Below are 144,179 nucleotides of genomic sequence, written 5' to 3'. Positions count from 1 at the left end.
AATAGAACAACAGAAGCTGTGCTATACAAAAAAAAAAAAATATCAAAATTATAAATAATATTACATTATATTATATTACAGGGGACCTGAGGACACTAAACTTGGTGGTAAATTGGTAATGTTATATGATTGTAGGTAGCTGGATATTAAATATACAATTTTCTCTGTCCACTTGTTGCATAAAATAAAATTTAAATCATAGTATACTACCTTTACTACCTTGCCATTTTGTGTCACATTAAACTCTGAGTACAAACAATTTTTGGAAATCTGAATTTGTCAATGTGCATTTTACTATACATTTATTCGGTTGCTTAAATTGCTGTTACCTTTAGGCCTTCAGCACTTTAGGACAAAGCTCTTATAAAACTATATATTTAGAGCATTCTTTTTTTTTTTTTGAAGTCTAAAATGAATATAGTCAATAAAATGATTGTGATATCATAAAACCGATTCAAATGAAATTAACAACTTTAATAATTAAAAATCAGATATGCTAGGTACAAGTGTTTACTGTTTAGTTCATATCTTTTTTATAGTCATTAACATTATTTTACCTATATACCTATTGTACCTATATTAATTAGAAATAATGATCTAGTTAATAAATTATAGGTACCTAATAATTTATTAGCAAAATAAATTCTGAATTAAATGAAAGTAGATTTTGGTGATAGCACTAATAGCTATAATGATGTTCAAAATAACTGGTTTAACTTGTTTTGTCATCTTGTTAAAAATCTCGAATAACAAATAAAACCATTCTTTTAATATTATCCCAATATCAAGGACAAAATTATGTTAAAAAATCATATCGTGTAAGATCCACTGAAACTTAAAGTCTTAAATATGTTTAACAAATACATTATAGTTTAAGTATTTAATTGCTTATAAGCATAAACAATAAACATAGCTATAATATTAATGATTAAAAAAATATAGGTAATCACTAAAGCGTTAATAATTGTATTTTAAGAATTACCGATATTATGCGTTGATAAAAGCAGTGAACTATGTCGGCTCTAGAGAAAACTATTTAATTTGATAAAAATTAATCAAAAATTAGAAAAATTTAAATAATAATTGAATATTTCAAACTTATGCGATTAAAATAACAATAACATTTTATTAATTACCAAAAAATAAAAATAAAATAGAAAACTGTGATCAATTTAAAATTGACATTTTCCCTTAATTTGTTTTTAATTCTTATTTTGAGAAGTATGTACTGAGAATTTTTTACTTTTTACCAAGTACCAACTAGATAAAATTAGCTATCAAGAACTAGTGAAATACTCTCAAAATTAAAGATTGAGGCAATTTTACTAAAGTCTTAATGGTGTCATCAGATATACAGAACAAAAATAATACATTCATTGATTCTTAGCTCAGAATCTAAAAGTGAGAGGAGAAGGTTTTCTGGTTATACGATTTCCGATCACTTTCAACAATGTATGTAGGCAAGGTACGCGTACATAATACGTAACTATATAGGTACCGCTCTATAATAAATGATGGCATAAGAAGGTTTATAATATAGTGGTCGTCGAGTGCATGCCGCCGGCAAACATATTTTATAACCAACACAATTGACTCGTCTCTATCATTATTTCAAGGCGATTGAAACGTCCGGCAAATATAGACACGATGTGCAGTCGTGCAAATAATGTCTTCTTAGCACGATAATGGTTGTACTTTATATTATTTTGAATCGATATGGATATAAGTATAGCACTATAAATAAAACAATTGTGTTTTAAATCTATTAAATTTCACACTTAATTAGATATTTGGCATTGAAGGAAATCAATATTTAAACATAACATACGGTCTTACGACGAATCAATTCAATATTTAATAGTAAATTTATCTATTTATTTATGATTATCAAATAGATTGTTATCGATTAGAACTTTTTGTATTTCCATAGTATCGCAAATTTACCTTTACATATTTAGTTAAAATTATAATTTATACTTACTACCGCACGCATTTTTCTTCTTGAATAAAAAATATAATATTATAATTATAATACCTACATTAATATATTATGTACTTTAGTAGTCCTTATATTATGTTGTAGTCAAATACAAAAATTATGCATACATTGCGCACAGAATACAAATAAGATGATTTTTATAAAAAATCCAACCATTATAATACACAAAAATTGAAAAGTAGCCAATTTCGGCATAAATCAGTGATATGCCGTCGCGGCAAGGTACTTGGACAGAATAAATAGTTTATTCGTTTTTTTCCTCGAACGAAGGTTAATGTACGTATAATCGGTTCATCATAACGATTCACCAAAGAAGCTTGTATCCACTCTTTTTGTATTTAATAAAAGACAATAAAAATCGACCATACGTGTGTTCAACTATGCTTATATAACAGATATTTAAATATGATTTTGAAATTATATAACAATTTATTACTGTCTATATTGACTTGCTATAATCAAATAAACGTATTATATCCAATTGTAGCATAGAAAAATATTAAAAAAAAAAAATAATAGACAAATGGCAGGAACCATGTTGTAATTGTTATGTATGTTTTTGTATTAATAATAATTGTATAAATTTGAAATCGATGAAAAACAAACTATAAAATTTAACTGCAGAATCTACTAGGAGCTCTAAATCCAGTAAATCCCCCGTGGTTCTAACAGATCTGTGATGTCACATTAGTATATAGTGCGTAGTACCGTGTATGTATGTCACCAAAAAAAAAAAAAAAAAAAAATGAGCACGGCTCTAATAGTAATCTAAGAGGCCGATACAGGAGGCGTTCGCTATTCGTATATGTACATAGTATTATTAAATCACGAAACAACATACGTATATATTTAATACTAAGACGATGCAATAATTGCATATTATGCCAACAACTATATAATATACCTACACATACGCGCGCACACTAAGCAACAAAATTATTTCTGTCAGCTATTAAAAAATAATAATACGCCGACCGCAACAGATGTATAAAAAAAAATAATGGTAACACCTTTACAACGATATCGTAGACCACGTGGGACGTTACTATAGTCGAGTTTCGAAGTAGGTCTGTGTACATAAAGATCTTTGTATGTAAATACGATGATAAAACAGTAAAATCAACATAATATCAAATAATATATGGATTCCCTTTAAGTACAATGCTTAAGTCTGTTTCGTTAGTCAGCGCAAGAATCACAGCCTTTATATTGTTTTATATTTGGGTATCACAATCACTATACCAGGACCATTATAAACTATTAAACTACTTAAACGGCGACAGTGGGACGAGTTTATTGTAGATGACTCTAATGAAAAATCTATTAGCATGATCTTCTGGAAAACAATAAAAAGTGAATAAATTAACAATTTCCTAAAAAAAACTATTTATAGACTAAGATTATGTATTCAAAAGTGGCAACGGTGGACATTAATAATTAGTAAAAAAAAAATAATGTTGTAATTTAAAAACTGCACGATATCAACATGACTAAACGTAGTTAACGTGTTTGTTAAAATGACTTAATTTTCTTAAATTTCTCGATAATTTGTAAATTTAATACGTACTTAAGTTAAAACCATGATGACGTTCGATGTTTCAATATTTACGTCGAAATATTATGTTATATCATATCTTATACTCTAGCCAAATCAAACCAATAAAATATGCAGTAGTGTAGCATACGATTTAATGACATATTATAAATTCTCTGTCTTTGTCCAATTACATTTTGTGTATTGAATACCGTTAACATATCATTGAGGTTGCGTTGAAATTATATCATAATACTCCTATAATCTTATGTATCCATTTTATTCTTCAAGGTAAGTTTGTGTCAAATCTGGAATACTTGCTAATTAGTACCTACAGCTATTTTTCGTCTCTTATCAGTACTACATTTCATACTTATGTGCAAAAATGTAGGTTCTTTTAAATATATTGTGTACTTGCACGGTTATATTTCACTACTATTCGTGCCTGTGCATTTTTAATGTTTTTAAATACTTTTAGTAATAACCTATGAGGAATGTCAAGCTTTTAGACAGAGTGAACAATTATTTATCGACGTTTATGTTTACATGAAGAACAATCGAAAATGTCAAGTGAAGTCTTTAAAGTATAATAATCTCATCAAAAAGAATAAAAATATTTTGAAAATAAAATCGTATACTAAAATGATAATAGAACCTTGAATTACAACAAAAATAACAAAATCGATTTGGTCGATAACTGGTTTTGCATAAAACCTTTACCTAGGGCGTTCTACAAAATTGATTTAGTGATTGTTTTACAAAACTGATCAGTAATATTTTCATCAATTTCGTTTTTTATTTCATTTAATGCCGATCGTCGGTTTTTTATCATATTATAAATAAAAAAAAAGAAAAGAAACCAATTACGTAGGTGGACACTCTAATTACGCTACTGCGGTTTTATAGTAGCGGCCCGTGTCTGTTCGCGGCAGGGGCGCGGCCGGGGGAGGCTCTCGGCTGGCGGCTGTTGCGGCTGTTGCGGCTGTCAGCCGACGACTATAGGATGACGCAGGATTAAACGTAGCCCCAACTGTACCAGGCCCGCAGCCGGACCTGACGTCGTACGGTCGGACGGCAAGTCACGACCACGCAAACGGACGTGACCGCGCCGCGGGAGGCATTTCGGCTGGCGGCGACCGTGAGAACAAACATCATTGAACGACAATTTCACGAGACCGTACAAGTTTACCTACCAGGGCCTCATGCAACTATCAGGCGCGCCGCCCGAAAACTGTTGTCCTACCGCTCCGAACCGTTAGACGACAACGATACGTAATGACATTGGGTCATTTGGGTACACACTCAGCTGCTATGATAGTAATATTTTATGGCACAATATTATTTGGTATGTATTATATCACAAACGATATCTTAAGATGAAGTATGTGAACGGATGAACAGTGGACGACAATAAAAAATGTTCTCGAAACCAGTTATCTGTTTTAAGGGGGATATATTACAATGTAATAGTTATGTATTTTAAGTACACGAGAAGATTCTTTTAAATGTAAAACACTAAAACACTTATATATATTTTTTTAAGTAGATACTAACGTTTTTTGAATTTCTTTTTGGTTTATTTGGTTTATATAATTTTAAGTCAATAAGTATTGTATTGAATAATTTGGCTATCGTAATGACGGTATATATTACGATATTGTAAATTTATTTTTATTATTTATTTTTAAGTTTCTTAATTTTTTTACGGACATATTTTTATTTTTTAATTTTATATTCCGCAATGGAATATTTTTCTAAATATTTTAATGTATAAACATTAAATTTCAAACAAGTTATTAATTATTTCCTACTCATAACTAATAAGTATTTAAATTTGGTTGAGTGGAATGAAAACGCAAAACGGTAGCAAACGTGCAAAATGTATACCCACTTCTCTATCATCTAAAAAATATTTAATACTTCATACTTATATCTAGTTAATAGTTCTTAAAAATAGCTAAACTTTTTGCAACACACCCATATATTTTTATATAGTAGTCAAAAATCGATAATGGGGACCAATGCTCATTGTCCTTTTTGAGTTCTTACAAGTTACAATAACTGAGAATAACTAGAAAAAATTATTTTGGTATACTCCGTATATTTACATACGATTATTTGTCACTCGTCACTCCAAACGTAAATATAAAAAAAATGTGTAATCACCTACAAATAAATCTACCTTGTCGTTTACGAGTAGTCCTAACCTAGAATAACTAACTGGAAACACCACACTGCTTATGAATTGTTCACTATTTCAATATAATATAGTATAGTATATAATATTGCTCACAGTTAATTTGTTTTGTTTGCAAACGGTTCGACTTCTATCTGATATAGGAACATAAAAATAAGTATCAACAAAACATAAACTTAATGTACCATTTATGTGCTGTGTGTTACATTGTACTTGATCTTCGTGAATTTAGGTATTAAATTAACCAGTATTTATAATAATTTTATCCTAAGTATTGTTATTTTAGCTTACTTGTTATTAATTAGGAATTGATAATTAAAATTTCTTGCACCCGATGTGAATGCAACACATTAAACATATATATATGTAAATTAGGTGACGTGAAACATATTTTTTAAGGCACTACATTTACATTTACGTCTTAATATGCTGTCAAAATATTTATTACTATTGATGTGTAATTAATACTCATTCAACTGAATAGTTACTTTATGCATTATTTAAAGTAATTAAAATTTAATATTTAAATAAAAAATAGGAATGTACTAAAAATTATTATTTAAAAGTCTAAGTAAGTCTCTCTGCTGACTGATGAATGGTAGATTACCTGTGTTCAAATGTATATAAAAAACATTTTGCGTCATACATTTTTAAGCTTAAATTATACATCAATATTTATAGAAGATAAAATAAAACAACCAACATTTCAAAAGACTATAAATATCTGAAAATAAATCAATGTATTTTTAAAATGTCATTGTGTAAAGAGCGCGTCTATACAAACTTATAGTTTAAGTAGAAGTAACATATTTCAACTATTTCAAGTACCCATGACCAACAGTTTTTGAATTACAACAAGCCTTTTTATAGGCTTATACATTTTTTTATCAAACAAAATTATATTTATAATCTATATAAGAATCACAATAAGTATATCGTGGATTTGTTATTTGTATGCATTTGCATATTTATTCTGGTTGTTCGTATGATATGCAAAGTGAGCACAACATTTGTTTCATGACATAATAACAATTTAAGAAATAAAACTTTTTAGTGCATATTTTAACATTTTTCTATTTTAAGGGTTTATTTCACAATTTTAATTGCATAATTCATCTTTTAGCGCATATTTCGATGTTTTTTTTTGTTATTTTTGAAATACATACTATTGTCTATTATAATTTAAGAAAAAAGTATTATATTTTTAAAGTTTCGATTAAAATCAAAAAAATTAATAGGTATACTTGTAGGTATAAATGGTTTTCCAAAATATGCTCTTAAATCGAAAAAATAAAATACGTATACCAAGATGATCTGATGAAAGTGACAAAAAAAATTTAAAAAATAGATAAGTATCTATATTAGGGTTCCATAGTTTTCTAAATATATTGTATTAATTATATGTTTAAAAAATACATTTTTTTGCTAATTTTTAGGCATATTTTTATTTTTCATACATATTTTAACATTTTAGTGCATTTATTTATGCATATTTAAGATTTTAAGTGTATATTTAGTCAGTTTTTAATGCACATAAATCCGCGCTCTAGTGATATACAATAATGGATAATGATATACAGTTAGCCTAGATGACGTGAAAACTATTACCATTTGTAAAAATTAAGTAACTATTGTATTTAAAAATTGCCTTTACAGACTGTAGTGAATATATTGTATCAATGTGCTACATAATACCTATGTCCAATCTGGTATAGCTATTATGGACTATAGTTTTTATTTTATAGGATTTGTATCGAGAATTTAGTTATTGAAGTCAAACAAGTTTATAAAGGGTAGCTGCAATATAAGGAAGGTCAGTAATATTTATATTATGATAAATAGTTCTTAGAATTTTTTGAAATTTCAAGAAAAATTATTATACTAGTTTATTGTACATGGAATGACATTAAATATTATATTTATGTTCTTTAAAAATAAAAATGATAATAACATTACAAATGTTCAAAAATATGTATGTATATTTTACATAGGTAGGTACTATATTATTTACAATTATATATATATATATATATATATATAAATATATATTAATACATAAACCACTCAGTAATATCATATTAAACCTAAAATACATATAGTATTAATAGAGTAGTATGAAAAGGTGAATTAATAAATAAAGATTTAAGAGTTAATATTCTTTTTATGACTAAATTGACTTTCAATAAAATTAAATAATAAAAATATAGTATTATAAAAGAAAATGCATACATATTTATAATGTATCTAAGTGTATATAATTAATTTAAATAATTTATTCTCTCTAATAAAATATACAATTATATTTTATCGAATTAAAAAAAACAAAATGATTTTAATAAATAATAATATAATCTACTGAGGATTTATATGTATAATAATTCAGCTCAATAATTTACATATTTGCTAAAAATTGGCTAATTATAAAAAAAAACTTATAAGAAAAAAAAATATCTATTTTGTATGCGATTATAACTCTTCGAACCTTTATTATAAGCTTGTGAATAATACTATAATATCTAATTGTATTTTTCTATTCAAAAAAAATATATATATTATATTATATTATTTTTTATTTTATTATATTTTTTTTATAAAAAAATACAAATATTGATAGTGAACCATACAAATAATATGTCAAAATAAGGTACTAGAATATTACTTCACTATTATTCATTATAACTGTTATAACTTAAAAACACTCGTGTCATATTTTAATGTGTGTCGATTTATTTTATTTATCACACTAATAATAAGGTTATGTCATACCACGCCAGTTTCTAAGCAAATTGCATTTATTATATAATTATTGTTCTTTTATATTTTATACACACATACTACATGATATTAAGTAATAAGTAATATTTTAACAATAATTAATAGTTGTATAGTCAAACAATTCTACAGCAAGGAATTGTTAATGTACCTATATAACATATTCTAAATGATGAAAAATAAACCGTAAGTTAACAAATGTTAAGTCAACCTTAAATAATAATCATAAGTCTCATTATTTATTTATAATTGTCAATTATTCATAATATTTTTGTTCTATTGTATAAATAACTTTTTTAAAGCAAAACGAATTATAAGGTAAGTATTTATATAATAAATATAAACGTAATAATTAGTAAATTGTAAGGGTTAAATTTTTCCTAACTCAGATATGTCACTATAGAATGATTATTTCAAAACTATATTTTTAATATTATCCTCTCGTGGATGTTTTTTTTTTTATCTTTTTTGTCACATTGCACGGAACTATGAAACTTCGTGTGTTTTAATACAATTTAATTTTAAATAAATGATTTGATAACAGATATTTATGAAAGCTATTCGTTATAAGACTTCATTATAAAAATTTAGACAACCGAAACAGAATATAATATTATGAGAATTCATAAGACAGGGAATCTGTTTTGCAAAGTGTACGGGCTATAATACAGTTTACAAATAAGTTGCAAATGTATAACGTTATTAATATATTTACGTAATGAACCATATTTAATAACATATTTACGAGTATCGTGTGTTTAAAAATGTTATGTTTTTATTATTTTTCAATATTGGCATAATCGTAGTATATACAGGTGTCCTACGAGGATTTACCCACTGCGATATCTCCTGAAATAATAAAGATATCATAATTCTGGTTTTTTAATAAGATTCATAGGGACAAGAACTACAAATATTCATGTTTTATGTTTTGGTAAAAAAGTTAAAAAATATATTTTTTATTTAATTATTTAAAAAAAAATGAAAATAACCATTTTGTAGAGTTTTTTTTTCTAAAAATATTGACGTTTTAACATTTTAATTTCATCGATTTCCTGATTTTTAATATATTTTCTAGTTTTGAAAAAACTGCGAATTATTTAATACGATAGTGTGGTATCATTGTATCAAACATGTACCTCGCGTGCTCGTACGGCTGGCGAACAGGTTTCTGTGTGGCCCGCAATAAACGTCATATTTTATTTCTTCAACATTGTTAAATTTTTAAATAAAGTTAATAACTATTGTACAAAATATCGATTTGTACATTTTAGTTATACCTAGTTTTATTAAATACGGTTATATTATAATAATTATAATAAATAGATAAAACAAATGTATTTTGTTTACTTTGAATTTAGTAAAAAAAGGTGAACAATCCGCAGTTTTTTCAAAACTAGGAAAAATATTAAAAATCAGGAAATCGATGAAATTAAAATGTTAAAACGTCAATATTTTCAGAAAAATAACTCTACAAAATGGTTATCTTCATTTTTTTTTTAATAATTAAATAAAAAAAAAAATACAATTTTTAACTTTTTACCAAAACATAAAATAAATTTAAACATGAAATATTTGTAGTTCTTGTCCCTGTGAATCTTATTAAAAAACCAGAATTATGATATCTACATTATTTCAGGAGATTTCGCAATGGGTAAATCCTCGCGGGACACTATATAACAAAATGCAATTGTTTCCATAACGTTTCTATATGATTGTGGTTCACACAGTAATTATTGATAGTAATCCTATCAATCAGTATACAAACAATAAATAATTATTATGAATTATCGACGATCGTTTTATACATTGTCTTATTGCATAAACATTTGAATTTTTTGCCAACATAGATCAGGTTATATTTTACTTATAAATTTTAATATAATACATAGGCTATGGGTATCTTCTATACGATATTAAGACCGACTGGTTTTATATGGTAACTAGCAAAAGAATAATTCAGTTTATATGTAAAATTTGTTTTATCGATATACCATTATATAATAAGTACAATGTGGTTAAATATTTAAATACACTTTTAATTATAATATCAGATATTTTTTTTCTAAATAATTTTTTGGTAATAAACTAATTGTTTTATGTACAAAAATAATAGAAACTATATACAGTCTAGAATAATAAACTCGTATAAAAATATTATCAATTATATAATAAATTATAAAAAAATATTATAAAAATATTATCTATTAATTATTAATGCATTGATAAATATTCATTTATCTAATATTACCTATGTAAATAATGTCAGTGTACCCGTGATTGGACTTTGATTGTGTGTAAAAAAATTGTATTTAATTAAGTAAGTAACGTCACTGATTAATTTAATAACATTGTAACAACAAAATGTAATTAGCATTAAGAAATGTAATTATTTATACCAGGATTGTAAAGAGTAGTACTGTTGTTAACACGTTTTGTTGAAAAATAAGATTATCACGTATAAGTGGTTTTACAGAATACCGTACATGGTACATATTATTAAATACCATCTAACCTATGTAAAATGTATTTTACGTTCATAACACTAAAATATTGTACACTAACTTTATAAATTACTGTGAAACTTACAGTTATGTTTAAGTAAGTGGAATGAATAAAACAATGGTATAAAAACGTGAAACGTGTTACATAAATTTACTTAGGTAAGTGAGAAAACTCAATACTACCTGGCTACCCATTACAACAAAAGTAAATTTATACAAAAATATAACATTGCTAAAGTATTATGATATCATTTTTTATAACCAAAATGAGCGGAACGGTGTTTGGCTACATCCAGAATTTTAATGTACAAATCTATAAGGCAGCGGATACCAAAATAAATTGTCTTTACTTAGCTCGTGGATATAATGCCATCCGTATGCAATGCACTATTACGTACTTAAGCGTTACAACTTTAAGAAGTGCAGTAAGTATTTTATTTTTATTTCTGCTCGACTTCAAGGTTTTTCACTCTAATTGCTTTATCATAATCATTAAAATAATGTATTATTGTGGTAAATAATATCATTCCCATTTATCATAAATACTATCGTGAATCAAAATGAATTGATACCTTAAAAACAGAATTTTTTGAAAAAATGTTATTCCATATTGGTGAAGCGCCGTGTACAATAGACTCAATGAATATGACATTGCATACTTTCCTACGTTATACTGCTCGATTTGCAGCGTTAAGCATGGTACCCTGGTAACCGGTAGTGCGGACTAAAAGTATAACCGTGTCGATATGTGTGTATAAACACTGAAAACCCACGTTCGTGTGTGGAAACACGAACATGTGTGCGGAAACAGCCACAAGTGTGTGTGTGTGTGATGTGCCGGTCCATACACACAGACGAGCCTATGTAGTAGTGTTTACTTCATACACCACGACAACGTCACTGCAGTGGCACACGCACTATTCTCAGCAGCAGCGGGTCGCCGTCGGACGATTGGAGGAAATGTATGGAACCCTAGTACATCTGACGACTTACAATTATTGCTATGCCGTGACCTACAGACAAAAATAAAATAAGAATAAAAAAAAACAAGAGTTGTACGCAGTTGTACGTGTTATCACCGTGGTTGTGTACCGAGAGAGTAGATAATTTTTCAACAACGTCGCGTCATCGTTTGATAAGATTCTTTAGATTTTAATATTTTGATTTGAAAAACCGTAAATTGCACGTAACATAATATTGTTCTCGTAACAATTTACCTGCTCATAGCTAATTCTCATTTATTTTTCGACTATATTTATCAGTCTTTGAGGGTGATAAAAGTCAAAAGATTCTTGCAAAAAAGTAAAATATAGAAATATGAAATCAACAAGTACAAATATATATCTACAAGAATATTAAATACTAATGAATTGATAAATGAAACATCTGTCAAACGTAAAAACTAAAAAGTATAAAGTAATATTATTAATCCACGCGGCGATTAAATAAATAACCATATTTTATTACTTATTAGTCTAGGGTCCAGAAGTTCTAGCAATTGCATGTTTTTACTGAATGCATCAAAAAGTTGCTGGAAAAGCTAAAAATTTGAATCACAATCTAATGAGTTCAAAAATGAAGTTTTAGTGTGCATATTTTCACATATTTTGAGGTTTTTTAAAAAGAATGTGCATATTTTAAAATAAAATTGCGTTATACTTGTGTTATTATTTTTTTTTTACTATTATTAATATTTCATGAAAATATCAGACTGGGTCTATTTCAAAATGTATTTGTTGAAAAATATGTCATTATAAAAAAGTTGATAATATAAAAATAAAAACTTGATTAAAATTAAAGGTCATTGCTTGGTCGGGTTGATAATCACCGTTCGTTTGTATTTGAAAACTTGTCAAAATCTTTAGTTGTAAATTTCAATTCTTGAAGAAATTATAACAAATTATACTATATTAAAATTGTTCATATTTTCCATATAGTATGGATATTTTGATATTTTTTAATGCATGAACTTCCTGGCCCTACTTATTACATTGTATGGAGGACAAAATTTTACTTTTATCATCGTAATATCGTATCAAACGATTCAAGCGATTGCAACTGTAATCACTATAGTAATTAAATTTATTTTCGTACATATATACTTATTACAATTTATGTACATGTAAACATATGTAAAGGTTTTTCATTATTATTATCAAAGAAAACTTTTATTTTTGATTTTATGTGGAACGATGGTTGTATTGATTTTACAATAATGTTTTTTTTAGCACGAGTATAGATTACATAATAAATTGTTGAAAAAATGTTTTGATTTTAAACTTTGAAAGTGATTTTGAATAGCAAATTGAATTTAGTCATTTGTACTTCGAAGAAATCAAAATTAAAAATGTTCAGTGCTTTTTTTATAATCAAGGAAAACAAATGAAAAATTTAGGAAAATCATGAATTTTTACACTAAGCCTGATTTTGACTAAATTGATTTCTTTATTTTGTTTTAATTCAGACACTTGAAATTTTCACCAAGTACTTATATTATTATTTTCTATTTATGACAGTGATTTTCAACTTTTTTTGGATTGCGACCTCTTCATTTTTTATTTTTTTTTTAATGCAACCCCCTTAAAAAAAAGTTGTTTTACTGATAAAATAATTATATGGTATACAATTCTGATTAATTTATACTTAATAATTTCATTAATTTATAAAACATTATTTTAAAACGCATTGTTAAGCATTCACAATATATTTAAATGTCAAATACATAAATAAAATTTAAAAAATGTACAATTTAACTTGTTATTCGTGTTAATGAACTTGAGCTAAGATTACGCTCTTCGGCATGTTATTGTATAGACTATAGATAAAGAAAAAAAGAAAAATTATTTCTTTATTTTACTTTTAAATAATATAGAAAAATCATTTTGTCTATTATTTTTGGTGAACCTATCATTCGCGACCCTCAGGTTGAAAACCACTGATTTATGGTCTAATTTTCAAAATATTTTAAATTTCTATGAGCTATTTATAGGCATACAAAATGTTTAATTTTTTTTAATTTTTTTTTTTCAAATGTTGTTACAAAAGTATTCATTGGGCTAAAATTCTTTAAAATGTAATTCAATATCCCACATAAGTCGTTCTTTTATCTGTATAAAAATATTAAAATTATATAGGCACAACTTTTTTTATATGCATTTGAAGTTTGAATTTTGACAACATTTGGCAAAATCAGAAATTATTTTATAGTTAGAAATGCATAAGAACTTTTCGTTTTATATATAAGTTTTAAAAATTTAATAAAAGATTCTTCATAAGTAATTCATACCGGAAACATGAAATCTAAAATTATAGATATGAAAATATAAATATTTTAAATTCAAATTTGAACTTATTTAAACAATAAATAACGATGGTAATTATTTTGTTATAATTTAAATATATTATTCGTAGAAACTTAAAACTTTTACGTAGGTATATCAAATTATTATAATGATTTAACACTAATAATATAATAAATAAAATATTTTAGGAAAAAATATATCAATCTACCGTAATATAAAAACAAAAATAAATTATTTTGATAGGTTTGTTTATCAAAATATCATGCTATGAAATATTATAGTTTATGATATGGGCTAACAGAATCCGCTCAGAATCATTTTTCGTGTACAATAATATATTATTGAATTCAAAACACACATCCATAAAAGTGACACACTCGACACTTAATATACATAATCAGAGCAGTACCAAAGAGCAACGGGGCTACCTTTATATATTTATCACAGGTGCAATATATATTATATTCAATATTGTACCAATATGATAAACAGATAAATATAAAATACGTCACGTACTTTTGTATCATCAATTATATACTAATATTATAGGCAATTGTGATCATAATTTATTAAAGCTCAGAAAATCTTACATACTGCATGTTTTTTTTATGTTTCATTATATTTATTGGAAAAATCGAAAATTAATCTACCCGAAGTATCATATAATTTTTATTTTCAATTGATAGATATGTTATGATATTTGTTGGAAAAAAAATAATCAATATTATACAAATTTACTCAATGCTTTGCTTAAATATCTAAAATAAACATTAATAAATAATGATTTGCATTTAAAATCTATGGTTTCATGTATGATGTACCTATAAATATGTTCTATGTCAATATTAAAATAATGTTTATGATATTTTTGAAGAATATACGTAGTGATTGATTAGGTATACGTCGAAATGAGATTCAACTATAGTATGTAGCCATGCAGGTATTATCGTATGTACCTAGTGTATACTTAAATTTTAATTTTTTGCATTGATTGATCAATTTTTAAAACCGATATGATCTAAATGAACACCTACGTATTTAACCGTAGATTTGGTTAGGAAATAATGTTATGAGCAAGTCTGACCCAATTGTCAAATAGTTCAACAACGTATAATGATGATTGATGATTGATTTTCGTAATTATAAACATTATAAAATTCTTGTGAAGTTGTAATACTTATGAAAAATTAAGCATTTTAACAGGATTATATAAATACTTATAACATATAGTTTATTAATAATTATTAACCTTTGGTTTTATTTATTAATATAGTTTTCATAGTAAACGATAAACATTTACTCATCAAAAAGTGATTGTGCAAAAGGTTGGTAATGATAAGGTATATATCTTAAAATATTGCATATATTATGTGACCTCAACGTCCTCAACCCTAAAATACATTAAATTCTAAGAAGATAATTGATAATCGAAGATATTTGATAATCAATGGGTAAGTAATATTTATATAATTTTTATATAGGTACTCTATTATTTATCATTATTATTATCCCTGGTTATTAATAGATATATTATAAAATTAAATATTTACAAATCTAAAATAAACATAGTTAACGATGTGATTGGAAAGTTAGGTTACGTTAAATTATTCGAGACGTTTTATTATAATAGATTTACTATAAATTTAAATATTATGAAAAGAACCATTTAGTATAAATATTAAGAGATAAAAAAAGATTACTGGTATGTATATTTGGTAGAATATATTCATTTTTATTACGGCGCTATGCTTAAGAAAAATAACATAATTTTATTGACAACTAATAAGACATTTCGTGTACATTTTTACATTTTTTATATTGGTTTATCAAATTTACTATAATATTTCTATGATAATAATTGCTTTTATTTAAAAGCTTAATGGATGTAGGAACAAGAAACATTTAAAGAAAAAATAATTAGTACTTTACCATTGTCTTTACTCAATAAATAATAAATAATTAGGTACTATTTTGAAGTATTTTTTTCAACAAGAACGTATATAAAAATATTACAGAATACTAATAATATATGAAAATTTTATACAAACATAATTTATTATTTTGTAATGTTGAAGAAATGAAGCATTTTAAACTTTAAATTGCATTATAGTTGTTCACGTAACCTACCTGGCTACCTATGTCAATATAAATTTAATTAAAATATAAAATATCGTAATCATTGAATAATTCATTAAAAATTAATAACATGTTCTTTAAAGTCTGTTAGAAAAAATATATTCTGTTTAACATAATATATACTTCAACAAAATATTAATACGCAAGTAGACACCGTTAATATTTTAATACAGAGAAATATTTTAAAAGTTAAAAGTATAAGGTTATAAGGCGAGCAATAGAATAAAACATAATATAAACAGTAAGAACTAAGACCATACATAAATATACTTATATATATATATATATGCTAATTTAAGTCTTAGAGCTTATAGATCCACTGATTTAACGTTTCTAGAGTTTTATGGTCTGAAATTCGTTATTATTTATAAGCATTTTTATGATTTTATGCTTGTAAATCGTTTTCAATTAGGTTAGTTTGTTCGTAAAAGTATAGTTCTTGTATAGTTCCTTTATAACTGAATGTCCTTGAATCTGTTATATATGCTGTAAAACCTTTTATTGTTTGTATTTAGTAAACAACAATTGCAACAACGTTAAAAATAATTTTACGATCACGCATTAAATACATGTTTCTATAAGGCTTATTTTAGGTATAAAAGTATACTCTACAATAATATAGAAGATATTAGATAAAAATAGTATAAAAACTTCTGTAGAAAAATAAGATGTATGATTAATTTTTTTAATAAATACAATCTCCATTAGTTATATAAATACAAAAAAAAAATAGTGATTTACATAATATAATATCGACTTTTTACTGTGTTATCAAACATTATTAGGTATTCGAAGTAATAGTGATTTCTACAAAAATTAATATTACGATTTTATTGTTATAACAGTTCTAGAAAAATATACATGTTTATTTAACTAAATGAAAAATAATAATATAATATTATCTACAAAAATACTTCATTATTATTGACTTTGAGTATCATTATAATATTACTAAATTAGGTATATATCAAAATTAAAATAAAAAAATCATTAAATAGTACTAAGTATACTCAAAAAGTAAGTATAGTTTTTATTAAATGTATATTCCTTCTACATTTGTTGACTTTTGATAATAAAATTTCAAAACCCACCGTAGATACTATCTAAAATATGATTAATTGATAATCTGACACTGAATTTCATAGGTATTTGACATTTGTATCTGTGCATCATAGTATTGGTATAATGGTATTAATCATAAAATCTTTATGAATATCTTGTATTTCTGTAAATAAAAACATCAACAATCAATATCTAAATTAATAAATTTTTTTACATTTACATAATAATATGTATAAAGTTGTATTATTATAAATAAGATTATTTGGTAACCAAATCTTAAAAATCAAAAAAATGTATATTTCATAATAATGTATTAACCTTTTATTCGTTAAATTATTTTTGATTTTGAATAGATTAAAATAGAGTATCTTATAATTTATCTCTTAATCGTATAACCTTATACTTCTTTTTCTTAGTTTTTACATATTTTTTTTTATTTTACATATACTTATTATGCATTTATTAGATATATTATATTTAACTTATTCTACAAAATATAAAAAATAAATTAACGTTCGATGTTAGAATATAACAAAGACGCTTTAAAATGCAAAATGTCTTATAGGTATAAACACAATTTTTACTTTGAATTAAATGTGTGAAAAAAATATATATATTTTAATTCATCATGAAAATATTATATTAATTGACAAGAATGTATTAAAATATGTAATTTAGATATTTTTAACATTTTGAAATTAAACAAACAAAAACGTACCTATACAGTATATGAGAATTAAAATAATTAAATAAGAATTATCAATTTTTTTAAAGCAGTAATAAAATTTAAAAACATTACCATGCCCATCATTACAAGTTACTGAATATAAATATTGAAACCAATTTAAAATAACTATTATTTTTCTAAATTTTCAAAAAAAAAAAAAAAAATTTTAATTTTAAAAACTAGTTGAGAAGATGTAAAAACCAATAATACAAATACACGTTATATTATAAAATAGTTAACATAAAATTTAAATTATTAGATAAGTTTTGAGAGAAATATAGAAATATTCAAGAACCCCGAGGATATACATTAATTCTCACATAAATCTTGTTTTATAACTTTAACTACGTGAATAAAAAACTAAAAACCATAAAATTGTATTTCAATAATATTTAGCATTTAATAAAAATAATTTTGGTGAATTTATGTGTTTTACATATTTTCTAAATAACCAATGAAAATTATTAAATACTAGTATATAGTGATTAATGAATAATACTTGATAACTTGGATAGTTTAATGTTAGCTATTGTGTTATATATGGAAAGCTTATACAATGTTCAGCTGATGTTAAAACTTAAAAGGGATAAATTTCAAAATCATAAAACGTTATGGTCACGATACACGCGTTTTATTAAATAGTTATAGATAGTTTGTAAAAGTAATTGCAATATGCTTATTTGCGTTATGATACACCTCTATACGAGTAATAAACGAGTTAAACAGTACTACTATTATCAATATGGTTATAAAACTATGATGCATTTCCTCGAAACATCGACGGATCAAACGCATGCAATTACTTGTCACAACAAATGGTTTACGCCAGCTTTGGAAACTGCTGTATGTAAATCGCTCGGCGTGTGTTGAGAACATGATATAATGCATCAATAATAATACAAAGAACACGATGCGCCCCTGAGGTAAGTGTATTATACTCAATTAAAAGTGATAGATTACTGTGTGAACGACTGAACGGCATTATTTTATTTTATATGGCGTGACTACGTAACTGAACAATGTCTTATAGTTTTTCATCAATTATAATATTATTATATTAATATCCGAAAGATTTATTAATATCTACTTGTATAGAAATGTTGTTTATGCGTTTCGTCTATATATCTATCTATCTATATTATTATTATATGAGTTTGGAAGTGCGTGTATAATGTAACTTATACCTAGCTGTAGCTTCTTTAAATATATTCATTATTTTAATCATATTCACGATGAAATAAAATTAAATTTATGCGTCAGATCTATTAGGTAACGTTCTCGGAGCTAAAAATAATGAAAGATGATATAAGTATATTTCTTTATATTATGCGCATGTTAAAGCACAAGTAGTTATTCGTTTAAATATATTATATATTTATGTATTATTGTATTTGTATTAATAATTTACTATTAGTAATTAGGTACTCGTACAATATACTGCAGTTATTAGTTTCGCATAAATTAAAAATACATAAAAAAAAAAAATATTTACATTCTTAAATCTATTCCTAACAAATTTGAGATTTTTTCAAACATTAATTTTAATATAACTAGAATATTGTTGCATTATAATATTCATTTGTTAAAGATTTATAATATTTATTGCATAATCTTGATTTTGTTCATACGTTCAGTACCATCCTGAACCTTACTGACTACATAATATAACATATTGTGTATATAATCAATCGTTTATATTCACGACTACGCACTGTAGTGATTTCGGAAACGATTCAGCATTTCAGCAAATCTTTAATAACCCTTAAAACCAGACAGCCAAGACACGATTCTACTCCCTAATCGTTTGTTATTAAAAAAAATCTCAAAATTGTTTACGTTTATATGTGACTGCGCCAGAAAACAGAATGTAATATCGTCTGCAATCGTGTGTAAACGCGCGGAATTCAATATAATACGAATGAAGCAATAGACGATTTTTTTTCCTTCTTATTCCATCGAAGAAGCGCGTCAGTCAAGCGCGGGTGAAAGTGTAATTGTATATACTACATATATGAAATGAAAAAAAAATGTGTATACACTTAAATATGCGTGTAGTCTGTTGCCTCCGGTGTATAATATAATAATCGAGAGGTCAAGGCTATATAGGGGAACTGCTCCGCCCAATGCATATTATAATAACCTTACGATGTAATAATATAATTGCAGCCACCCAATAACTATATAGTCGTTGCAATGAGTTTTGGGTATAGCGACCAGTAGTCTTTGGATAGGTTTAAAAACACTATTTATGTGGCGCCATGTAAGTAATGTACACTGCACAACCGCGATGAGTGATAGTCACACAGTGTGGGAGCAAGCAAGGATGTCAATATAATATTATATTATAATACGTTGCTAACCGCTAAAATGCACAAAATCACAGGTGTTTTCGAAACCAATGCGCAATTTTATGCTGCAATTGATATAAACATTGTCATGTTTAATTACCTAGTACAAAACATAATATCGTAAATAGTGCTATGAATAATCCTGATCACAACTCTGAATTAATCTTTAGTTTTTAATTAAAACATTCGTTATCAATTTTTATAATTTTTTAAATAAAACATATTTTTAATTTCTTATTCAAAATGTAGAATAAATCAGAGTTCTTCGACATAAAGGGTTCAAAATTTGGAGTAGTATATTGTTTGATAGTTAATATAATCAAGTATATAGCTATAAGTGTTATAACTAATTAACTTATCATGTGAACTTTGATTTGTATTTATTAAGTACCGACATTTTCTGAGTATACTCATTATAAAACTATAAACCATTTTAAAACTGATAGTAATAAAAAAAAATATTGTATAACTAAAATGTTATTTTTAACGATAAAAAAATATGTAAAAATTATTTGTGGGTGTTCTTTAATAAAAGAATCATAAAAAAATAAAAATTGTGTTTTTAAATATACTCGTAGGTACATTACTACATCCATCATAAGTAAAATGTTACTTATATTGAAAAATATATCTGAATTTTTAAATATATTAGCATCAAAACAAAAATTCCTGAATTGATGACTAAGAAGTTATAAAAGTACTCAATATTAAATATAAAATGATTAAATCGCATTTTAAAATTGTCTAATAATAAAAACAACTTATTATTATGGTTCTCAACAGGACACTTAACATTTTTTTTTTATAAAATTAGGTACCTGTACCTGTTTATTAATATTTTATATGTAATTTTGATTTCAGTTTTCAATTTTATTATAGGTTTAAAGAAATTATTAAAATAAAATAGTTATTACTTATTACTTATAAGTGAATAATACACCTATTAAATATTGGCTATTTAAATATATATAAAAAATATGATATTAAACATTTTATACAAACTATTTACAAAATGGTATAAACATCAACTTTATAACTTAATTGCAGTGAAAAAAATTCACTGTATTTCAATTTATTAAAGTACGCATCGCAATTTAACAAATAATTGGTTTATTAAAATTTTAATTTGAAATCTCGAAATGTTGTTATTCGAACTTTTCATGATGCAACCAATATCCAATAGTTTAGATAAATGAAAAATAATAATTATAATAAATGTCCTTGACATTTCGTTCTTATGCCAGTAAAATAAAAAAACAAAATAATTTATAGACAAGTATTGGAGGCTTTGGGATTATAATAAGAAGAAGGCCTCTATAAATAGTACAATTTGTTGATACTAATAAGTTAAAAACTGTAAATAATACTTATCATAACATTTTAATTTATGAAATATTAAGCCGTGCAAACATAGAGTCTCAATAATTTTGGCAATTAAATTTATAATTTTAACCGACCTAGTTACACGATTGAATATTTTAATTTATTTATTATTGGAGTGCATAACAATATTAATTAATTGATTTTAATTTTATTATTATTGTGGTCAACTGAAAATTAAGGTATTGATATATTGTATATATTTTATGCTATTAGGTCCTATACCATAAGCTCAATTCGTCCTTGGCCGATTTGCCTTATGTTTTTTTGGCTAGTCGAGGCAGTGAACACGTTCGTGAAAATCTATTGATCTGCATTGTTATTATCATAAACGGGATGCTCCGACACCCAATCATTACAGTAATCGTTACAAGGTTACGGATATGCAATGTAAAATGCCATTTGAAATGAATAATCGGTTTATAAAAAGAATAATGGGAAATAACATCATGTGCGGGCGTGCTGCATGTACCCATAGCGAGTACATAGATATTTTCTTCGCACGAGCGACAACAAATCCCCACGTATAATCGTTACCGTTCTAGCCTACGTATTAGGATTAAAAGTCACGAACTAACTGCTCAACTTGATAAAATTGTTTTTAATTATTTTCTTCATCTTCCTATAGACACATATTTGTTTGATAAAGTTGTGCACTATAAAATGCAGTCCGCATAGGAAAGCACGAATTCATGGAGGACACATCCACTCTATATCGTGTCAATTCCTTTGTAAATGACTGCATAGGTGAAAGGTTTAATCTGTATCAGCTTGAATAACGTTTAAATCCTGATGCATATTATATTCAACTATTAAATATCATACATTTACAACCATTTTTATCCGCTATATTTTGATCAGCCCGATATCTACTTTAGATAATATTATTAATAAATTATACACTTGTAAAAAAAAAAATGGATCCATTCTGGGGGGAGGTATGTTATTTAATAAGTAATCATATTATATTTAAGCGAATTATGGGGATAATACCGAAATATGACATCCATTTAATTAGCAAAAAAATAATTTTCAAAATATTCATATGTTTTATTGATGGTGGCTGACCGTGGGGTTGATGTATGTAAGGATTAAAAAGATCTGTTGTAGGCCTTTTTGATGTACTTTTTAATTTTACGTCATTTTACATGAGAATGATTTCCGTTCGAATTTTAAGTTTAAGCTTAAATGTTCATTAGAATAAAGTATACATTCTATTCATAAGAACATTTTCAAAAATTTCCGTTATTTCTAGGATAGACAAAAATTGAAAAAGTTAAATATTAAAATCGATTTGTAGGCTGGAGAAACCTATTGCTAGCCGTTTTACATATTTTTAATTTTATATAATTTTATGTATGTGTTATTTTCGAAAACTTTGCTTGGATACTTATATTACTTACTGATATGAGGTATTCGCAAATTGATGGATTGGTGACCTATCTATGTTTAAGTATGTTAAATATTCTGTCAGTATCATTAAACATTGACTGTTACACATTTATATTTTATATATTATAACTAATAATCCAAACTCCCCATCTGTTATACGTGATTTACCTGTATCGTTAACTTTTTTTGCCGGTCAAACTACAAATTCAAATTAACAATATTGTCATTGATTCCAGTTATCTAAACTTGTTTTTTATGTAAGGTTTTCTTCGAAACTAATCATCTAAACTCAATGATACAATTTTCTTTTTAAATTATTATGTAGAGAAACACAGGATAAGTTCATAAATCATAATTCATATCAACACAATTTTCCCCAACCATAACGATATTATTTTATTAAGCTTGTAAAATTTAGGTCACGTACTAAACCTGAAATGTTGAGTAGGTTACATAATAATTAACTGGACATTTATTTTGTATACCAATAGCTAATAGGTCACGTTCATTACCAGTGTCCCACAACGACGAAGTAAAATTGTGTAAACAATAACGTGTATAAGATGAGTTAAGCTTAGTTCGTGTTGAAAACTGATAAATAATATGAAAATATTACATAAATGTAAAAAGAACAAATATAATATCTTCAAATATAGTTAGTGGATTTCATTTTCTTAGAAGGTAGGTAGGTATTAATAATTTTTTCTAATGTAATTATAGATATTATTTTACAATAACATTGTTATTGCATGGACGATGGACGAATATAGCATTTTCATATTGAACAGAATAAAACACCATTTTTTTTAATCTTAATTGATTTAAAATTCATATTTAATTGTAAATATAGTACTTTTTTACTAATTACTAATTACATAGTAACTATTATTAATTGCGCATTATAAATATGTACAAAATTTCAAGGACGATAAAATATACAGCTGGGTACATTTACCTACATATAGTACATAATATATTATACTTACTCTCAGTATTTTGTGTTTTATTTAAAAATAAGATAGCGTCCCATGTGTATTGTAGAAAAATTATATTATTAAATGATAATACGTACAATAATTAGGCGAACGACTGAACAAGGTTATTAATCATGATATATTAGTTAGGATCACGGAATATTTTTATACTGTAGTTTGTAATATTTCCTCGTTTTATAATTATGAAAATAAAAAAGAAATAATAATTAATAAATATGGAGAATACATAACGCGTTTGCTGTAAGCATATTATCAACATATGTTTTTTATATTTTCGTAAGACTAAAAATAACAACACGCGATTCAGCTAGGCAATAGTATTATAATAGTGTTTAAAATCGATCTTAACCTGAAATAGGTAATTGATTAAGGTTTACATAAGTAAAAATATAACAAGCTATATAATGCGAATTTCTAAAGCGTTGGAACCAATAGTATGCATTATGTGCCTTATACCAGTGTGCCTCTGCATTCACATAAACTGTTTTCGAGGCGAAAGGGGCAACAAATAATACCTATAACACCTATATATTATATAGCATTACAGTGATGGGAAAAAAATTCATCGTCACCTCTGTCTCGTGAGAATTATTAAACGGTTTAAAGTTTGTACACACAATACCGATATAACCATGTACACCTGGAGCTATATTATGTAAAATCGATTTTTTTTTTTTTTATAAAATTCACATTTATCCGGTACACCATAACAGGGGCGTACAGGTTTATATGAGAAATGAATCATGTGGGTGGATTTTTGCTCCTGAAAATAAACTTTTAGGGGAAACTTTATAATTGTAATGGAATTAAATTTAGTGCTTATCGCGCATGCGGCTTATGACTGTTAAGCTTAATACATTTGACTTCTTCAGTTAATACATAAATCAAAAAAACTAATTAAAACGATTAATCTTGATTTTTGATGCGTAGGAAGTAGGTCGTAGGTGTATATAATTAAAAAAAAATTATGTTTTCATTTCATAGAAATATATCATTTATCGTCAACTTGATAAGACGAATGCTCGATTCAAATCAGTCAGATTTACACTATAGGAGAGACATTACGGTGTGATAATAAAACCTACCTATCACTTTTACCTTTTGAATCGCACGAGCAAAAACAGATTTTCGACTATCGGTAGCCGCGGTGTAAGTTATCGAAAACGGCGTTATTCCTCCGCCCACGCCTAACCAGCCGCCGGGCCGACCCACCACGTCAGTCGACATCCGTGTCAACCCGCGACTTGCGTATCCACCGCCACCGGGCGAAAATCGCCGCGTGTGGTATGTACCGATGCGATAATAATATAACATACGTCGATCTCATACCGCGGTGCGAAATCGTACGCGTTTAACGATGTTGTTAGGTGTGGGGCCAGCACATGTGTCGTGTCGGCTCGTGTCCCGGTATCGGACGCCGTGGTGAACGCTGGACACGCAACGCCAGCGATCCGGCGTGCGCTCTGAAAGCGGCGACCGGTACTTCATGATCCCCTGGTGGCCAATAGACAACCTAACGGAGCGAGTGCACACCGGCGGCGGCGAGTTATCTATTCTCGCGCGCGCGGAGGCGCTTGCTTCCGCGTTGGGCGACCGTCGACCGTCGCGCACGACCGGGAAACGCGTCTCGACCGGCGCCGAGGCCAAACCGGACCGAACGCGTAACAGGGCCCCATCGGCCGGCTCCGGGTTTTCGAAAGTTTCTGCCGCCCGACAGGTCATACTGTTATTATTATGGCCGGCCGTCAAAGATACGGTGCAATAACAATGTAATAGCGACATAATATTATTATTGTTATTGTAATATACCATAATAGTAACGACCGAGTAGGCACCGACAGTAACGATGCGCTGTAAACGTTTAACGATCGATTGTTTATTATCGCCGGCGGCCGTACGTAACGTGAAAAACGTGATATTTTTGGATTTTTTACAGGTGTAAGCGATCGTCGTGCGTGGGACGACGATGAGATAATATTATTTTAACAATATTTATACAAAAATAATAGTGACGGTGAAAAAAGACTCTCTTTGCTGGTTCGCCGCGGTACCGTACAACCGGCTTTGAACTAATTCGATAACAGGATTGCAGCAAGCAGTAGCGCGCGCGCGCGCTCGCTGGTCGACGTCTACAATAAAATAGACTATAACATAATAGTCTAGACGCGTCACAACTCACAATACAACGACGGTTCTTTACTTAATATTACATTGCCCAATGGCCCGGTCAAAGTAATAAAATTGCCGTAAACAGTAATAATATTCGTGATTAACTTATTATTAGAAATAGACATAAATTATATTAGAGTTTAGAGTGCCTTCTAGTTACTACCCGCAATTAAAAAAAAATGTAAAGTTATTCTAATCAACTATATAATAATACCATGCTGTTCTAGAACTATTTACGAATGTTGAATGTATTTATGGACGCTTTGCAATGCATATTGATAAAATAATAACAAATCTGATATTGAAAATTTGAAAACACTTAGTATTGTATAGGTCGTTTGGTTGCTTACATATTATCATATACCTACCAGCGATAATCAAATGTTATAGCACTTTCGTTTACTTAAACAGCTGTGTTAAACCTCTTTTAAAAGTGTTTAATGGTCAGCAGTATAACGATTCATTATCACATCATAGTCATTGATAATGCATGTAAATTGAGTAATATTAAATTATTAAAATTTCAAATCGAATACTCCCTTTCCAAATTCTTATGGGTTGTATAATATTTTAAATTGAGTATCGCTGTTCCCCTGTTCGTGCAATCAGCGCGCAGTGGAATTAATAATTATTACTCATTACGCGCCAATAAACGATATCAAAGACGTACAGAGACTTAAAGGCATATCAATATTTTTCACTCGGACTACATTAAAAAATAAAAATATCATATATTAGGTAGATTAGAGTACCTAGATATATATAGTTTTAATAATATTTTGTACACATATAGTGCAAAATAGTACATATAATAAAGGTAGTTCACGATATTAAAATATTATTTTTGTCATGCTTAATCATAAATTATTATTCATTAATTTGTATATTATTAAAAACAAAATAAGTTATCGAAATATTATACCATTATATATTTTCTCTTTTATGCGAGAGAGTTATTTTACATGTATAATTTAAAATATTTTCATCTAAAATTATTTTAGTCTTATGCTCAAAGTTGGTGACATGGCAACCGTTTGAATCCATAGGAGGACAGGGGGTACATTTATTAATAATTTACTTTCTATTTAAGATATGCAATACAAATTACAATAGTAATAAATTAATAGAATATATTAGCCATTACTCCAATAATCTATATTTCTTTAAAATATAAAGGACAACGTTAATTATACATTCTAGCCTATTTGTAGAAGTTTCACAACCAGACTACACTCATAAAAATACAAAAAATTGGTTTATTATTGATGAAACCATCAACAGATAGCCGTGGCCGTTATAAGAAAAAAATCGACTTTTTTACGTTATTATATGCCTAACCTAAATAGGTTAAACACCTAGTCGTAACTATAAAATTTCAAAAGTCAAAACTAATTCCTTCATACAGATAATGCTTAAAATATAGTATTTTTAAAAAAACGGTTTTTCAATGAATTTGGTAGTAATACATTTTAAGATTATCGAAACTATTATTGTTTTAAAAGATAAAACGATTGTCTCTTAAACTTTCTAGTATATTTGTAGAAGTCTATCAATCTGCCCGCACTCTTAAAAAGACGTAAAATTAGTTTTTTATTTAAAAAACGTCAACAGGTGGCCGTGACAATTATAAGAAAAAAATTGACTATTTTAATGAAATTTTTTCAAAAATATTTTTACCAATTTAAAATGATGTTATAGAAATACTTTAAAAAATGTTAGTATTTTCCTAAATAATAAGTGTTTCACTAAATCACCTCTTATATAAAATATACATTATAATATAGGTACCTAACATATTATATAATATTAATATATTACTTTTGTTGTATAGGTACTATTATAGACGACAGTTGTGTCGTTTTTAAATTAATATTAATAATCAAAAGTTATTATTAATCTATAAATATATAAGTATTGTAGAATATAATATTATGTATGATATATGATATATCTGATTATTATAAAATATAATAAATTTATAATAGGTAATTACTAATATTTTATTATATTACTAATTATGAATTATGATAGCGTGGTATATTTTATAATTTTATACCTACATGTTAAGTTACACATGCGCAATAAATAAATGTAAAGTAATTATTTTAGATTATTTGTAAATTAAATAATAATAGGTATAGGTATTTATATTTTATGAAATGTATGATTAAATTTAATTTAAATACCTATTAGTTCTTACAAAATTATTTATAAACAGGTCTAGGTTGGAATCTTTCAATTTAAATACTAATAAATAAAATTACTTTTACTGTATGGTATGTATAATATGTATAATAGCTGCATAATATCAACGCTGAACTCAAAATAAAATGTCTACGCAACAAGTCACTTTCCACAAAGGACGTTTACATTGACCTCTTGTGGTAAGATAAAACGAATATTAATATAGCAGGCATATTTCTCAAGTACGCATTAATTTGATACTATAATTTACATAAATATTTCAATTTACTAAAACCATATTGAAATCAAACCTATATATTAAACTATTAGTTTAGAAAATAAAGTTTAATGTTCAGCTAATAAATGCAAAGATTTTACACAATCAGTCGTTTAAAACTATCGACATACATACTTATAAGTCAAGTATATTAAGCAATTAAGCTTAGGATAATTCATTTGTTGACACTCGAGATTCGATATCAGATTTTTTGGTTAAAATATTAATATATAAAGTTTTTATTTTATTATTTTACTACGATTTGTACTATATTAAAAATGTTTATTATTAAAATTAGTAGTTAGTACCTACATTTAAATTGTTTGTAGGATATGACGTCTGTAAAGAATAACCTTCACCCTCACTCTGAGGTCACCCACCGATATGTACCTGGTGCAGTGGTGCGGGACCAGGTCTGAAGGTTCTTTTTTTGACGCTATATCCTATAAAGAATTTAAATCTTTAAAACATAAATAAAAAAAAACTTTTTAATATTTTTATTTTATGTATATTTAATCAATGGTTAATACTTAATACTTAATACTAATAGGTAGTTACTTATGAAACTCAAACCTGATGAGGAAAACGTAAAACATTTAATTACTTGCTAAACCTAAACCTGTATACTAAACAGTTAGTAGTTAATAAACAAGTTATTCATGTGGAATGTGGAATATGGTCAAGTTAATTTAAAGCTATGTAAATATAAAAGTGCTCATAACTACAGTTTCAAAATTCAAGTATCATAAGTATAACTTTATAATAATATACCTACTTACTTTTAAACTTGATAACTAAGTAAGTCCGTTCACACTGATATTAAAAATAACCGAATAAAATATTCTTATGGTCGTAAAATTTATAATGCAAAGACTGAGACAACGCACGCAAGTACGACATCGTCCTCTTAAGATTCTACACATATGTCGTGTTCAGACTTTAGCGGCCTTGTGGAATTAATCGTGTGTTGTCCAGACTCACTGACGCAGTGTCAGCGTGGCTCGTTATCGTCACAAGGGTTATGCCGTTTACTCGAAAACGTTGCAAAATATTAAGTCTGTAATTCAAACACGAGAAATGATCGTTGACGTCAAAACGACGATTAAGCATTATAATAATCATTAATCACTAATTACACGGCATGATGTACGTGTGTATAATAATATACATAACGGTGCAATTTGAGGAGTAATTGAGGTGATGCCCGGCGATCAATGCCCATAAATAATAATATATGAAAATATGCCCCGCGGACACGTCGACGTCGCGCAAGTCGTGGTGGCTCGAAATAAAAACAGTTAAAAAACGATGAAAAAAAAATCATGGCACACATACGTCTTAACTATTTAGCAAATGATAAATAATAATTTGTCCGTATATATTGTTGCGTAGTTATTGTGATGCAGCAAATAAATATTCATTTCGGTGCGCATCGAAAACATAATATAGTCGATACAGGGGGATCGCGATGATCGCATATTGAAATAATAATAATAATTATGGTATTCCGTACAACGATAGTGTGTAACGGAGCAATAACATTAATTCTATGCCGAGTTGAGTTTGCGTCGCAGCGATATGAGGCGTGACGAAAAAATCTGCCGAGAGCGAGAGCGAAGTCAGAAGGAATTGGGGAGCGAACTCGACGTCAAAGTATCAGGAACGCATGTGCCTCGTTCCGCCGGGCCGGCGGCTTGCCACGCGCCTGGTCCAAAAAAAATGTCACATCAGACAATTTCATGCGATACTCGACGTTTGTCGAACCGGGTCCCATGCACGGACCGCGCGGGAAACCCTCGATGCGCGTGAGACGTGAAAATTTCCACATAATAAGCCCGTCGCTTACCAGGGGCCCAGCCGGCCGCGACCGTGTTTTCGGCGTGTCGTGCTTGTACGTTGCAGCCACAACCGCGTGCCAACGCACATGACGCGACGATGCGTGAATGCCCTCGCTCCTGCCGTCTGCGCGCGCCGTTGGGAATTTCGAACACGTCTTTAAACACGGTTTGGTTGTGTTTTAAAGTAAGTCTCAGTATTTATCGGAACGAATTAACGACCATCATGGCACATTGCTTTTCGAAAAGATTTTTTACCAAAATGTCTTACTTCGAATCTGTATTTCTGAACACTCGGTGTAATTTTGCTTTTCAGGAAGTAGGACTGTTTTTTGAATTTCAAAATTAGGCTTAGTGTTATTTTAATTTTGAAGTGGATAATACAGGGGGTATTATCATTATATAACAATAAATCTAGTATAAAGGTGAAAGGCCACTTAAAAAAATAAAATTACTATGGAGGTGGACACGGAGCATTCGAATGTTTTCTATTGGTATAGACCATATACAGAATTTCATTTCACACAAAACTAAAAACACGCATTCATATGTTGTCCATCGTGTATGAAATCTTGTCTAATAAAGTAATGAAACATCAATCGGTGGTATAGACCAAAACTACACACCATTAGTTAAAAAAGACGTTTTCACGCGTGACATGTGCACAAACTACCTAATGATCATTTATAACGTATAGAACTCCTTAAAAAATGGATTGTTAGCAATCCGTGGTGAAGTTTGATAGTTTTCCTTTTTCCTATTGTTTTAATTATGTTTTCCTAGAAATTATCTGCTATGGCTAAATTAGCTGATTTAGTTTAATACAATTAATCGCTACACAAAAAATCTTATTAAGTTGAATAATTGTATCTTTGCATTTAAATGACAGCTTATTCGCGCCTCAAAATATTTCCTTAAACCATATACAATTAGATAATACAGCTATATTATTGCTTAAAGGCCGTTTATAAATATTTTAATATTATAAATTAAATCAATACAATAATCAGAGCCACTCTTAATGGGAGGTTTTCGGGGCTCATGCCAACAGCCCCAAATAATGTAGAGGCCTCGCACTTGTAAGTCAAACTTTTTTTTTAACTTTAAGTTGCAAAAAAAATTATGCCATATTATTATTATTATTATTATGATAAAATGTATTATAATTTAATATTATTATTCGATTTGTAAAAATGGAAGATTTCAACAATTAGCTCAGCGCTCGAATAATTATAGTTTTTTGAATCTTGTATGATAGATATAACCTTAAGTCATATTACTGACAGATGCTAATAGTCAAGACATAGATGGTTATATAGTATTGATTTGTTTAGTAAACTCATAAACCTTAAAGTATGAGTGAAATAAAATTATTTTGTTACATTCTAAATGAGAAAGAAAAGTTTATTGGTATAGCTTAATGTTTTGAATATATCCTGAAACTAATTTCCTAATATTTCTATAGCTTTGAGAATAATGCTTACAATGCCAATAACTACAACTAGTGCCGAAAGAAATTAAAAATTATAAACAATTATTTCCGTACTACCATGATTCAAGAGAGACTTTCTAATCTGGCCATTATTACAATTGAAAATTTAAATTATGGTGTTTAAGTGTTTTAATTGTAAAATTTTCAGAGCAAAAACCGAGAAAAAAATAATTTTGTTTAAATTGTTTTGTTTGTATTTTACTTTTTTCGTTTGTAAATATAATTCATTTAATTGAATAATAAAATGCATAAATTTATTTAATTGTCCGTTGTTGTGAAAACAAAAAATTATTATACAAAGTTTTATTCATATTTAAATATTTAGGTAGAGGATGAAAACTAGTGGGTCCACTCAATGATATTTTGCCCCGAACCTCGTAAATCCTAAAAGCGGCTTAACAATAATAAATAAACTATTGCCACTACACAACGGTATTATTATGATGCGCGATGATCAACTATACAAGTGTACTTATTTTAGAATAATACTAACAATAATTGCCGCCAATAACTTTCATACATTTTTTAAAAAAGGTTTTCCAAGCTTACCCATAATAAATAAATAACGGTAGGTAATAAAGGTAGGTATAATAACGACTTCAAGCATGCTTTACTTATTTATTTGTACATCCATCGATAATATTAGCACTGTTTCTAAAAATTCCATTCATTTCAAAGATTAAATTCCATAACGAATGCGCTATCATTTGTTTTCAAAGCTCTATTGATTTGCACAGATATTAATAGAAAATACGGTTATATACTTACTTAATATTATGTATTAAATATTTGTGACTACTAATAATAGACCGATATAAGTGTATATAATTGTAACTTATGTATATATTGTAAGAAGGAATTAAAGGGTACAAACCAGAAATGTCTTCCATGTGAAAATGTATTTCTATAAAATGCTCTACTCTCTTTGTATCAATATTATAAAATGTTGGAAACGTTATTATTAGCACGATCCTTCCGAAAAAATCTTATGTGAATTACTAAATGAATAATTTAAAATTCCATGTATTTTAATTTTTGATAACTATCATTGATTTAGGCGGATATTACACAATTGCACTATTACTATATAACTAAGTTTAATAAATAATAGCATCACTAATGAAAATACGTTTTGATTTAAGTTGCTACATTTTAAATATAGTTTGTAAATTTATCTTAGAATATATTAACATAAACATATTCTATTACTCAACAATAATTTTCAACTTTTTTTTTTTTTTAATTGTTGTTTTAAAAACTGTAGGAAACTTTTTGTTGCATATTCACAGTTATATATGAAACACCCTCAATTGTTAAGTAGTTTTATTTATAGTTGTACATTCGAAGTTTATACTTATATATAAATATATAATATACATATATATAATTTATATACCAAAGTAACCTATGTAATATTGTCATCGTGAAACATAGTACAGAAAGGTCAACATTTAAAAATGTTCAAAGTGAAAGTCGTTTATAATATTTGATCTTATCTAGTTCGAATTCCCATTAGGTTAAAGTTAAAGTACACGATAAAGGCCTAAGAAATATAAATAAAATATCATGTCGTACAAAAATTAAAAAGATAAAAAAAGACAATAATTAATAAGGTTCAAAATGTATTCACAATGTACAATATATTTTTTTAAAGTAAATATAATTTGTAGAAACAATAATATATATATATATGTATACTTCAGTATTCGTTACATTTTATTGGGTTGTGTACCTTAATATGTAATTGTATTTAAACTGTAAATCATTGTTCATTATTATTTTGGTTTTAATCTGTAATGTATGATAGTAGATTACATTTTTTTATTACACAAATTGTTTTTTTTTTGTTTGAAACAAAAAACATACATATACTGCAATAATTATAAGATCCTATCTATGATATCTGTAGATGTAGACACTTGTGTTTATAACTATAGATCTATAGTTATTATATATCGTTAACGAATTTTTTAATTGTATTTTTAATTATGTATGTATTGTAAATGTTGTATTATATTTTTAATAAAATAATGATAATTCAGAAAACTTTACAATGTACAGGTACCTAATAGATATAAAGAAAAATTTGTACCTACCTACAACATATATTTATATATAATTAAGTATTTAACGAAAATATGTGCAATTGAACAGTTCATACGGTTTAAGGTCTCAACATTTCAAGAACATAATCAGACAAATTATTTATTTTTATTTTCACTGAATCTTTTGGAAGTTTAAAATAATATTTATTAATATCTAATAAGTAATAACTATTAAATCATTTTATTTTCAAAAATAGGCATGTGTACAAAACAAATTTATATAAAATTATAATTACAATTAAGTATTATTATTTATTATTTATTTTTTTAATTTTTTATCTTTTATTAGAGAATTATTGAATTAGATTATATAATATGTAATTAACTATTTATATGAAATTATATTCTCTTATTCTCTCTTTCTCAACAAAGTCTTTTTGTAACTAATATTCGTGTATTTTATTTAATAGGTTGTAGATACCTACAACCTAATATTTATCTAGAGTAATAATTGCAGTTATCTAACAAGTACAAACTATAATTTTGCACACTCTTATACACTGGTTTTCGGTTGATGTTTTCGTAACATAAGCATATTATACTATACTGAAGTCAATAAATTATGTTCAATATGTGGTATTATCGATGAAAATATAAATATAAAATAACATTCTAAATCGTGACTTTTCCGTTTTCAAAATAAAAAACAATGAAGTCGCGCGTATACAAATATAGTATTATGTTTTACACAACGGTAAATTTTTTCAAATCCATAATAATCATAAATCCAACCAAGAACTCGTTATACACAAACTCTGAACATACTACGCTTAGTATAATGTATATTATACAAAACTTATATTAATTGGACATTCCGTGTGATAATGAAATTAATAAATTTGCAGTGAAGACAAGATCGTATATTCATTATATATATATATATAAAAGATAGATACAAATCTCTTGCTACTATAATGCAGTACAATTTACATTATCATATTATCGTAACGCGTGAGCGCGGCAACCACGGGCCACAGCTACTATGCGAATAGTGAAATGATATAGGAGCAGTAGGGAGGGAGGCTTCCTATACTACGAATGCATAAGATTATTGTTATTAAAATTATAATAAATCACACACGACTGCGATGAAGAACGCGTGGCACTTTTAAATCTTGCATCATCAGCGATGACGACTATTATACAGAGCTCGCGAAAGCGTACGTAGAGAACGGAACGGACGTGCCAATCGGATAAGTCACAATTAAAAAGAGAAGACTAAAAAAATACTTGTCGTCGTTTTTAAGTCGTATTGTCCGGATCTAAAGCTCGTAGTGGTCAATTGAACGCGGGAATGAATTATTATACACGACAGATGATCACGAAAAATCTACCTACAGCACGATAACAAAATTAAAAATAATAGTGTGCTTTTGAAAAATATTTAAACGCTAAACGCTATATAAAGGCTGCAATAGGACGATAATTTAATTTTATATCACTATAATATGTAACTTTTAAATTGTCTATTATATATTTATATCACAATAATTTGATTTTTGATTAATCCACTGCAATCTGCAATGACAACGTTTTTTTACTTAAATATTATATTTTATATTATTTTACTAGATCAAATATTATGAAAAAATAACCCATGTTATAGGTACCGGGTACCTATTTAGTCTGTTATATTATATTACTTTGTCTACAAATTAATACATGTGCAAGTTGTTTAATGTGCATTAAATATGATTTTATGAATAGAATAATGGCACCTGACAGTTACATAAAACATGCAGGTATATCCTAACAGTATTACTATCCTCATTTTTAAGTTTTTCATTTCATTATAATTTTTTAAATACTTATAAACATTGATAAATTTAGAGTTGTTAAATATATCTCATACGTCAATAATACTACCAAGGGTGATAAAAAAAAAAGTGGTAAAAATGACTTATACAAATATAATATACTCTTTAGACTGTAGAATTATTATAGTTTTCATTATTTTCTAATTAAAATGACTAGAGTAGCCGTCTCAAAATGCAACCAATAATACTTCAATCATATTAATAAATTATTGTGCGTTGAATTACCTGTGCCTTAGTGATAGCATTAATAATAAAATAAATCCTATAAACTCTTTCGTACTAGAATAATAAATGTATAATAGCAAAATTATATATGTTTTATTAATATGTTAGTTGTTACTAGTGTTACTACTAGTTTGTGTACTTCAAACGACAAACTATTTTTATGACATGTTTAATTGATTGTTTTTATTTAATGTCATATTCCAAAAATATAATAAATTATTGTGACAATGCTGATATTCAAGGATGTGTTATTTATATAATTGAGATACGTCAAAATTAGCATAATCATTGAATTACGATGTCTTTTAAAATTATTATCGATTAAAAATTAATTATATAATATCGTTATTCTAAATATCTTGATAACTACAAGTATATTAAAATAAATATTTTTCTGCAATCAAAACTGTCGGCATACATAATATTTTTGATGTCGGTAACCAAAGTAATAAATGCTATTTTACGCCACATCTCCACAATAGACACTATCAGTATTAATCAATAATTATTAATCATTCTTATGTAAATATTTAATAACTGTTAATATATATATATATATATATATATATATATTATATATCATAAATACAAAAATACAAAAAAGAAAATCTGTTATGTGTTCTTCTGCATAAGTTTAAAACATATCAATATTTTAAATCAAAAACGTAATTACGTAATTTTAAAATCATATGAAAGAATTAATTTGGTCAAACAATATGATTATACTTTAATGAATTGTAGAATAAATTATTTCTTATACAGTTTCTATAATATTCCGATAAATTCTAATTACTTCAGTTAATAAACAATTGATTCAAAATTAAAATTGAATCATGAAAATTGACAAAATACATTACTATAAAAATTTAAAAAAAATTTAGTCTCTTTAAAAATCCAACTAACCAACTAATTGAATTAAGTATATATATATTCTGCGTTTATGTAAAATTAACTCCTCAAATAATTATTTTTATATTTTTATAATTTATCCTTTGTTTAATTTTTACCGTAATATTTTATTTTATTTCTTAAAGAGTACGTATAAATAATAATATCATGTGAAATCTGATATTATACTGATGTCGGAAAAAAATTTTTGCATTAAATAAAAAATAACATGATACAAATGCACAATATTAAACGTGTGTAATAAATAATTAAATTGAAAATATTTGAAAAAAAATGAATCTAAATTAAACAAGACATAGTCCAGGACCCCTAGAATTACAAACATTACAGTATTATTGACTAAGCAATATTTAAAATCTACAAAATATTATACATTTTAACGTACGAGGTCTGACCTGTAGTCACATATTATATGATAGGTATTATAGGCCGGTCATAATGTATAAAATAATATATTATTATTGTGCGCATGCGCACGGCCGTTACGACGCGTACGTCGGTATTACAATACTGTTACGGCGTGGTGGATGGAGTGTGTATATTGCGTGATAACGCGATTTCGTTTGATTGATAAAGGGGATCGCCGCATCGGGAAAAAGGTCAGCCTGCTGTACGAACGTGTACATATAGATAGTTTTATGTCTATTCGTCGCGTAAACCCCAAGGCGCCCCCCATTTTTATCGTAGTAGGGGGAGGGACTCCGCTCGAGCGTCTGCGGGCGCATATAAATACAACGACGATCGGCGGTACCGACGAAAAACGTGGACATCATCCTACAAGGAACGGTGCGAATTGTGTTCGACAGCGAAAGTACCAAGCACAATCTCAACGACTCCGTACACATACAAAAAATATAATAATATTATTATAGTTCTTCGTCAGCTACAAGAAGTCATCATGCAATTGGTAAGTACCTATTACATCTCATCGTATAAGTTCCGATATGTTTTATTTTATGGTATCATAACAGACGCCGCAATCGTGCTCGGCAAGGAGTAGTTTGTATAATTTTCAACGAATATAATAGTAAAATAAGTACATTGTAGTGTAATTATAATATATATACAAATTCTAAACGTGTACGGGGGTGCATATGCAGATACCCGTTATGCAATAATTAAACATTATGATATATTTAATGAAAAATCTTGTTGTTAAGTAATCGTCGTACTAGTTTAAAGTTTTAGTAACATCACACCAACTTACCATTATCAAAAACATTATTAGTCCGGTCCTAGAAAATAGGTTTTTTCTTTTTAAAAGATCTTATAAGCAAACAAAAAAATAACTTCATTTAATTCAATCAGATTTTATGTTGGTTTAAAGAATTTAATATTTATATAATATGGTATACTTGTTTGATAATTTCAAATAATTACACAAAGTTATATGCACAATGAATAAGAGTTATAATCTAATATGACTATAACTCTTTATACAAGCACAGTTACACAGATACACGGATCATAACGTTTCTAAATATTTGAACATTACTTGTTATTTGGCATATTATACGATTAAAATAGTAAACGTATCACGTATGATTGAAAAATTACTTTAAAAATGGTTCTACAACTAATGTCATATTATCATTTTGGATTCAACAACAACAGATAACAACTTATTATGTCCTCGTACGTAATCGATTTACTTTTAGCTTTTACATGTAGATAATTCATTAATCACTATTATACAGACTATTTTAATAGGTACACTCGAAAATTAATTTACATTCTTCTATTTTATTTTTATACTTATCACAAAACACAGTTTTATATTAAAAACTAAAATAAATTGTACGGATATTAACATCTAAGATTCTATAATATCAGATTTCAGCTTTGAACTTATTTCCAAACATCGATAATTTATTATCATTTATCATATACATAAATTTGTGCCTTACTATTTAAATAAATTTTAGTTTAGCCCTAATTATTGATATTCCAAGTTATAATTCTTTAAAAAAAAAAAAACAATCTTCTTCCTTTACGCAAAAACTCAATTATAATAGTTAAATTCAGCTTTATAATAATACGTTTATTCATGTATGAATTAATTTTTCAGACAATCGCAGTAGTAAGCTGTATGTTGGTCAGTCTAGTCAGCTGTCAACAATATCAGCCCACAACTCCTATCCCCATCGTCCGATATGAAAACGATGGTGTCAATTTTGATGGATCTTATAAATGGGCGTAAGTATACTTGAAATATAAAACAAAAAGGGTTTATTTTTCTTAAGTTATTAAATCTTAAACAGATCTACTATTTTTTTCACAAACCATCAATTGAATATCGATTTTCATTTACCAACTAATAAATTTGATTAATGTAAAAAAATTGTTTTAAGTTGTTATCATTCTTTTATCAACCGTATTGATATGTCATATTCTACAACTTACAGCTTAAAATATAAAATATTGACAAAATATTGATTATAAATCTGAAAAAATTTAGTTATATGATTCTATACCATTATATTAGTATAGCCGAAAGTTCATATATATTTCTATAATTTCGTAGTTTTAAGATAGTTATTTATTTTCAGAAATTATCTTTCTACCAATAGTTAAAAACACTAGTAAACACTATAACCAGTATTAAGCAGTAAATAATATTATCACTGTATGACATTAAGATATTTGTTGTGTCATACTTCACGATGCCTATAAAAGTATAAAATGATACATTTTGTTGGCAACGAAACTCAAATGTTTGTAGAGTGCTTAAAAATGCTAATAAAATAAAGATTGAAACTTCAAACTAGTATTGCGCTTATGATATCTATGTACACACATTATTCCTTGACCCAATGGCATTAACGACTCTTTGGCCTCTGACCTAATAGGATGACCACTGCCACCGTCCCTAATATTTCAACAAGGGAGACGCGTGATGACATAACTACGACTACATAATACAAAATATTATATAAACTCAACAACGTTCATTATCAATAATTTCACATTGAAAGTCATCGTTGTTAACAACGATTTTGCTAGCTATCATACCTAACGTATGGAGTAATTATTTTTTTGTCATAGCCTAACAACTATAATTTAATCGATGGTTATAAGTCTTAAAAACAATAGCAATACAATACAAGTAATTGTCGGTTACATTAAACACCCGTTGGCCTGGCGATGATATAACTGGCACACGTTGAACACGACCGTCGCGGCTTGGTGTCAACGGTCAACTGCCGCGCCTTATCTGGGACATGGCGTTCCTCGTTGTTTGGTAGAATGCTGCCTTTTACTGTCAATCGGTAGTCATTCTATGTATTTTAATCTTTTCCTTTTCGCTATTGGCTCACATTAAAACGATTTATCGTATCGTGTCTGTTCATCACGTCCTTCGCATACACGCCATAACTTTATAGCTATACACCACTTCGATATCCTTGAACGTATCAGCCTTGATCCTTCGCTATAATTCCAATAGTCTTCCTGTATATTTATGCGTATACGCGTATGTTTATTGCAATTAGAGAAGACGATACAATTATTCAAAATTTGAAAAAATATATAATTCGTCTATTTTATAGTTAATCAAAGTTTTTGAATAAGTATCAAAGCAATATACTTCAAGTATATACCATAAAAATAAATCTTTAAGCAATTCATTACATATATAATATTATTTATTTTATTTATTCACAAAGTTTAATTTGTGTGCTAATTTAAATTTATTTATTTTAATCAGGTAACAAAATTTAAAATATCAATGCTCATATCATTGTGTGTTATTCCATTATAAATTGAATGTTTTATATAATTACAGTTAATAATATTAAAATAATATTTTGGTGAGTTTTAAGTCGGTATATAAAAAAATTAGATAATCACGAGTTTTAAAACAGTAAAATCTAATATCTAAATTATAAACGAATGGCCGGCGCATTGAATAGGCAATTTAAGGCCACTTATGTACACAAAATATAATGCTTTGTACATAATATATTTTAAAAACAATTCGATTTTTAATATTTAAAGAAGTAAATTTCTAACTTTTTTTTATTTTCTAGTTACAGTAGATACATTTTATAATTTTTTTAGTAATTATCAACATAATTTTTACACTTTTAAGTTTTAACTATTATTTATTTAAGCGTTTTACTAATTAGAAACTAACATATTTTAAAACTCAATATTAAAGCTTAATATTTAAAGCTATTCATTATTTAAATTATCTTTTAATTAGTAAAAATGATAATGAAATGTAATGATAAATCTAATGTTTTTATTTATCTATATTATTGTAATCCTGGCCCTTAAATAATTATCGATGTATATATACTACTATTCGTACGAGTACAGTAAGTTATATTATACTATACACTTCTTTGAAATAAAAAAAACTAAGTTCTATGGTTTTAATTAATCATAATATTATAATAATAGTTAAAAATAGTTAAAGAATCATATTTATTTTAACTTTTTAGAAATAGTTTATTTAAACTATTCGATAAACTATTATTTATTATAAGCTGATTTTCTTTACACTTTATTATTTGTTTGACCAATTCCGTAATGCTAGCAAATTAAAATGATTTATTTAAAATATTAGTATTAATTGAAATTTAAAATTTAATAATTTTAAAAATCTATTTATAAATCTTAATAAAATCATGCCAATATTTATAAAATGTAATAATATATGTAGGCGTTGAATGTTGAGTCTTTGATATGCCCTTTTATGGATATAACTTACAGATTGTAGTGTATAAAATTGCTATTTTTTTAATTATTTTGCAAAATACTAGCAAATGTTACATAATATAAAACATATGCTAAAAAATGAAATGCAAAATTATTGAAACAATAAATTCAATGTTTTTAACTGAGTTCATGTTTCTACTTGATACTTTTAATAATAATAAAACTCAAAAATACTAAGCATTAAACTGAAGTACGGACATATAATATCATATAACTAATTAATTGACTTATTAATTACAACTTGTTTTTATTATTTATATTCATATTTAACGAATTGAATCATGTTTAATTTAAAAATTGTTCAATAATTATATTTTATACTTAAATATTAAAATTATAAGAAAACACAGTATTCATTTAATTATAACAACAATGCCAAACGTAATTTAATTATAGGCTCATCTATCAAAGTTATCATTCAAAAATTAAATGTATATAAATAATTATAATATTTACATGAATTAACTTGAAACATGGTAAATTATGTCTTTCCTAGATAATTTAACTTATCGAATGATATATAATAATAATGTCCTTCGTAATTTTAAGGAATTGTTAAAAAAATTTAATTTTTGATAAATTCTTCGTATTATGTATCATATGTATCATTTAGCGTTTTTTTTTTTTTTTTGCTGATTGCTGGTTGGGATGGTAATTTTTTTACAACCAATTCTTACACTGGTAATACTATTTAACTTATGATAGTTTTACATTTTTAGATGCAGTAGACAGTCTAATAATTGACTGATATTATGATACTTATTAAAAATACTTATTATAGGAACTTGTTATTTGAATTATAAATAATAATTACTTGCCTATATTAACATAACGAATTTCAAGAGATTTCCATCACAATAAACAAACATTCTATATTTTAATATTTAAATTATTTAAGTACAATTATTTATAGATATTTCAGGTCATACCTACTATTGCACTGTGGAATCGTAGTTTTTAAAAATATATCTTATTTATAAATATATACTCATCCGTAGTCGTTTACATTGTAAACTTTGATAACAATATTAGAATATTCCGAAAATGTTATATTCTTTATCCGCTTGAATGACGTAATTTCCATTTAATATTTTATTACTTTTTGCACAAAAAAAAAACACCAAAATATTACCCGATGTCTATCATGACAATCGAAAATGAACCTAAATATGTTTACTTTTCGTTATTATTTATTTATGTTTATTATTATTTTTATATATAATGAGTAGTTTGCTATTAAAAAAAACACAACAATCAAAGTTGCATAAACACAATTATTCTCCATAGAACATCTGACCACAATACCTGAAACTCGTCCGGATAATAATCGTTTAGATCTCCTGTATTATAATGATAAGCCGATAACCAGAGACGCCACAGACGACGATAGTTTGGATTTTGTGCTCAATCATGGGTTATAATAATCTTACTTAACTCTGTCACGTTACACAATTACATAAAGCGAAAGAAGTGCATGAATAACAATAACAACAAAAAGAATAATTATAATAATAATAATAATACATATATATATATTTGTTATATATAAATTATATGAATGTATTTTTATGTATGTGTGTGTGTGTGTAATAAGTATAATATTACGAGAGGTAAAGAGTCGAGAAAGTCTCCGGGGTTTGACTCGAAGCCGTTTGACCCAATCGCCGCCGTCAATCCGTCAATTAGTTGACCCACCAATAGTTCATCATTTGCTCACACGTTTCTTTAGCAGCACTGTCGATGTGCCAATTTTCAAATGATTAGGATTTAGGATCGTGTATCAGACACACCTCTTTGGGTGATAGCTTATCACGAATATTCGTGGATCAGTCACCCAATAGAGCCGCGGTTAGGTCACGTGGACGGTGTAGCAACCAGCAAGGACTAACCAATTCTCCCATTGATATGACGACCATGAAACTGTATACGAATTGCGCGTTATATTACGCGTACCGCGAGAAGCGTTTACCTCTATTAAACTATGAAAATTAATGAGACGTCATTCAAAATACATCAGTTGCCAAGAACTTAATCAAATACTTAAATCACTAATCGATATTCGAATAATTTTTTTTTTTTTTTTTAAACAACCTGTTTGATGTTTCAAATAATCGTATTTAATCGAAGAATCTAGCTGTCTTGACTTGACCGTGATACTTTATTGCACGATTCATTGGAACTTTTCGGTACCAGAAAATCGGATTGATAATTTCAAATTTTATGTTTTAATCTTAAATTAATTTAACCTACTACTCTATCACTTATTATATAATAATAATTTTACAATATATATTACCGTTTGGTAAATTGTTTTGAATATAATTGTAGTATATTAAACATAAACTGTGTAATATATGGTCATACATGGTGTATAGAATTAAAATAATATAATATTAATTATATAGAATACTTATGGAAGAATCGCTATGTTTAAATGAATGATTCGTGTGATTTCAATAACACTAAAATTGTTAATTTTCTTGATCCAAACATATGAATTTTTTCCGATTTTGTACTATTTCATTTAAAGAATTCTAAAATACAATTATTTTTCGACTGGGAAGTAAGTGTTACGTATTAAACTCGAGGCGTGTCACTGTATCTCACGAGAGATTGCACTAATCATCATATTGCATACAAATGGGTTTAATTTCATTGACCTCAAAAACTCGGCCAGCGCTTTTTCGCGTATAGTCTCTTTAAGTAGATGCTTTCGTTGATTCGGCCACCCACTTTGATTGAGGCCATTGTTATTGTAACAATGATGTAACAAAACTCCGGTAAACGGTAACGAATATATCCAGAACATAAAACGTAATAACATACCTCCGGAAATTATACTCTCGCTTATGAATGTATTATAAACATTCCAGTTGCATCAATGTGTGTTGAACCGTAGTTCAACTCAAGGTTGTACAACGTTTCTGAATGAAATATCGTAAATAAGTGTATAAAGATAAAAATATACAATAATTTGAATAATATGAGTCCATAGTCCATACAACTTAAATATATGATCATAATATTTTTAAAAGTGGAGTTAATAATATAATATTATCAATCGCCAGTCACCAATGGTTTAAATAACATTGTTTAATTTATTTAATAATTAGTTTAAAATATGAATTTATAGCAAAAAATTCTGAAAAAAAATGTTTGGTATTACATTAGACGTAGATAGTAATAAAACTTGGATACCTTGGCCCATGATGTTCATCTAATGAGTTTCACGAATAACCAGTCAATTTGTGGACAGTTTCCCTTAGGGCATGTCTTCAATTTTGACGACCTTGTTTATACTTAGTTGTGGTTAATGTCACTGTTCACTATTTATTCATCATCTCAGATAAATTGTATGAAATAACGCCAAAAGTAATATATTTCAGTCTGTTATTCTACTAAAACATTAATTTTGAAAAATCAAAAATCGTATTATTTTAATGGTAAACACGGAAAGAGTATAGAGCATATAAATGTTAAACAACGAAAATCTTATCAACAGATACGAAACCGGCAATGGAATCCAAGCCCAAGAAAGTGGTTATGTGCAGCCAGCTCAAGATCCCAACCAGTCAGCCCTGAATGTTGAAGGTGGCTACTCATACACCGCTCCAGATGGTACACCGATCAGCGTCAAATACGTCGCTGGTCCTCAGGGATTCGTGCCTGTTGGTGATCATCTACCCACACCACCACCTTTACCGCCAGCAATCGCCAAGTTGCTCCAATTCCTTGCCACCCAGCCATCCACACCAGAACCAGCTTACAACAAAATTAAGTAAACGTCCAATACAGCTCTAACATCATTCACCCACACGTCTCCTACGTGTTTGAGCAATCGTCTATGTATCAATTCATCAAATTACCCGCTTATGCTTAAGTCTTATAACTATTAATGTCATGTAAACTGTCATTATTTATTTTCACTTTAATTTAAATTCATTTTTAAAAAACTTTGATTTGTTATTTGTTATTTATCCTTTTTTATTCTATGGAAGTATGCTGTAGAAAATGTTGCATACAATTGCTCGATTTTATATATATTATTAATTTTATATTGATTTTTTTAATAAAAATATACTTATTATACATATTGTGTTATTTTTTGCTAGTATCTACAGTCTATATTTAACGGTATTATTTTTAAGAATAGTACTTATTACCTATGTACCATTTTATTTCTCAACAAAATAACATAGATTTCAGTACGACTTGGGTATAAATATCATAAATATTACGATGATTGCATTATCTTATTTAAAGCCAACATCGATGCACATAACTCTTTAATTTTTATACACATTTTTACGATATATACCTGTTACAATTTTATGTTTAGAGAGTTCATAAATTCTTAGTCCAGAAATTAATTTATGATGATAAGAAAAAATATCTTAAATATATCTTAAACTTGATTTTTCAAAATGATAAGCAATACTTATTATCAGAATTGAAAATCTGAATCTTAAAAACAATTTTCTAGTCCATATCAATAATTATTTCAATATTCTTTAAAAAATACATACATATAAAACGATATGATATTAGTGATATTATTGAAAAATATTATTAGTCCAATTTCTAAAAAATATTCGAATTAAATTTTTAAATAGCGAATATTATAAAAAAAAATAATAGAATAAGTCGCTATCTAATATTATATTTATAAGTTTTGAGTAAACTTCGTCATTGAGTAGGTCACTGTAATTGATGTGAAATCTGACAAGTTAAATTTTAATTCATTGATATATCATTTAAAATTACAACAAAAACAAAATTGATTTTTTCGAAACTAATAAATATACCCATTTCTCCAGAATTTTATTTTTTTCCTCGTGATTATTTTGAAAATCACTAAAAAATTTTCTTAAAAAAAAAAAAAAATTAATTAATTTTAAAATCCAAAAACCACCTTCAAAGTTTTGAAGTTTAAAATAAGAGCTATTTGTTTCTGCTCCTAAAGGTGGATGTCCTAACATAAATAAAACATACACCATTGTAAAACAATATTATGTTCACCGATACGTTCAGAGTTTAAAATAAACTAGTTACTGAAACTTAAAATTTTTATGCCATTTTTAATACCTCAAATTTTAATAAGTGAAAATCTCTTTACAAACAATGACTGTGTTATTTATTTAAAAATTACTGAGTATTAGTTTTCGTTGATTTCAAAAATAAAATCTTAGTTACCATCATAGCGCAAGATAATAATATGGACAAAGCGTTTTACATTTACGATGGTGTAAATCAATAAATCTAATTTTAAATAGTTCCCAGGTCGGCTACATTTGTTATGTCAATAAACCAGTCATACTGCTATTTATTTTTATAAATTATTGAATCACGTTTTTTATAACTCCCGCTATATTTTATATAATAAACCTTCCCTCTCCGTGTCATTAAAACATCATTATTAGTTTAATAAAAATGTATTTATTATTTATTGCAATTTGCAATACAGTTGCACATTGCACTAGGTCAAATATTGATTGAATTTAATTTTTACATGCCTATTGTTAATTATTATTGCATAATATATTATTTAAATAATTTAAATTAAAAATATTTTATATCTTAAGCAAATTTAAATGGATACTAAAATATAGTTAACGTTAACAATATAAAAATAAAAAGAATATAAATATATAATCTTGGCAGAGACTTGAGAAGTTTGTAAAAGTATCGATTTACTATTTTAACTAATGCAGAGATTCAAACTCTAGACGTGCAACTTACCTATCGAAATGTTGATCTTGAAACGATACACAAATCACTGCACACGAGTTGTATGCTGGTGATATTTAACGACTACACGAATAGCGTCCCAACTGTCAATAGCAAATTATGACTTGGTAGGTTAAAAATAGTTATTTTTGTCGTTGTTCTGCAATTAAAAGTAAGTAAAATGAAAACGTGTAGGTTTGAATTACAGGAGTATAATATAATAATTAAAATAAAAAATAATAAAAAAGTTATAAATATAAAATTAAAAAACTGGTCAAAACTTGAATGAAAAACTTAACTTTTTTTTGTGTTTTTAACTTAAACCAACCATTTGAATTTTCACGAACTTTCTTAGCCACACAATTATTAAAGATGAGCAAATTATCTTTTCAAATTCAGCAAATATTAATTTAAGTGAAAAATTGATATTATTTTTTAGAAATTCAGATTTGAGATATGTAAATGTTATAACTTAAAGTATTTATATTTTTATTAGGAAATAAAAAAAATTATTATTTTTCAAGCTATGGACTTTTAATAGTTCCATACACAAATTTTGAATCAACTTCACTTACTTACAAATTTAAAAACCCGAACGCAATTTATGTAATCGTTTAAATAAAACCGGACGCAACTCGTGTAATCGTTTAGATAAAGCTAGACGCAATTCGTGTACCTACTTATCAATTTTTTTATTTCGAGACGCAATTTATGTGTAACCACACAATTATATCTACAAAGAATAATATTCAATTATTTAAATAATAACAAAAGTGAAATGGAAATTTAAATTTACAATACTTAAATGAACATAAACATAAAATTTTTTATTATTTATCTAAATAAATATAAAGTCAATTTTACGGGAAAATATTATGACTCAAATTTACTTAATCATATTAAAGGTTTAATTATAAGTAATGAAAAACATGTTAATATACATTATCGGCAATGCAATATATAAGTTAATCGTATTTTTCATTATAATAATGTATAATATTCATAATGTAATAATGTTATGTCATAGCTTTGTTATCATAGAAGATTTTATTATTAATTTTCTATTTATATTATAATAATAAACCAATTACAATATTAATGAAGGTGTATATTGATTTACATATTTTAAATAGAAATTATTTTATTATATATCATTGTTTAATAGATAGTGGGTTTATTTTCTAAAAAACAATATGCATAAATTTGAATCAAAAACTAGATTGTATATACTAACATTTAGAAAAATATTATTAAAAGAAAAATGCTTAAGTAAAAGATGTTAAAACGGGCCATCCTTGACGTTTATCAAAATGTTTGTCCTTCGCGATCCGATAAGATTGTAAATTGAATATACGTGTACATCTACCTATATTAGTAATATAGTATCATCTATTTTAACGATTCATCATTTACCAGGGAAAACTACATTCTGAAGTCAAGATCGAACGATCGTATTTGGTAATCAAAGCGCTTAAATGTTATATAATCTATTCGTCATTATTTGTGTACAAGTTATTGTATTCATTAAAACTGGCATAAAATCTACGAAGACACAAAAATTGTACAAAATTCACTTTATTTAATATGTTTAACCGATCGCCTCGGGTTGTAGAATCCATCACTTATTTTTATTATTTTGCAAAACCACACATAATTTTATACAATGCCATTTAACAAAATTATTAGGTACCCATCTACTTTAGTTCCAATACCACAGGCATTACCAGCTTCATTTTTTCACCGATTTATCTTAAAATATTGAATATAATAAAATTATTATTAGTATAAATTAGGTACATTTTACATTAAACTTAGGGAATCACAATTTATTATACATAAATTGTAGATTTTATATGTTACAACACACTGCTACTGTAATCATCGTTTATAATGAGATAAACTTCAAGAACGTTTAGTTGAAGCGATTAAAATAAAATAATTCAGAAATGTGGAAGTCATCAATCATCTATATAGTATTGAACAAATAACTAAATACAGGTACATGATATTAAAATACTACTTCATAAAATATTTTTTCTATGTGATCAAGTTAATAATACAGTAATACACTAGATAGTGTATTATTATAAAACAAAGCTCTCAGACGAAAACTGGACACAATTACCATTGCTTCATAGTGTACATCTTTTTTCTAATGCATCTTATTTAATTATATATAAACAACTCACATTTTAAAATGTACTTATACTTATATAAATCTAATTACTATACAGTTCGTTTTCTTTTTCAAAACAGAAGTTCAATAATGTTTAATATATGATGAATGGTAATTATTTTTAAATGTAATAGTAATTTTCATACAAACAAAATTTTATTAAGCAAATAAATCAGATTCATTGTGAACAATCAACCCGAGGGGACTGGCCATATTATACCTACTGTAAATAAACTTTTTTAGAAAAAAATCAATAATTTACTAAGTTCCGACCTTTTATTTTAAATATACAATTCATGATTGTTTTAGAGCTTAAATAAATTAAATACCAAACAGTTTATAAAGGGGAACAAGATTTAAACATTTAATATTACAATATAAACACATTTCTATTTTTTAAAACACATATATTTATATGTATATAATTTCTAAAACTGCGTTCTTTAAAATAAAAGGAGAGTACAGATACTGCAGTTTTCTATTTAATTAATCTTACTTATTATTCCTTAATACCTCCGTATGTAAATTATCTTAACTGTGTATCGTCCATTATAGTATTATACGCATTAATCATATAGTAATGGTAAAAGCGTGGCAACATTGAATTATTATGTATTAAAGATGGCTGTGATTTACGTGGACATAATATTATAATAAAACATCACATCTTATAATCCAATATATAGCTCTAAAAATTTAAATTTATTTCTGAAGTCAACCGTTTTAAAATTAGTTAAAACGCTTATAAGATTTATAGTTGTACAAAAAATTATTTGACTACATTTACTATAAACACAGCTTTTATATAAAATTAACCAGTTTTGACATTATTGTATTATAAGTAATATAGAATGGCAAAACTAATGTTATAAGTTTCGATAACTATGTGTATTCTAGTATAATTAAAAGACAATACTATATTGTATCATCACATGAATAAAATATTAAAAATAAGATTCATCATTTTACTTTATTAAGGTTTATTAAAAATCATATATTTTTAATAAATATAAATACAACACTTTTATATAATTTGTTGTTGAAAATTACTTTAGAAATACTTGATTTTCGTAATATTATCTTCAATACCTAGGAATTGAGTATTTTATTTTTTATTTTTTTTAATATAATTATTTTAACAGTACTAATACCTATAATATATTTGTTATTTAAAGAATATCAGTTAAGACAAGATATATAAATATATATAAATAAAACTATAAATCCAATAATTTTTATCCAAAAACCTGAGATTAGCATCAATATTAATTTAAATGACGCCATTCGTATAAAAAATATTATATTTAGTATTTCCATAAAAAATTCCTAAATTGTAGTCGCCCTTGATTTGTTTGATCCATTAATCTTGGCATCTTACCTCTGCAAAGCTTAATAAATATTAATAATACTTTGTATTTTATAAGAACCGATTATAGTTCACGTTTCTTGTCTACAATATTATATTATTATGATTATTTACGTTTAATTTATACTGAATCTTCTACAAGACCTTACTATCACAGACGTGTTTATTATGTAACGATCATTGTTAAAAGCAATAGTGATTCCCCTCACTATTCGGATAGCCTACACTGTTACACTTTCCGGTTTGATATTATAAACAGTTCAATAGTAATAATAATAATAATAATATATTACACATACATTTATCGGAGAGTATATCATCGAGGACTTTCGGACGGAACAATAGTGTATTGCCAGTGAATCATTTTTGTTATATAAACCAAATTTTATTATAATAATTACAATTTTATGCATCGTAAATATTATTATTATACTCAATGCGACGTTAAAAGGCAGGTGTACAGATTCGATCTTCACCTAGCTTTCTTCGACGTCCGTTTATCCTCTCCCTACACTCGTGTCCATATTATATGCACGACAGTGTTATCGCCAGTCGGTTTATTCTCCCACCTGTATAACTCTGTCAATCCTCCTTTCCAAATATTGTGAGTAGCTGACGATGATTTATGACATATTCGATTTGAACGGTGGTGGCGGCGGCAAATAAAATAAGAGGAGAAAGGAGCGTGGGACGAGGAAGCATAGCTAATGACTGCGTACCAAACACCGAGCATAATATCGGTAAATTAAGTTTTGTGTAGAAGTGCATTGTCTATATACATTTCGCGAGGCTTTATTATATCATTACGCACTCATATTGTTCGATAAATTATACAAAAAGAATACATTTACTATATTAGAAATATTGAAAATTTTCTAAATTTAATATTATGTATTGTTTATTTTTCATACTACATATTGAGAAAACACAAATATAAATTTCTCTCATTATTATTACAATATTATCTCAAATTGTCAAGAGTATAAATCACGAATGTGTATTCAATTACCTATTCCATAATATAATATAATGATTCGATGTTCGTCAATGTTAACTATTTTAAAAATTAGTTAAATAATATAGATGGCTAATTATAAAAGTTAATACTATTTTAAAAATAAGTTTATTAAAGTGGTTACTTCAAACTTATGAAGTGTCAATGATAGTTTTGTACACGTTTTAATGACCATTTTTACCATTGGTCAGGTATTCGATACATGTCGTTATCCCGATTGCATAGAAACGCCTTCTTGTCAAATACAATTAACTTTTTTTTTAAACTTTATGTTTTCGTAACAATCTTTTTAGGTTTGTGACACAAAAACATATATTATTAATACATGCTTGCTATAATATGCGTTGGCGAGTTGAGATTAAGCAGTTTTTCTCGTATTTGTTGGTGAATATTACTAACAGTATCATTACAGTATCATGATTATGCAGAAGTTAACTTTTTGTAGGATTTCATTACTTTCACTAAAATATTATGTCAAAATATTGTCACTTAAAATTTATACAAGTATTTTGTTTATTTGTACACATTTTACCAGTTTATTAAAGCATTGATCTAGAAATACGAAATGTAAAAATTACTACATTTTAAACCCTTCATTTCCGGGATCACTAGGTCAGCATGATTAAACCATTATTGTACTTAGTAGGTACTAGGTTTTTTTATGAACAACGATTATCATAATACTGAATAGATTTCAGTGACTGGCTAAATTTATCGGCATAGACAAATCAAGAAAAATAAATATTTATTTCAATTTAACGAGGTTGCAACTACTATGGATTTTTTCGTTTGTTCAAATATTTATACTAATTCTACAACCTATGCAATGATTATTGATTGCAATAGTATTTCTACATAAAATTAAAATTGTATTTTTATAAAATAAAATCATGTCCAAATATTGTAACAAATAAAAAAACAAAAGAATTAAATACAACTCGACTAAAATCCAACGTATTATAGATAAAGTACAACAAAAAGAGAAATTATTCAAACGAGAGAAGATGCATATTTTATAAAATGTAAAGGTAGATCGTTACATAATGACTTATAAATACGTATTCATAATTCATGTCGTTTAAATATTGTATAAAAAAATACATTTATATTTTTCGGTTCATATTCTAGGATGCTAATATTTAATCCACATATATAATAATTCTCAAATAAAGTTGTGTCAAAGTATTTACAAAAAATCGTTATGATACCATAATTTTTGGCACACAAAGTAGTTTTTACAAGACAAATAATAATGATGAAAGTAGTTAAACCGGCAAGAGACGTTTTCAATTTTACTCATTACTCTTTATATTTCCAAAAATGGAGTTTTGTATGTTATAATACCTACTGAAATTAAACGCCAATACTCGTTAACTATACACTATTATAGTAATAGTTATGTGACCAATTTGTATTGTGTTCCTTACGAAACATTCTTAGTAGTATATGAATTTCATATATCAGAGCATGACAAATCATAAAACTAAATAGACTTTTTCATAATATTTTATAGTTAGAAGGTAGTGCTGCGAGAGTCTGGAAGGAAGAGTTAAACTATATTTTCATTTGAAATCTTATTATTATTGTTGCTTTTATTATTAATAATATTATTATTATGTATAGTGCTACTAAGAAAAATTGATAAATGAATTACCTATAAGAAAATGTATGTGTAGGTAAAAGCATTTATGAACATAATTTTGTATACAATTTATATTGTTCAATAAAAAACAACTACCACTAATTATATTCTTCACTCAAATTGTAACCAGTTATAAGAAAAAAAATCATTTGAAATAGTCATTATTAACATTCGTTTAAAATAAGTTAAAAAGTGTTTACCTCAACAGCAAGAAACTACAAAATTGATAATACTAAGCAAAAATATAAAGTATATTAAGAATACAAGCAGAAAATATACCTTCTATAATATACCTCGGTGGCTAAGCGTAGAATATAAGTGTGTTATAATGTATGAATTGTGGTATTACATAGTGTGTATATTTCAAAACACTGAATCTTAGCATTCAGAAAATATTTCGAACGTAGTTTGCTTAAAATATCCATAGTTGTAAATATTTTTATATTGTTTTACTTTTATCAAATCAAAGGTAGTTTTTCATTACGGTTATAAAAACTACTGACAGAATCCAAATACAATGATCTCCTTGGATGATCTACCATCTATTTTCTATGGTATTTAGTTGGTGTATAAAGACGATAAATATTATTCAAAGCACTCTACACAAAAAAAGTTTTTACAGAAAAAGATAATGAAAAAAATTATTTTAAGAATGTCAATGTAAATATTCATTTAACCCAGAATAAAATATTAAAAATGAAATACTGTTATAGTGCTATGTGTAAAAATTATCAAATAACTACCTACTTTATGTAACGTTAATCTAAATGTATTATTTATATTATATAATTAAAATATAAACTACAATACACAGATATTAAATACAATTCAATCAAAAAAATTAAAAATTTTGGACCAAATGTGATTCATATATTAATCAAAAAGAGGCATTAAATACATCGAAGAATAAAATTAGATTATACAAATTCGATGGATGGAAATTGAATAGAATGTGTATCAACAATGAAACATATTTTCTACGGATGGGACAACTAACTAAAATTATAATAACATTCAGATTACACCATAATGGATATATTATAGTAAAAATTCAAAATATTAATAGCACAACCTTTTATTTCAATAGTATTGAACACGTGTTTAAAATATTTAAATTAATACTATATTGAGTTGATATAATAATATGTGCGTATAAATCATATAATATTTATAACATTTAAACGAATAAATGATTTAATTAACTCGATCACTATAAATTATATCAAGAAATAAAAATAGATTATTTAAAAAACTTGATAGTTAATATCTTATTAAATTCTCAAAATATTTTTTAATTTTTAGTTTAAGAGGTAAGTTTCAAAAATGTTAAGTTGTTCTATAAATTCCTATGTACGTAATATATCTACTATCAATTCTGTTTAGTAATCATTCTTGTTCCATACTAAACAATACATTATCGCATCTTTTTATAATTAACACATATTATTATACTCAGTAAATAAAACATTCTCATATTATAAATTTACATATATTTATATACCTAAATATATTTACTTAGTCTCAGCGGCAGTTGTAATTTACAACTACCTATACAAAATATTTAATATTAAATTTATCATTACAACTATATCATTAATATTTAAAGTTTTTATTCATTAATTATTTATTATTTTCATGAGTTAAGTTTATAGTCTTAAAACACTACAGATATATTCTGAGGTAAGCATAGTAATCCAAACATCAGCATCCAATCTGATCTTTTTTAATGGATTTCAATAAGAATTCCTTTTAAATTAATATTATTAAATAAGCTAGTAATCTATACATATATCTAAACTTTTTATACTTTTTTAAATAATTTTTGGTCTGTTACAGCTTAAAGTAAGTCAACGACCTAAGTTGCAAAAAATTTAAATCAAAATTAATTTTGTATGACCTTTAGACAAAGTTTGAAATACGTTCAAACTTATCTATAAACTTGGTGTATAACCTAAATGAACAAACATAAAATATAGCGCTATATTACTGATTACTGTATCTCAGTTTTAGTGTACCTCAATTTACAAGCAAATCAGCATCGATGTATCCTGCTTTGTGAATTAATTCAAATGAGATGACTTTTAGAGGATTGGAGCACTTGGCCAATTTTTGATTGTAATTCTTCAAACTTTTCTCTAAATTTTACTAATATCTCTCAGAACATTTTTTTGAAACTTTCTTCAAATTTTATCGAGTAGTTATTGAGTTTTTAAGCTACTATCTATTATCTAACATAAAGATATTGGATTTTTTAATACTTTTGAAAAAAACAAACAATCAGTTAAATAATATTTTCTTTTTCAAAAAAAAAAATCCATTGACTGACAGTTCGGGCAGTCTATAACAATAATTCTCATCTTTATTTCTATAACTAATGGCAACCATATTAAATAAAAATAAAAAATTATTCGAATTTCATGAGCCAAAACAGAGTTCACGAGTGAAAAACTCAGGTCTTTTGAGTTTCAAAAATCTATTGATGTAACTTTTAATGAAATCGGTCCAATAGTTTCTGAGTTTAGCGCATTCAAACATATACACAATCTTAAAATATTAGGTAGGTATAGATTATTATAATTTATAATTCAATAATTATCATACTAATAATCTAAAAATGTAAAATCTTTACATTTAAAAAAATATTTTAAATACGTATTTAATGTTAATTATTATTTTTTGTTCTATAAGGAAAAATTTGTTATGCTGGAAAATATTACATAAATTATTTCTTTTATCGTTTTAAGTACTTAAAAGATACCTGTATGAATAAATTCATTTAATTATTATTAATACTCTTTGTATTAACTGATTAATTCAAATTTTTATTCGGATTTTTATAAAATATTGATTTCAGTATAATTATGAAATAACCAGGAAAAATATATTGGTTATACTGACAAATTTATTCATAGGATATATACACAGTTAAGATTACTTTTTAACCAATACAAAATAATTACAATATATGAAAAAATTAACAATGTATGAAAAGTAGATGACTTATCCCTTGTAAGTTATTACTGGTGTTAGTAATTCAGTTCAGTTTACAAATTTTCGTAGAATCTCAGAAATATAAATTAAAATATATAGTATATGAATAATATTGGTTAGCTTATAAATGAAGTAACAAAATTTAAATTTTAAATAATTAAGTAACAAGCTTAAAATCTCTGGATTATTTAGATTATTCGGATAATTAGGATTTTATCAATCATATGATTCGGATTTAGATATCCAGATTATTCGAATAGTATTTTAATTCCTTGGTCAGGAAATATACGTACACGGTGTTATTTAGTGATAACTATCCCATCGAAATATCGTTATATCATGGTATCTAAATCATACAATTTATCTACTTTCTGATGTGTATAGATTATACGATAACCATTTTTTATATTTGCATTTCTTATACATATAATAATTTTCTAAATATTTTGACTCTTTTTAAACTAAGCAGTAGGCATGACATATGTTAAATTTTTTTATTTTTTTATATAAAATACTATAAAAAATTATTCGTTGAATAAAAATTTTTGAAAATGTGATTCAAAATTCTCTGTAAATTATTCTTATATCTATTTAAAAAATACTATTCTATCGTTCTAAATGTATACAAAAATTTTAAAATTCTTCTGGTCATACTTATTTTACACCACAATCAAAAACATATATTATACATCATCATTTTTTATAGATATTTGAAATTCAAATTTGAATGAAATTACATATTTAAATGATGAATAACGATATTAAAAATTTTATTATTATACTTCAATATTATTCTTGAGGACTTGAAACTTTTACGTATAATATAAATATTATTTATTTATACCATGAATTTATTCACACTATTTTACGGTAAGGTTAGCAAAGTAAATGCAATTTTTTTGGTAAAAATTAAATCAACCTACCATAATACTAATAGTAAAATAAATTACTTTAGTATAAATATCAAAAAACATATTATGGATTGTACTTAATGATTTATAGATTATAGGCTGACAGACGTCTCTGCTCAGAATTGATTTTTTTATATACATTTTTAACCTTTGACCAGCTATCTCGAGGTCTCCTCTAAATAATTATTCATTAATGAACTTAATATTGATAGACATATTTTGTGTTTAAAAATCAAATTACACTTAGTTGCAGAGCCCGTATTCACCTCATAATGTATTTGTTTATTTATACAACATTAATAAATTTTAATGTATATATGTTTTCAAGGTTGGGAAAATAATAAGTTGAAAAGTTAAGTTAATTTTAAGTAAGTTAGATAATTTTATACTTTTTTTAGAAATAACTTTTAACTTATCAAGTTAATTTTTCCCATGATATACGGTAACCTATGAATTATTAAACTTTATTTTCACGTGAAGTTAAAAAATAAATTAATAATCATATTAATATCAAGATGCCTATTTATAATTTTATGTACGTTATAAAATTATAAATTGGTATCTACTAAATGATACTATCAACGTTTTTTGCACTATTTCTAAATACTATTATACAGTGCTCGACTTGGCAAAATTAAAGTAGGTGGACTCTGTTAACTTTTAAAAAAAGAGCGTCCCCATCACTTTTTAAACGTTACTAAGCCGTGAGGGCTACGCCTCACACCCCCTATACCCCTCTTTAAATCATATGAAAAATATTTATAAATAATTAAACTAAAAAAAAATTACTGTAAATATTATATTGTATATTTTAGTTATAACTAATATTATAACAAACTCAAAACTAACTAAATAAAAAAACAATTCATTTTATCTATTAATTTAATAGTTCCATAATTTATCATAAGACGTATATTCTAGGATACAATAGTAGTTAGAACAAATAAATGTGGAACAAATATTTTGTGGCACTATTTGTACTGATGATTTAAGATAATTAGTTAAATAATAATAATAAATATTTTAATAATTATTAAATCTATAGTAAGAAAAATTATTATGATGTTACCACGTGCATTTTGATAAAAATTAAGAATGATGCAGACGATGCAGTGTCCCCAGCGTTCCTCTTAAAAATAAAAGTAGGGGTACGCTAAAATTTCTGAAAAAATAGTTGGGGTACTCCGTCCCCCTGCAATCCCCTTCCCAAATCGAGCACTGCTATTATAATTATAAAAATGATTTATGTAAATACAAACGTATACAAAATATGTAAAACAAGTAAATAAATAGTATTTATAATTTATACTGTATAGTAATAAAAAGGTAATAAATAATAATTTATAATGTGTAATAGTATTATTGTATAATCATAATATAACACATATTATAATATAAATGGATAATGGTAAATATTAAACAAGACATTTATATAGGTAACCGTTATTGAGAAAAGAAAATAATAACTAATATCCCAGTATGCCATACACGTTTGTATACCGAATTATTATTAACTAATAGTAATTATATTTATGTATGTAAGCAGTAAATATAACTATTATATATTAACACTAGAACTATTTAATCTATAATATAAGTAAAAAAAAGCGAGTATACAAAACTTTTGTATTATTTACAACAGCACGTCTGCTGGAAGTTAGTTTTTAAAAATTATATTTTAATAATATTATATTAAATTTAGTATAATATTACACTTAAAATCGTTACGTATTCTTTTTTTTGTTTTTTGTTTTTTAAAATTAAATACAAAACTTGAACCAAAATATTAAAAAATACATTCATAAATGATATTTTTTCATTTCTATTTTCTATTATAAAATATATACTAATAATATCATGTATGAATTTACTATAATACAATAAATTGTACAGTTGAATGTAAATAATAAAACTACTATTAATTTCATTACGAAAACTAAATTAGAACTTAGTGAATAAATACTCTCATTTAATAATTCTTAAGTTACATTAGGTAAACTTCACTTTTGTAGATTAAAAAATTCTAAATACCTAAGCTTTCGCTAATTTTTACAAATCATATAAGATAAAAAAATATTTTTTTCAGAATATTCTATTATTATTATTATTATTATTTTTTTAATGAATGTAAACTACTATATTCTACAACGTTACTCTAAGAACTATTTTCAAATTAACACAAGACGAAGGTACTTTGTATAGCATAGATATACTGGTATTTTGATTTTTTTTTTTTTAGATTCTCTCTCTTTGACAAATTAAATAAAAACCTATGTGGAAATAGTCTGAATACCAGCCCGAAAATTATTATTATTACATTATTATGCAAATTTGATGAATAAAATCATACCGATTTGCGTCAGTGTATAGAGCGCATAACATAAATTCTGCGAACAAATCATACATTATACAACTATGTAATATATAAGAGTATGAGCTTTGGCGGTACGTTTTGGAAAGAATAAGGCTTTTCGTTTTTAAACGGAAAGCCGACTAAAGCAGTTTCGACATGAATGCAAAGTGAACGTAATTTATTAACTTATATAGATAAACCATTACCCATTTTACAAAATGCATATAATAGCGATAAATAAAATGTATAATTGTTTCTCCGTCATATTATAGTCATTGCCTTGAGATTTCTCAGAAAAAAAAACACAAATCGTTTTGGATGTAAAACTATTTTAACAGTAAATAAAATTATGCTAATGCATATGAGAAACACCATCATAATTCATAACCCACCATCTCCAATAATAAAATTAATAGATTACAGGATTCGTTGGATCGAATTCTAGTAGATAAAAAGATACTCATTATTATTAATACTCGACAAATCACTTGATTATATTTTATTGATAAATACACAATCTTGTCCATATAACCATATACCTAAACTTAGTTCATAATGCAACTTATTGAGTAATGCAGTACACAATAACAAATGTATTAAATTGTTATATCATAAAAGTTATAACTTTTTTTTAATTTGAGAATACTTTAAAAAAAACCATTGACAAAAACCTAAGTGTTATTGAGCTTTAATACTTTTTCGATTTAATTAATATTTTTAAATAAATTAATTTAATTTAAACCTTTTATCATATCATATCGTTTATACACCTTAAACCGGTTTTGTATACGCTTAAATAACCAATTATATATTAATATATACCAAATTAATTGCAAATAAATGTCAAAAAATATTAAATAATAGTCATCTTAATTACCTATAATACACATATTACAAATAAATCCGATTACGATAATCTTACTCGCAATACATAAACATTTTTTTTATATTTTAAGTAGAATACTTACACAACTAGCGAATAATAATTAGCACTTTAATATTGTTGTTGTTTTAAGATATTATACTAATCAAGTAGTATAATAGTGGCTGTGTATCTATAGTCTATACTGCCTATATGGCATTATAAATATTAATATACTAAAATACATCTAGTTCTTAAAAAAATATAATAATTAAACGATTGATATATATCATATATTAGATTAATTATTTAAATAAATGTTAGGACGGAAGTAAATCCTATCACAAGGTAAAATTCTTAACGCTTCATAAACAAACGAGATTCACTTATACTAAAAAATTTAACGATTATATTGCTAACAACATAATTTTAGGAACCAAGGTAATCAAATTGCTCACGGCTATCAACTTTTCTACATTACTAACTTGATTTTTCATAAATATTATACAAAGCTTTTATTTGATATATATTTTATTTTTGGAATTTACATAGATTTACCTATGCCTACTTATAGTACTTGTGTCTTTTGATAATTTTAATTTTATATTTTCATAACGTAAATGTTTAAATTAAAAAATAATATATTTAAATACTTTTCTTTATATAAAAAACTTTTAAATTGAATTATGTTTTTTGTTCATTGTCCGATGACTAATTTCTGTATAAACACCTTTTTTAATATCCTGCAAACCCCCCAAGCTTCGTAATAAATATTATGTTATATGATTGCAAAATATGCTCCACAGTTATCAGTTTATTTAAATTTTAAAATAAGTAATTATGTATATAGCAGGGATTGGTTCCACTTTTATTTACTGAGCATACATTTTAATATTTAAATAATTACGATATCAATCATTTAATCAATAAGATAATAACATACAATATTATAAATACACTATACGTCTCTGGGCATTTGACATAATTTTATACGTAATTGGATGTTAATTCATTAACACGCCGAAATCAAGATCACGCTCGTAGAGTAGGTACACGTATTTTAAAATCAAATTTAGATGGTGACATGGTGTTAATGATTCAATTAATAAGCTATTAGCTGGATTTTTCTGGATATTTTTTTTTTAACTTAAGTAAAACAATTAAAAGGAAGTTTATCGCTAAACAAATCCAGAGGATATCTACATAACATTTAGTACTTAAAAGTTAATTTATAGTATAATTACATTGATTTTAATCATAATTAGTCCTCACCCATCTAAAATATCCCAAGCATTTACAGTTTATACTTTTTATGATTTAGTTCACTTGATAATGATAATTATTGTTCGTAAAGATTTATAATTTAAAGATACATTTAAATGTGTATTGTTTACATAAGTAAAACGAATCTATAATTTAAAATTCCTATGACTCTAATGCAGGTCTTGACAAAAAACGTCTAGAGTAAAATATTTAAATACCTATCTACAAATATTTAACAATAATTAATGAGTAATGGCAGTACTTTCTGATACACTCCACATTTATTTGTGTTGTTAATATTAGTTTCTCACTTCAATGATGAATTGATGACTCATGCAGTCGTGTATTTTAAAAAGTAATTTCAGAAGTGAATTTATATGACATTACGTAGGTATGTTATTAAGAATTTAAGATTATTTAAATTATTTTATCAAAAATAATAATAAATTAATACCGTATACGCCCTTACAATAATTTACAACGGCAATCAATGATAATGACATTATAAGTAAACGTTTCTTTTAATTATATGTTTTATTATTTTAAAAACTATAATTTAATCACAAAAATAATTAAGGGTTTTTGTATCATTAGATATTTAAATATTTTAACATGATTGATGACGTATTTTTTTTTTAATGCATACAACCAATTGGATGAAGATCATCTGCTTCGATCAGTATTTTTATAGAGAAATATTACTTTGAAACATATTGTGTCAGAAACGAATTTGCTTGAAAACGTCATTTTATCGAAAATGAAAATCACTGAATACTGAGCATATATCCAATAGAGTAACATATTTTTCTTTGTTTTTCTGCTTCTTTATAACAGATATAAATATTAGATACTATATATGAACATAAAAGTATTATATACATATAAAATTTGAGTATTTTGAGTTAATAATTAGATTAATTAATAACCATAATAAAATATTCATTAAAATCTATGTAAATTTTCTTCAGTAAAATTTCCTATCAATAAAAATACTTATAAACGATTTACCTATATAATTATTTTAGTACGAAATAAAAATAAAAAAATTAATTATTTCAATGATCATATTTATTTATACTAATTAATTTCTTATTTAAATACTATTTTTGAAAAAAAAACTGACATATGCTATTATACCTATACTAAAATGGTACTATTTTTAAGTACATATATTAAATTAACACGCTAATACGCATGTAAATGAAATTATAACCTTCCTAAGTGTATCATGTTTTCATCATTGTTTATTTCAATGACATATTTTTAAAACATTGGTGTAATAAAAATATTTAATTATTTTACCAGTGTTTAAATTGGCATAAAATAAATTTGTAATGATCAACGAATGTAATATTAATAATACTTCGCTAAAAAGATAAAAAAAATCGTTGAAATTCAAAAGTTTTATAATTGCAGTATCAATAAAATATAAATACCTATAATTAACGTAAAGATTATTAAATTTACTTTATACTTGAATTATACCCAACATATACCCATACCCAAATATACAGGTATTTTAATGTATATTTACATCGTTGTTTATAGAGAATCCTAAAGGTACATAACCAAAGTTAGGCCGGATAAATTATAAAATATTAGAATGAAAAATAATAAAGCATCTACCGAAAGAGAGTTACTGCAACAAGTAAACGAGCTTTAGATGTACATACCTATTTATTTTTTGTTAATGCATTAAAAATGTAAAATGTATGAACATCTAATAATGAATTTGCCAAATTAGTAATTACAAGTTTAATACAACATAAAATGTTCTATACCTACCTACCTACTAATCGAAAATGTGTATGATGATATCATAGGTGCCTATTTAATGGAAATAGGTAGGTATTGCGAAAATCGCTTTCGCGCGTGTTCTGAAAAAACCACAGAATGCAATAAGATTATCTTTACAATGTGGTTTTGATTACTAGTCTCATATTACTTTTGTCCGTTGATATTATGATGTTTTACAGCTATTATTTATATTATGTTTTAAATAAAATTATTTATATCGTATACAAGATTATAAGAATTTTCATTGTAAAAAAATTAAAACGTCTTTGTTTAATCAATCAAAAAAGTAATTTAATAAGTATCAATATTGTTAAACTTGTACATTATGAAATCTATTGTCAACCGTATTTATGAATATCTATTATAATTAGTCTCAATTAAATTAAGACAATACGTCAATATACCTAATAATATGAAAGATTCTTTTGTGCTTAAATAAATTAATAATATTATCATATCAAAACGATCATTTTCGTTGTTAATAAAACCACTATCATGAATTAGACGAAATAAACTATGATAGGTACACTAAATCAGAATAAGACTAGAAACATTTCACCCTACGTTGATTAATGAATCAAGAAGAAGAAAAAATATGTTTAACTTTCTGTGATGATCCGGCGACAATAAGACATAATGAATATATTATTTTGATAGAATGCAGAGCTCAGAATTTCTACCCAAGAATTAGGATACAAGACAAAAACCAATAAAATATCCCAAAACCTATATGTTTTACTGGGACTTGACGGCAAAGACTACACGAACAAACCATACTTTTTATAAAAAAAAAATAAGTAATTTTCTAGCTTAATTATAAAAAAATACAATGTAATCGTTAAACTATAATGATTAATTTTAACAAAAAAATAAAATTGTAATTTTAACACCAGATGTTCCGAGAATTAATCTAAAAATTACCAAAAAATTACTATATAAAATAAACATAATATCTTAAATAGTTAAAAATGTCCAATGTGTCTATTTGTCTATATAAATATTCGTATTACAAAGATACCATTGTAAGTTCAGACATTTGATTTCACCATGAATATATTATGTTAATGTAATATAATACAATATTATCGGACCTATAAAGTATTATTATTTTGGTTTTATTATAAAGTATTATTAATATAATTATTAAAATCATAATATTATCTAACTTATCTATTTTAAATTTATAAACGCAACTGTTTAAGTAAGAATATATTCTTAATACAATTATTATATCTAATATTTTATACCATTTAGGTAGCTATAATTATTACTTGTGAATAACTGTGGAAATAGTTTTAATAGCCTTAAATATTTTTGTAAAAATAATCACGTGGCATTATAGACATGCGAAGTGATTGTTTAATGTTTATTAAGATTTTATATTGCTTTATAAAATTATAATCTTTATATATCATTGAAGTATCTACGACCGATACAACCGAATTGATGCAGCCAAAATCCAAATACATATATTTTTTAATCCACAAGAATGTCACGAAGTTCGTGCAGACACATCCGTTAGTTGCAATAATATAATCGGCCGCGCGCTTTAAATACCAGGTCGTATTACGAACAGATGGGCGGGCACGTGTTGCGAAAAAAAATATAAAAATTAGAAATTTACAGCGAAAGCATAATAATTCTATTCCTTTTAAACCTTTCAATCATATCAAGACAATATTTAAATAATAATAATAATGATAATGGTAATATAAATCCAATCCCGGGGCAAATACAATAATATCATCTGTAACGACGAATGTGTACCATACCGGTGATGAAGTCACTTTAATTGTCCGCTGCTCGAGCATAATATAACGCTCTAGGCCTTCCTATATAATTCCTATAGTATTATGTTTACATACTCGTGGTTTTAATAGCTACAATTTCAAATTACTCGCTTTATTATACGAGCGACTGATTTATGTGTTATTAATTGGACATATGTATAGAAAATGATTAGCGCATACGACCCTACTAATCCACTGAGTTGGTGTGCATGACTGAGTCTGAAGCAAGACGATATGTATATATTTTTTCTTGATTGCGTCAGAGTGACAAACAGACGTACAGGCCTTTAGTCATACCACAGAGTGAGAATATATGAAATATAGAAAATGTACATGGGTAATTACATTGAATTGTCTATTGACACTATGTGTTGTTATGTCTAAAATTTATTTGTATCTATATATACATAAAAAAAAAGTTTATTATTTAGTACCTATTCGCAAGCTAACTGGTACCTACAGTATATCTTACCAAAAACATTTTAGCTTTAAATAAGAATTACGTTATTAGCTAGACGGTATTGCTCAATACGCGTTTAACAATACAATTATATTAACTAGGTAATTAAAAAATAAAACATCTCAAAATCGCCGAAATTTAGTTGAGATTGCGTGTTAGACCGGTTAGTATATTTCCATTCTCGTGGTCCCGAGTTCAAACTAATTTATTATACCTAAATATTATGTAACAACAAAATAGATATACTTGAATATTGTAAAAGTGATTAGCGATTATGCCCCAGCCGCTCAAAATAAACTATACCTACGTGAAAAACGATTAAAAAAGTGTTATAAGCTTACATAAATTATAATTATTAAACATAGGTACCTATTAATAATACTGTAATTGTTATTATATTTAACGGAAACAAGAAACAACCACATTGATATGAATAATATAGATACAATAAATTAATAAAATAATATTGTTCACTTGTTCTATAAAGCCAATGCAGTTATCAACAGCTATCGCACTTATCACTCACCTCGATAAAACACTTTTACTTATTTTTTTTTTTATTTAATTCAATCTTAAATTAAGAAAATGATGTGTATTATACTCGTACAGTTATCTATAGTAGATAATTATAATAATAAATAACTATACTTCCATGTGTACCAATACTTATGTAATCTTAATTAAATAGGTAATTGTTAACTTGGATGACATTTAAAAGTTTCTCAAACCTGAAACTACCCAAATAAATTCTAAACAATATTTCGAAATTTTTTTACAATTTTATGGTTATTACTATGTCGCTTATTACGTCTGATCATATTATATTATTATATACATTATACAATACATAATTGATGATTATAGATAATATTACCTTAAAATTTATGATTCATTTTAACTCACCCTTTATTGGTGCAGTCTGTGTATATAATAAAACATTATATTACATTTTATATGCGTTAAATCTATAGAGTATAAGTACTTGTTTTATATTACAAACTGATATTTGTCTTGTGTACATTAAATTAAATTATATATTGTAAAAGGAGAAATAAAATACCTCAAAAAAATTCAGATACGTACAAATTATAATAATTTATAACCAAGTTATAAACTATCTTATATAAACTATTAGTTTACATAAAAGTTGTCGAAACACTTGTATGAAAAATAAAAATTATCAAATACCTATATAATTATAGTCGATACACTATTCTGTAGTTAATAACATATTGCCGTTACTTGTTAACGTTAGGTACTATATTTATTATAAATCGATAGCCATATAGGTACTATCTATATTTATGGTATCACTTAATATAAATCTTGCGTAGATGAAAATTATATATAATATTTATTCTATATATCAGTACCTACTATAAACGACCGGCGAAAATAAACATTTGAGTATTTAAGCATGATGAGTACTATTTGTAATAGTTATTTTTTATGTAATTATACAGTAGGTAACATAATTATCATAAAAACTTTAATAATAGCCTCACTTATTTTTATAATATTATAATATTACACTTTTGTCGTTGTAAATACGATATGTATATTGAAATACATTTAACACGTATGCTACACATATTTAATAGAGAAATTTAGTTTAGTTTACTATTTCAATACACTCTAAAGTAATATCATACATAAAACAAACCATGGAACTTGCTCTGCTGTATAGTAGGTTTTAAGAGTGCATCGTTATTGAATAAGTAGTGGATATTGTGTTTAATTTTAATTCAATGATATATCATTGTATACGAAAACATTTTCTAAACAAAGACCACCAACCTCTTTTTCTAAAGATATTTTCATTTTCTTATTATCAGTAATACGGTAGATTTCACTAATATTTTGAAAATATCACTGAGTATAGTTAATAATGTTACGTATATATTCGTAAATATTATACAGGGTGGTTCTTCAAGCATATTCTAGCTTAGTATATATTTTGTTTAAAATTTACACGCATTATGTTTGTTGACTTGTAATTTATATTTAAACATAGATAATAGAATAATACCATTTAATACAACGTTAAAGTTAGAAGTTAGGATATGAGTGAAAAATCAATAATGTATCATCGCGTGAAGCAGCAAACAAATAAAACAATATCAATTATTTTGAATACAAAATCAATTATCAATTAATAATTATATAACATTAGTTATGTACTATCATAATATATTTAATATCTATATATGCCTAATTTATAATTAAAACCTAGTAAAGAAATATTTAAAAATGTGTCTAAAGTAGTTTTGTTGGTATTAGTTATAAATAATAACCATAGTATTACTTGAATACTTCTATGCTAAGGCATCTAAATAAATTATATTTTTATCTATGAAATATAATATTTCAAGTCAGTCAACTGATATAACCATAATAGGTCAAAATAAAAAAATTTATTGCATAAGAAATAAATTTACAACAATTCTGAAATATCCAATTTTCACCCTGACATTTAGCAAAGCAATTTCAGTGGGTAGATAATATTTATTGACGCGTATTAATGCTAATAGGCCATGTCTACATAATATTATAAACGATGGTACATTTATTACATACATACAAGCTTATAACGTTATAACTAAATGAAATATAAAAATACGATAAATATTAGTTCTAATAATCCAGCGATTGAAAATTCAACCTAGAACCACGATATAGGTAACTATAATAGTATGCGTTCAATTTAAATATATGACACGAAGTAAATAAGTGTATACTAAATATAAATTGTATATTAAATAAAAAAAAACCTTTCAAAATAACTATTCAAACTGTTTGCAACATTCGTAATATTGGGCTTCTGCATTAAGGAATGACGTTCACATCATTCCGAATGACCTGCCCTGCAGCATTCGACCTGCCATTTACCATTAATAATAATACTATATTCGATTTGCCGTTCGATCGATTTCTTCTGCATTTTTCTGACAAGTTTTTAGGTCAACATTTTTTTTTTTAAATAAATTTTGGAAATTGCATAATATTCTATAAATTTAATATTCAAAATAGTGAGACATATATATATTTTTATTTCAAGTTTTATTTCTTAAATTAAATTGGTAATAAAGATAATCGATATATATATATATATATATATTATACTTTATTATTTATATATCAGGTTTGAATAAGCTTTTATAAAACATTATAAAGCAACAAAAATCAAATTATCATTGATTATGTTCTTTAATTTATAACAATTTAATTGTAAATTTTTTTGTATGATTATACGATAAAAAATATAATATAAGTACCTATTAATGATCATATTCTATACAATTAATATATTACATGTTTAATATTACTAGTACCAGTACTCAGTAGTATATCTACAAATATCGTAATAAAGTATAAAATATGAATACCGAATAATAATTGCTAATTTTCTTACCAATGTTTATTTATTAAACAAAATTGTACACGATCACGCCAATAGAAAGATACTTACCAATAATACATTTACACATCGGGTCGGTATATGTTAAACCTGTACAAGTATATGAAAAACAAATTATTTCATTACATAATCATTGTATCGAAGATGGTCCGATTCAATTGGAATTGCAAAATATATTACCAAAAACTTGTTATTACTACCTAATGCGAATTCTGTGTGATTAAGATTAATTTAAGGTCTTTCGATGTCTGGAAATGTAAAAAACATCTTGAATCTTGATTACATAAATTAAATGAATAACTATCTACAAAATGTGAGAAACAGGAGTTGAGTGACCCACTGCATGAACACATAGAGTATCTTTAAATCTTAAAAATCATCTGAACTTGATTAACTAAACAGTGGTAAATGTTTTGTTGCTAACATGGTACTTATCTATTTTTACTAATACTTGTTTTTCATTATATTTAAAAATGCATACAAAGTTTTAGTTTAATTAGCGTTATTGTAGTTGAATTAAATTAAAACAAAATACAAATAGGTATTGATAAAATCTTCCCTAATTAGCCATAATAGAAATTAATTTCTGTACACAATCATATATTGTACCTACATAATTTGTATCATTTACCTTTTGTATTGTAAATCTGTATCTAATGCTTGCAGATATTAAACAATTACATTTTACTATTGAAACAACGTAATATAATTAAAAATATTACTCTTGAAAAAATATAACGTTAAATAATTAGATGGTCTATAATCAAATTATTACCTAATAATACCTAACTTCTAGAAAATTAATTTATTAGTTATTTATATTCAGACTTAAGATTAATCAATATTATTTATTACTATTCTTTCTATAAACTTATAATTTACCGTTTACCTAATAAATAATAACAAATAAAAACAAAACGTATTATACGTCTTGTCGGTTTGTTTTATGATCAGTGATCAGAATTCACAAGTATAAATAGTATCTACCCACAGTGCACACTGTATGAAAACCAAACGAATTAAAATTTAAAATCCAAGTACATACATTCACGTCTTTCGCTAATTACATTTATGTAAAAATAACATATACATCTAGAGGTTACGTTTACGGTATGTTAACATCTCTCATCAGCTCTATCTATTGTAAAGTATCAGTGTAAACACTATACCTTATCGGCTTATCGTTACACGTGAAGCAATAGAATCAACGTAAAATGAATGCAATGTTTAAAAAGTATTAAATGTATACAGAAACGAAAAAACTATTAAGGTTACCCCAATATGGTTGTACCTACGTATTGACGGTTTACGAAAAATCAAAAAACCCGACACAATGATAAATGATTGAATGCATTATGCACTCTGTACATATTGTATACTTGTCTCGGTTTCCGAACTGCTTGATCGTCTACATTACAGCGGCCAATATTCAAACACACGTGCTGTGTTTCGCGTATATGATATAGTATCGTATAATATACGATGTAATACGAACAAAAAAGAAATCAATAAAAAGAACTGCGAGAAAACAAAAATGGAAAATAAACGACAAATTTTAATCTATATACAAGACTTTGGTATGTATAGAATGTATTATACTTTATAAAACGACGTCGCGGAAAAGAATACAACTGCAGACAGTGCACGTAAAAAACCAAGTACACTTAGTGGAAAAAAATCAAAAAAAAAAAAAAAACAGACAAAATTATACGTCTCCTGTCGTCGTCCCAACAAAATATATAATTGTGTTTGGCAGTCGTTTATGTTATTATAGAAATCCACGTACGGCTTAGCGGGACGCAGGTACACGTATGCACTGTTTCGATCGGCCGGTGTTGTGCGCGAAGAGCTCCGGATACCGCGACCGTGCAACAGCCATCACCGCCGTCGTGGATATAGCGCACCAGATGACGATGACGATGATAATAATAATATTGTAGTAATAAACGCCGCCGACGCGTACATACGAAAACGGCAGCAAGAAGAGTTGTCGCTCGACCGGTCATCTCCATCCGTCATAATATACGAGCAATGTTTGTAGGTATCATCATCGACGCCGCCGCCGTCGTGATATAGTTGCGCAACACTTAGCACGCGGCCCACGCTCGGGTTATGATTTTTTTTTTTTCCATTATTATTATTTCATCCTTAAGGTCATCGGGTGGCCCCTCCTCGACGACGCTTCGGGTTATCGCACGCGCGCGTAAAATCCGACACCATCCCGCGCTCAACCTCCTCCTGCTCATCCTCCCGCCACCGACGTGAATTCGAAGGGGAAAGATATCGGCGGTGGCTATCTTTATTTTTCGTCTTTCCCCTTTTTTTTCTCTTTTCTTATTCGTGTTGCGGTTCCTATTTTCTCTCTCACACTCATCAACACACATACGCACACCATCACTCTCTCTCTCTGTGTCTGTCTCTCACTCGTTCGTCCAGACGTGCACTGTACGTATACGTTTTTAATCTAGTGCGATACCTGCACCGTTTATCCAGCCACATCGCGCCGGGGTGGGGAATTCGAGTATTTAACAGTTTAGCGACAGCCAACAGACAATTGTGTGCGCTCTCAAGTCCGTCCGACAACAGTTCGCTTTACTCAAGACAACCAACAACACCAACAAAACCCAAAAACTCACCATGTTCCACACCGTGAGTATTATACTATATTATATTTATTTTTTACACATCATAAAGTATCTGCTTAGTTCGAAACCCGCAGTTAAGACACGAAAAACATCGTTATTTTTTTTTTGTCTTCGTTTAAACAGTCGTTCAGTTATTTTTTTACCGCGTGATAATATATGCTTCCACGTACTTTACAAATTATTACATACAGACATGTGCCGAACGTGTGAGACCGGCGGTGGTTTCATCCGGGAACTAAGTTTTTCGCCCGTACCTCGGATTCCTATACACGGAATCATTTACGGGACATATACGCGACGCGGTTCTAACTACACACATCGGTGCAGTTGCGACGTAGAAATTGTGCGTGTAAAGAAAACGCTAAGAGCTTAAAAAAAAATAATGTGCCGTGACAATGCGTTTTTATGAGCCGCGGTGGCGATCAAAACAACAATAATAATACAAATAATAAAATTATTATATTATGCCTACGCCGAGCCGAGCTGCACGATCGCGACGGGGAAAATAGTTTCAAAACACGTAACACACACACTTCAGCGCGTCCACTCGTAATTATCGAGCAATATCCACGATTATATTTTATACACGAGTATATACCTACCGCTTTTAATACTGCGGTATAACGTTCGGTTTGAAGCGTCGACCGCGGGCTCTTTCCTACACGAAAACGGCCAACGTCAAAATTATCCTAAATCTATTTTGCATAATATTATAAATACATATGTATCTCTAAGTATCATTCAGTGTACTGATATGTTATAAGAGAACACGCAATAGATTTGTACGATAGTAGTGTTTTCCAATTCCATACAGCCCATAATATATTATATTATATACGTGTTAAATGTTTTAATTGCAATCACGATTTACGATCAATTCCACATAACGATTTTCAATAAACAATTTCAAATTCAATAAACGTTACTACCACCTTTAGACCCACGATAAGACAAAAAAAACTATATCCGCTATAATACCGAAATCATATTTTACAGGCTGCATTTGTCGTTTTGGCTTCGGCCTGCGCTGTCTTCGGCGCCCCACAAGGTGCTTACTACGCCCCGACCACCGCCAACACAACCCCCATCCCGATCATTGCCCAGACACAAGAACTCAACCTCGACGGATCTTACCAATACAGGTGAGTACATATACAGTGCACATAATAGATCAGTAAAATGGCAGTCGCAGTATACAAAACTATATTCTGTTCCTCGCCGAACGCCAATAAAACAAACAATGACATGTAATTGATGAACGTTTTATGTATACGTTTTAATTATTAAATTATCGTCGTTATCAATAATAGTTATACAATTTAATCTAACGCGCCCGTATCATCCGTATCCTATTGTTCGCAGCTACCAGACCGGAAACGGAATCTCAGCCGGCGAATCCGGATACTTGAAGAACCCAGGCACCGAAGCCGAGGGACAAGTTGCCCAAGGATACTACTTGTACACCGGCCCAGACGGCGTTGTCTACCAAGTAGAATACTACTCCGACGCTGAAAACGGTTTCGTCGCCAAGGGAGCACATTTGCCCACACCACCACCACTCCCAGAAGCGTTGGTCCGTGCCAACGAATTGGCCTACAAGAACGCCGCCGCCGATGCCGGTCAATACGACGAGAGGGGTTTCCCAATCAACGGAGCCAAACGGTACTAGATGATATATATTATGACGAAATCAACGAATTCAACAACTGCCGGACGTTTATTTGTGCAAGCATCAAATAATCGAACCTCTACCACTTCTTCCTTCCCTCGTCTTAAAAAAAGAATAAGAAAAATAAAAGAAAAAAAATTCTACAATTCGGTTCGAATTTCATCGTTTTGATGATTGGTTTTTTTTCAAATCTTCTTTTGATCAAATACCCAAAATTCGAACTCAATTGAACTTTTTTTTTTCCTTTTCTTTCCTTTTCCTTTTTTTTTTTTATCTTTCCCGACGAACGCTATAAAGAAATGTCTCTCATAGTTGACGTTTCTGTCGTCACTTCTTTATGTGTGTACTCGTTTGGTACATGTAGGCACGGTGTATATCGACCTATGTATATCCAAGCGAACATATTATTTTTGTTTACCATGTGTAATATGTATGTCATTATGTAGAGTTTAAGTTTGAAAATAAAAACAATTTGTATAACAAATGGGACTTTCAAATTTATTTGTTAAAATCTTAACCTTATTATTATTGTGTATAACACACAACGTATTCTATAATAATAATATTTCAAAACATAAAACGACAAAATAATAAAAAAAAAAAGTCAAATCAGGAAAAAAATCTGCCAACGATTACAAGACCATCTTCTAAAGTAATAGTTTATAACATAATCCTTGGCAGTGCTCTTTAGATTCTCAATCCAAAACCAGAAAAACCGGGCGATTCACAATCGCAGACATAATAATATAATGGCTGAATAAGTGTGTAATTCACTTAACTCATGGGAACTATCCAAGAATTGACACATTTTTCCATAATCAAAACTGGTTTTCGGTGTTATACTAGAAATGTTAAAAAACTTTACTAATCGAAAAACACATTATTTAATAGTAGATTTCATAATAAATTACATCAGCCAAAAAATAAAAGATGCTTTAATGACGATACCGATTTCACTTGAAGTTTACCTTGGATACAAATTTTATGGTTGCAAAATAAGTATCGCTCAAACAAAGGAACCATTAGTTATTTTTATAATTTTAACACATTAAAATAAATTTTATTATATTATCTACCTACCTACATACTGGTACCTGTAAATAGTTCAAAAGTTTTAATAGTCACGAAAAAACATTATAAATAATACATAATATTATATTTAGGCATATAGAAATTTGATTTGAAACGAAATTTAAATAATTTTACCATAGATAAATCAAATGAATAACAGTAAATAATATTTAAGACTTATGAAGACAATATAATTTGGCTTGTGCATATCTATTTTTATTTAAATAATTGAAAATATGCACAGTAGATTATAGATAAAATAAACTTATGAAAATACAATTAAGGACTCGGTACTACATTTATATTGAGGTAGATTTAAAACAGATATTAGTATATAAGATCTAACAAAAGGATTAATAGCAGTTTTAAGTGTGCGTAACAATTAACAATATATTACAAATACAATTAAACAAGTAACTAAGTAAGGTATTTTATAGCAATATAGACAATATAGTAATAAAATCATAAAGTTTCATATTTTTATAACTTAATTATGTAACGCCGTAACCCGATTTAAGATAAAATAATGTACGTATAAACTGCAAATGGATAATGGTATGCCTACCTATTTATAGTTATGACTATTAGCATCTACATTATAACTTATAAGATTCAAAATACAACTTTTAAGTCTATAGAATTCTACATTTTCTATCTGTAATATTGATTACAATAACTTGTGAATATTTGTCTCAATGATCTTTATTGCTATATAGTAGAAATTTAGTTCGAATTTTAAAAAATGTTTCGAAATTATTATGTTTTTCGTGTAAATATTATGATAACGTTAGGTATATATTAATAAGCTATGTGTGGTATTTAGCGACATATAAATTATTAAAATAAATATTATAATTAGATATTACATAATGTCATAATAAATAAAAATTATCTGTATAAAATATAATATTAGAATATATTAATCAAATCTAAATGTATTCCAAACAATATACAAAAACATATTTACATTATTTTCGAACTTGTATAAGCTACACATAGTCAATATAGTTGAATTAATGGCAAACTGATATTATTAATCATTAGTTGTTACATAATAATATTGTGTAAAAAAAATATTTACAAGGTTCATGCCATATCCAAAAAAGCAAACGATTTGAACTTTACAATAATTATAAAATGTACGGTTAATTTGCCTATCTAAAACGCCTGATCGAAATCAATGTTTTCAAACCATAAAAGTCGAGCTCATAAAAAATAAAAACAAAAAATAAATTTGATTTTTCATTGAACGTTTTATTTCATCAAAAAATTAATATTCAATAGCAACCAAATTCTTAAAATATAAAAAGAATAAAATATAAATGAAAACGTAAGCCTAATATATATTATGGACTATGGCATTGGTCACCACCTAATAGCGGTCCGCGAACAAATTTTATCCGACCCGCAGACAAAGAATAAATAACACATACTACGACATTAAAATATGTGTTATTGTTATAAATTATTATTTTTTGTTAAATATTATTAGTTTTTAAATTATATAAATATATACTTAGAATTTTGATGGCCCGCAAAAAAATTTCAGATTCCTAATGTGGCCCTTCAAAAATATTAATTGGTGACCCCTGAACTATGGTAGATATAAACTGTTTACAATGTGAGAAAATATTATATTCTAGGAAGCTAAATGTGGGCAACCTACTACAATCTACGTTAAATAGCTATAACTTTTTAAGTCGACGGCTGATTTCCACTGTTGATACGCATCAAATCAGCACCCTGTATTTTCCAAACATACAAGATGGTATAAAAGAAAAAACGTCTACTCCCATAAAATGTCAATATTCTTTACGTACCAACCTATATTATACATTTATATACGTATGACATAATAAATTAATAACTATAAACCCGTAGAAACGGACAATGAAAATCGAGTCGCATTACATCGTTCGGCAAATAATGTGTATTTTAAATAATATATGTATTATACTCTTTTTTTCATCGATCCATGCCAGTTAATTATAATGGATTTAAAAAAAAAATTTTTTTATACATCTTCTTTTCTATATATCTACCGGCCAAGGTCGCCGACTGCAAGTCTGTGCCAAGTGTGCGAGTATATAGGTACTTACATACTTAAACATGCGACGGTTAGATTAGGTGGTTATAATAGGGCGCGGAGTGTGTGGAATTCATTGGCATCGTTATTCGGACATAGCAGCCATTGCGGGAAACCGGTTGCGTCCTTATAACATTATTTGTGTGAGCTTGTGAGCCATGGCTAAGAAATAAAATAAAATGCGATATTAAACGGCTCAAGACAATAAAATGGCAATAGTTAAAATATATACCTACATGTAACACGTGTGCGCGTCACATAGGTAGGTAGGTACATCGTATATATTGTGTCTACCATTTGTCATAGAGTCAATAGTTAATACGCCCAGAATGAGTTTTTTTTAAGTATTATAAACAACTTCAGTCTGGTAGAAACAATTATATTTTAATTGTTTTTGTAACTATTAATTTTTGAAATTTTTAACCTGGTGTTGCATTTTTATGGTGCGTCGACGGTACTCACTAGTCAGAATAATTTATGATATGAAAATAATTTCCAATTTGACGTATTATGTTAGCAAACCATTAGATAGATAGTTAAATTAATTTCTAAAAATAAAAAATAAATCGTTTTTTTGTTTTGTTAAAAAAAAAAATGTATCACTATTATCAAGAAAAACATTTAAAAATGTGTATTAGATACATATAATATACAATATTATTATTACCTAAAATAAATAATTGCTAATTCATTTTGGTTCATTAGTTAAATTAAAAAAAAGTTAGTCAGAGTTCATATTACTATTATAGTAATATACATATTAGGTACTTCGTACCTAATCAAATATTAACAATCCTTGCTATAATTAATATCAAGGATGACTTCCCAATTTAACCATAAATAGGTTGATGAGATATTTTTCATTAATCAGTCAAGGAAATTAGAGGACACCAACCAATTTCTAAACAAACTAGATCAAGCCATTTTCATAAACCGTAAAGCTTTGTATAGTATACTGACACATGACTAATTTAACTTTTTAATACTTAAAGGAAATTAAAACATGTATACTAAATTATATATATAATTTAAAAATTAATATCTCCCTCTCAAATTTCAACAAAATCGGCAACAAATTCCTAATAACAACACCATATATCCAGTTCCATTCCCTGATGGTAGATGGTTAACTATAAAACATCATGGTTTTGACCCATTGTGGTTTATATAGTAGGTATGTCAAAAGAACACTGTACTATATTGAGTACCTATTATACTTCATAGATTTGTACACAATTAATGTGAATATGACTAGTTTAAACTTTTAAAGTTTGTCTGTCCATTGCAATGAATAGAACAATTATTTCTATAAATAATAATAATAATAATAATTTATTTAAAAAACCCACAATTAATGCTTTTTATTGTAATCTTATAATCATAATGTTTTTAAATTGAATGGTTAATTAAATTAATATATTTTTAAATAAACATAAATTATTCAACTCTTGTTTTTGTATTATAAATCATAACATTGTTTAAAAAAAAAGTTATAAATAGAAATTTAAAAACTTGTTACATTGAATGGACATATTATTTTATATTCTAAAGTGACATTTGTTTCATTTTAGTATAAAATATATTATCTATCTCGAGTTTGACATGTTGTTTAATAGTTATATCTTTAATGTTTTTAAGCCTTTGTATAACATACTCTCCATATAGCTGATCTTCATCAAGTTTACCATTTTTTTTGTATTCAAAATTCTGTTAAAATTAAAAATTGTATAATATTAATTAATAATTAGTATCAAAATTTAATTTTGGTATGGTGTAATATTGGTATGAAACTCATAAACACAGTTTAAATGGAAAATTCTTCAAAATCCTTCACTAATTTTTTAAAAAAATTGTCCCATTAAACAGATTCACCTATAGTTTCAGACTGTGCCATACACTAATAATTTATAATGACATAATTTGCTACGTAATCCATTATTCAAATTTGGGTTTAATCAGTCTCAACTATGTCTTCTCCAATATATTAATCAACAATCCTGTTCTTTCGACTATTAACTCATCTTCAAAACAAATTATATTTCTAAGTTCCAACTTATCCTATACTAATCCTCATTCATTTAATAATGTCTTTCTTAAACCTTTAAAATATAAATAGTACAAGCTTTATATTTAATTCATCTTTTTGTTTTTGTTTGAGGGTTGAAATAGAATTTTTGTTTATACTTCTTTAGTAAAATAAAAAATATAATTATTTACCAAATCATCAGTCAACACGTTTACAAGATCAATTTTTTCAGGCATCTCCTTCTCGAGTACATTTTCTTGACACGGAATAGTTATCAATGTGTTTAACTGATTATTTGATGTTGCGATTTTTTTATGAATCAGTTTTGTTGCCTTAAATAATAAAATTATGCACATAATTAATAGTACAACAACAAATAATAAGTGAATAAATAAAATTAATACATTTGAGATATTTGCCTCATCCTGTTCTTGTTCATATATACTCTCAGATTTATCAAATAACAATATACCATCCTCCATAATCATTGGATTATCCTTATTTATACTCGATTCTTTCAATAAAGAACAATCATTGTTTTTGCTATTATCTTTAGATTCTATAACAAATATAAATCAAAATTAACTAGTTCCAAAAAAATTTATCTTTTAAAAATTGTTAACCAGTCTTAGTTATAGTAAATTATGCCATTAGTTATATCATTTTGGTCTTATCAATCATAATGGCTCAATATAAATTTAGAATTTTATTTTATTTAAATTTTCAATTATATTAGACAAATCAATATAATGAATTATGATTATGTTTATAAAACATAATAAAAAAATATTATCAAATAATAATTTAAGACAATCAAGTATTATTAATAAGATAAATTGTGTTGATTAATACTTAAAATGAATATATCATGCGCTCATATTATTCTATAAATAATTTTGGAAATAAACTTCTAATCATATTAAATAAATTATAATCATTTGTTAAAAAGTTTATCAGCTCTTAAATACTTAAAAAAGAAAATTAGTTTGAATAGAAAATATTAATTAAGTGCAGTTGTTCATTGATCATAGTATGACTAACAGGCTAATTTGAGTAATTCACACTTTACTATATGTCAGCACCAATTAGACAAATAGGAAAATAACTCATGTCAACTAAACTTTAAATTAAATTAGACTACATTAGTACAGCGTTTCCTAACACCTGTTTTGAATGTATATGGATTTTTATTTTTTATTTACCAGAAAGACACAAACGTTGATTCCAATCATAATAAATTTAAATTTTAAAAACAAATGTATAAAAAATGTAGTGTTATTTTAAACAATGCTTATTATCTAACAATATAGACAATTAAAGTTAATAAAATATAAGAAACTTCTTGACTAATATTATTATTTCTTTTTTTGTATTATTACCTTCAAAACTGTTTAACTCAATTTTTTCTTTTTGTTCTAGGTTTATAGAAGTTATAACTGATGAACCACTTTCAACCAATTTTATTAATGAAGTTTTATCCTTTAATACTTCTCCTGGTTGTAATAATTGCAACAAGTTCAAAGAAATACTGTGTTCTAATGTATGGTTGTGTTCCTGGTAATTTTCACCAACAAACATAGAGCACGTAGAACAGTAAGTTATTGATGTATCTACAGAATGCTCTGATTGATTGTGTTTATCCCAGACATACTTTTCTACAGTTATAAAATCACATACATCACAATAGTATGACAAAGTTTTCATGATAAGATCTTCATGTTGTCTCAATTTTTTCAATAAATTAATTTTATGTTTGAAATAATTTCTGTATTGTGGTCGGTGTTTACTGTGATTTGATAACTTCATATTTTCATTAGATTTGTCACAGGTTTTTTGTACATCATCATTCAATTTTTCAAGGAAATTATTGTTTAGAAGAGGCTTCTGAAAAGTAAATAAATGTGATACCTTTATTTCAATTAATTAAATTAATTTCCACGCTTGACCAAAAATATTAAAACTATTACTATACTCTGTCTAGCAAGAGAACATATTGTAACTCAACAAAAATCGGTTCTACACATTCTCATACAACACATTGCCATCAATACCTAGTTCTATTACGACAGGAAATTGCATAGAGATGCTCAGAATCAGCATGTTTGCCAAAGTTTACTAAATACATTAACACTTATAACCAATTTAAATGCACCTATGTAGGTAGTAGGTAATAAAATGTAATAATGTAACAAAATAATTCAATCAGAAAGATATGATTAAAATTGAAATTTCAATACATTTTATAAAAAATAAAGTTAAGCGTTGATTTTTAAAATATAATAAGAATATGGTAATTCTCTTCGTTTAAAAATATACACTAAACACAATTTATAAAATTATATTAATACCTTAACTGTTTGTCCATTGCCCAAGAATGTTGTTTCATCAATACTAAGATTTTTTTGACCTAAAATCAAACATTATAGATCTATATTTTCCAACTTAATTTAAATAATAATTTCTAAATTATAAATTATTACACCACTAGCAAATAATGTTCATTGTATTTATTATGTAATTCTTTAAATAGTGAACACTTATATCTCAAAAAATATTAACCTTTTTTAAACTTTATCTTCATTTTAAATATTCACTTACTTTAACTAATTAATAACTTGTTCCTTTTTTTGGGGTTTCAAAAAAATATTTTGCTTTTAAATAAGAAATTATTAAAATTTATTTATAATATAAAAACAATAAAAAAATTGTAAAATTAAAATAATTTTTTTAAAAATGTAGTTTTATAATAAATTCAAATCATGAAAAATGTAAAAAATTTATTTTCAAAAATGTTAATACTTTCAAGACCATAAGTGTTTACTGTTAAAATAATTAACTGTAAATAAAACTTACTTTTATTTAATTCTACATTTTGTGTGTATTCACTTTTGATATCATAATATTCTTGAGATACTGGAATATTTTGCATTATATTTGGTATTATGGTTTGTATGTTATATATACTAAAACTTTTTATTTCTGTATTTTCCTTTTTCTTCATTTTATAACTATTTTTTGTATCTTTTAATAGTTCCAATAATGTCTTTTGTTTTGAGTTTATCTTAGTTTTTGAGCATAATTCATCAAAGCACTTGATTGTCATATGCTCTACACTTAAAAAATGATAATCAATCATGTCATGGTTAGATAAAAATGTAACCCTACAAAACCTGCAATAATATTCAATAGGAATTTTTAATGTTTTGTTCGATAATTCAACATCAGTATGAATTGGTGTTTCTGTAAATTTTCTACAATGAGAACAGAAGTATAAAGGTTTTAGATTGGCTGCAAGATATCGTTTCATTACTTCGGCCATTAAAATTGAAATACTAGAAACATCACCATTAAATGAATGTGTGTCCATATTATGTTTAATTAAAGTCTTTTGGGGTCCATACAATAATAGTTTACATTTTCTATATTGACAAACGTATGAATACAGATTTTCAATTTTGTGACAATTTGTCATATGAGATAATGACATAATATGACATTTCCAATTATTAAATTCGTGTGTTTTAAAAAAACACACAAGACACTCAAATTTATTTATTTTTTTATACTGATTTGAATTACATTTTGAGTCTATCTTATCAAACTGCTCAACTTTTTCCAATAATTTACTAATATCATTGTATAAATCTATTTGAACAATTGTGTTACATATAAAACAATCTTCACAATTAGACATATTCAGTGATTGACTTGGGAATTCATCAATTTTTCATAACTTTCTTAACACATAACAATGTGGCTGTGTTTATAGATGTATATAATAAAAAGATTCCCAATAAAAGTACTTAATTGATACTTGACTTTATCTTGAAAATGATGAAAATATACCAACTTGTGCAGAAGTTTAATTTTTACCATGTAGATAAATACAGGTAACAAGTGAATAAAAATTGTCTAGTAGTTATGTTTTCAATACTTCACATGTTCATAAGTAATGTCAATGAAATAACATTAAAAGACGGCATCACACCAGCAATATAACCAAGGATTATAACAACTGCTTTCCAAAGCTTTGTGGCTATAATAAACATCCTACAAATTAAAATTTAAATTATTAAAATGGAAATGTTGATATTGAATAATTAGTCAAGATATGCTAATTAAAATATATGATTAATAATACATTATTATTATTATCTATACTTTTAAATATATAATAACTCTAAATTTATTTAACTTGGCAATGGAGAAAGTTAAAATTACTGTACCAGTTTGTCGGGATATTTAATTACTAGGCAACGAGATATTACTTGCTTATATAGAGGATAATATCATGGTAGTTGGTAAGTCACATACGGAAATTATTAGTAGAATAACAAACTTTATCAAGGCCAGAATTCTTTTTTTTTTGGGGGGGGAGAGGGGTTGTAATAAAATGTAACTAGTGAAGACTTTCACACTCTCTGAAATGTACTCATAAATTGTTTAAATTATAATATACGTTTAACTTCTAAATATTTATTTAAAATAATTTTTTTTCTTTTTTACAAATATATTTAAAATATAAATAATAATAGTATTGTTAACAATAATATAAATTACATAATATGATGGTGTAGTGTAAATATTATCTACATGAGTAAAATAATACAACACTGTATGCACTATTTAAGATAAAGTGTAGCTTAAACCATAGTAATGTGTAAATATAGCATAACAGAATAGTGAATACATTTTACCACGACCAAATGATTGTATTCCTATATTATAAACATTATTATATTTTTGATATAAATATGGTCGAAGGGAGGTGGTTTCACACCAAAAACACCCCTGGCTATGCCACTCACTGATCACAACACCTAAGTATATAAATGGAAAATTAACCATAGGGTCATATACAGAAGAACTAGAAACATACCAGACCTAATACATAATAGTCGACAATTACAATTTTCACACTGTAACTGACTAAATATTTAGAAATTAATATAAATACAAAAAATACGCATACTGAGATAAAGCTAAACATTTTATTTTAACTAATTAAGTATATTTTACACTAGGGAAATTATAAGTTTAAATTATTATCTTATAAAAATGCAATCAATATTGTACTCTAGTTATCTTCGACCATTTCTATCATACAATTGCAAAACGTGGTCAGTTATGAAAGGCAATAAAGAAAAATTGATAATAGTAAAAAGAAAAATACTATGCTGTTTTGAATACTATCTATGGACTATGATCATTGATAAAATAATAGAAAATTTAGAATACACAATGAGAAACAATAGAGAAGTTTACCAAATATATATAAATACAAAATATAAATCAACATTCTGACAAAATATAGCTTTTCCAATTCATCCAATAACACTATAAGCTATCAGATAGTAAAACCTGTGGAGCGTGATATTTTTTTTTCAAATTTCAAATTCAATAATGAAGATAAATCACTATTCACTTCATAATTTGAATTAAGAATAACCGTTAAATATGGCCCTAACACTTCTAAATTCTAAACAAAGGTAGGTAATAAGATTATCATTATTTTATACAATAATAATTATAATCTATAAAAATTAGCCATTTACTATTTCATTGTAATAACACAAAATATCAAATACTTATAATAATACCAACATCAAAACAAAGAGACAAAATTAAAATGTAGTTATAAAAGTCTAAAAATTAGTATTCACTGCATTGCAGGTTCCAGCTCATCCCCATTAAATCACAACCTACTCGTGAATAAAAATATATGACTGCCTTAAATATATAAAGACATAAATAATAAGCACAAAATAAGAATAAGATGCATAGTGTATACTAATGAACTAATGTACCATTTGTTTGTATATTACACAGAAAAAAGATTAATATTTAAATATTTATCTTTTTGCCAGTGAAACAATCAAAATGTGTATACCTAACCTAAATATATCATTTTTATTAAACATCGCTACATACATAATTTATTTTAATTTTAAGTACTATTACTACTATGTAGGTACATATTACATATGAGATTTAAACAATTGAATAATAAACAATTGACGTGTTTCAAAATTTCCAACACAAAAATAATACAACCATACTAATTATAATTTATTACATTACACTTATTTTGTTATGATTATTAATACAAATGTAATACTTACAGATGAAATCAAACGGAATATAATTTTCGGGAAAAAATAAAAATTAACATTATCAATAAATATCTGTTACTTCTTGTTGACAACAAGTTGTTTGGTCTTATTAGTCTTTGATGTTAATTGTTAATGTCTACCGGACTGATGACTGAAGAATGGTAACCATGCGAAATACACAATTTGCCATAAACGATAGCGTGATTGACTAAAACAGTAATAAAACGTAATAAAAACAAAATACTTTAACGAGCTTTGAGCACACAAAAATGACCGACTAAAAGTCGACTAGAATTAATATCACTCTTATAAAACAACCAATGGCAATATTGGACATTGGTATTTACTATTTTGTGAAGAAACTACCGTGTGTCGTGTAATTGAGTACGACGGTTAACTCCAACAGTCCCAATCACAAACATGATTTAAGATATTATCTTTAAGAGGATGTCAGCGCAAAATAATGATATGATCACAAGTCACTTATTAAATGTGCTATTTTTAGATTTAGTTAATTGGGAATAGCCAGTGGTGTATTTGATCTATTCCGTGGTATTGCTAAAAATATTCATGGGTCGACATATGCCTTCTTGACGCGGCTGCCAGTTAGGAAGTCTTAGGTTAGGTTAAACCTAATCTTTAAGTGTCTATATTGTCAATAATATAATCTAATCATTTAAGTTAAAAAAATTGTTGGTATTCGTTTAGTATGTGACCTACCGAACGCGTGACCCGCCGTATAGGATATTCGTTTTGTATGCGTATATAAATAATTAAAAAGCAGTCATATTAAAAATCATAAAATAATTAAGTTATTTTATTATTACATGTAGATTACGTATTACATTCAATATCAGTCATTAAAATATCAGTGTAAAAAAATGTCATAAAATTATTTTTGGCAATACACTTTTTGTATATCACTTAAAAAATTAAAAAAATTGTATCTTGCCTGTTAATAGATCGGTACCATGTCTCAATTAAATGACGTTGCAACATTTCAGCTGATGTTCCATGCATTTTTCGTAGAATTATAGTTTTTAATACTCCCCAATTTCCCATGAACATGTGATACATCGTATAGTGCTGATTTCTGGAATTTCACCTGTAGCCATTTTTTTCCTCGTGTACCTACATTTTTGTTTCACCATGACATTTATGGCATAAATTATCAGTGGCGTAAATTAATTTCAAAGGGAATTAAAAAAATAATTTCCATTCTTATATTCCAATTAACTATACTATCAAAATCAATGCCCGTACCAACTATACATTTCAGGGGGAGTTGAACCCCTAAAACCCTCTTGTATACGCCCCTTTGTAAATTAGTTTCGTTATTTTGTGGTAATGGTTTTGGTAGGTCACTTACTAAACTCGATTTTCGATCGGTAGGTCACATACTAAACGAATTTCTAATTGTTTATCGTTTGACGCTTCACTCGAATATATACATTTTTAATATACAACATCTAATTGAAATATTGAATGAAATGCATAAAAGATGAAACCACTACTAATATAAGTAATTTATTGGTTCCTATTCATCTAGTGGAGGACCATTTAAATATAAGACTGGCTATACATAAAAAAAATGCCTAACTCAAAACATTTTGTTTAGTTTAACAAGATGTTCCCAACCAGTGTCGCGAACTTTAAATTTAGGGTGCTGTGAAATTATTTGAAATATATTTGTTAAGATAAAACGATTTCATTAAAAATATAGCGCTATTAGTAATATCACAGACTAGACTATAATATGAGTTTAATTGAATTCAGCCTTGAAGAAGAAGAATTCACTAAAATACGAAAAAATCGAACTCTTTTATAAAAATACAAAAATGTTCCATTAAATGAATTTTAGGTTCATGGTAAAAAATGCACGCTAAAATTCGCAAAAATACTCAAAAAGTATTACTGAATTTTTCGACGTAATATTTATGTGAACAAGGATTTTCGACTCTTGCAAACATAAAAACAAATAAACTATTGAAAATGGAGTTCATTGAAGAAGAAATGAGATGGTATATCATTCAACTATTTGTATAAAATAGTTGATTTGTATAACAAAACAAACCACTGGAATATTATGATATCGAGTTGTGATATTGTGTTAATTTTTTTTATTATTATGAAGGATTTATTCACGAAAATGAAACATTATTATTTATTAGTTGTATTGCCTTTTAAAAATCGTTAAATATAATAATCTAAGTATAATCTAAATTTTTCTTCAAAACTACTAATACTAATATTATAATAAGCAACAAAAAAAATTAATAAGAGCCAAGAGGCAACAATCTAATACGTAAACTTTGGAAAGATATAACTTCCAAAATAATGATCTGCAAGAATTTTTGAATTAGACTTTTGAATTAAGTACTTTAAAACATACATTTTAGAAAGAAAAAAATCAAAAAAATCGTGCAAGAACTAAACTGCATTTGTTCCATAATTTGTTTTATAAAAATCTAATGTGTGTATTATAATGTATGTACCAACATTAAGTGTTTATTCAAATAGAATTGGGGTGTCATAAATGTTGTTATTAATCATATATTCACTTTTACGAATATCTTATTTTAATATGTTAAATAAAAAAATAATTGTTTGGGTCATGGTAATAAAATATACATAATATTATAAAATATACTAGCAGTATTTATTAAATTATAGCATAATTACATTATAATAATACGAGTAATAATATGTGTACTGCTGTCTGCTCGTCGCCTGGTCATAGTCAATATTTTTATTATTGGAAAAATGTGTTCTTAGAGTTAAATTGAATGAAATATAATAGTATATAAAAAAATAAAATAAAAAAGACCACCTAAAAGTTTAAAACTAGTATAATAAGAATCAAAATATTCGATGAATTATTATAATATTACAATTACTACAACTATCAATAAATAATAATAATAGTGTTTGGAAAATAAACGGGCCCGTGTAATTGACGCAACTAAGTCTAAGATATTAGGAAGACTTTTATGATTTTCAAAAAATTAGGTGGATCGTCTGATTATTTTATTTCAATAATAACAACTACTGTAGGAGTACGGATACTTTTTTCGGTATATTAAAAATACTAAATAAGTTTTTTTTTTGTCCATTTTTAATCATTAAAAACTAAAATATTGGATGGTGACCACCACTGGTCGCTGGTTGCTGCTACATACCCGCATAATATTTATTAAATTACATATTGCAAATTTGCAAAATAATCTTTAAATATTTTTTATTTATGCAATTTACTTTTGAATAATTCTATTATAATAATATAATTCTCTACATAATATTGCATAAGAATATAAGATGCATCTCACTATCTTATACTTTAATTATTATTAAATTTTAAATAACCAATAAAATGTGAGGGAATAAAATACATTTTGGGGGTCTAAGACTCCACTAAGTTCCCTCTAGTTTCAAGCTAATAATAAGGTTAGGAGAGACATCGTCCGAATCACTGCTGCAAACCGACGAAAATTCCGAAAAAGGAAAGCCAGAAAATGATGAAGGCGGGCCGCGAGACGACGCCGAAATTGTGGTACACGAAGTCTTGCAGACTAAAGATGTGGTGAGTTTTGGCGAACTTGTCAGTTATTGTCTTGATCCGGGTGCAACACCCCTAGAAACCACCGGCGACGTTTTACCGCGATAGTGTGGCGAAGCGTCACGTGCGTTGTATTGGGCATGCATGTGTTGCATCCAGAGGTGGCACTACACGGGGAAAGCGTGGACAAATGCCCCCCAACATTTGATTTTGCCCCTCCGTTTCCTCCCCCTTATAATTTAATGTTACAAATGTGTAAGTAAATAAACAAATTGTAGATCATTATTATTTATTAATATATAAAATAGTATTAATTACTTTAAAGAGTTTTTAGACTTAAGTTATATTATTTTGAGTTTGACTGTTATATTTAAATTAAATATGCTTTTTTTGTACATTTAGAAACAAATATACAAATAAATTGTATAAACATCTATTGCTGGCTACTGCTATTGACAACTATATCTATATGTATATTGTGTTGAAATACATAATATTCGTTTCTGTCGCACAGTTTATTATTGCTACGGTATTGGCGTGTTGCTATTACGAAGAATACGTCGAATAACATATTCTGTTATTAAAGTATTAAGCATACATTTATCGTTAAACTATATATATTATACTACATTATTATGCAAAATAATATTACATCCAACGTTAGGATCCGAACGGCGTCTGCTGGGGACCGAGTAGGCAATGCTGTCGGTGTCAGTCAAACCATCCGCATGCGATCAGACCGAAAAAGTAAATAGAGATTTTTCAGGTTTGACAGCGAGAATATATGCAGCATCAATGCTAAATATTGCAGTGGCCAGTGATGTGTGGTGCCGGTGATGGAATGGAAATCCGATTGTCGTCATCGGCATCGGCACGGCTAGCCTCTGTGGGTCCGACCGAACCGGATGTGGCAAGAGGTGACTTCGTAGGTCCAACAAGGAAACCATATTGTTCGATGCCAAATATGTACATTACATTTAGTGCAACTGAAGGAACTGCATCTGAGTGCATACCTATGCAAGTATCGGCCGAAGTTTTAAACGGATCAACAAAACCGGTATATTTTAGATCCTGAAATAACCAGTCGCAGAGCTAGAACGTTCGTGATGGAAACATACCAAGAAATTTTGATTTTAAACAATATTTAATTGACATTCCATCTATCATTACTAGACATTTTCTTTCTTGTAATGACATAGTTTTACACATAATTTTCAATTGAGTCATGCATTCTGGAATAAAATCTGTAGTGTATCGTAGGGCTTTAAGCCATTTATAAAATGTTACACTTGGTAAAATAATATTATTTTTTCTCATAAATTTGTAAGCTGCTGAAGATTTATAAAATACATAGATATCGCTAAAGTATTTTCATTATGTAGCCCAGGTTTTATTGCTGAATAAACTCTATTTAGTTATAATTGAACCTGCTGTTAAAACAAAATTACAAATCGAAATTATAGTACAATGAATATCAAAACCGAAAGCTATATTGGACCAATTATGTATTAAATAACTATTCAATATTTTTTAACGAAAGAGAAAAGATGTTTGATGTAAATAAAAATGTAGTTATTCATAAAATATACCTAAAATCACTAAATTGATTTTATAGAAAAGGCAGTCTAAATAAAAATTCAATCTGAAGAAAAAACCTGCCAAACATTACACGTGTGTAATTTTGTTTCCTAAACCCCTGTCCCAGAGAAAAACATTGAGAATACGTCTTTATCTGTAAATTGTAATAAAGTTAAATTTACTTTCAACAATTTTAGTCTCTTGATTTTTTGGTTGGCACGATATCAAGTAAATCGCTTACAAGTTGATTTAAAAATTTGAAATATAAAATGTATTTATAATGCAACGTGTTGTGTATACATATATGAATTAATTGGAAAGTCAGTAGCTGTAATTCGAAATATAATGCAGGTGTTGTAGACTGTAGTGCAGTTTTATTAGTATAATAGATGAGTTAGGAATCGGTACTAGATGAACTTAAAAAGTAATAATAAATATGCATGCATTTGTTAATTTATAATAGTACAAATATGCTTCAAAATATATGTACTTATTCTTTTTTAAATGATATTTGTGGCTATTAGTCATATAATATTACATTGAAAAATTGTACTACAATGTCTGCGTTATATTTCGAATTTCAGTTACTGACTTTCTAATTAATTTATATAGTGAACAATATATATTTTTGTTATATTATAATTCATTATATTAATATTTTACAAATAGGTACAGATATTATGTATTGATGTCCCTGTTGCTTACACATTTAGACTGTTGAATTTGATAAATTAATTACTTAAATATTCAATAAAAACAGCATTAAGAATGACTAGTGATTTGGAATCAACAGCATTTAAGTAATTTTTTTCAAAATGATCAGGATATATGTATCATTTTTTGTAATTTATAATAGCCAGTTAGGTAGTGTTGAGTAGTAAAGTAGGTAACAAAAGTAATAAGTAATAATTTGTTTAAATTATGCCAATATAATAATGCACTATTTAAACCAATATTTTTTGGCAATTAATGATTATAGTTTACTTGTATAATATTTATTTGTTTGTTACATAATTATTATAAAGTTATTTCTTACTAAAAAGTAATTGAATAACTTTTCAAATTTAATTTGAATAATGTATTAGATAAAATGTTTCATATTTATTAAGTATTAATATTAATATATTAATTAATATTAACTTAACAACGTTATACATAGATATCAAAATCAGATTTCATATTTAAATCAAATGGTTTGAAAAAAATACAAATAATGATTATTTATGTTTCACAATTTTTTATTATTTCATCTTAAGTGTATTGAGTAAATCAAAATAATTTCCAATTTTAAATTTTGTTGAAAGCTGCTATGTCAACACTTTGAATCTAAAAAAAATAAAAAAATTGTAGTAGAAATAATAAAACAAGATACTGTAACACTATAACTTGAATATAACTAAACTAGTGATGTTATAAACCATAATGTTTGAACAAAATCAAACAAAATCTAATCCAAACATTTTTAATTTAAACTAAATTAAACTTTAAATGTTTTATTTGAACCCAAACTAAACTCAGCTATTAAAATTGTATATTTAACCAGAAAATAGTTTAAAAATTAAAACTTTTATTTCAGATGCCAAATTCCTTGATTGACAGGTAAAAGACAATTGTGACATTGTTTCCATGAACATTTATTAACACAACACATTTTATAGACATCTTCACAGCTTTATAATTCACTTAGTTGTCAAAGCCATGTTTCCATTTTTCTATATATTTAATTAGTTAGTTTTATTAGTAGAGCCGTTCGATGTTGACAATTAGTCATGTGTGTCGAGAACTAAGAAGCACTCAACACGTTAATTAATAAGATAACAATAATAGTAAAACAAATAATTGATTATCATTCTTGAAAACAAACTTAGTCAAATTTATATAAGTTTGATTATAGAAACAAATCAAACACTGAGTTAATTTAGGTTTAAATCAAATGGTTTATAACACATCACTAATGTAGTATAAAAAGCATAAGCGCAGTTTGAGGGGGCTTGGGGGTTAAGCTCCCAAAATGGTTATTAATATATCCCATTCCACCTTTATATATCTCAGGGAGCATACACACAGTACATATATACAAATTATAATAGCCCTCAAATTTAAAACTCAAATTGCGCCTATGATGAAAAGTATAATACGTACAAAATCTTCAATTTCTTGTAATGTTTCTTGTAACCAATCAATTGATACTTTTTCATCTTCAACAACACAACTGATTTGAAGCTTATGTATTCCATAAGCTAATGGAACCAGCTTAGCTAAAATAATAAATTTAATTATGTGAAACACATTTTTAAAGTTTGAGATAACAAACACAATATTTTAATAATTTAGTAAGTACCTACTGCAACTAATTAATAAGTAGTTACATTGTTTTATGTATTTTTATTGTATCTATTTTATACATATATTTATCATAATTTGGATAACATAAGAAAGTATGTTAAAATTTACTAACAAATTTGTAAATTCTATAACAAGTGTTAAAGTACTTTCCTAGCCATATGATAAATAAATAAAAGTTCTATCCTCAAATAAAATATTTTAATATGATTAATTATTAACTTAATTAAATTAAAACTATTTACTAATGTGTTGCTATCAATAATTTTTATGGTAGGATCAAACTTTTGTACCAAACCTTTAAAAACTGGAAATTTATCCCTCTAATTGAAAAAAAAATTAAGAAACATACTTCATAGTTTAAACCACAATTTAAGATAGTATAGTTGCCCGACAAATCATTATAAAGTGTCTACCGAAATCACTATTAAAAACAACTGGAAAATGCACTACTAGCGCTTGAATGAAATAGTGGCTATAGCCTATAAGCTAAAATACCGTGCTGGCGGGCTACTATTCTTAAATCATAATCGGTACACATCATTTCGCAAGCACTAGTGTACAATATTCCAACTGTTCTAGTTATTGAATTTGGTTGACGTTTAAAACGTTCTTATCATAGATCGTCAGGCAACCATACTATCTTAAATCGTGGCTTAAACTAAACTCTTATCTAAAACAATAACGTTTTTCTATATATGATAACTATTGCCAAATATAATATATTAACAACTTATTGTCTTATTACAATGTAAACTAAAGTTAAACAATAGTCCCTATACTTAAAACTTTCTTTTTTTAAATTTAAATTTATGGCTAATATTATAATTTATTTGAGATCATAGGCAAGTAATAAAATAATCATAAAGATTTATAATAAGACTTACACCACAAAGGTAGTATATATTTTGTATTCATTTTTTAAGACACAAAATACTCATAAAATAGTCTTAGTGGTTTTTAAAATTATTTGATATTTTAATAATCACGGTAGTAGTATGAATTCTTTTTTAACGATTAATTAAAAAATAAAATTTTGTATTTTAACAATAAGAACATAAAAATAACTGTATGCAGTTACCATTTGACATACTGGTAGTCAAAAAAGTAAAAAATTAATTTATCATATTTTGATTTAGTATTAACATTATGAAATTCAGAATAATAAAATACTTAATTTTTTTTAAAAATATAGAATTTTTAAGATGATTTAAAAATAAGAATTGATAATTTCTGGAGATAAGAGAATTTTTAGAAATTATGATTAATAAAAATGTATATATTTAACTTACATGCTCCCCATAGTAAACCGTCAGTAGCAACTTGGCGCACTGCCTTTTCTAACTCCTTCATATCAGTTTCATCGTCCCATGGCTTAACGTCCAATATGATGTTTGACTTTGCAACAAGAGTGGGTTCTAAAATTTTTAAAATATATTAGAAATTTAATATTGATTAATAATATACTAAGCAGTTCATTTATCAAACACCTATTATTTCAACATCTATTAATGTTTTTTTTTAAAAAAAATTTTTGACTTAATTTCCAATTGAAATAAACAAACATTCCTTATAAAAATATACATTTTAAGATTTTTACTTTTTTGAATGACAACATAAATTTTTTTATTTTATATTCTGAAGTAGAATATTTTTCAGAGAATTTCGATACATAAAAATTAAAATTCAGATGAGCAGTTTGAGCTATAAATATTTTAAGTTTAGGTAAACAAAGAAATAGACTATCAAAGAGATGGCCAACTTGCAGCTTGCGAGCCGCATAAGGTTCTCATTATCTTCAGATGCGGCTCATGTCTTATTTATTAAATTAAAATTTGCTTATTATAATATAATATATTATTATTTTAAATATTAGCTCTTGGTATCATTATATTTAGACCATTATAAGTGGCCTGCGAAACCATTCATGTTGGCCTCCACTGGAAATCATTTGGATGAGTATCATACCTCTCCACTCTGCTAACCTTAACTTTAAATTCATAAACTGCTTATCTAAATATCAATTTTAAGTATTTAAATACTCTAAAAAAATATTCTGCTTCAGAATATAAAATTAAGAACATATTTTCTTTTAAAAAAATTATAATTATAACAATAAAAAGTATTGTTTTTTTTTTAACTAGAAATCATCTAACATTTTTATTAAAAATATTAATAGATTTTAAAATTAGTGTTGTTCAATAACGTAATCACTCTGTATATATAAATGCTTACTCTTAGATTTTCGAGCTGAATATTCAGCTACCCTCTGGGCTTTAAGTTTGGCTGCCTCTTCAGATTCTTCCTAAAAATTATTTTAATATAATAATTATACTATATCCATCACACAAAGTAGAAATACAGTAAAATCATAAATTTAGATTTTATAAATATCAACCTAACTCAGAATATAAATAATATATAACTTTTTTTTTCCAACTCTTATCTTTAGAATGAACAAGACAGTCATATCTAAATATTAAATTAAGTGTACTCTATCAAATAGATGTTGGGGGAGTTTTCTGAAATAATAATTTGTTCTTAAAATATAATACTGATTTTAACTTTTAAAATTGGAATATTATAATCAGAGTGTTCAATTTTGTTTCTATAAGTACAATTTATGGTTCTTGTAATTTTCACATACATTGTAAATAAAGTTGTACTCTTAAAAATGTACACTATTATACAACTTTAAATTGAATACATAGACATTTTAAAATTTAGTTATTAATTTATTATGAAACTAAAACTAAAATCTGACCTAACAATACATTCTAGACAATATTATTCTATATCATGCAATGAAAACTGTGAGTTTTATTTTCATTTAAATGAGAAGCTACCCAAATATGATTATATAAAAAACAATACTTAAAATTATTTTAACTCATCAATGTTAAATATTTACTTCAGAATCTGATCCAAACAAATCAACATCATCGTCTTCTTCATCATTTTTTTTTGGTGTTTCCTTTTCTTCTGGTTTAGAAGAAGACTGTGCTGTTTTTTTAGTTTCTAATGATGTAACACGAGCTTCTAACTGTGCCATAAGACTTTGTAATTGTTCAATATCTAAATACAAAAACAAAATTATATCTATAATATACAACATATAAAACTAAATAATATTATTTAAATACCTTGATTCAATGAACTTGAATTACTTGAAGAACTCTGAAACAAAAATTTTATATGATCAGTATGAATATAAAATAATAATATTGACATGTTCACAACCACATACAGCTATACTTGACATGGAGTTTTCTTTACTTAAACTCATGTAAAGTATAATTGACTTAGAGTCCTTTCATTTATCTACGGAATTATTTAAATAAATATTATGATAACATGGTTATTTTAAACACTTCTAGATTTCAATTATTTCATATCATATATTTGGGTTTAAAATCATCTGACAACTACATAGCAATATTAGTATTGTTTATTGTAAGTATATATTTTTTTATGCTATGGTCTTACATTTAACTTTGATAATAGGTAAATTTACTACTATATTAAAGATAACAAAACACAAATTTTCTATGTTGTATATTAAAAAGACAAAAAAAACCCAAGTGAGAGTAGTGTTCTATTAAGTCAAATTTAAAACAATATTACAAGACAACAGTAGAAATCCTTAATTATTTTATTTTAATTTTGTTATAAGCTTGTTTTATGGAATTATAGTTTACTAAATTGATCTAACAAATTAATTTTAAATTCTTTCATAATTTTTACTTCAAATTTAATTAGTTATAATTATATTTAATTTAAGAAATACTTACACTTGGAGATTTTCCTTCCAATACACTAACACGAACTTCCAACTTTTGAAAAGCATTTTTCAAATCAGCAATGGCTATAATATAGTTCAAAATCATTAATATTAATAATTTTAAATAAAAACATATATTTAAATCTAAAACTAAAATTTTGATTAATTACCATTAATTGCATTGGAACTTTCTGTATCCCTTGAACAAATGACAGATGATTCATATTCACCAATCTAAATAAATAAAAAGTAATTTATATATAAATCCAGAATTATTACTTTTTTAACAATGTAATTGAAAAAAAAAGCCATAAAAATTGTGAGAGATTTTATTCAATGGTATTTGTCTGAATATACTTTTAACAAAAATATTTTTTATATTTTAAACTTAAAATCCATAGCAAAATGTCAAACATTATTTTTATTTAGTAAAAAATATAATATATAACTACAACTAGTTCAATAAGAATATAAATAAATGTATGCTTCTTTGAAATTACCATAAGTCAAGTTAATTTTATTGATGTTATATATTATATTTTATAACTACATATTATTATGCACTTCATAATGTTATGAAGTGATTAAATGATTAATGAAGTTTAAATCCCAATAAAACTAATATTTGTACAAAGTATATTTTTAAGAATCAAATATTATGTTATTAAACATTTTTGTGATATTTAAAAATATTCAGAAATAAAATCTCTCTTAAATGCTAAATTATAATCTTATATACAATGATATGATATTATTCTGAAATGTTAGTTTAGCCATATGTATGAATAATTTATATTTTTAACGAGTTTGTCTTACATTTAGAACTTTCTCGTGCAAAATTTGACGAGCCTTTTCAATCTCAGCTAACAGCACTTTCTTGCCAGGGGCCTCACAACCGGTATTCTATTAAAATAAAACCAATATTCTACTACATATAAAATAATTAAATTAGCATAAATTATTATAAAGTTGTAGGTACTTATATCTTTCAACATATATTTAAGTTTTAATTATAAATATGATCACTAATCCTATTCTTCTAACTGAAAATGTATATATATATGTAAAATTAATTTGATAATATACTTTAATATAAGTGTTATGAAAATTATTTTAAATTTAGAATGTATTAGTTAATCTACAAATATTTACAATCTCAAAACAAAAAAACAGAACAACTTTACTTTCTACAATGCTAATAGAAACTTTATTTATTTAAACTATTTCAACTAGACAAACTCGATACAACTTAACATAATATTATTATACACTTAATATTTAAAGATTTTTTATTTTTATCAGGAATAAAATTTTAATGTTAGTGATTAGTTCTTAATAAATAATAAAGGTAATAATATAACTATAAGTATTATGGTACTTTGTACTTATTTGTTATCACTTCACCACTAGCCTAGCAATATATATCAACACAATGATGGTAAAATGACGTGATTTTATAAAAAAAAATTAATAAAGGTTGGTAGTGAGTACCATTTTGCCATATTTAAGTTGTTGAGTGGGACACTGTTACGGATGTGTTAAATTTGAATTTAATGATACATAGCTGTATATAAAAAAACGATTCTGAGCGGAGACAATTGATCAGAAGCCTATACCATCAAGTATATTTAATCATATGTTTTTTGATATAGCAAAGAAATTAATTTTACTTTTAGTATTATGATAGGTCGGTATAATTATTTTTCAAAAATATTGCATTAATTATTATAAAAATATGTATTTAAACCTACTATATTAACTTAAAATAAGTCCCATTCTTAAAAACATTGATAAATTTTTTTTTTTTTCAAAACAAACTACTAAAATATATATTTGAGTTTTTAGTTATAATTTAAAGTTTAGTTTTAATTTCCAAAGTCAGATGAGATTTTTTTTTTTAAACTTGTGTATATGACCAAGCATTTAGATAAATAAGAGGAGACTAGGGACTTAATAAATTAATATTTTATTAGTACTTGTAATTTATAAGTAAAACCCAGGTTTTAGGACATTTTGTTCGTGTAAAAAAACAAGATTACAGATTTTAGTTACACTGCAAATAATACTCTAGTCATGTTAAGACAACTCAGCAGTTAACTCATGTCTAAAAATGGATAAACTATACCATTTAGTCATGGTAGTCATACAAATGGTCGACTTCTACGGATGTGAATGTAGCTCGACTTCAGTTTAAACGAAAACTGGTCATAATCAAATTATAATTTTAACTTGAAAAAATTTATATATTTGATTCCCTGGAGTTTTAAGTTGAACAGCGTTTAAAACCCCAATATTTAAATCATTATTTGTCTTAATTTACTACTGATGATAAAATAACTAGTTTTGAAAATAGGATCATAGGGGTAATATTGACTTAATAAACATAGAATAAGTTAGTTAAATTATAAAGAACACAGCAAGAGAAAATTATAATTAACTGACTCAAATTTTTGTTAGAAATGTAATTTAATAAGTAAAAGCAAAAAAAAAAAAAATGTATTCCAGGCTTTGCAGTGTGGCCAAGTAGTAAGTGCCCAGTGTCTTGCTATGTATTTGTGGTCTCATTGATACGCTCGACAATTTTAAAGCATGCACTTACTAATATTGTTGTACCATATGATTTAGCACCACAATTAAGTTTTTTTCACCTTATTCTAAAAGTTGATTATAATAACAGAATTAGTTATAAAACTTAATACATATAAAGCAGCCAACTCAACATAAATTAGGTTAATAGTATGATTTAAAAAAAATATAAACAAGCTTTTTATATATGTAGTGTCTTCCAGTATAGACAATTATAATAACTGTAACCAAATACACCAATAAAATATTAATGAAAAACAAAAATATTTAAAAGCAATAACCCAATATTAGTAAAATTAAACAAAAAATTAATTAATTTTAGGCGATTGAATATTAGATGATTATAATACAAAAATAGATGTATTATATTGATTAAAATACTAAAAAATATCATTTACCTTTGACTGTTTTTCATAAAACACACGTTCTGCATCAGCATATTTTGATTTATCGAGCCACACTTTTTCTTGAGCTAAAATCTCCAACGCCATTTTATCTAGAAAAAAAAAATTAGGTTTATAAGAAATATAATCTAATGTTATGGAAGTAAATACTTAGGTTATTAACTATTTTTTAAAGTGAAGGAGTTTATTTCTACAAGAATTTATCTTCCCCTATCAAAGCCACGCAGTCCTGAACTGTAGTTGGCACATACAGATTTTAAAAATCCCTTTTTTATTTAGACTCCTCCAAACATGATAAGTAGAAACAAAGAGATAGATATTAGTTCAATTTGTTTTTATAAAACTAAAATAAAATAAAATAATCTTAACATAATAACATCATATGAAAGTATGTAATAATAGATGGCTATTACCTAAATTATTCAATTATTGTTTATTACAAAATCTAATTATTTACTTTTAAATTATAAAAATAACAATTTTAATGGGTTTGACCAACCTTATTATTAATCATCTGTACTCACAAATGCAATGTTATAAACTACATTATATATGTATATATGTATTAACTTAACACAAGAAATTGTATTATTAACAAAATGTTATCCCCATATTTATGCTCAATATTGCATAATAAAGCAAATTGTATTTTCAGAAGAATCCCTTTTACACTGTATTTTTTTGTTAAAATGAATACTGATTTAACCTATTAGCAAATTTAAATATATGAATATTATTAAAAGCCTCATTTAAGATTTTTATTACATAATTTTGAAGCTAGTAATTATCATCTAGAATCTAGATAGAGTCAACATACAATGCATAGTACGAGTACAGGTTAAGTTAGGTACACAGGGTATAACGTACTTGTAATTACATAATTTAGAAAATTATTATTTTTGTATTTTTGTATTTTTTTTTTTTTTTTTGATACCTAATAATAAATATAATACGGGTCTCTGACCCAGGTCTTTACAACTCTTAAGGCCTCGATCACTTAATGTCGGTAAATGACCAGACGCAGACACCAGGGGTTCTCTCCTCTAGATACGCACGCCACCGTCTTATTTCATTTGATTATTAAATGTTATACTTACTTTTAAGATTTGATTTGAAAACTGAGATGAAGAAACTACAAAAAAATTTCTTTTAAGTCCAAAAAGCTTAAGACGACACGTTTTTGAAACTTGTAAAAAAGTAAAAGAATGAATCTAGGAACGTTAATAACTGAAATGATTTTCTTATCAAAAATTAGAATAAAAACTGTTTCTAAGTTCAGTATATGAAGATAACGTATATTCTTAGATCATTTTATATATTTAAATATATCATATTACTCAATAATTCAAATGTAATTATTATAATTTTAATTTTTTATGTAAAATCACAGAATAGATTTAAAGTTTACACAAGCGGAGTAGTGGACGTTTATTTTGTTTATTTTGCGGGGTAACCCTATATTACTCCACTCCGCGCATCTATGCTTTAAATACTTATAACTAATAAACTACTCACCCTAAATTCGATTTTTATGTATCAAATTACTCAGAAAATTATTCTGCTTTGGAATATGAAAAAAATATGTCGTCATTCAAAAAAGTAAAAAACTTAAAAAAACATAAGGTTAAAAAGTATTTAAAAATATAATTTTTTAATAAAAACGTTGTTTTTTTAACAACTTAAAATTATGTAAAAAGTTTTCAAAAACAGAATACTTTTTGAAACAATGAGTGTTTTATGATAAAAGAATTACCCTGTATACCTAGTACCTACATTTTAATAACTTAGAAAATACTTTTTTTATTGTTATTTAGTTATATTATATTATATTATATTATATACCACCAACATGTTCAAAAAAAAAAATCGTCTACTTAATAGTTACAATAAAAAAAATTTGGTTTTCATTTGAAAAATAAATTTATGTTGCTACATGACATTCCTTACATGTTATATGATATAAAATAATAAATTGAAATATAGACCTTTAGTACATTTAAAAATTCCAAAAATCAGAATTTGAATACATTTATTATTAAAAGGAAAAAATGGGTGATAATGCTTGAAGAATCACCCACTTTTATGCATTCTTTGTTTCCTATTAGTATAAAACCACAATATATTTATCATGTGTATAGATGTCAGATGACCAGGTGACCTTCTAAAATGTTGTTATTTTATGATGTCTAAATTATAAACATAGGATTCAGATATGTTTATGTTGCATAACAGACTGGTTCACTGATCATTGATGTACCACATATCAAATAAATAACTGCAATTAAATAATTTTACAATCAAAGTTTGTATGGGTAACAATTAATAATATTTTATTTAATAACAAATACATTATACATAGTTTAGTGGTAGGAAGGTACTTATTAGTTATATTATATAAGAGATATATATATTTAACAAATAAAATTAATTTATTAGGTAAGTATTAACTTATTACCATAAAACTATTATATTGATAGTGATAGCAAGCAGTCCAGTAAAATAATAATGCATTTTATTGATCATTATTATAAGTACTTATGTATATAAATGTACAAAAACATGGTTATTTTTATTTTATTCTTCTTTTATAGATATTAAATAAATAAATTATTACCTTAACTTCAAGTTGGTGAGAATTGTTCACGATGAACAGTGTAGTTTTGATGATTGGTATTTTAATATCAGTGAACAATGGTTTAACATCTAATATATTAGCCTTTTTACCAAGCAAAGCACGCAGCCACTATGGAGCGTTTGAGCCGTTGTTAAAAGAATTAGCAGAAAAAGGTCATAACATGACTGTTTTATCACCATTCCCTATGAAAAATCCACCATCATCTTACCATCATATTCAAGTCGAGGATGAAGATCTCGTAATGGGTAAGTAATAAACATAATTCGATATTGTACAATTATAATATTTAAAAAAAGTTGAAATAATAATTCTTATACTATGATATAATCTAGTTTTACTGATAATAATTTAAATTTGTTTAATAGGTTTCAATCCATTCAGTGTAGCTAAAAATTTCAAACCAATTTTAGTTCCATTCAGATCTTGGTTTATTTGGCCAAAATTTACAGAAACAATATTAAACAAACCATCTGTTCAGAAATTGATTCATTCAGAAGGACTTAATTTTGATTTAGTTTTATTCGAAAATTTTTATCACGAGTGTTTTGTAGCTCTTGGGCATAAATTCAATGCACCTGTTGTACAATTATTTCCATCTATTCCGAATGCTGGTGTAGCACAATGGCATCGTAATCCATATGATGGATCATATATTCCAGATGTCAACTCTGGATTCTGTGACAATATGTCTTTCATGGAACGTTTGACAAATACCGTATTATCATTTATGCATACAGCTTTAGGTTCATTTTTCTACTTTCCAAAGCAAAGGGATTTAATGGATAAATATTTCAACTATACTGGTTGGGAAACACGACCGTCAATGGAGAACATGCTAAAAAATATTTCACTGACATTGATTAACACACACTTTTCTGTTGGAACATCAAGACCTCTTGTCCCTTCATACATAGATGTAGCTGGAATGCACCTCAAACCTGCATCTTCACTCCCAGAAGTAAAATTATATTTATTTATTCATATTAATAAGTATTAACTATAACTATATCATGATTCATTAGGATCTTCAGGATATTATGAATAACGCTCCTGATGGAGTCGTATACTTCAGTTTTGGTTCAGTACTCAAACTAACACAATTACCCGAAAATGAATTTAAAATTATTATTAGACAACTTGGCAAGATTAAACCAAAAGTATTATTTAAGTGGGAATCAGATACTAAAATAGACTTTCCGCCAAATATAATCGTTAGAAAATGGTTTCCACAAGTTGATATTTTAGGCCATCCTAATTGTGTATTATTTATTACTCATGGAGGCATACACAGTACTGAAGAAGCTATATATTTTGGAGTGCCAATGTTAGCTATATCAGTGTTTGGAGATCAGTTACATAACTCATTAGTAATGCAGAATAGAGGTGCTGCAATTCGAATTAAATACAGTGAATTTACTGAAGATTTATTTGAAATAGCTTTATATAAAATATTGAATGACAAATCGTAAGTTTATATAAACTTAATTCTAAATCATATTTCATTATTGTAATACTTAAAAAAATTAACCAATATTTAAAGGTTTAAACAAAAAGCAACAGAACTATCACAAACATTTCATGATCAACCATTAAAATCATTAAATAAAGCTATTTACTGGATTGAGTATGTACTACGGTACAATGGGGCTCATCATTTGAAAACAGCTGCTGGCCAATTGACTTGGTACGAATTTCTACTAATTGATGGTTTGTTTTTGGTAATCATCATGAGAATAATTATAACTGTAATATTGTGGTATGTAGGAAAAAAATTGTGGAGAAAATTTTGTTGTATAAAAACTAAAAAAAACTAAGAAAATACATATTGATATTGTTCATGTTTTGTAATAAAAATAAATATGTTTAATTTTCTTTGATGAAAAAATTTATCTGAGTATGAATTAATGACAAATTTATTTTAATTATTTTTTAATCAAAATATATTTAGTTAAAATGGATACATTTATTTTTAACTTACATTTTATTATTATTAAATAAGTTTAATTGAAATAAATTATATACCTAACTTAATCTGTAATGTCACAAAATGACATAATTATTTTTTATACATTTATATTTATTTTAAAATCTAGTTCAGTCAAATCTCAAAATGGCAGAGCTGACAAACATGTTTCGAAATGCCAGCCCATAACTTGCATATAGAAAACTTATAATTTATATCGTAGCTTAAATTTTAAGCTCTATAGGTGCTTTAATGCACCTATAGAATGTTATTTGACTGTATATTGAAATATACAATTTAAGTTTATAAATAGAAATACTTAAGACTTTAAAATTGTTAAATTTTTCTCTCATTAGATCTAAGCTTGAATTTGATCCTCTAATTATACTGCCTCTATTGATCTATAAGAAAGTGTCCATTATAAGTATACTACATCTATATTTTTCAAATTAAATATTGCTCTATCTATAGTCCATTCCCAATAAGATCAGCTTTCGGCAGCTGAGTTGTGCGCATGGATGTGGCTTCCTCCGCTGGTAGAGCTGCAGTCAAACAACTACTAGGTGAAGGAGCCTGACGAAAACTGGTCGCCATGCAAGGCTGATCTCATTTGGAATAGACTATAGGGACTCATATATTCTGCAATATACCCAGCTAGGTATTACATCTTTTGAACTTAAAAGAAAATTCAGCGATCTAATGTTTTTATATGATTTACTTAATGGTATCGTAGATTGCCCTGAGTTAATATCAATGGTTGGCCTTTATACGAGTCAGATCGACTTCAGGTTAAATAAATTATTTTTTGTACAATTTTTTACCTCTAATTATAGCTCAGCATCATATTTTACACGAGTATTAATGTAAACAAATAAAATAGTAAACTTTGTTGATTTTTTCTTTTTATCTTGTGAAGTTTTTAAATCAAATTTTTATTATGGCTTAATACTACACTGTAATACATAATTTATTTATTTACTGTTTTATATACTTATTGTAGTTTATTATATATCTTTTTTTTGTTTGTTATTTTTGAATTGTGTATAATATTGTAATCAATCAGATTTGAGTTATATCTATTTATGATATCTCTATCTTTTGCTAAAAGGTTCATACCCATTTACAACTAATAAATAAATAAATATCAGTTTAATTATGAAATAACAGATGAGATTGCAACGATGAAATTACATTTAAATTAAGTGTTCCAGTTGTAGCTAAATACTAATATATTTGTTTTAAAAGTTAAATTGGTTTTTTTTTTTTGTTATTCGTGAATAAAATAAAAATTAGAGAATTTAAAAGTACCTTAAGCTGTATTTGGCATTGTTTTTTTTCCAAATAAGTGACACCTTAAGAGCTAAAATTTAAATAACAATATAATATGTTACATTAGTAAAAATGCCAACTTCAAATAAAATCAACAACATTCAATTATTAATACTTTTGTTTTTTGTTAGTTTTGTTTATGTAAATATTTTTATCAGTGGCCACTAGAAAATCATCAAGACATAGCTATAGATATGAGCTACAATAATCACTGCGTCATTTTCTTTTAAAATGATAGGAAGGATTCTTAGGTATAGTTAGCTCTTGCAATTAAATACTTACAAGCGAATTCTGGTGATTTAGTGGTGAGAAAAGCAAGTTGGTAACAACTATGAAATGAATGGACGTGTCTTCTATTATGTGCATATGGAGATCAGAATGGTTGGTGTTGACAAGAGCAAGGACTTTAAGATACCCAATAATCATCAGATACGCATTTATAAATATTATTTATGGCATAATTAAATTTATCCATTTTTTATACTTGCAAATAAATTAATATGAATAATTTTTAATTAACTAATAGTTTTATTTTTAAATTTGAATAATAAGTTAATAACAATTCTTAAACATGCATAATATCACATTATATTGGTTCAAATATCAATCGTCAGTTTTCCATACAAATTTCATTTTCAACGACAGGATCTTTATCCATTTCTACCTGTTTATAAACAACATGCAACATAATTAGTTTTCAATGTTCCCATATTTGATTTTAAAAGGGATTGATGGGAAATTTAATGACACTAAATACTAATTCAAAATAATTTGTCCTACGGCAGTACCAGTGGTGTATATAGGAATAATTAAGGGAGGGAGGGGAGTGGTTAATATTCGAGGGAAGTTTACAAAGTATGCCGTACCAAAAATAAATTTTGAGGGAAATCCTTAATTTTCCTTTAAGATATTGACACAGAATCAATTAAATCTATTCAGTGATGATGATGATGATGATAATAATAATAATATATATATATATAAAACAAAAACTGCATTGAACAGTAAATGTTTTTCTCTTTGTGAAAAAAATGTAGTTTTTAAATATACTCTAATCAAATTAAAAAGATAACTTGGTCAGCTTGATTTACTGGGGGGCAGTGTAAATGGGTGTTGCCTGACAAAAACTGGTCACCGCCAGGTTGTCTTTTAACTCTGTATTAATATACGATTCCGATTGATTCTTACTCATGTAAAATGGTTTATTAAAAAAAGTTGAATTGCGCGTGTTATCTCTAACTAACACAAGTGTAATGTACTTAATTAACATACCAAATTCTTACTACAGTGTATACATTAGAAAATTTTTTACTAATTATTAGTAGAATATAAACTATGTTTAAGTAAAGAAGTTTCAATAGTTTCATTTCATTATTTTATTTTAAAACAAATTTTATGAATTAGAAAAAATATGTTTATTAAATACTTATAATTACGACTATACTCCTCATTTAAGTATAGTTTATTATCCTCAACAATTTCAATTTCAATAATAAATCAATTTGCTCAGAAATTAATTATGAATAAAATTCCAATATTCATATTTTCCATGGTATGTGTGTAATGAGGAGATAGAGACAACACGTGTATACAAAGTTATTTCATAAATTTAGACTTTTTTTTATTATTTGGTGTCCCCTTGACATTAATTATTAAATTGTATTAATTAATGGATTCATTATTAATTAAATTATTGTTTACAAATAAAAAAAAAATGTATATACTACTAACCTCAACTAAATGTTCTACTTCCATTTTATCATTATTGGAAATAGAATTCTTCTTCTTCTTAAATTTTCTATTTTTCTTTTTCAAGCTTTGACTGTATTCAAATACGTTAACATAATTAGGCGGTCTATGTAATTGTGCTAACTGATCATTGACTGGCTTTTGTAAGACATCAGGTATCATGAACGGTTTCAGCCAAAGCACTAATGGTGTTTCACCCGAAGTGTACAAACTTTCTGGATAGTAAAAGTTAATACCATCTAATTCAATATTATCAGGGAAAAATTGACATTTTTCCAAAAGATGCTGGTACAAATCTCTAGTAACCATTCGTGGAGCAAGCTAAATTAAACATTTACAATCATAATATAATAGTTGGTCTATTATATTTTAAAATATTAAATATCTTTACTTCAAACGGATAAAAATTTGTCGTTGATTTTTCATTGATACCTGGTATTTCACTAAGTTTACTCTGTATAAAGTAAAATCTAAATTCAGCCTACAATAAAAATACAGGCATTTAATGATATTATTTGGTTAAATTAAAGTTTAATTACTATTAAAAATTTAACATACATCAAAATCTGTATATGGCACACCCATCCACTCAATAATATCCAAAACATAATATTTTTTTAACTTGAAACTATATACACAGTCTAAAACTGTACGTTTACGATGAGATGGACAATTATTTGATACACGGCATCCATAAGGAAATAATGATGGAAAATTGTTGAGTGTAGTTCCAAATTTGTTAACTGTTTTTGTTTTGTTCTAAAATCAAAATAAACAATTTAAATTTTACCAACTGTATTTTTTTCTTTGCAAATAATCATTTTATAAACTTGTTAAGTATAATACATCTTGAGCAATAACACAACATCGTTTTCCTTCTGGACATAATACTGCAATCCAACTATCAATGTCTTCAGGTGTTTCAAGCATCCATTCTGAATACATCATAGATGTTGCAAGTTCATATGCTTCATTACTTGGCACCACTGTTCCATTTTTTCTTTCGTCGATTTCCTATAGTTATTAATTTTATATTATGTTAAAAAAAGAATGTCAATATAAAATACTAATTTAAATTGCATCTAATTTTGTACACTAAATATTATTAAATAGTTTTATAATATTTAATATTTTCTCATATGCATGTATTCACAAAAATGTTATACTATCTATATTTTAATAATGAATATTATTTATACAGAAAATAAAATATAATATTGAAATGATTTTGACAGTTGTTATAATTGTATAGATGCATTCTACAATTATTGATTAATTAATGATGTTGTTTAAAATCAAAAATTATTAACAAAAGTAATTCTTTATATTAATGGTATTTAATATTAATAAAAAAAACTTTAATAGGTATTTTGTAATAATAATGTTTATACCTAACCTCCTAATTTGTATTATAAATGTTGATAGTAGAAAAAGCTATTTATTAGGTTTTACTCATGTGATTTAAAAATAAATTTAAACTTTTTGAGCTATAACTAATCTAGACTAAAAATATTATGATTTTATTTTAGGGTATACATTTTATACACCTAAACAATACTTATATATAGCTTTACTTAACATTTATTTTGATAATGTTATAAATTTGTTAAATCTTATTTTGAATGAAACAACATACCATAAAAGTATTATCAGCATCATTTTTAATATTTCTTCTTTCATTAATTTGTTGATCACGTTTTCTAAAAAAAAATAATAATAATAATTTAGGAATACCGATCAGTATTATCTATAAAAGAGATATAAAACTTTTCACCATTTTACCAATACTTAAATTATAAGTTTTTAAAATATTTTGACTTTACAGTGATCTAGGAACTCAATAACAAAAAAAAAAACAATTAAAAACTATAAAAGTATTAGGAAAGCAATAAGCATCTTCCTCAGTTTTTAATTTAAAAATGCTGAGTAAAATACTTTTTTTTGTTAAAAATTGACTTGAAAACAAATTAGGTAATTATGTAAGAAACAAAAAATATAATAATTTATATACCTACACAACTTCATTAAACTAATAGTTAAAACAACAACAAATTCGATGTTCAAACTAAAATCAAAATGCGATTTTGAATGCTAATCAAGAAGTAAATCAATAAACTTACATGAGTACAATTGAATCAAGATTTTTAATGATTTCAATAAAATATTTTAATACTGATGTTCCCATTTTAATTGATTATCAGTAGTAAGTAATTTTAGTATTGACTACAGTATATTATTATTGTATACTTTTAAAGACTTGACTTTAATATAACACGTAATAACTGTAAACTAAAAGCTTAAGAATTTGACTAAACAATAAACATAGCCATGATACGGAGACAGGTAGATTTAACTACCTGTTTTCAAGAGGCTATATTAGTTAACTGTAAGCAGTATAACTATTAAATTAGCAAATACAAAATTCAAAGTAAGCACTAGGACTAGGTACACTGTACAGAGATGTCTGGTGACTATGAACAGAATGAACTATTGTACAAAAATTGTGTTATCTTACGAGTAGGAATTCCCAAGTCTAAAATCTATATATATCATTATACCTGTATCAACAATCAACATAGACCAATAATAATACATAATAATACAGCTATAGATAATATCTATCACAGTGCCTTATAAAGACATATTATTATATTATCTTGATTAGAGCATAGTAGAAAACTAGAAAATATAATATTATAATATTAATATATCATGTGGTTTACGTTATGAGTTAAAATCCACAAAAACAAAACCAACATAATGACATACTTGGGGTACTATTCTAACAATTAAAGTATTTTTTTAAAAAGTAGGTGCCAATAACTCAAAAAGCACAGATTGGAAACTCAAAATAAAAGTCGATACTAGAATTTTTTTTACATTACCTATCAAAATACTATATATATATTATATAATATAAGTAAATTACATTTATTTCATTAACTCAGTGATAGATAATATATATAATTAAACAACCACACAATTGTTAAAAATATTATAGTATTAAAGTATATCATAGTTATTATTTTAATAACAGTATTGAGTATCTATTACCATTGATTGTAATTATATATATAGTATTTATAATAAATGCTTTTACTAATTTAATTTTTAGTGAACTTGGTTAAAAGTTTGACTTAAAACCATTAGTCTCAAGAATTACATATTTTAGGTATATACAAATTAATATGTATTAATCAATTAAATAATAGAAAATTATTAAATCTTAAGACCAGTATGGTAACTATTATAAAATAAATTAGGTATTCATTAATTGTGGTCAAAATAACAATATATGAAGTAGAGTACTTACTCTGTCTATCAATATTATTATTATAATGTTGTGTATTTGTATATACACAAAAATTATGTATGAATTTGTTTTTTATCTGTCATAACAATGTGTATTGTGTAATATGTTACTGTAGTCTTTATATTCTGCCATTCTGGTATTGTCTGTCCAACACTATTAGTAATTTAGTATATTTTTATCATATCTAAATATAATTTTATTTTTGAATTATTCTTTTAATAATTCAATAAAATTGAATCTTTCTATAACATTTTTTAAATGTTGGTGATATTAATTGCATCTACACACAGGCGCAAATAGCGTTTGAGATGTGGGGGGACTGAAGCCCTAGCTACTGAATGAAGTTATTTATGCAAGTAATCAACACCTAAAAAATGTTTTAATACAATATATAGGTATACCATAACTGCGTACTTAATTACAATATTGACAGAAAATAAAATTTAATGAACATTTTTTCAATTGTACTATTTAATTTACTTATAATAGTATTGTCCAATTTAATTTATAATTAGGGCTCCGAATTTGATGACCTAAAAATCTTTAAAAAAATGCACAATAAAGTATGAAAATTACTTAAAAACATCAAAAAATGACTTTAAAAATGACCCTAAAATACCAAAACATAACATAACATTTTCAAAAATTACATTGTTTAATAATAAATCATCGTTTTTAAATCATTTATTTATAAATTATTATTTTATTCATCTAAACCATGCTAATATTTAATATATTACAATCCAATGCTTTTGATGATTTGGCAGTATTATAGTCCCATATTTATAAGATTTTTAAGACTTCACTATAATAATAAAGGAGTAAATTCATGTATTGCTTAAAACAAACAATTTATTTGAAGCAAATACAATATAAATTAAAAATCATTTTTTTTTTGTTTTTTTACACTGTATTATACAGTTTATATGTATTTTTGTTATATGCGATCTATCATACATTTCTGCATGTCACAATATGAATATACCTACATATTATGTAGTTTATGTCTCCTAAACATGTTTCTTTATGTCGTAATAATACATGGTCTGCTATAAACTTTATAATTTTTTATACTTAATTAAAATACAAATAAATATATAAATGAAGAATTAAAATATATTTAATAATACATTTTACAATTTTATCCTAGATTAAAAAAAAAAAAAAAAATGTAATAATATTATACCTATAGCAAAATAATTAAAAAATATTTACTACAATCTATGCCAATTTGTACTAAAAATTAAAAAATAGGTACAATATGATTTAACATCTGTAAATTGATTATTGCTAAACCCAATTTAATTATAGCATTATATTATTATTAATATAGAAGTAAGGAGTTACTGTTAAGATAAAGCTCAATTGTTATATCATCGTTGAATCGTTGGAAATTACCATAGTTGTGGCGTAAACTGCATATGACAAGAATACTGTTTATATTATATTTTTTTTAAAGACAACAAGAATATACAATCTATATTAAATTATATAATAACTAAATAAGTAATAGAGATAATTCATTACAGGGCTGGACGGCTTAATTGAAAGAGATACTCAACAACACTACCTTACAATTCTAGACTCTTTTATTTGTATTTTGTTGTGTATTATTATTATAAATTTAACTTAAAAAATAAAAATTTTATTTCATTTTTAAGGATTACGATTAGCTTTTAGTTTTTGACACCTATTTCTATTTGGAAAGTTTGATAATAAAAAATGTGTTGTATTTCTATTTAATCGAGTTCAAGGTTATTATTAAAATATAATTACAAATGCATTTATATATACATATTTTAATCCAAAACATCATCAAATAATATGACTAGTTATGAAAAAATTTTGAGTTTGGTATTTTTTTTATTCAGAAAAGTATCCAAGAGATATTCTTTTTAACATAATTCAAATAAATAATAATATATACTGCTAATATAGGGTTTTAATACAAATTAGAATAATGCACAATAATTTATATTCATATTATAGAAATTTAATGTGATCAGTAAGCTACAGTTGAGTTAAATAATGGTATATATCTCACTTTTACTTAATTCTTACTAGTTCATCACTTAACTATTTACAGGTACTATCATACTATAATATTATCAACTACAAACAATTTAATTCTTTACTTACTGTTTTTGTATCTCTAAAGTTTCTTGTCTTCGCTTAACTTGTTGAAACTTCAATTTAATGTAAATAGGGCATGCTTTTGCACTAATAGTTTCATACGTTGAAAATCTATGTTCCATATTAAATTAATCTAAATAATTAAATTGATTTATTTTTTCATTTTAAAATGGTGATAGTTTAATGATACATGGCTAACAATAATAATATTTATCATATCTGTTAATACTTACAAGTTACAATAGATACAAGAGTTTACAAACGTACTTTAATAATTAATATAAATAATAAAAATTTGAGTTATGTCAAAACTCAATTTCAATAATATTTCAAATATAGGCAATTAAAAACTATAGACATGTTAACTAGACAGTAGACATTAGTTAAAACTACTAACTAATTGTAACTATATACCTACTAGCTATATTATAGTTTAAATCAAACCGCGGCTATTATCTGTGTTTAATGTTTATTATTCTCTTAAAAACTATTATCAATCTTGCGTCAAACATTTTTTAGGTATTGTTGGTCACACTCTAGTTTATGTACTGTCATCATGGTCATACTAGTCAAACAATTATTGAAGTCATTTATTTTTTTTTTCGGGGGGGGGGGGTGGAGTGGCGAACTCTCTCAACTGTGGTAATCCGTATGGTACGTTTTAAGTTGAAAATTTTGAGTATATAGGTATTAGGTGGTATTAGGTAGTAGATACACTGTACGTCTGTAACTCGTTTTAGTCGTATTGAGGTGTAAGTCACTTTAATAACTTTAAATTTGAATTATTCATTTCGTTCATGTTGAGTTCAATCAATTTTGGAAGACAAACAATTTTTAATAACCCTGACAGAGAAAGGTAGTACATAGTTTCAATTGACACAAATTGAGTATTAACATAGAAACGTAGAGAACCTAAAAAAAATAAAAGGAAGAAGGTAAGAAAATAAGAAATCGAAAGGTTGTCTAATTCAAATTGTGTAAAAGAACCAAATTAAACTGAAACGAAATAAGTTCTCAATCTTACGAAAAATACGTAGAAAATAAACCTAAAAAAAAGAAATTTAATATCAGACCAAATGGTATTGTATCATCTGAATTAGCTAGTGCATTATAGATATAAATTGGACTAAATTAAATGATAGAAATGCTATACATAGTATGCTTAAATGTTTTGACTTTGGAAACACAATCATTAGGAATCGCTCCTTCATAACAACTTTCCGTGTATAAAGAATCAATTTAAAAACATTTTCTCCATCGTCAAATAATATCAAAAGAAATTAATTCTTAATTTTATTTATCTGTTCTACTAACAGTAAACTGAGATGAAAAAATACTCCCGGAATTATCATAATATAATCAATAAAAAAGCTATTAAAAATTTGAGAGGATACTAATATGACATTTGAGGGTTTTCGGTTTTGAGTACCCCAAATTGCGCCTATGATTGAAACATAATTGAACGTGTGAAATTTATGTGATTTAACAGTACAACTAATAACACAGCCACACAAGGTTGTTACACAATATCATAACAAAAATTAAATAAAGATATATTGAGTTAAGTTTGTAGACACCAATGTCGTGGAGCTTGTTGTTGAAAAAATTTATAAATATTTGATTATTTCAAAGATTTTCTATTTTTGGACAAAAATTAATAAAATTAAATTTGAAAACGGAATATAGTTAATTCACTATAAAAATTAAAACACATTTTATTGGGTGTTTTTTATGTTTTTCAGCTTTATAGCTTTGTAGCGAGTTAACGATTGAAGATAAAGTGGCACATTAATACCTATATGTATACGATATGTTATATAATTTATTTTTCTATTAGCAATATTGTAGTTCATAGTTTAAATTAATTTTTTATAAAAACATCGCATAATATATTATTATTTAATTTTTCATATTGTTAATTTTCATTAACAAGGTAATAATGAGTACTGAAAACAGTACGATAATATTTGTGGTGACATTTGTTTAAGACGAATACTTCTAACGAATAATAGGATTTTATGACTTGTTTAGTTGTGCGATTTTTTCCACAGATATAATATAATCAGATTATATGCAAATGTTTTAAACAATTTGACTGTTTATAAATTATAATATCTCGAATTAAAAATTTAACTAAGTAGGTATATCATTTTATTTTGTGATCGTATTTAAGTTTTTACAGTGTGTGGCTCGAGTTGAAATAATATATGTATATTCAACATGTAAGTAACGTGTTACCAATGTTAAATAACTTCACGAGTGTACCACTAACGGCACAAACGAATTGTGCTGCAGCGACACCGACGCATGTGATGGCAATTAAGCAACTATTGAATGTTGATTTTTTAACCTCGTCATACGTATAGATATATTATCCAAAGACGAGTCACTAATCGTTCATCTTCCTACGTTAACGCTTAAGTCTGAAAAAATAAAAAAACCATTTCTTTTAAAGTTTTAAACGTCTAAATTGTAGCAATCACCAACCTTAATATATGAATATTAATAATAATCAACCGCGTATATACAAGTTGGGATTTTAGTTATTCAACTTCCCCTCTCTCCGAAATATCAGAAAAATTACTAAGTATGTTTTATTGAGTAAAAGTAGTTATTTTTTTAATACATTTCTTGTAATATAGGTATAAAAAGGTCTTCTACAAAGGTTACCTATTTTAAATAGGTATTTTTTTAATATTTTATTTACAATTTGTGTACATATGTAGATGTACTATAATTATGCTAAATAGATACCATAAATGTAAATAGGTTTGTAAAATCCTTTTGTTATTGTATATTTGTATAACAATAATATTATTTTCTATATATCAACCTATATATAATTGCACATTATTGTCATTTCACATTATCGATTAATTATAATTGTTTAATTATTGGATATTGTTGTGATCTGTGACGCATTATACCGTTTTTTTCTATAGTGCCATTATTGCAGTTGTAGACATGTAGCTATGGTAAATAATAAGAACAATTGTGAGACAAAACGCAAAAGTTAAAAGCGCTGAGTTACGGCCGGTGAGAAAATTGAAGCGTTTAGAAAGTACTTGTAAATAATAAATATTAAATAGTAGCTATGTAATAATATGTAGCCATGTAGGTTTATAGACTATTAGTGTTCACGCTAAGAGGTAACATTGAATATTTCAGTTGGATAACCTCAGATTAGTCAGTTTTAAATGGGATTTTTGGAAGATTAAAGGAATTAAGTTCCAAAATACATATTTTTAGAAAATTCTAAAATGTCAACACTGTACGCTCATGCACTCATAATTTATTTATTATGAAAACACTAATTTTATTTTATAGATTCTATTAGTAGAATATTTTTTTAACAATTTTATTTGTATACAAGGTTTGTTTCTATAATTACAAAATTGACAACGTTTAATTAAGTTTAAATTTACAATGTAAAAGGTTGATGAATATGATTTGAACGGTCTATGATTATATATTACTATACCAATATAATATACTTACTACGGCTGTATATCAACAGGCTGCATTCCAACCCGCCCCTAGTGTTATAATTGCAAAAGACGTTCAAAAGTGATGTACAGATATAATTATTTACCTCATCTCCTCTACAATATTCAAAATATTATAATATAATTTGTATTTGCACGACTATTTTCGTAATGTGCAGGCTTTAGATTATGAATAAAATAAAAACTTTTCGAAACAAGTTGAAATGGTTGCAGGACACTTTGTACGGTCACCCGGAAAAAATGAAAATCGCAGACAGTTTGTATTATTACAGGTAAAAAAAATGTTGAGACATGAAATGTTAGACATAATTTGTTATTACAAAACACAGGTAGTTAACAATGTTAACATACATAAATAATAATTATAGTAATTATCAGGGCTAGGATTTGTATGCGATAAAAAATTGTAAAATATGCATTTTATTTACTAAAATATACAAAAATATGCATTTAAATTGTTATAAGATAAACACAAAAATAATATTTATTTATTGAAATACATCAGTGATTGGCTGTTTATCTTAATATTATTAATATTATTATTATAATTATAATTAAGAAATAAAACTTATACTTCACATTCAATAGTGAAAATATTTTTAATTTTATGTTTGAAAAATTTGAAAATTTATGTTTGATAAAAAAAACCAAGTTTTATACTTCAATCAGCAGGGCTAGAATTAAATACCTAATATTAGTATTAAATTATAAGTATTAATTACGAAATATACTATAAAACATGCATTTTTCGTAATAATATAATTTTATTTAATAAATGCAATAATATGAATTTTATCCAAAGTATGCAAAAACATGCAAAATAAAAACATCACCGTTTACATACTGTACAAAGTGTCCGCGATATGCAACTTAAACAATGGATAGTACTAACTATCCGTTTACCGTTGAAATAGGGAGAAATATATGTTTGATAAATTTGCATGAACAAATCCGAAATTTCTCTAGCTCTACACTTAAGTTAAATAATACGAGTTTCAATGGATTTTATATAAGGTGGTGATAATATGTAATTATGGGGTTTGGTCGTGCAAATTTGAAATTCATGTTAATCATCATATGTGTATAAATTGACACGAGAAAAAAATTTGGTGGAGCAATGTTCCTCCAAATACGTTAGTAAATTTTTGGTTTTACGAATAATTAAATAGCGTTAAAATTACAAAATTGATCCCGTAAATATATGCCTGAAATTGCATACTAATTTGACTAAAATTTGTAATAATTTGAATATGTAAGTGTAGGCAGGGGTATGGTAGGGTCAGAGAAACGTACGCTCAAGTGTTGATGATACTTTAGACTTACATATTGAAGAGTCAAGAGAGAGTATACAAGAGTATACAATAGAATATGGTAAATAATGAGTACAAATACGAGTTTGATAACGTCGTCAGCACTCCCACTTACGTCATTCTTCTTCTATGTCATTAATCGCTAACGGCGGTGGCGGTAATTGAGTAGGTATCTCCGGTCCATCATCATCGCAAACACCCGGGCCACGCCACCAGTTGTCAAAGTTTCGATAACTTTTGGCCGGCGCGCCGTCATCATGCAACATCGCGCACAGCCGACAGAAGAACTTTGTATCGATAAACTCGCCGGCGCCCTTCCACCGGAAGTACTCGTTGTACAAGTCGTCGTCGGCGTCCAACCGTCGTAGGTACTCGGCCAGCCGCCTGGGCGACTCGTAGTCGTCTACGTGCACGTATGAATGTTTAGGCGCCATCCGCTCGTAGTCCTCTCGGCGTCCACCCATCACAACCGGCAGTGCGTTATGCCTGCAGATGCGAAATTGAATTATACACCAATAGTGTACACATATTCCTGTTGTATATTATAATAATTATCAATAATTGCAGATAATCAATTTATTTATAATAAACGAAATGTATCAAAATTTAATTTAAGTATATCGATTATATACCTAGCATTAAACGTTAAAATAATAATACTTTAGTTATATAATTTAACAATTGTATATTCATACTGCGAAAAAATATGTATATATATTAAGTAATGATTATATACGTATTTACTGAAGTCCGTTGACGAAAAACTTATCAGTCACGTAATCAATACAATTTGAATTCTCGAAAGCCAAATAAAACTTATAATCCTGATCCAGCATTTGAAGAAAAGTATTAGATTCGATATTTTTAAATTCACCACATTTACCATATACATCTACAGATATATTATATTTGCTCAACTCTGTAGCATAAAATAGTTCTCTGTCATAATAATTAGTTTTACAATCTGTGATAATTATCGCCAATTGTTTCGTTTTATCTTGTGCATAATTTCGATTAAATTGTTCAATTTGAGTTACGGACGGGTCGTAGTAAGCCCATCGTTGATAAGGCGTAACGATATCACTATCATGTCGATATGTAGCAGTCCAATTGATTAAATCATGACCAACGTTAAGTTCTGTATAGTATGCAGACTCGACAATAAATAAAATCCATACCTGTGGAGCACACAAACATATTAAAAAGAGGGAAAGTAGGTAAACACATTACAGTGCCTGTATACAGTTTATAGATTATAGATGTCGACTGTTGAGTGTACTTCGTCATTGTATACAAAAAAGATTCTGATAGAAGTCGGTTATCATACATATAACTAATTATATTTTGTAGTTTATTTATATTGCTTATATATACCATAATTATATCACGAATCTATTCACACCGATAAGATTCAACAGTAAAAGATGTTGGCTAGATAGTTTCAATAATCGATATAAGCCCTATCAACATATCGATGTAGCAACTAGTTATTTTGATGATCCACTGAAAAGACATTACAGTTTAATGCCGAATGCCCGAATGTCTGAATTCGGGATCAAGACTCCTCAATGGTTCCAATCAAATAAAAATAACAAATAAAAAACTATGTCTATAACAGGCAATCGTCAACATCGATCATTATGGTACCGAACAAAATTTTATTGCGTCCAATAATCCAAGTGTTTTCTGATGTGCACCGGAGGTGTACAATTTATGATATCATATACCGTGCATATAAAAACGACAATATAAAAATAAACATAACAATTTCAAATTATCATTGGAGATAGTATATGGTATAAGTTAAGTATTATATTATTTATATGTATTTTGTATTTTTTATTTTATTATTACAGTCGAGTCGCGATAACTCGAAATTGAAGGGAGATAAAAATTCGCTTCGAAATATCTAACTCGAATTTATATTAATTTATATATATACTTAGGAGAATAAAAAAAAATTTGAGTTGTCAAGTTTTTCGAGTTATTGCAACTTGACTGTATATCAGAGGTTCCCGACCTCTTCTATTCTACATATATATATTTTCTATATATACATAGAACATAAACTAAAAATAGGGTAATTAGTTTGCTGTATAATAGGTGTCTAATACATTTTGTTATTGAGTAGGTATTAGATGGATTAAATTAAAAAAACAATTCTAAATGTAGAATATATGTTAGCCTTGATATATTATAATAATACATTTATATTATTATTATAAACAATTTAATATTCTATTAGTATACCTACCTATAATATAATAAATATAGTTATTTAATATAGTTTTACTGCATTGGTTAATTCTTGTCAAAATCATCGAATTTGTTAAATTTTTCTTGGTTAATATATTAATACGAGTATATTTATATAATTAATAATTTTGATCGGCGTATATAAATTCCACCGATTTTGTATCGACTCCCCCTCCATGGGTTAATGTTTATAATATCTACACGACAATAAAACCGCCAGCAACACTATTTTTGTTATTTCATTAAATGAATGTTTACAACCAAAAGTTTTCCTTTTATTCATATAGCTACTAACTGTTTTAATTTAGGAATTAAATTATTATATTAATCAACTGTTTTTGAAAAATTCTGAAAAAATCATAGTTCCAGCACTGTTTAAATGTTTGATCTTACTTGTTTATCGGCTTTTATATGACCTGGACGTGAGAATTCATTTCGGAATAAAATTGAATCTATATTTGAGCTTTTTGATTTGTCCGTAGTAATTGTGCATCTATTTACTGGGCAATCTTTTGAAATAAATTCGTTTTGCCCGCTATCAACCATCCATTCGTTAACATTGTTGAATAATAAAATTGACTTGATCGGTGCATTATTATACTCGTAATTTGATGGCATAAACATTAGTTGTTCTTCCACTCGATCGCCATTTATTTGTTTCTTGGGCCACACTTGTGAAAGATTAAATCTAGTGTTTGATGGAGCTTTGGCCGGTCTTATTGTACCATCTGAAAAAAAAAAAATAATGATGCATTACAATATTTTGTAATTTTTAGTACTTGTTTGTATAATAATATACCATATGCCTACAATATTAGAAGACGAAAATATTCATTTTAAATAGTTATAATAATACGTTATGTGAAATATAAAACAGAATATTATGATTAACTAAATATTAAATATTATATTATATTATAGTCGTATAAATTAGCCATTTACTTCCGAAAGTTATACAATATGTACACGGCTCGCATAATATAATAATATTTATACCTACAACCATATTTATTGTTATGAATTATGATTACCTTTGAAATACCATGGTAGAGGCGGGTTCGCAATTTCATTCCATTCCATTTCTTTGTAATAAGGCGTAACGGTTATAATTGACTCCGAAAAATATGGATGGTTCTGTATAATTTTGATTAATGTTATTTCATATTTATAAATTTAAATTCGTTGATTATGAAAGATTCAAAAATAAAATATATATTTTAGATTTTTTAGATTGTTGTGCATTAAATTAATATTAGCTTTGAATCTTGTTATAAAAAAAAAAAATGCAAATTATTATATTCATATTTCTTATAATTTGTAATGTTTAATTATAAACTATTAAGCCCGTTACTTTTCAGTTGTTTTTTGTTTTTTTAATTTTTATTATAATATTTTTAATTTTGGTCACTTTCAAATGCTCCCACATGCATTTTTTTTATAAAAAGGTGTTTTCAATAGTCTCCTATTTTAGATATTTGACTCACTTATATTGGAAACGCTGGTGGTATATAAAATAATCGATTTGTTTATAGGTTGTATATTATTTGGTTGAATCTTAAATATTGATATTTTTTTGTATAAGAGGATAACCACCTCGATTTTTTTTAGGAAGAATTAGTTTCTTATGAGATAAATATTTTTGGTCATGTAAATTGCTTATTTAAAAATTAATCCCCCTTTCCAAAGTTCAATTCTAAGTATTCCATTGGGGGCGTATATCAATTGTACCGAAATGACCTCTGCCGAATTTTTTTACATATTGATTCTGTTGTTATCAATTCGCTGAATATTTGTAATATTATAATTTTTTAATAATAACAAAATGTTACATTTTTTACACATAGGTATTATACTACTATTAAAAATAAAAGTAATTTACAGTTCACTCGTAACAAAATTAGATATCTGAAGTAAAACGTAAAACATTACATGAACATACAACTTAAACTTTGAACTGTCGATCTGTATCTAACATATTAATATGTATATGATATACGTCGTTATCACATATTATCGCGTCGGTTTTCAATGTTTTCATATGAGTATATCAATATAATCTATAAAAATTGTATTGAAAAGAAACATATTTTATTACATGTAGGCAGGTACATTGATATTGTTAAAAATAAAAGTAAGTAAAAATCTTACTGATCATAATCTTAAATATTGTTCAATATACTTTGTGTTCAAATAATCGATATTGTCATCAAATTATTCAAATTGTGAAAAATCTGTTCAGTATAGGCACCTAATTGATTTATATTATTTTATTTACTATTTTAACAAATTGTACATTGTACTCGCATTTAATTACTTTTTTGTCATGATTATATATTATACTATATGATTGTGTTTTATTTTCCGTCGTGGATGACAATGGTTGAATTGTTTTTATTTAAAATTTAAATATGTAAAAACAAATTATGGTAAACTGGCCACCGGGTGTACCTTCTACCTATATTGTTAATTTAAAAAAATACTATACATTATACATATACTGTTATATAATACATTGGTTAGGTTAGGTTGGCTGATAAAATCAACATAAACAAATAACCGGCAGAATCAATATAAGACAAATATTGGGCGGAATCGATAGACGACGGAATTTATATGAAAAACGCGGAATCAATAAAACCCCTTTCACTGCTTATTTTATATCATATAAAATTAAAGCATGTTTGATTTTATTATAATATAACTTTATTACTAAATTACTCAACAAAATTTACGGATGGCTAATTTAAATACTTAATTTTTCTGATTCAAATGAAATATTCAATGAATCCTATTTTTTATAATTTTTTTTTATTAAAATTAAGAAACATTTACAATTTAATACACAAATATTAAAACAATAAGAATCTATAATTTACCTGTTGATTCTGATTACCCAAAATATTATTTACATTCGGTTCATTGTACGCATCTGATTGCTCTAACTTCTCCGTGTTATACGATATATCGTATGTTCTCTTAATTATCCAATACACCGCAAAGATACTATTATATAAAACAGAGACACACAACACTAGAATTAGTAGAAGACGTAATAGTCGGTTTGTCATGATATATTTTGTACACTTCTTATCTAAACTTAAATTTATTTTTTATTTATTATAACCACTGATATTTTAATACAACTAATGAAATGAGTTACACTCATAATGGTCAAAAACGTTTAATTGTTATTTCTGTACAGTTAATACTTATTAAAGGTTATTTAAAACATTTTAAGAATTAATAATAGATAATAATAATAATTAAGTTTTAGTTTCGGAAATTCGTAAAAATTTCAAAAATATGTTTTTCATTATTCAATATAAACTAAATAGGTAGGACCAATAACATAATGTACAATGGGACCAAAATATTTTTTTATGAAACAACGTATGTTTAAACAATTGTTTTAAAAACAGTCGAGTGAGTATAGGAGTTTTTTTACACGAGTAGAATACAAATATAGTAAAATATAAAATATAATTTATGTATTTAATAATAACAGCAAGTTTAATGAGCAATAAACCTATTTTTTTTTTTTATGTTTTTTTTTTAAAGGCATAAAAACTGATAACTTCCCATAAAAACTTAAAAAAATATCTATAAATTGCATTTCTAGTAGCTTGCATTTATATCGAATTTCATGTATACTATATTCTATTACTATAATTGCTATAACTTAAATTACGATTTAGAAATTAACTGAAATTATTTTGATACTATTGGCAACAAAAACTAAAAAACCGAAATGACATAACTAAGTATACAGTTAATATTTTATATTTTTTATTACTAAGTAGTAACGTATCATATTGTATATTTAACATAATATTGACAATATAGTTCTAACTCCCTCATAAAAAAAAAAAAATGCTCAAGTTGTGTCTACGTCTATCGATGTAGTGTCCTACGCATGATATATTCAGAGCTTGCTCGTGGCGATGGTGACAGTTGTGACGCAGGAGAGTGATAAGCGACCACAAAAATTCTTCTAAGTGCAAGCGCCGTAGCTAATCTTTGGTCACTCGAAACCTAGTTATTCGACCGGAAGCGGTTTCAGCCACTTCATCGAATGGTCACACACGCCAGGTTTCCGCCACCAACGGTTCACATCACGGTAGTGCTTGGCCGGTGCACTATCGTCGTGCAGCATCGCACACAGCCGACAGAAGAACTTTGTGTCGATAAACTCGCCGGTGCCCTTCCACCGGAAGTACTCGTTGTACAGGTCGTCGTCGGCGTCCAACCGCCGCAGGTACTCGGCCAATCGCTTGGGTGACTCGTAATCGTCCACGTGCACATACGACCGTTTAGGCGCTATCCGCTCGTAGTCCTCTCGACGTCCGCCCATCACGACCGGCAGAACATCGTACCTGTCAACCGTTTATACCTGATAATTATATCGTAACAATATTTTTAGTACTATCGATAATTATTATGATAGATTTGTAATAGTTCATGCCTTCAAAGCACTTGTACATTATAACAGACTGTTTGTACAGAAAGTCGTGGACATATTATACATAATATTCATAGGTAGTCACTGACCAGAGGCATAAATACAGTGACAGAGTGACTTTTATTTTAAAATCAGTTTTAAATGTTTAATGCTATGAAATTTGTGTTTAGTAAATTATTAAAAACTATTTCTCGAAATTATTATAAAAGCGTTAAGAAAGAAGTGTTTTTTAAATTAATATATAAGTTATATGTTGTTAAGTGCTCCCTCGAGTTTTCAAAAGTACGATTTATCAATTATTTTAAAATAGTAATAATTGTGTAGAAACATATTTTGATAATTGTGTTAGTAATTAATATAAAACACATTAAAGTAATAGTGTAATAGTTTGTTTATAAATTCACTGTTAAATATATATTATTAAGAAAGTTAAAAGCTTACTGAAGTCCATCTATGAAAAACTTTTCAGTCACATAATCGATACAATTTGAATTCTCAAATGCCAAATAGAATTTATAATCCTGTTTTAGTATTTGTAAAAAGTTATTGGATTTAGTATTTTTCAATCCTTCACATTCACCATATATATCAACAGATATATATTTGCCCAATTCTTTAGCATATAATAATCTTTTGTTGTTAGTATTACAATTAGAAACTATCATCGCCACTTGTTTCGTTTTGTTTAGAGAATAATTCCTATTTAACTGATCAACTTGAGTCACTGAAGGATTAAAATATGCCCATCGTGCGTAAGGCATGACAATGTCACTGTCGTGTCGATATGTAGCTATCCAGTTAATCATATTATTTCTTATATTAAATCTTGAATAATACGCTGACTGGAGAAAGAAGAAAATCCATATCTGTTGAGAAACATTTACATTTAATATACATTTTTTAAAATCTTTTGAATGAAATTTTTTCCATACAACATATAAAATTTAAAATAGACTATTATCAAAGTAATTAAGTATAACATAAACATTTCTTATCATACCTGTTTACTGGTCTTTTTAAATCCGATTTCATAGAATGGATCAGAAAACTTCTCTCGAAATATAACTGCATCCATTATAGTAATGAATCTTATATTAGTTGAAATTGTGCATCTATTCACTGGACAATCGTTTGAAAGAAATTCACTTTGCCCTTCATCTACCATCCAGTTGCTTATACCGTTGTATAGTAAAATCTTTTTTATTGGTGCATTTTCATATTGATAATTAGGCGGTATAAACATTAGTTGTTCTTCTACACGATCGCTGTTAATTTTTTCTTCAGGCCATAATCGTGAAATTCTAATTCCTGTTATAGGGTCTATTTCCGCTTTATTAGGCATTTGAGTTCCATCTAACAAAATTAATTTGCTAATTGTTTGTAATGTTTATACATGTAAATCAAATTTAATTTCAACATAATAAGAAATATTTTACCTTGAATATCATGTAATTTGATTTAATAATCAGATCAATCGTAATTAATATTAAATGTAGTTAATTATTATTATATTTTACCCTAACCTGATATGTTTATATCATATCATATAATGTATTATTTATTCTATCAACGTTATTTATGCCACTGTATAGAATGATCAGGTAATACTCAAGTATGAATTAAATATACCTATTGTGCTTATTAAATGTATTGTTATAGTTTATAAAATATTGAAATATTAGAATATAGTATTAACCTTTGAAATACCATGGTAAGGTCGCTAAACGTGATTTCTCAAATGTGTTCCATTTTATTACACGATTGGCATTTTCATTTAGAATTGAAGACTTTAAAGTTTCCACAATCTGTAATTTCCAAAATATGATTTGATCAATAGAAAATATACATTTATATTACTTTATTTTTTATTTCAGACAAAATTTGAAGACGAAACGTTGTTTCATAATTTTATATTTTTTAAGTTATGTGTTACATTTAAAATGTATTAAAAAATAAATTTAAATGTATTATAATTTAATTATTTCAATTAGATTATAATATATTTTGCACATAATAGTTATTTATGATCAGTAATTGGATTGAGAAAAAATTAGAAGAGATAAAAGAAAAAGTTAGTAAATTATTTATTTTTTTTTTAAGTATCTATTACAATTTATATACTACCTGTTCATCATCATGATTTGTTTGAGTTATCAATTTCGTCTCATATTTGTATGGTTGTGTCGAACAATGTCTATTCTTAAATGGGCAAAACGCTGTAATGATACCATAAACAACAATGATAAATAACATAAGGATCAACAATCCGTTTAGTAAATGATGTATTCTCTGATACATTATGTGTTTTTTGTGTCTACTCTTCTCTTAAGGTTTTAATGTTCTAGAATTATGCCAGACAATAATATAAATAAATAATATATATACAAATATATATATTTGTCTCAACAAACAATAATATAATATATATTTTTTTTAATTCTACAACCTATATAACATAATTGGAATTAATTTAATTTTTAATTTTTTTTCTAGGATAGAAATAAATGGAGTTGAAAATCCTTAAAAATCTGTAAAAAGTGGTTAATTTTTGATATTTAATAAACACTATATTTTAATGTTTAACAACTAATAAGTATCTACAATTTTTAAAACCAACATTTATAATATATATATTACAGTTGTATACCTATATGTTTAGACAACTGTTTTAAAGTTTGAATTGAAAAATTTAAACACAAATGCAGTATAATGTATAGTGTATACTATGTAAAGATACCTATATCATATAGATAGTAGATACATTATAGAGTAATTTATATTTTTAATGTCATATATAAAATATATAATACAATAACATATCACATTAGTTTTTTGTTTTTAACTACAGTTTCATATTTCATAGGTTTGCATGAAAAATTGAACTAAAATATTATTATAGATGTTTTAGTTTTTTCAATACATTTTTAAAATAGATATTCTATTAAACTTGTAGACTGCAGTTATCAGATTTTTTAAATTTTGTATGATAATATATTTTAATGAATGCTTAAAAAATAATGTGTGCCCAGTGAAATTAAAAGTGTCATACTATTATCGTATATTTTTATTTACTCTAATTATTGCCAATACTTTTTTTAGGAATAATATTGCATTAGACTACATGTCTTTATAATACCTACATTATGACTATTATTATTTTTAGTTTTTGTCTATTATGAATGTATCAATTTATATTTTTATGAAATAATTGACCGGTGACTTGTTGATTTAATTATGATTTGATTGCTTCCAATTCTTTGTTTATACATTAGCTAATTTTTATTGCGTATTCTAAACCAAAATTTACTTGTATTGTGTATACAGACATATACAGTACGACTAGTACGAGTATAATATATTAAGGCCATGTTGGTAGTACAATTGAGAATTGAATCATACTGATACCATAAAACACAAAGTAAGTGCATCATAAATTGTATGACTTTTAACTAATCAGTAATAAATTAATAAAAACCTTATGATAATTTACTTTTCACATAAAAAATACTCATTTCCTATGCACTTTATTATTGATTAATATTAGGTACTTAATATTATTATTGTTGGCATTTTGCCATTTGAATTCATTATTGGTTTATATTTATTGTTTAATGTATATATTGTACATAATACAATGATGCCATCATAGTGATACGTATATATTTATACATAGATACATATAATTTAACTTTGTTTAGATTTCACGTCCGTAATTGCATTACTTTTCTCATTTTCGTGTACATTTAAATAAAATCATTTCAACACGAAAATTAAAGTTGTTTTTTTAATGCGAATTGTTTATTCTCTTGCTTTGTTGATTAACCAACCGTTTTTCATATGAATAACACATATTTTTGCCTCTTATATGTTGGTATAACTTTTGTAACGATACATCGTTTAAGTACACCTGAGTACAAGATTTTTGTTATCTATTGTATATTTCTTCTTCTTGATTCTATAGTTAGTATAGTTATACCTACCGGTTGAAAATTTGGCATGCATGTTTAATTAAGTTATAATTTTAATACTGATAAATTTAATAAGCAACTCAGAAATTAGGAAACAATAATAACTCACCAAAAGTAATTGATTTAAAAGTGACGAGTGGAGACTATATTGACTTCCTGTATATCAGGCAAGGGTGCAAGTGATATCTTTGTCTTCTTGTCCGCTTTAAACTAAGGAATTTCATTATGTTTTCTCTGACATTTGGAAAACTTAAAACAAATACTATCATACTGCAAAGCTCTATTTAGGTGAGAATAAGTTAAATGTGTCGAATACGATTACATGGATCTACTATAGTTTCTTAAATTAATGAGTTGAAATGGAAAATGTTGTTCTTCGAGGAGATTTTGCTGCTTATTACGTCTTAGAATTAAATTCTTACTGTCTTACGGCAGTGATCACAGCTCTTAGCGCTGCTTAAGCCTTGTGCATAAACTATACAGAATCCTGAACGCAAAAACTATATTTGTGTAATATTGTTGTGCACTTAATCCACCGTTTATAAGGTTATAAATTATAATACAATGACCATATTCAATATCGTATTTCCTTAATATGATAATTTTATAAAATTGCTATTTACAATTTATCGATAATAAATAAATATAGTTATAACTCTACAAAATAATTTTATTATCTATTGATAAATATAGGCACACAATAAAATAATTTATAAATACAATTATACATTTATTTTCAATGCAATTATTAGGCAAAATTTATTTATTTATTTGTAACAATTTTTTAACATAAAATCATTAAAAAAATCCAATATGTGCTTCAGCACCGTTTGAAAAGTCCTTTCTAATATTTAACTTTATAACACTAAACTTAAAGCTAATTTACTATAATGTAATTTTAAATAAAATCGAATAGGCGCAAATATTCATGAGAAAATGATGCTTAAGTAATTCTTTAGTAATCTTTATACACAAAATGTGTTATTTTTTATATATATTATTAAGTTATATTATATCATATGTATAAATACAAGCACTTGAGAAATATTTTATATACATTTGCGCCTAATAACGTAAATAAAAAAATATCACTTTGTTATCACAGGAGGTATAAAATAATATATTGTGCAATATAGTATTTAATAACAATGAAACCTAGGCGTTACAATGTAATACTTAAAAAAATACTACTTAACAAACAATAATAGTAATAATACTATGTGTATATATCGATACAATTGTCTAAATAATATCGAGAATAGTTTTATGCATAACAGTGTTATGGAAAACAGTTTTTACATCGGCAAATAAATAAATTTAATATGTCTATATAATTCAGTCGATATTAAAATATGTATAAAGATACATTATAAATATAATAATTGTAGAATTTAAATAATATCATTCCAGCGGAAGACATTTTTATGACACTCGTATATTATAATATAATAATAGCACATTTAATCACTGAAATCCACTGTACATTTAAAGTAAACAATATTTACTATATTATATTAGAATACTTGATGTTTGACAAATTGTCCTCAATTTTAATGAACGAGTATTTATATTTTTATAATATAACGAATTTGTACTTTTTCGCTTTTTGACAAGGTTACGTAACTACTAAAGTCAATTATGGAATAATATTATATTTATTAGGCATTTAAACATTTCAATTATTGTGAATGTAATATTTGTGTACCGACGGACGTGCAGTAAATCGGGAAAAAGTCTGTGTATATTGATAACAACACTGTCGTACACTCTGGGAAATCAATAATATATTATATGTACAAAAAAAAATTCATTGTTTTCTACAATATTATGTCATGTGACTGATGGGGGAGCGGGTAGTCGATTGATCGAGACGCCGTCGACAGCCGCGAATCGGATCAAGTCGGATCGACCCACACAACCGCTTACAGTTGACTTATTTATTTATTAGTTGACGACAGCTGCACCACATGCGGAGACCGTAAATGAAAGTACTCGGCTTATACAGTCCGCATATTACTTTTTGCGTCGGGTTGGCAGTGGACAATATCGGTTTCGGCGAATACAAATTATTATACAATATAATATATAATGATTAATAATTTAATAGACACAACGCCGCGGGTCAAACGTCGCGTTTACAGTCGAGTCCAAAACGATGAGTCGTCTATGCACGACGGTGTACAGGCCGAGGCCCGTCCCGAAAGTTCTTCCGGCGGCCCCTCCGGCGTCTTCGCGAAGCGCTCGACATGCGCACGTGTGGCGGCGGCGGTGACAGCGGTGCCGACGGCTGTTTCCGGACGTTTGGACGCGACGGCGGTAGCGGCTGTGCCGTCTTTCGAGCGGCGCCGCCGGGTCGCCAAAAGTCGACGTCCGGTGACGGCGACGAGCCGCCAACGATGCGGCGGCGGCGCCGACGACGCTGACGACCTGTGATGTAGTCGAGCGCTGCGGCCGCCGCCCTTGGTAAACGCTAATCGCCGTTGACTGCCGAGTGCGGTTCGTCGGCATCAGCGGACGACTCGATGAACCGCCGCCACGGCATAGCGTTGTTGCAGACGCCCGGGCCGCGCCACCAGTCGTTGATGTTCCGGTAGTGCTTGGCCGGCGCGCCGTCGTCGTGCAGCATGGCGCACAGCCGGCAGAAGAACTTTGTGTCGATAAACTCGCCGGTGCCCTTCCACCGGAAGTACTCGTTGTACAGGTCGTCGTCGGCGTCCAACCGCCGCAGGTATTCGGCCAATCGCTTGGGTGACTCGTAATCGTCCACGTGCACATACGACCGTTTAGGCGCTATCCGCTCGTAGTCCTCTCGGCGCCCGCCCATCACGACCGGCAAAACGTTGTGTCTGCACCAAACAATTTCATTATTTATTCAAACCATATAGATATTCACATAGTATTTCGTTGTATTATAAATACATCTTAATATATAATAATATATTTTCGTATATCGTTCTTTCCTTGTCTATTTGTATAATATCAGCGATAACAGTGTACGCATAACTCTTGTTTTGTTGAAATACAAAGGTAGAGGGTAGATCCGTGTAAAAAACCTAGTTTATGTATAAAAAAATAGGGTAGGCATAATGGAAAAAATAAAACCCCAAATAATAAATAATAATATATAATTTATACTTATTATGTATTATAATAAAACATATACCTACAACCAATAGGTACACTTAATTTTGAAGTTGCTTACTAAAATAGTTAAACAGTTAAACTTAATTATCTTTTCTCTTTTGACAATTTTGTTTTTTATTACCTACTTCATATCAGTGATATAAGTATATTGCGTCTTACTATCCTACTGTAGACACAACCTAAGTGATGGCGATATCAAACAGATGAGTATAGTGTATAGTAATTTATATTTTATTAAATACATATATTTTCGCTATGCATAAATATACACGGTATGTGAAATACGATATATAAATACGATTATATACATTCGAGTGATACTTAACAACTCTAACAGATCACATCTCCCTCTCCCTCTCCTAATTATTTACGCCAATGTCGCCAATAATTAGTTGTGATATCGTTAAAAATCACTTCATAAAGTAATGGAAGACGGGTAACAAAATATTGATAGTTGTTATTGTTTCGTTCAAAACTAAAGCTTATCACACTGTTTTTTACAAAAATACTATACACTGTACATCTTTACGCATTATACGGTGCATTTGAACGACATAAGAAGTTATAATTAGTCACTAAACGTGATTAATTAAACTGTAAATTATTTAGTTATTGACTTACTGGAGGCCATTGACGAAGAACTTTTCGGTCACGTAATCGAAACAATTTGAATTCTCGAAAGCCAAATAAAATTTGTAATCATGTTCCAACATTTGAAAACACTTATCTGATCTAGGGCACTTGAATTGTCCGCACACGCCATACACATCTACTGATATATATTTGGCCAATTCTCTAGCGTATTGTAATCTGCCGTTTTTGGCACCACAGTTTGATACAAACCATGCCACTTGTTTCGTTTTGTTAAACGCGTAATTCCGTTCTAATCGTTCAACTTGTGTCACTGACGGATCGTAGTACGCCCATCGTTCATATGGCGTGACGATGTCACTATCGTGTCTGTATGTCGCTGTCCAGTTGAACACATCGTTGTAAGTGATAAGTTCTGTATGGTATGGTGACTCGAGAAAATATAAAATCCATACCTGTAATGTAAAAATTGTAAACTATTATACAAATATTTTTTTATAATATAATAATATTATAGTTATACATAGTACACCTATATAAACAATTCAAAATGTATTATGAACGTTACTACAATATTATGTAGGTAATTACTACCATTGATTGGAAGCCGTAAAAGGTTGATTACGTGATGTAAGATATATAATATTAACCAACAATTATTGCAGTTAACTGCACGTCTTACATACGCACAATTAATTTTTATTGTAGTTGGTTTTAAAGTATAATAAACTGTTGATCTTACTTGTTTACCAGTTTTTCTGTGACCGGGATGTGAAAAATGATCACGAAATAAAATTGCGTCCACGTTTGAAGCTTCTGACTTTTTCGAAGTAATTGTGCATCTATTAACCGGACATTGTTTTGAGATAAATACATTCTGTCCATCTTCTACCATCCAATTACTTAAACCATTGAAAAGTAAAATCGTTTTCATTGGTTCATCGTCGTATCGATAATTAGGTGGTATAAACATTAGTTGGTTTTCAATACGGTCATCGGTTTTTTGTTCTTTAGGCCACACCTGTGTAATTCTTTGTCCAGTCTTAATATGTGTTTTAGCTCTGCTTGGTCTTAGTAAGCCATCTGATAAAGTAAAGACGAAACATATTATATTATTAGTTGGTTAAAAAAATTACAATTATTTGTTTGCTATTAGTTTGGTTCATAAAATTTACATATTTACATCAATCATTATGACAATTTCCAGCACTATATAAGTTATGTAATGCTGTAATCTGTCAGTTTTTATATTTATTAGAAAATTAAATTTTTACCTTTAAAATACCATGGTAATTGTGATTTTGAAATTTCATTCGGTTCCATCATTAAAGAACTGTATGTTAAAGATTGAATTGGGGATTCCAAATATTGAAGGTTCTGTAAGTTTATATTACTCTAAATCAATAACACTCAAAATAGACATATTCAATTTAGCTAGTAAAAAAAAAAAAAAAAATGTATGGTAGGTACTTATATATTATAGGTATTTATCATAAGAAAGAAGACTTTTTATACACGTTACAATATTTTATAATATTAACAATATTATTTTCATTATTGATGCTTGGGTAATTAATAAATTATAGCAGCATACATTTCTAAAAATTTATTTATAGACTAAAATTTTTTTAAGATATTTAGTGAAATAAAACAAGAAATAAAAAAAAATTATGATTGACTAAAAAAGTTTTATTTACAGTAGAATCCGCTTATTTGGGACACCGCATAAAGAGAACAACCGCTTAATAGAGACAGATTGGCAAAGTCCCGAATGAATGTATCCGTTATTAGTTATTCGGTTAATCGGACAGTCGGATAATGAGGACAAATAGGTCACCGCCCAATGTGTCCCAATTAAGCGAATTGTACTGTACATATTTTAATATGTAAATTTCTTTGATAACTATATAGTAATAATAGTAAAATCGTAAAAAGTTTAGTGAACTATTTCTATGGGTGCAGATTACAAGTGTATAGCTATATAGTTAATAGTTATACCAATGTTTCCACAATTGTTGTTAGTGTTGTAATACAGGAAATTGTTCAAACTACCTGTTGTTCGTTGTAATCTAGCTGGTCCTCGGCGGAGAGGTGCGGCCGTTCTAAGTAATGTTCATCTTTGGCTAGCCAATATGCAGTACGGCCACTGTGTATAACAATGACAAATAATGCTAAAATCAGCAGTCCGTACAGCAAACGACGTATCTGCCGACCCGTCATATTTTCTATTATAATCTTAAATAATCGACACTTTTCTGAAACATTGCATTTTACATTATGTTATATATTATATACATGCAATATACATGAATAATATTATCCTATTTTCAAATAAAAAAACGATGATATCTATTTTTTATTTATAATATTATTTTATATAGTGCCTATGAAAATATTTGCTTACATTTTTTATCTTTTATAGACTATCAAACCACGCAATACTGTATCTAATGTGTTAAGTTATTTTTATTTAAAGTAATGCATTCTCAACGTATATACCATTTACATTGCCGTTTAAAATAGTCATTTAAAGGTTCTATTCAGTGTTTGACTGTGTAATATATATATAATTAAAATTAGTATATTTGAGTCACGTGAATCGTTTTAAAAATAGTTAGTTAATGGAGTATGGACTTATGGAGTGATGAATCACATTTGTATAAATATTAGATAGAAACATACAATACATTATAATGACTAATGAGAAGGTATTTGTTAAATAAAATAGTCAATAAATTTCACTCAAAATTTTTTTTCCTAAATTTATGTCAGTAGGTATGGCAGTCTCGTTTATTATGCATTGTTCCTGCTTATTTTTTTTAAATATTCTATGGCATAACGCCAATTCAGCATACGAATAGTGTTCGAAAAATATCATTTTCACTCGAAGACTATAATAACTTGTTTTACATAACTATACATAACTCATCAATACAAACAAAAAAAAATTAAAAATATATATCTATAATTAAAATGTATAATGTTATATTTCTACTTGAAGTTACGTTAGGAGAGATAACATTATATTTTTATAAATTTACATTATAAATAAACTCATAAAAAACAACAAAATTGCTTAAAACTGTATCACTAAAAAATTATTACCACTGTTAACTTCAAACATACAATATACATATATAACTGTAAAAATTGAGAGGGATTTGATATTTTTTATCAAACGTTTGAAGGTTATTAGTTATGGATTATAAGTTTTATTGACTTATCTAGAATAAAAATGTAAATATAGAATTAAAATAAATATATTTATTTACGGTAATGATTATTTTCATGAAATATCCGTTTTACTAAACATTTATCAAGAATCCCGAAATGTATAGAAAAGTAATTATACATAATAAATGTATTTAATACAAATACCATAATAAAATATCGAAAATATGGAAAGGTATGAAAAAATTATAATAAATAACATCTGTTATACTATGATATAAATTATTAAAATATTAAAAGCTATATTGTATCAATAAATAAAAATAAAAATTTTCGCAGTATGACATGACTTATATTATATTTTTAATACAAAGAGTAGAAACTAATAAGTTATTGCTAATAATGTAGATAATAAATAAATTAACTTTTTAATTAATATATTTGATATAGAATTGAAAAGTTGAAAAGTAGGTACCTAACCGCTGTACTGTAAAGTATGACCGAGTGTATTTTGTTATATTGAGTAGGTCATTATAATAAGATGTGTTTTGAGTTTAATGGTTTATCATTAGTCATTACATACGAAAAATGATTCCAAGTGAAGACGATTTTTAATATTCATAATTTTATTAAAGTAAATTATTAGTAATATAAGTAATACAAACATTAGTTTGTCAAAAAGGTTAATTATATAATCAAGTAAATGTATAATAATTTACGTTAAAAGTTTTCAGTACCTACGAATAATATTTTTAAATTACAACAGAATCATCATTCTTCGTTTAAATATCTAATTTCATAATAATTTTAACTTAAAATGTCTTAAAATTAGAAACTATACTTAAATTTTTTTTTTTAGATTTATTGATTATAATTTATAAGGAACTTTGTATTCAAAATTTAAGTCTAAGCAATATAAATTGACCACTTTGTACATTTTTCATTAAAACATAATTTGGACGATTTTAAAAACGACAATACAAAATATTGTAAATATATATTATTTAATTGATATATAATTAACGTATGATGAATCTTGTACTCAATTTACAATTTTTTTTCATCCATATTTATAAAAAAAAAATCATATATTTATATACATATATATATATATATATACAAATAGCCCAAATATAATAGAGTTAAAATATTTTTGTTATTTATTTTTAAATTACATAAAATCATCAAAAATGTATGGAAAATAAATCATTAATTATTAATCATTTTAATTTTACTGGTGAATATTCAATGTCGTAAAAATTTAACTTTAATCGCTTATAAAAAGGGAATGTTACTTTCCGGGAAACTTTTTTGTTATTGGAACAGATCTAAATTATTTACAATTATATTTATATCAGTATGACTGTATGTGTATATGTGTATCGTAATATTTCTTTTAAATAATCTAAAAATAAATTTTGTTCCTAGTTTCTATACAATGTTTATAAACATAATAACTAATAAATTTATATTAATTAGTAACTACCTACCATTATTTCTAAATAATCTTAACCGTCAAATCTTTAATTCAATTGGGCATAATACACACTTTTATCCTTATAACATAGACACAGTTTAACAATGAATCTGAAAACACCAGTTTAAATTCCGATTTATAATTACTAATTATATATAATTAATAATAATTAATATGTACCTATAATAATATAATGATATGATAAAACAATATACACAATATTTTAAAAATCATTTGTGTAACAATAATAATTTACAATAGAAAATGTAATTTGTACTTGAAAAAGGTTTGTATTTTATAAAGTTATAAAAACAAAATTTACCTATTTTTGGTATGAAAAATAAGTACTTGTAAACATGGTCAAAATACAGATGTAGCTTACTTACTTAAAAATTACAAAAATTAGAATTTAAACGAATGAATTTTTAAAGAATAAAAGGGAGTGAGCATGTGTGGTGAATCTATCCTGTATACATAAATTTATTATACGGAATTAATTATAGCCATGAACTTCATTATTTTGAATCTTTTATTTATATCTTATATTTTAGTCATAAAATTCGGTAATTCTATCTTTATTGTTTCCATAATTTATATTAATTAGTTTGCGTCAATAAGAATCATTATATATTGATGCGCGGAGAATAATTTCAATTATTTATACTAAAATTAATTATGTATGATCGGAATAATATGATTAAAAAGAACCTATGAAATAAATTATTTTTAATTATTATTTATTTTTATTTTTTACCGACATTTTTGAAAATTTTTAATCTTCATGATTATTTTACTTTTACCTATAATTTTGAATTCAAAATATTTCTACTGGAAACCTAATTCTTTTAATCAAGTCATTCATATCATTAATTAAAATATAAAACATGCTTATTGTAAAATAAAACTTACAGATTGTATGTTTTCCAATAAATAAAAAAACTTTTAAATCCCTGATAATAAGCAATTAGTCTTTAGTAATTTATAAAAATTATCCGACAAAAATTCTCCTAATTTTATTTCTATAATATAAATCATATCTAAATGTTATAAAGCTATAACTATAATGTTCGACTGTTCTTCTCGCTAACATTGCATGTATTTAAATTCAAATAGATTTAAGATATATATTATTATGTATTATTATGTATTTATACTACTATATATAAATATAAATCTATAGGAGTGAACAAAATTAACCAACAAGTTCATACGCTTAAGTAAGCGTAAAAAATATAAATGTCATGCCGACCATGTTGCTCTAAAAAGTGCATATACTCTGTTATGCTGTTTTTGCTATCGCGATTACGATGTCCGAATATAACAAATAATAGTGTTATTTCTCATAAGATACAGATTAGTGTTAAAATTATCCGGATACTTAGGTTTTATTAAAATCAGTATAATAATTAATTCGGATATCCATAATCCAAGTATTCGGATAACCATACTATTTGGATATATTCGGATAATCGTACGATTCGGATATAATCAGATATTTACCTACTATTCAGATATTGCAATGCGTAAATCTCAAAGTCTCATAACTATTTAACTATTTGGATTTTTCAATTTGAATCATTCGGGTATCACATTCCGACTATCCAAATATTTAAAAAATCCAAAAATATGTCCCAACACAAATACAGATATAATACTAAAGTATCGTATTTGTATAGTGGTGTCTGATGTGAAATTATTATGCATTAATAGTTGATGAAATATGAGGGTCGTTGTGTTTGAAAAACCGGTGCAATATAATTTATAATAATAGTATGTTATAGTGTCGTGTAACTATTGGCACTACACCTTATACAGTTAGAAGCTCACGTGAAATAATTATATTATTATGATAATATTAATAATAAGGGCACGGACTCTTATGTAATAAAAAATTCATATACTGTGTAAATATCTATGTTGCTATTTTTGTCAAAATAAATTATTAATACATGACATATTTAATAAAAAGTTTTTACCTATTTAATATTAGTTTTAAAATTATAATTAATAATTATATTAACAGAACAAATAATATAAACCGACAGATAAACAAGATAAATTAATAGAAAAACAAACGAACTAACAAGAACAACTATATAGATAAGTCACTGAAGTACTAGATTACATATTATACATGATGATTTCGAAAATTGTTATTTAATCTATAGGCGCGATTACCCACAGTCCTGATTATTTTCAAAATGCCTGTGTAAATATATATATATATATTAAGTACGAAAAACTCAAAAATATCATGCGGCAACGAGTAACAACTAATCAAACAAGTTTTATTTTACCCGGAGTGTTATGAAACGTGCTCGGGTTTAATCAAACATAATAAAATATCTGCGTTAAATAATAAGTCACGAATTCGAATGAAAAATCCGCGCCCTAAATATTAATGATAATTGATAATACTATTTCGGCACGGGTACGACATAATCGCACGTAATGCGAGGTCCTCGCACTCAATGAGCGTGTTACACCGCGACTTATCGCGTTCAGAACTCGAATGGCAACGTTTCGTCGGCATAATTAACACTACAATAATATTGTATTATACTATACATTAAACGCATGATTGCGCGATGATCGCATCTCTGAACGCGAAAATAAATACCTCGAAAAATTCTCCGGATTGTCCGTTTTTTTTTAATTTTCTCATCTCGTCCGAGCAGTCCGCACACAAGTCGTCGGATGGTACCGCATAGACGTATTATTATTATTGTTATTTTTATTACTATCATCGTCGCACGGCGCAATAGCCGAACCGGGTCCGAGATGAGCGCCCGCCCGGAAATCCATGGCCGCGAAGAGTCACGCAAGTGCCACTGTCGGTCGGCGCGGCCGTCGGTGGTGGAGATGCTGTCCGCCGTCGCTGGTGCTGCAACCGACGCGCGGTCGTCCCCGTGAACGTCGTCGCCGTGACCGTGGTGCGCTTCGGTTCGCTTTGCGTGTGCGTGTGCTGTACGGCGACGACGGCGGTGGACGACGACGACGACGACGACAACGCTAATGCACGCGCACACGCACGCGAGCGACGGCGGGGCAGCGGTGGGAAGAAAGTTTCGCGCGCGCAGGGACGACGGCGGATAACGCGCGGGCGCCACTCGTCCAGGGCAAAATCTATAAGGGCCTCCACACCGCCACCACACAGCCACCCCGCAATATAATCGCAGCCGCCACTCCGCGGAACTCCACCACCCCACCCCTCTCCTCCCGCGCCGTCATCCCTCGCACCGTTATCCAGCCGGCGGCGGCCCATGCGCAGTGCGCGCCGCTCCGACTGGATAAAAACGTCGAAAATGAGTTACCGCGAAACTCGCGATTCCGTCGCGCGCCGCCGTTTCCACGATATTATTTTATTTTTGTTTATCGCGTATTGTGTATAGTGGTGACGTCATGCGGGCGCGTGGCACGGCGGCGTTCGATTTACAACAAAACTCCTTCGAGCCCGTTGGTCGCACGCCGTTTTAATAGTATATTATTATAATACCGAATAGATACGGGGTAATATGTTGGAAAATCGAAAATAATTATATGATTTTGATTTTAAACGTCTCGTTTGAGGCCCACACCGGCGGACGAGACGCAACGCGCTGGTGCCAAGAAATTTGATTTTTTGTGTGCACGGTACTAATTATATTTGTTTACTATTAAATGTCTGTGTTTTAAAAAAAACCAATCGAATGGGCCCATCTTTTTCACCTTAAAAGATCGAAGTACAACGTACTATTATAATAACTGTTTGCTTTTTTAAAATCTATTGCTTACGAATCAATATTTAGACTAAAATATGATAAACGTCAAACAGTCAAACAAATAATGATTCAAATCCATTATTGCATCACAATAACACGCGTAGGCTTAGGCATGGCTAAATATATTTAGCCGTGGGTTTAGGTATATCTACGTATCGTGTATCATATATTGTTGAAAATTGAAATCACGTTAGGCCTAACTTGTACGGCTATGCGCCTTTGCCTGTACCATGTAAATTGGAAACAAATTTCAATTGTTGATACTTTAAGGATTGTTTTTTTGGATTTAGGATGCAGATTATTAGGCCTATTGGTTTTTATAAGTACGATTCGACGTAAAGTTATCCCATGTAGCGTTGATATGGCATTCTAAGTAATTTTATTTTTATTCTTTAGTATAATTTCGCATCGTATAGGTACAATTGTATTCCTTGCCTATGCACATTTGCATACATTGTATCATATCCATATACAAAACCTACAGTTTAGATAATGCATATTTTAAATTGTGATAATGAAATGATATAACAGATGAATAAATGGAATTGTAGATTTTTCTTGAAAAAAATTGTTTTATTCTATTTAGATTTTAGATGATAATGAAAGCTGAAATGATTTTTAACAGCAGATTAAAAATGAAAATAAATAGGTAAATAAATAAATCATTTTAAATTACGTTTTATTCGGTTAATAGAATTATTCGGACTATGTGATTTTTCATCACAACATTTTCCTTGAAAATCTTGGATTCAATAATATCGAAGAACATGATATAGTATAACTAAGATGGGTATAAATGTTTAGGATGAGGTATGGGTTTGCACGTGTCGGAACTTTGCAATAAAAATTTCGTTAAAATTAATAATTAATATTTCTCACCATGGTAATTTAATAAAAAATATTAATATTATTTTTAAAAAGGCATTGGGCAGTTGATAAAATGTTGCATTGCTTGTAAAAATGAATACAATTATATTAATAAGTACAACTAGTAACTATGAAATAAACATACAAGATACCAGATACAAATATAATCTAATATATTATATATACAATAAACATTGTAAATCTACATTATAATCACTATTCATTATGCATCATACGTTAAATACGTATGGTGTTAATAAATAACATATAATATACCTATAATAAATTTATATTCACCTAATATACTAAAATGTATATTGTATATTATTTATTGTATGTATATGTTATATTTTTTTTACAGTGTGAAAGCATATTATAATCTAATACATAGTCTTTTAAAAATGCTTTGAAAGTATTTTTTGTATCGATTACTGATTAGTTTTATTTTATCATTTAATGTTATTTATTATATTTTAAATTTATGGAGAAAATATTAAATTTTTCAAATATAATAAATTAAAAATGTTCAAGCACGAACATTTAATTTAAAAAAATATATTAGACAAAATTATTATTTTTTTTTAACACTAAAAGTAAAGTTTAAAGCTAAACTATTGAATATAAAATCTATGATATTTATCACTTATAAAGTTATAACCTACAATTTAAAATGTATAGTATTAAAAACACTTTTCGAGTAAATCGATATGTGTAATATGTATATTATATAAACATAAAATATCATATTATATACGGGTACTTATAAATTAATTAATTTATAAATAGTACACCTAAACTATCTTTTTAGGGTTCAGCGTATTATTCATTTTTTTTTTAGTTTTACTACATTTAAAATTTAATTACGTAAGTATTAACCATAATCGTATTAATTATAGATAAACCACTACGTGTATAATATTGTTAAAGTGTATAATAAATACCGAATTATTAATCCATACTAATCATATTTTTAAAACAAAAGTTATAAATTATGCATACTATAATAATAGTTTAATAGATCATTACCTATAACCATCAGTATAATACAGTAGACTCTTATTATGTCGAACCTCGCTATTTCTTTTCGTTATCTTGAACTATATTGAAATCCCCTTGAAACTACCATTACACTTAATACCGATTTGCTCTCGAGATAACTCGTAATAAAATTAATCATTTTCGTTATCTCTAATACACAAATAATATTTTTATTACGTTCAGAACAAAAAATTAAATAGTATATTCAGTATCTATAGTGATCGTGATTTCACGCGTTAGTAGTCAATAATTGTAGTCATTCATATAAAATATAGTGAAATGGAAAATAAGCGTAAATTAAATGTTTTTATAAATAATTTTTTCATTCTTACAAAAACAATATTAAACAAACTGTAATGATCTGTATTTACTGTGACTGTAAATAAATAAATTTATTCATTATTATAGTTTATTGATACGTATGTACCTAGTATTAGTATTCTCAAACTATTCATTTTAAGAATTCAAATTTTTCACCAATTTTTAAAAAAATTTTAAGGATTTTAATAAAACTTGATATTGAAACACATAACAAGAACCTACTGTAATTACAAGCTGTTAATAATAATAATAATTTATATGTTATATCTAATATAGTAAGTAAAAATTAAGTAGGTCGATCGCTCAATGATGAAACCCTACAACAGCAATACTTCAGAAAAATAAATTGTCTATAAATTAAATATAATTTAAACTATCTTAGTGTTTCATTATTTCTGTTTAAAAACACGTAGTATTTTTATAATCAGTTGTAAGAATTAAATAAAAAGAATTTAGTACTTCATTATAATTAAATGCTACTGTCTACTAGTAATATAATTTGTTTAAATATTATATATTATTATTTTTAAATTTTTTATATCAGATGATTTTACAATCTGTATCTCTGCGTGGTTTAATAATTAAACACATTCTAAGAAGAATAATGCGTTAAAATAAACAACATAAACAGCAAACTGTTTGCTGTTAATAAATAATATTTAAACGTTCTGTTTATACTTTCATTAACTTTCTATAAAAAGTATTCTACAACTTTAAAATAAATGATCCTTCACTTACGAGACTCTTATAATCTTTTTAATTGTTACCATGGAAGTTCTCTACTATTGGAGCAGAATTTAATAGACAATTAGTGTTAGCACAAAAATTTGATATATTTTTATTATATGCACCACATTTGGAATAAAATCATGCTTAAGTTTTGATCAATATTTAAGATAGCCGATAGGTTATTTATTTTTAATATCTTAAAAGGTAGTATGCTATAATTAACATACGTATAAGAAACTTGAACGATTGCAACATAAATAAAGTCATAGATAACATTTTTTGGAAAGCATGTCTATCTGTTTCTATTAATAATTTAAAATATATGAAAATGATTAAAAACCTAAAAATAAAGTAATTTTTTTAATTAAGCGGAACAATTAAGTCACACAATCACAAAATTAATTTTTGTAAATGTTTAAAATGTTTTTATAAGCTATGAAATATTTGACCCAAGTATAGCATGTATGTACTTCTACAGTCTTTATATTATTATTAAATTAAATAGGTATGTTAATGGCATATTCTATTTAGCTTTCACGGTGTAATAAAATTTACTTACCTATTAACTAACTAGAATGTTGCCATTTCTTTAATGTAATTTGGTTAAGTTTATAACTTTATGTACGATAAATTAAGACTAGTATTAAGACTCACATTTACATTTAACCAATTTTAACTCATATCATTTCCGAGATCTTGTTGTGGTTACGTTAATGATACTTAAAACTTAAAAAATGCAAATATATG

General features: G+C 26.5%; 9 protein-coding genes across 17 annotated transcripts; 3 read left to right on the top strand and 6 right to left on the bottom strand.

Annotated features, from left to right (window-relative positions):
* The first annotated feature begins 38,107 nt into the window (after nucleotides 1–38,107).
* LOC113554582 (endocuticle structural glycoprotein SgAbd-8-like) lies at nucleotides 38,108–46,174 on the top strand. The gene is made up of 3 exons (XM_026958491.1): nucleotides 38,108–38,268; nucleotides 39,430–39,557; nucleotides 45,586–46,174. The coding sequence occupies exons 1-3, from the start codon at nucleotides 38,260–38,262 to the stop codon at nucleotides 45,863–45,865; spliced, it is 417 nt and encodes a 138-aa protein (XP_026814292.1). The 5' UTR covers nucleotides 38,108–38,259; the 3' UTR covers nucleotides 45,866–46,174.
* A 26,171-nt stretch (nucleotides 46,175–72,345) lies between these two features.
* LOC113561117 (endocuticle structural glycoprotein ABD-4-like) lies at nucleotides 72,346–74,652 on the top strand. The gene is made up of 3 exons (XM_026967345.1): nucleotides 72,346–72,503; nucleotides 73,496–73,641; nucleotides 73,862–74,652. Exons 1-3 carry the CDS (start codon nucleotides 72,492–72,494, stop codon nucleotides 74,166–74,168), a joined length of 465 nt encoding a protein of 154 aa, XP_026823146.1. The 5' UTR covers nucleotides 72,346–72,491; the 3' UTR covers nucleotides 74,169–74,652.
* Nucleotides 74,653–78,855: 4,203 nt separating this feature from the next.
* Nucleotides 78,856–85,878, bottom strand: LOC113559175. Its single transcript, XM_026964808.1, has 7 exons — nucleotides 85,474–85,878; nucleotides 82,205–83,401; nucleotides 81,700–81,758; nucleotides 80,731–81,235; nucleotides 79,756–79,910; nucleotides 79,543–79,683; nucleotides 78,856–79,032 (listed from the first exon to the last, which is right to left on the bottom strand). Exons 2-7 carry the CDS (start codon nucleotides 83,043–83,045, stop codon nucleotides 78,871–78,873), a joined length of 1,863 nt encoding a protein of 620 aa, XP_026820609.1. The 5' UTR covers nucleotides 83,046–83,401; nucleotides 85,474–85,878; the 3' UTR covers nucleotides 78,856–78,870.
* A 5,937-nt stretch (nucleotides 85,879–91,815) lies between these two features.
* Nucleotides 91,816–100,947, bottom strand: LOC113559182 (elongation factor 1-delta). 2 transcript variants are annotated; one of them, XM_026964812.1, is made up of 11 exons: nucleotides 100,810–100,947; nucleotides 99,707–99,804; nucleotides 97,539–97,625; nucleotides 96,893–96,956; nucleotides 96,733–96,806; nucleotides 96,085–96,118; nucleotides 95,853–96,016; nucleotides 95,177–95,246; nucleotides 94,234–94,359; nucleotides 92,741–92,856; nucleotides 91,816–91,924 (listed from the first exon to the last, which is right to left on the bottom strand). In XM_026964812.1, the coding sequence occupies exons 2-11, from the start codon at nucleotides 99,797–99,799 to the stop codon at nucleotides 91,886–91,888; spliced, it is 867 nt and encodes a 288-aa protein (XP_026820613.1). In that variant the 5' UTR covers nucleotides 99,800–99,804; nucleotides 100,810–100,947; the 3' UTR covers nucleotides 91,816–91,885. The 2 variants fall into 2 exon arrangements, with proteins under 2 accessions (XP_026820613.1, XP_026820618.1); XM_026964817.1 differs by lacking the exon at nucleotides 97,539–97,625.
* A 774-nt stretch (nucleotides 100,948–101,721) lies between these two features.
* LOC113560584 (UDP-glucuronosyltransferase 2C1-like) lies at nucleotides 101,722–105,262 on the top strand. 5 transcript variants are annotated; one of them, XM_026966553.1, is made up of 5 exons: nucleotides 101,722–102,024; nucleotides 102,304–102,592; nucleotides 102,713–103,305; nucleotides 103,370–103,812; nucleotides 103,888–104,161. In XM_026966553.1, exons 2-5 carry the CDS (start codon nucleotides 102,358–102,360, stop codon nucleotides 104,159–104,161), a joined length of 1,545 nt encoding a protein of 514 aa, XP_026822354.1. In that variant the 5' UTR covers nucleotides 101,722–102,024; nucleotides 102,304–102,357. The 5 variants fall into 5 exon arrangements, with proteins under 5 accessions (XP_026822354.1, XP_026822353.1, XP_026822355.1 ...); XM_026966552.1 differs by having other exon boundaries at nucleotides 101,722–102,148; XM_026966554.1 differs by having other exon boundaries at nucleotides 101,723–102,014.
* An 891-nt stretch (nucleotides 105,263–106,153) lies between these two features.
* LOC113560694 (snurportin-1) lies at nucleotides 106,154–112,956 on the bottom strand. 2 transcript variants are annotated; one of them, XM_026966725.1, is made up of 7 exons: nucleotides 112,841–112,956; nucleotides 109,025–109,088; nucleotides 108,235–108,402; nucleotides 107,947–108,147; nucleotides 107,780–107,869; nucleotides 107,371–107,709; nucleotides 106,154–106,303 (listed from the first exon to the last, which is right to left on the bottom strand). In XM_026966725.1, the coding sequence occupies exons 1-7, from the start codon at nucleotides 112,954–112,956 to the stop codon at nucleotides 106,250–106,252; spliced, it is 1,032 nt and encodes a 343-aa protein (XP_026822526.1). In that variant the 3' UTR covers nucleotides 106,154–106,249. The 2 variants fall into 2 exon arrangements, with proteins under 2 accessions (XP_026822526.1, XP_026822527.1); XM_026966726.1 differs by lacking the exon at nucleotides 112,841–112,956 and adding an exon at nucleotides 109,509–109,962.
* LOC113560693 (glycoprotein 3-alpha-L-fucosyltransferase A-like) lies at nucleotides 112,863–123,128 on the bottom strand. 2 transcript variants are annotated; one of them, XM_026966724.1, is made up of 6 exons: nucleotides 122,783–123,128; nucleotides 120,938–121,040; nucleotides 120,300–120,634; nucleotides 118,395–118,828; nucleotides 117,766–118,136; nucleotides 112,863–112,967 (listed from the first exon to the last, which is right to left on the bottom strand). In XM_026966724.1, exons 1-5 carry the CDS (start codon nucleotides 122,972–122,974, stop codon nucleotides 117,767–117,769), a joined length of 1,434 nt encoding a protein of 477 aa, XP_026822525.1. In that variant the 5' UTR covers nucleotides 122,975–123,128; the 3' UTR covers nucleotides 112,863–112,967; nucleotide 117,766. The 2 variants fall into 2 exon arrangements, with proteins under 2 accessions (XP_026822525.1, XP_026822524.1); XM_026966723.1 differs by lacking the exon at nucleotides 112,863–112,967 and adding an exon at nucleotides 115,076–115,257.
* Nucleotides 123,129–123,595: 467 nt separating this feature from the next.
* LOC113548044 (glycoprotein 3-alpha-L-fucosyltransferase A-like) lies at nucleotides 123,596–126,779 on the bottom strand. Its single transcript, XM_026948696.1, has 5 exons — nucleotides 126,490–126,779; nucleotides 126,062–126,170; nucleotides 125,366–125,718; nucleotides 124,807–125,231; nucleotides 123,596–124,279 (listed from the first exon to the last, which is right to left on the bottom strand). The coding sequence occupies exons 1-5, from the start codon at nucleotides 126,661–126,663 to the stop codon at nucleotides 123,943–123,945; spliced, it is 1,398 nt and encodes a 465-aa protein (XP_026804497.1). The 5' UTR covers nucleotides 126,664–126,779; the 3' UTR covers nucleotides 123,596–123,942.
* A 2,777-nt stretch (nucleotides 126,780–129,556) lies between these two features.
* Nucleotides 129,557–139,665, bottom strand: LOC113548005 (glycoprotein 3-alpha-L-fucosyltransferase A-like). 2 transcript variants are annotated; one of them, XM_026948633.1, is made up of 7 exons: nucleotides 139,337–139,422; nucleotides 136,730–136,826; nucleotides 134,121–134,323; nucleotides 133,343–133,445; nucleotides 132,811–133,151; nucleotides 132,099–132,523; nucleotides 129,558–131,179 (listed from the first exon to the last, which is right to left on the bottom strand). In XM_026948633.1, the coding sequence occupies exons 3-7, from the start codon at nucleotides 134,286–134,288 to the stop codon at nucleotides 130,804–130,806; spliced, it is 1,413 nt and encodes a 470-aa protein (XP_026804434.1). In that variant the 5' UTR covers nucleotides 134,289–134,323; nucleotides 136,730–136,826; nucleotides 139,337–139,422; the 3' UTR covers nucleotides 129,558–130,803. The 2 variants fall into 2 exon arrangements, with proteins under 2 accessions (XP_026804433.1, XP_026804434.1); XM_026948632.1 differs by lacking the exon at nucleotides 136,730–136,826 and having other exon boundaries at nucleotides 129,557–131,179; nucleotides 139,337–139,665.
* Between the last annotated feature and the right edge of the window lie 4,514 nt (nucleotides 139,666–144,179).

The sequence above is a fragment of the Rhopalosiphum maidis genome, chromosome 1, assembly GCF_003676215.2.
Source record: "Rhopalosiphum maidis isolate BTI-1 chromosome 1, ASM367621v3, whole genome shotgun sequence".
In the NCBI taxonomy this organism is placed as follows: domain Eukaryota; kingdom Metazoa; phylum Arthropoda; class Insecta; order Hemiptera; family Aphididae; genus Rhopalosiphum; species Rhopalosiphum maidis.
The sequence above is the reverse complement of the archived record's forward strand: the minus strand, read 5'-3'. Positions and strand labels throughout refer to the sequence as shown.

What these genes read in the sequence shown, in the direction of transcription:
- LOC113560584 (XM_026966555.1), top strand. Translation starts at nt 102,358, where the DNA reads ATGAACAGTGTAGTTTTGATGATTGGTATTTTAATATCAGTGAACAAT. An exon ending in GGATGAAGATCTCGTAATGG is followed by an intron (nt 102,593 to 102,712) that starts GTAAGTAATAAA and finishes TTTGTTTAATAG; the next exon opens with GTTTCAATCCATTCAGTGTA. An exon ending in AAAATATTGAATGACAAATC is followed by an intron (nt 103,813 to 103,887) that starts GTAAGTTTATAT and finishes CAATATTTAAAG; the next exon opens with GTTTAAACAAAAAGCAACAG.
- LOC113548005 (XM_026948632.1), bottom strand. Translation starts at nt 139,463, where the DNA reads ATGATAGTAATAAAAATAACAATAATAATAATACGTCTATGCGGTACC. An exon ending in ACAGAAAAACTGGTAAACAA is followed by an intron (nt 132,524 to 132,810) that starts GTAAGATCAACA and finishes TTTACATTACAG; the next exon opens with GTATGGATTTTATATTTTCT. An exon ending in TTCTTCGTCAATGGCCTCCA is followed by an intron (nt 131,180 to 132,098) that starts GTAAGTCAATAA and finishes TGTTTGGTGCAG; the next exon opens with ACACAACGTTTTGCCGGTCG.
- LOC113548044 (XM_026948696.1), bottom strand. Translation starts at nt 126,663, where the DNA reads ATGTATCAGAGAATACATCATTTACTAAACGGATTGTTGATCCTTATG. An exon ending in CAAATCATGATGATGAACAG is followed by an intron (nt 126,171 to 126,489) that starts GTAGTATATAAA and finishes TGGAAATTACAG; the next exon opens with ATTGTGGAAACTTTAAAGTC. An exon ending in CTTACCATGGTATTTCAAAG is followed by an intron (nt 125,719 to 126,061) that starts GTTAATACTATA and finishes TAATTTTGTTAG; the next exon opens with ATGGAACTCAAATGCCTAAT.
- LOC113560693 (XM_026966724.1), bottom strand. Translation starts at nt 122,974, where the DNA reads ATGACAAACCGACTATTACGTCTTCTACTAATTCTAGTGTTGTGTGTC. An exon ending in TGGGTAATCAGAATCAACAG is followed by an intron (nt 121,041 to 122,782) that starts GTAAATTATAGA and finishes AAAATTATACAG; the next exon opens with AACCATCCATATTTTTCGGA. An exon ending in ATATAAAAGCCGATAAACAA is followed by an intron (nt 118,829 to 120,299) that starts GTAAGATCAAAC and finishes TGTGCTCCACAG; the next exon opens with GTATGGATTTTATTTATTGT.
- LOC113561117 (XM_026967345.1), top strand. An exon ending in GACGGATCTTACCAATACAG is followed by an intron (nt 73,642 to 73,861) that starts GTGAGTACATAT and finishes TATTGTTCGCAG; the next exon opens with CTACCAGACCGGAAACGGAA.
- LOC113559182 (XM_026964812.1), bottom strand. Translation starts at nt 99,799, where the DNA reads ATGGCGTTGGAGATTTTAGCTCAAGAAAAAGTGTGGCTCGATAAATCA. An exon ending in TTTATGAAAAACAGTCAAAG is followed by an intron (nt 97,626 to 99,706) that starts GTAAATGATATT and finishes TTATTTTAATAG; the next exon opens with AATACCGGTTGTGAGGCCCC. An exon ending in TGCACGAGAAAGTTCTAAAT is followed by an intron (nt 96,957 to 97,538) that starts GTAAGACAAACT and finishes TTATTTATTTAG; the next exon opens with ATTGGTGAATATGAATCATC.
- LOC113554582 (XM_026958491.1), top strand. An exon ending in GATGGATCTTATAAATGGGC is followed by an intron (nt 39,558 to 45,585) that starts GTAAGTATACTT and finishes TCTTATCAACAG; the next exon opens with ATACGAAACCGGCAATGGAA.
- LOC113559175 (XM_026964808.1), bottom strand. Translation starts at nt 83,045, where the DNA reads ATGTCTAATTGTGAAGATTGTTTTATATGTAACACAATTGTTCAAATA. An exon ending in TGAGTTAAACAGTTTTGAAG is followed by an intron (nt 79,911 to 80,730) that starts GTAATAATACAA and finishes TATTTGTTATAG; the next exon opens with AATCTAAAGATAATAGCAAA. An exon ending in ACGTGTTGACTGATGATTTG is followed by an intron (nt 79,033 to 79,542) that starts GTAAATAATTAT and finishes TAATTTTAACAG; the next exon opens with AATTTTGAATACAAAAAAAA.
- LOC113560694 (XM_026966725.1), bottom strand. Translation starts at nt 112,956, where the DNA reads ATGGAACATAGATTTTCAACGTATGAAACTATTAGTGCAAAAGCATGC. An exon ending in ACTTTAGAGATACAAAAACA is followed by an intron (nt 109,089 to 112,840) that starts GTAAGTAAAGAA and finishes ATTTTTTTTTAG; the next exon opens with AAAACGTGATCAACAAATTA. An exon ending in GTTGTGTTATTGCTCAAGAT is followed by an intron (nt 108,148 to 108,234) that starts GTATTATACTTA and finishes TTTTGATTTTAG; the next exon opens with AACAAAACAAAAACAGTTAA.